Genomic DNA, 121,896 nt, shown 5'->3' on the forward strand with positions numbered 1-121,896 from the left:
CTCATCATAATTTTACAGCCTATGTTACTGCATAAGAATCGTTCTCACGTTTGGCTGTGTTCTCCTTGAGTGCTACCTGATAAAACTCCTGGGTGAATACTGGCAAGTTGTTGTTCTCAGCCATCACTGTTATCAGCAGTGTAAGTGGATCACTGTACAGCAGCCTGTCACTGTTCCCAGCAAGAACCTGAATCTCGTGCTATTACAGTTCAAATTGATTAAAAAGATATTTAAGTAATATTACTAAAGTGTTTGTTATTAATCTCTGTAGAATTTGGCATGAATATTTTTGTTCATATAAAAACTCTGCTGTGATCTGCAGTATAGATGTAACATTCAACTCCCTTTTAATACTAAAAAAAAAATTGAAAAAATTAAAAGGATATGTAGGACTGAAAAGGGGCTAAGATTGTTAAAGTTCTGTGTTGAGCTGCGCAGGCTACTTGTAACTTGAGTTATATAGAATTTTTCAATAAAGTTTTTTATAGATTACACTAAGCCTAGTGTTAGACTAGCAGAATTAATGGAAACATGAAGAGGAGAGGACAACATAATAGTGGGCAGCTGGGGGGGGGGGCGGAATAAAAATCCTCCTTTTACCCCCTCTGCCAACTGTATCTTCAGCTAGAGTGAGGCACAAAAATTAACTCTTATGCTACTCCATACCTTATGTGGACTGTGCTGGTAGACACTCTAAACTTCTGAACTGCTAGCCTAGTTTGGAAGCGATGCATCACCAAAACAAGCTAAGTAGTCTGTCTTGTCCAGAAACTGAGTATTTCTGCCATGAGCTGAACTACAAAGGCAGAGCTAAGTTACTTTCTATTTATAAATTTCTCTGAAAAGTATTGATAACATTTCAGATGATAATATTTCAAATTAGAACTTGTCTGTAGAGATCTTCAAACAGGACTTCATTGCGTGCACTATTCTCAGCTTTATATATTCCAGAGAAAAATCTAAAGCCTAAATGTAAAATGTATTATCACTGATAGAAAATAGACTTCAGAATCCTAGATGGCAGCTTGCAGGTTTTCCTGATACATGGAAGTCCCAGGGCTCTTTCTATAAATATCTAGGACCATATGTTCCTACATCACTGAAACATCAGTAATCTATTTTCTGTTACATCCGTTTGGAAAATTTGGACAGTAGCATCATAATAAAGACATGAAAAAATCCAATACAAGCTAGTGTAGACAATAAGATCTGTGCTGTATGTCCACTCTATTCAACATTTGTCTCAATATTCTTTCTTAATAGTGCTTGTTATGGGCTGATGGATTCTGGGACCAAGTTTAGGAGGACATGAAACAAAGCACAGATTTGCTTAATAACAGTGCTGCTGCAAGACCCACCTTGCTGCAGGTGTGCCCAAACTGCTTTCTGTGCTCATCATTCCTTCAGAGGGCCCTGTGCAGCACCTTTAGCTGTTTCTGTCTTCATTGGACCAGAGGCTGGGGTCTTAATTCTGACTATTTTCAGGTAAATTACAATTTATTTCCTTGGTATTTTGGGGGAATTATGACTAATCACATAGTGAAGGATCATGAGATTTAGTCCCATGAAAAGAATCATGGAGAAAGTTAAAAGGAATGCAATACTGATAAAAAAAATATAAATAGTTATGGCTTCAAATCAGAATTGAAGTAAGATTATTTATGTTTGAGAAATCAGTTTCTATAGTTGAGGGTCAAATCCTTCTCCTAATCCTGTACAGTCTTTCTGTACTGGAAAATAGAACTGCATTTTGCAGTTGATACCAGCAGCTTATTCCTCAAAAGGCAAGTTTAATGGATAAGGCACTGAACAGAACATAATTCCTAAGTTAGTCACAGGCTGCCTGTATGAATTTGGGCAAATGACTCTACCTAGTGTCTCTTCCTCTGCTGGAGGAGGAGATAGTTGCATTTTCCCACTGTCTGGAAATGCTGAAGGGCTATCCGTTAAGAGCGGCAAGGCAGCATGCAGGGGCATAAAATCCTAGTGTTGTGAAACAAGAAGTTATTAGTGGGCAAACAATTGTTTCCCTGGCCTTATGTTTAAGAATCCTATTGTTTCACATATGTGAAGTTTCCTTAATTCATATTAACAAAATTCTCTGTGTACTCAACTCTTCTGAACACTCGTTGAAGTTATACTACAATGTCAGACTGATTGTTCCTTATATTTATACTTAACTCTGCCTGATTTCTCTGTCAAGCTCTAGTGTTGCATAAATGTTTCCAGATGGATCAATTGGGGGAAAAAAAAAAAGCCCTGAGGGGAGCTCCCTTTCAAATAGTAATGGACCTCTCTACTTTGCCACTGAATCTGGAATCATGGGTAAAACGTTAATGTAAATGGAAATATTCCAAGTTTTAAAAAAATTAATAACATTGGAATGGCTCAGTCTCAAGGACAAAGGGTCCCTCAAAAACACCAAAATTTTGCTGGCAGCCCCAGAAGATTGCTATTAAGACTAAGTAGACATAGAAATGAAACTGTGATGTAGAAGTCATCTACTTAGGGTACTGTCCAGGCACTTTGGGTGGACACTAGAAAGTACTTGTGCGATCATTCCACCTCCTCACCTATCCTGAGCATGAACCAAGAAGCTTGTCTCTGGTGTTAGCAGCCCAGAATTTTTCTTATCAAAAGAACTTAATCCTTTTATCAGTTATTCTTTTTAGAGAGGGAGTAGGCCTCAGGGTGAAACTGGAGACAACGCTGCTCTTACATCTAGCTGCAGTACAGTGTCTGCTCTTAAAGCAGCTGTGGTTGAAGACTGTGCCAATGTCTTTTGCCATAATAGGCTTCTTAAACAATTTATATTATCAGAAAATGTTGAGATATGGTCTACAAGCTATAGAAGGCATTTGGGAATCAAGACATGCTCGGCTTAGAGCTTCGTTTTTGTCAGACTCATTCTACGTATCAGTAGTCAGGCTATTTATGACTCTGAAGTTAAGCAGTTTCTATTGACTTATACTGGATTTATGAACAAACATCTAAATATTCAGCCATCACTAATCTCTGCCTCAGTTATTGTAAAATAAAATAATTTATGCCTGCCTCCTGCAATATTGCAGGACTTGTATAGATAATTTTCTCAATCTGTTTTGAGATTCTTTGAATATATAGTTATGTTTTTATTCAGCATTCTGATGAGAATAGTGCAAGCCTTCACAGTTCCACAAGCAGCAGCATTTTATATAAAATAAATTCAAAACAGTAATAATGAAATTGAAATGAAAGAATGAAAGAATGAAATTCTTCTAGAACTTTGGAACATATTTTCTTGTTGTTAGACGGTGCAATCTTTCCCTCATCACAAGCCAAAGTAAAATCAAATCAGTGAAAGCTTTGCCTGACATCCTTTGGCAGACTGAAAGTTAACTCATTTTCAGATTGATTTAAATATGAGATTGAATTAGAAGAGCTAAAAATATTTCCGCAGAACTGCACTGGTGAAAAGCAGTAACCACTTTTGTGCCAGATAGTCTAAGGAAGAATGGACAGCAAACTCTGAGAAAATTATAATCAATTTTTTTTGCTGTTACCATGGAAATGTAGCTACAAACACTTGTGTTTAGACTGTACAGTCCTCATGAAATACAGCTTGTCATTTGTTTTTATAAGACATAAGCCCTTTTGACTACATGGATGCAAAACAGTTCCTAACAAGGAGAAAGGAGAAGGTGACTGTTATAAATGGGATGTGTGCAGTGCCTCATCAGTCTTCAAAATAAAAAGGCAAAGCCATTACGGAGGTCTCATTCTAATTTAAACATCCATTTGTTTACACTAGCATTAATGTGTTTCTTGAGTGATTTTGTTTAGATTTTATGCCTCTTAACCCATATGACTGTATTTCCAAAGTATGTGGATATGGTCATGCGACACGTTTCCCTCACTGCATTACTTGCTCTGCTATGAGAAAAGACAGTGCAATCTCTAATCCGTGTTTAAAATAAGGTTGTTATTTTAAGTGACCTTTTCCTACTCCTTCTGCATCTTTGCATGCCTGAGGGATTCCCTTTGGAGTTCCAGTAAATAGAACAACAGCAGGCTTTACTCTGTACATTAGACAGCTCTGTTTCTGTTACTGCTTGAGCAATGTGAGCAGAACAGGCAGTTTGGGTTGGAGTAAGAAGCCGGGGAAATGCTGCACCAATTTTGAGTACTTCCAAAAATGTAGGGCTAAGAATGTAAAGGTGTGGAGTTTAGCCTTTCGGGGAGGAAAACCAAGACTGTTAGTCCAAAACATAGGCATGTAAATTATTTTAGACACGTTCATGTAAGTGAAACACACGTTCGTCAGTTGTCATTTGAAGATCATATACCTGAGATCCATTTCCTGATCTCCTAATTAAAACTGGCCTGTTGCCGTATACATTTCCCTTTTGCTTTCCAGTGTGCAACACACAGCAAATCTCCTTTTCATAATAAACCTGTGCACACAGCAGCATTTCTGCAAATGCACAAGAGAAGGCTGAATTTAATGGGATTATTCATAAGCTTAAATTAATCACAGGTTTGTAGTACCAAAGCCAATGTTCCTAATCCAAAGGAATTACCCAGAGTAGATTTAAGATTGCAGGAGAATCTAATCTCATCTGAGTTGAATGATTTGAAAATCAGAATCTCCTGGCTTACCTTGGAAATGATCTGAGGATAACTCATATTCAGGAGTTCTGGATGGAAAATGGCACATGGAGCTACCTGGATGTTTTCCACAATTGCAACTTCAACTGTTGCTAAGGTACAATATCCTAGAGACTGAATCCCCAGATCTTTGACTTGCACAATTATATGATAATTGCTGAGCTGGGATGTGCCTAGTACAGAGCTGTCTACAAATAAGAGAAACTTATCAAAGACATTTATAATTCTTTTGCAAAATCATGACAGCTGATCTAGGAACGTGAAACTAAGCTCCCTTTCTTGTTAATTCCTGCTATATAATTAAAGCAGCTACCTTGCTTCAGGGATATTTCTAGATTCTTGATTTTGGGTATTTTTCTATATTTATTCACTGATGGTTGAGTTCAGTTTTGTTACTGCCAATGGTAGTTAGGTGGTGTATGTGACACCTCTGCTGAGCCTACAAGAAGGGAAGAATTTGGGGCATTTCTGGGACAGTTCTGTACCATATTTTCCATGATTCTTATGTCTTTCAGAGACTTGTAATGATTTTACTGTTCACTTGCTGCTCATAATTCTGGGTTACTGGCTGCTAAATCTTCACTTTAAGGTGACTGCAGCATCTGCTTCTGGAAAGGCAATGAAGTGTTTCCAGGAGAAGGTCTTCAAAAAAAGGTCTTCAAACAGCCCTGAATGAGAAGTGCCAGAAGAGAGAAGTACAGCTTCTGGGCCCTGAGGAGAGAGCTGCTCTGCTGAGGGACAGATGGAGTATGTAGGCAAACGAGAGACAGCCACCTGCATATACTGATCTTGTTCTTGGCAATGCTGTGATCTGTGTTCATGATCACTTACCTGAGGTGACGCTGATTTTCATGCCAATATGACTGCACAGCATACAGCATGGGACACTCCTTTGTTACTGCAGACAGGGGAACAGCTTTCAGAAGCTGTATTTAGGAAAGTCCTTCTTTCCAATGGCGTGGCCCATTCAGACAAGCTAACATAGCTACACCAGCTCCTAAATCCTTAGGGACCAGGCATCCTGATCTGCCTGGCATGCCAATGGGTATTTTACTGTCGAAGGCTGGTCAGAGATGATGTCAAGCTGACTCATGATGACCAGTATTTCCTTGGTGAGGACAGTCGCAGACCCCAGAGAACTAGAGCAATTTGTCACTGAATTGCAGGCTGCCTCTTACCTTTTGCTCTGTCTGGCTTGTCTGTGGGCAGAAGATAGGCCTTCCCAAACAGCTCTGTGTGGACCTTTCCTCTGGTTCCAAAATTTTGCTGGATTACCTTTCTGCTTCCTTTGTACAAGTAATCTCATTGACTGGAGTTAGGAATGTCAGGAGTTGGGAGGCGATGTAGGGGTTAAGCTGGTGATACAGCTTTCTGTAATGATTCTGTAGTGACTAAGACCTGAAAGCCATAGAAATTTCTCTGAACTCTTGAATGAGGGAAGAAACGCTCTTCTGTTATTATGAGGGAGGCAGAGGATGTTTTTGCTTTTGTATCAGAGGGTGAGATTTATATCAGGTTGCTGTGTCAGTACAGCAGTAATAGCAGCTAGGAGAGAGAAGGTAGGAAAGCCTGGTATTTTTTTTTACCCCAAACAGAGTTATATGGATGATGTGTTTCACTATTAAACTGTTCCAGGAACAAAGGAAATTGACTGAATGATAGCTGTATTTTAGACATTAGAGGAGCAATATTAGACTAGATGGCTAGAAGAAAACCTGATTTCATCTGAACCTTTCTTTCTGGAGTTTGTTGCTTAATTTGACACACATTTTCAGTGCTAGTTTAGTCAAAACAGCCTTCATGTAATCTAATAAACTAGCTGTCCAGATCGGTCATTGTTCCTGTTATTCTGACCTTAGCCTTTATCTAAAACATAAACAAGGACCACCTTAAGTGATGGTCGCCAGCTGTTTTTCCAGGGGAAAAACCTCTTTTCCCAGTTTCATGAAAACAGTTAAAATTACTGTCTCAGCCTTGGGTTTACTTTTAAGTGCCCTTCCCATTACAGTGGGAAGCACTGTACATAGCACTTGGAAATGTAAAAATAAATGAAAAATACATTGAGGAGCAGTTTAGACTTGCATTTTTAAGTTCATAAGTAAATAATAGATATTTTCCATGCTGTTGCATAAAGAATATGGAGAGGTGACCAGGAATGCACCTCTGTGCTGTCGTAACACAATGCAGTGACGTACATTTAAGCAGAGCATTGTAACCTATGTTAGCTTCTTAAAAGATGAGCTTGCTCTGCCTTTCCAATTCACTCCATTATCGCTTTTGAGTTGTCATGTTCTGTTGTTATATCTCCAACAAATTTTTCTCTATATAAAATGTCTAGGGCAGGAAAATCTACTACAGAGCCAGCCCGTTGAAGCCCAAGCCAAGACGTTCATTCTTCAGTTGATGTAGCATGTGATTAAAAACTTCTCAGGCTGGATATTCTGTTACGGGGAGCAGACACTTGGCCTTTGTGGTTCTCTTTTACAACATTTGACATTATTAAATTTGTTTTAGTTTTTTAACCTGTTCTAGTTTTTAACCTGATCTGGCTGGAGATGTCCCTGCTCCTTGCAGGGGGGTTGGACTAGATGACCTTTAAAGGTCCTTCCCAACCCAAAGCATTCTTTGATTCAAAGGAAAGTAATTCTTCCTTAAATCTTTTTTCTCCCTTTCCCTTCCTATTTTCTTTCCTACTGATTCAAAATATTAAGTACAACTTCTTGACACAATTCCAAATTATGAATTAAAAACAATCTTTATAGATTTATTTAATCCGCTACCTATGTGTATTGACTTCTTTTAGCTTCACTTTCCAGAATTAGTATGGACTTAGTCTTTCGAGAATCTTTTATACAGTACACAATGACTGCAGGCACACAAAACAAACTTCAAAAAGAGCTTTCACTGCAGTACAAAAAACTTAATCCAACCTGTCGTTGTTGGTGGGTGTGCACAAAGTATCAGGCAGTGTTTTTCAAAGATAATGATTTGCACATTCTCAGCTGTACTTTATAATCTGAAGATTCAGAAAAAAATATCTGCTGTAAAATGAAACTCTGCATATTGGATTTTATTTACAAAAGAAGTGAAGATAGAAGTCATCAAGGACAGCATCATCTGGTGTTAGGTGCATTGATATACAATCTGGTAGAAAGCTTTTTGCCTAGAGTCACAGAAAATCTCAGTGTTGCTGAAATCGTTATGAAGTGACACTCAGAGTGAGTAATGCCAAGGTTACATTTGTACTGCTTAGGTAACTTAAAATCGTAACTGGAAACCTGATGGAAAATCTTACATCAGATAATACTATAGGGCCTTTTTGAAAAATATAAAAACAAGGAGTTCCATGATATGACAGCTGCTGTGTTGTTTGCTCTTGTTTATCTACTATGCATGAATTTGTTTATTCAGAGTTTTATCACTGGAGTGGTATAGGGAGTTCAAGACTTTTTGTGGTAACAGCACCTAAACAGCTTTTCAAACCTAGAGCTTATTCCTAGCTCTAAAGGAGACGATACATCCTTGAGCCTCTGAAAACATTCCTTTGTTTAGTTCACATGCTTGTCTGCATTCTACAAGGTCTCAAAATAGATAACTGACTTCTGTTTCCAAAGGCTTAATGTCTATAATTGTTCAAACGCTTCAATACAAAACAAGAGAGAACACCCCAGCTGTACCTTACCTTCTGCAGATAAAGAAATAGCCCATGTCCTTGAATACATCTGGAACATATGCTCTGAAGGTTGGCTTAGAGTCTGTGAGGATTTTATACTGTAACTCAGCATTTGGTGCAGAAGGGTCATCCGAGTCAGTGGTGCAGCCAGGCACAAAGGGCACTCCAGGTTTAAAGACTGCAAATTGGTTTTGGTGGCACAGTAATTTATCTAAAACACAGTGGGTTTCAACATGACAAATACTTTTTATAGACACATTTGTTTTCCTAGTGAGCATCTGCCTATCCTGAAAACATGAAATGCATTGGGCTTATAGGCATTTTGTATGAGTGGTGTTTTTTTTCAGATGGAAAAGGCAGAGCAGTGTGTACCATCCCATCATTACTGTTCAAGCTGATTCCACAATCACTGCCTGTTTAACAGTTTCTTTTCTTAAAGTTATGTTCTGTCTGGTTTTAAATTTAGAACTAACTCAGATGTCTACAGTAAAATGGGCAAATTTATAGCACCTTTTCTCTGAGGCATTCAAGGGCCTTACAGTATTTCTTATCAGCCCCATTTTGTAGGCTCAGAGTTGCCTCACGCTGTTTGCTGTCCTTCTTACTGACCCATCTGCTTGCAGTTTTTATTAGGCTAGTAGCCGAACAACAGATTTTTTTTTTTTTTTTTTTGTATTGTACAGAAAACTTTTAAAGTGTGGCTTGAGGCTTTAGACACAGGTTGTTTCTTCTACTTGTTGCTATTTAAACCCTTCAGCTCAACAGCTGAAGATGGGTTTTTTATGGACTATATGTATCTTGTCTTAGGTCTCTGTTTTGGAAATGTGTGGAGAAGGCACAGACAGCTCCTTGCTGATTTTGTTCTTAAATTGTCAGAAAACAAGCTTAACTTGAGAATTTGTGGTCAAAAAACTTATTAGGGTGTATGTTATGTTTGTATGTGCAATGTGTGGAAGGAAGTCAACAGTAAGAATATATGCTGAGTGAGAGAGTCTTCAGGTACCTCTGTGTGTCTTTGCGTTTCAGCTAAATCTCCTGGTGACAGGCTTGCCAAAGTTACAAAACTGAAACAAAATACAGTGTTTTGCACAAGTGATGGAAATGCAGGGCCCAGGTATTGGTGCACCTCACTTTCTGTAGTCATCTGTACTGCTCCAAATGGGATGGAGTACTTCCTCCTGGGTTGATGATGTTTCCTTTTGCTTTGCATTGAGATCGGTTATGGCCCAAGAAGCGCAGCAATAGGTCAAACATGAATTGAGGCCTCAGCCTCTCACTAGCGGTGTACTCGAGGGCAGCAATATTTCCAAAACATTCTTTTAACATCTGGTGTGAGTGAAGCCAAATTCTCTTGTGTCCCTAGCAAGAGCATGAAGTAGACAAAAAATGGATATATTGCTTAGAGGGATCATGGTCTTGTTAGTAAAACTCGGTGAGTTTCCCTGATGTGAACAATATCCATTCTTTTCTTTCTATATTTGAATACAGCATTGCTTGATTTTTCAAAATGAAACACATTTTGAAGTAAATAGTCCAGTTTTTACATTTGTATGTGCATTATACTGCTGCTAAATAGCTTTTGTCTTCCACACCAGAGGTTGCTTTTTTTATGGTCAAAACATAGCCAAACTGTACTTTTGTTTATATGCCCATGTAAGTGGGATTTTCTGGACATAGTGGGACATTTCCATGTGTTCATGGCCTATGCAATCAGGTAGCATCTGCTAAATGCAAATTGAATGGTGTTGTCAGGATCATATGGTTTGACATGCATGGGGAATCCCACAGGACCTGCTAATTGCCTGGTCAAAAATACGTGTCTGTTCTCATGAGGGGTAGTAGAGGTCCAACACTGTTTTGCAGGATTGTTCTGAGGAGTAAGCGTTAATACAGCATCTAACTCCATACAATGTATTTCCATTAATATGAAAGTAGAGACAGGCCATGTAAGGGTTAATATTTGGAACAGTGGTGATATTTAGAAAATAGAGTTAGGAAAGTGCTTTTACATTAAATCTCAGTAAGGTAGCACTATGCATTATAGTACTACATTTCTTCACCTATTGTTTTAGGGTTTTTTTTTGTTCTCAATAATTTTTCTTACAGACTGGAGCAAACGACAAGTACCCATTAAAACTCACTTAGCCTTCACAGTATGAATCCTGGTGCAGTGGTGTGAAGTAACTTTTGCCTTTCTTACAAACATATGGAAATGCATAGCAAACCTTTTATAATGTCTACAGTACAGCGAATGTTGCTGTTAAAAGCCACCTTCGGAGACATGATGCGAAACAGCATGACCAATGCAAGCCAAATGAATACATTGGGGCAACAGTCATGCTAAAGACAACTAATTATTTCAGACAGAAAAAAAACTTCTTGTGATTAATCAAGGATCTTCTTCTCTGGCTTTCACTTTGTTTTCATCAGTATAATAAGCCAGAGTTTGGTGGAGTTACTCCCAATTGATAAAAAAGTGAGAGCAATATAGTACCAAATAGGTTGTGTTCTCTGCTGATTTTTGCCCTGCATCATGACTGCCTGACATCTGTGCTGACTTTAAAATACTTCCTGTTTCATGCAGGAGCTTTTTATGCCATTTGTACTTGCTGTGTAGGGGAGAGGAAAATTAATCGCAGCCTAAATTAAATCCCTTTGGAATGCATTTAGATATGACTAAGATGACTTCTAAAAATATGTTAACTAAAATGCTTTAAAAGTGTATTATGAAAAAAAGAACATTTTAATATGTTTGCACGTAAAGGTGGTCTATAGATTGAGTGTCCCTTTACAGGATCACCTCAAGAAAATAGCTTATTATCTTGTGTGTCACCACTCCAGTCCATAATGTGTTGTGGTCTAAAACCACTTCTTTTCCTTTGTGGTCCACACATTCTTCTGCATTGTAAACCCCGTGGACAAGTGAAATATAATGCACCTGATTTTGCTCCTTTTTAACATTTGTAGATTACAAGCATATAATACATATATGTAATTATATAAGCTAATTTAAGAAATCTTTTGCTGGGAAGCTGGGCAAATCCCTTCAGTTTAGCTTTCCAGAATGTTTCCAAAAGATGAGTGACATGCCTTTGCTCACTGCCTGAAGCATTAGAGCTCATGTGCTGTAACAGTGATCACAAGGTGCCTCATCAGATACCACAAGTCACAGTTACAAGGTATTTCAGAACAATGGACAAGGTCAAGAAGTGGGCCCACATGAACCAAGTGCAGGGTCTTTTGCCTGCGTCAGGGGAATCTCTGGTATCAATACAGGCTAGAAGATGAAGGGATTGAGAGCAGCCCTGCTGAGAAGGACTTTGGGATACTGGTGGATGAAAAGCTGGATCTGAGCTGGCAGTATGCATTTGCAGCCCAGAAGGCCAACCGTATCATGGGCTGCATCAAAAGAAGCATGGCCAGCAGGTCGAGGGAGATGATTCTGCCCCTCTGCTCCACTCTTGTGAGACCCCACTGGAGTACTGTGTCCAGCTCTGGAGCCCCCAACATAGGAAGGACATGGACGTGTTGGGAGTGAGTCCAGAGGAGGCCATGAAGATGATCAGAGGGCTGGAGCACCTCTCCTATGCAGAAAGACAGACGGTTGAGGAGGTTCAGCCTGGAGAAGAGAAGGCTCCAGGGAGACTTTATTGCAGCCTTTCAATACTTACTGAGGGCTTATAAGAAAGATGGGGACAGACTTTTTAGGAGGGCCAGTAGCAATAGGAAAAGGAGTAATGGTTTTAAACTAAAAGAGGGTGGATTTAGACTAGATGTAAGGAAATAAATTTTCTACTATGAAAGTGGTGAAGCACTGGCACAGGTTTCCCAAAGAGGTGGTGGATGCTCCTTCACTGGAAACACTCAAGGCCAGGTTGGACGAGGCTCTGAGCAACCTGATCTGGTTGGAGATGTCCCAGATTCTTGCAGGGGGGTTGGACTAGATGGCCTTTAAAGGACCCTTCCAACCCTAACGATTCTATGATTCTATGAATTCCTTCTATTGCAAAACTGAAAATCCTCAAGAATTTGGCCTTGTTTACCCTTCCGTGACATCTTAATGCTCACCTGAAGTAAGGTAATTTTATTTTATTTCTGACTGTTGTCCTGAAGATTTACACTTCTATTTTCTCCATTTTTCTGACAAGCATAAGGACTTAACATAAAGACTTAAGTACACTAGCAGCTTAGTTTAACCTTGTTAGGCTGTTATTTTATCTCACCCTATATGAAGGTCCTGAAATCAGCTTTACTTCCGTATTAAAATACTGTCTTCTTCTGACATTGTTTGGCTAAGTAATAACATTTGCTGTTCAAAAATATGTTGGGAAGTTTATCTATAGAACTAAGGATAGAACAGTTCATGTTTCTAAAATAGTCTCCTTTTAGCCTGCTTATCTCTTCCCTGACATTTCTTACTGAGCATCAGTGAGCAGGCAGCTTTGTACTGACATCTGAAAGCAAGTCTACAGCAGCAGTGTGCAAAAGGCTATGGAACAAGCAGTCACATGGTTTCTATATTTTCTCTCTTTGTTTACCGTGTTCATAATGCCAAATGGCAAATTAAAAGAATGCCCTAATCCCAAAGAGTAAGGCATGGTATTTCTCTTTCCCACATGAATGGTTGTGATTATCTTTGGGGAGGGAAGGCACTTTATACTTGTTCTTTTGATATTCAGTTCTAGTCTTCTCTCTGGGAGAGCAAATAATTTCTGAACATTTTAGTATAAAGAGTATACAATTTCTATAAATTGGGTTATTTTAATGAAATGTTTGACTATTTACAAAGAATAGCATATGTGATCTGTAAAACCTTTGGCTTTAAATGAAGGAGGAGACAAAGGAACGTGCCTTTTTAGAAAGGAGCTGGGAAGGTTGCTGTTACACTGCTGTGTCAGTGTGGCGATATGCTTCCTCTCTCTCTCCTATCTGAATTTCTGTCCTTCCATTCCCTGCAGAAAAAGGTAATGAGGAGACAAAAGACAGGTTCCTATTGAGATCTCCAGGTACTACCATCGCTGCTAGTAATTTCTTAGGGACAGAAGTATGGAGTTACAGCTTGCTTTGTCTACATGCAAGCTGTAGATTTTTTTTTTTTTGCATCCTTTTAGTTATCTTGGCATGGTCACAGTGCAATTTGCTTACATATTTTCCAGGAAGAAACAATATGAAGACATCCAGTGTTTGGATATTGCTTTATTAGTATTGCAACTGGAGCAGTGTAGGGCTTTTGGGATGTTTGAGCCTGTCACTTCATCTCAGCTTGTCACCAGTACACGTTAATGTAACCAGATCCATGCACATATTCTATCTTCAGAGAAACATCACCTAATTTGGGGGTTGCAGTGCATACTTATGAATATAGCCAAATACTTCAGCTATAGATTTTTTTTTTATTGGCTTTACCTCATATTGAAACTCCCTGGGGATGAAAGTGACTTTGTTGCTAAGTGTGGCCTGAATTAGTGTCAGGGGAGACAGGTGACTCAGGATAAGTACCCACAGAAGTGTCGTCTACTTGGAGAATAGGCTTTAAGATGTGATTCTGTCATGAAAACTATTGAGGAAATAAAAAAGGTATCTGTGAAGTTGTCCCCATGAGATAGGTAAGCTCCCATGTTTTTCTTTCAAAGTTTGTAGCTCTTATTAGCCAGCATGTGGGGGCATTTACTGTATTTGAGAGGATGGAAGGTGTAAGATAAGAAGTTATAAGAGTAATCCATTTTGTTTCATTTGCTAATTCTTATTTTGTAGAGTGATATTAGCTGATAATGTGGGCTTAGTATTAAATTAATTATTTTATCTTAATTTCTTTAACTAGCATTATTTGCTATTTGGACTTTCGCATATCAACAACTGGTCAAGTAGTCCCTGTAAGATCAAGGTTACTCTAGTTTTCCCATTTAGTGATCTCCAAGCACAGTGCTTAGATCTGATATAACAAGCAAGCACATTACAAATACAACATAAGAGAGATTTGTAAATACCCGTTTTTGATAGACTTGGGCAAAGTGTACATTGGTTGTAATAACTGCTGGATTTTAGCAATACGACTTTTAAGTACTTAGTCTGTATTCAGTAGCTAGAATATTTACAGAAATAGATGCATCTGGAAGTAATTTTAAGGGGAAGGTAAATCGGCATCAAAATGCAGTTTAATTTGTTACTTAGAGTAGCTTTTCAAACAATATAAAAAATATGTCTATAAATACTTTTCCACATTCATTTAATCTGTTTTAGTGCACAAAACTCAACTCTGCAGATGCGAGCAGTTGTGCACTCCAAACAGACTTTTAGCGCATACAAAACATTTTAAAATCTCATTTGAAAATATGTGCTGTGATTTTACTTTGTGAAAAATAGTACAGTAGTACTTGGACCATGTTGTGTGCTCATGAATTCAGAAAGTGCCAGGTGAAGAAAACAATGCTAAGACTGAAAATAAAGTTCCAGCACCAGTTCCTGTTACACAAGCCTGGAAACTGTTTGCAAACATATTGACGTTATCAGTATTGACTTTAAGGGTCCTAGCTGGTGGTGCGAAGCACAACAGCAATAAAATGGCAGTGTTCTGTTCAAAGTCAATTTGAGTACAGACTAATGAGTCACTGAAGCACCTATTAAATGGCAGATGGTGCTTATGACTTGGAAGGAGAATGACCATTTGTTATTCTAGCAGAGGGCAGTTACTGAAGTCAAATCAGTTGTTAGGAATTAAAAGGCAAGCTTAGTGTCAATTATATTTGTTTTGTTTTGGTTGCAGGCTTCATGATAAGACCGAGCAGGAGCATAATATTTATGTTAAAAGGACTTTGACTTTGTTTTCTTGAATGGCTTCTATAATGCCTTCTCCAAAATCTCTGTGCCTTAAGAGATCCCAAACTACAGAGAAGTACACAGTATAAATTGTTTTCAATATGTATTTTAACTGTGTGTCTCCAAGTCAACAGTGTTTATACTTACAAATTTAGGATATTTTGTTTGCTTATCATCATTTATTGTGCAAAGATTATATAATACAGCAATTGTAGAACTAAAGGCAGGCTAGGTGTGTCTAATTCTTTGTTTAAAATGAAGATGCTGTCTAAAAACTGGAAAATTATGGCTGTTAGTAAAGAATATGTTTGGAGACCCTCAAAGCCTTCTAGAAGGTATTCTCTGGGTCTCTTATAACTCTCCTCTCCTCTGTGAACTAACCTCTCTATTATCCTACTTCTTTTGATGCACAACAATCAGGAACTTTTAGGAAACGAGAATACTTTGGTACTTTCTGGATGCATGTTGCCCTGTTAGAGACCCCAGCTTATGCAGTAGAATAGAGTATGAATTGCGACTCCTTGGAGTTACCACAGCAACATTTTCAAGTTCAAATTTTCAGGAGTTTTTTTGAAATTATTCTATGAAACATTTTTTTTTAATGCTTGTGTTTCTGTTGGCATTTTTCTTGGAGGAAAACCACTTTCCAAATACTTTTTTTTTTTTTTAAGCATTGACATCATTCTTTAAATTAAAGACCAGACAAAGCTTTTCTAGTCCATTTTTTCACACTGAATTCCTAGTCTCAATCTGCTTCAAAAATGCTATCAGTATAAAAGTTTATCTGGATATAAGGCAAAAAGGAGGCTGCTGGAGAGAGATATATTAAAATAAATGTATTTTCATCATATACTAGTGGCTTTTTCTTATACTTCCTGGATACCAGCAATAGCAGCCTGGAAGAGCAAAATGAATTAAAAAGCACAGTGATAACAACGTAAAAACCTGAAAGATAAATTAACCTTTTGATTCAGACAAAACCAAATACAATTTTTTTTTTTTTTTTTGTTCCTGTCAAAACTAGAATGACTGCTTCTCTTTACAGCAATGGAAGCAATACCAGTCTCATTTAGTGGCGTGACCCCCTGAAAGTTAGTCCCGTTACTCTGAAGTTGATCAATAGGTATTAGGGCATACTTTAGTCCTTCTTTCTGTTCTTTCTCATAAGAATAATTGCTTGTTTATTTGTACAGTGTCCCTCTAAGTTCTCTACTTCAGTGAAATACATAGAAAAATGTTTGCATAGGCTAACAATTTACAACGTACCATCATATAGTTGTTTAATCTTCCTTTTATATGTGACATCGATGACTGCAAACCTGGCTATACTTCAAGGAAGCGTTTAGATTGTTTCTAGCAGCAGATAGGATAAGGTCTAACTAACATAGAGGTTTTAATCTTGAATAGTGCTGAACATGGACAACTTTCACTGAATCCTCTGGAATTCAGAATGTCTTTGTGTCAGGTTTCAAATCAGTTATCGGAACTCATCTCCCTAATCTGGAGTTGCTTTTAATGCTGAGGAATGAGTTCTGAATCAATCTCTAATTCTGCGTATGGGTTATGGTCTGGGCTACTCAGCTGACCTCAGTACTTGGTATAGGAACCATGTACAGACAAGTTTCTTGTTCTTTAATAAACTCAAGCTAGAGAGTAGTTACAGTTTAAAGATGGTCAGAATAAAACTTGAACAATAGATACCCCTGCACTTCTGAAAAAATTTTCCTCAGGAATAAATTTATGCTTCATGCTTATCTGAATAACCACCATCAACCTTGAATCAGGTCTAAATAACATCTCAGAGTAATTAAACAGACAGGCATATTACACAGGCGGCTGCTCAGGTGACAGGATTACTGCACTTACAAAGGTCATGTGGAATAAATTTATCTTATCCCTATCCCTGCAGAAAACATCTATTTGTAACATCACTGACCATCTGATAACATGGTGAAGCAGAAAACACTTGAACTGATAAACTGATAGATGTCAGATTTCCATGACTTGATTATTGATGTTTTTCATAGATTACATCTTAGGTAAAAAGCATAGAGGAAAACTCTGAATGATGTCACAAATATATCTTAGCTCATTTAATAATATAATGTGATCAGGACTCCTTAATATGCCTAACATTACTTTTTGGTTCTGGTATAGTAGTGTACCAATATAAAATATATCTCTCAAAGATGTGGTCACTATATATGCTTTATATAGAGGACCCACAGGTAAGATAGGACATCCCACATAAATTGTAGTTAATAATTACCTGCTTTTATTTACTCAATGAATAGTTAACAATTCTATACATAGTAACCAGTGAGAGAAAAACACAGGCTCCTCCTAATGCAGAGAAACGTGGGTCTAACAAAATCTTGAATGAGACTCTACATTGTACCTTTTTGTACGATGCCAGTCCAATGAAAAATTAGTCTGTTCAAAACAGTAGAGATGATTCACTATTCAGCAGGAAAAATGTTACGTATATATGGATGTGTATTTGCTGTATTGTGAATCACCATGGAGAGGGGAAAAGAACATGAATAATTACAGGCTGCTCCTATAACTCTTCATCAGAGTGAAAAGCCCTCACAACAGTCTTGTAAGTCTTCCTCTAGTATTCAGAAGGTCTGAAGAGCAAAGAAATGGAGACTCTGCTGCTTTGGTACTGATGTCGCTACCTAGACATCAGTATTGCAAGAAATATCAGTGACTTTTTTTTTTTGTAATAAATACCACACTTTCTAATAGAGGAATATCTGAATGAGACAAAGGTGACAAAGCACAAACTCACTCCCATGAAATGGGGAGAATGTGTATGATTCAGTATTCTGTCAGTGTGCAACTGTATGTGCAAGAGATTTATCTGAACATTTATAAATCTTCATCATTAACCTCCTACAGTGTTATCACCTTGTTTTCATACTTTTCTACTTTACTAGGTCATTGTCTTTGTCAGCTTATACCCTTTTATATCTAATTATGGAACAAATGCAATATTAAGCTGACTGTGGATAGATATACTTTGAGGGTACAGAGCTTGACTCTTCCAGAATTAGTCAGATTTCTGTTCATGTTGTAAACTCCTGGAGCAGGTTCACAGTGTGCTGTAGGGATAAAGTAAAATCAAACTTTTTATGATCCAGAAAGAGTATGTATGGTACAAGGGACTCTTTTGGTCCACTGTTATTCTTAGGGTCGTTATGACCTATTACTGTGAATCTGTCTGTCTGTTCATCTGAAATTTCTGAATATTTGGATTCAGCTGGCCTTTGCTGAGACCTTAGCTTGTTCAGAGAAGCTGAAATTAAGGCTTGCCCCTGCTGTTTACCCAGATATACCCAGTGTCATTGGTGTGGATCAGTCAGCATTGTATGGCAATACTGGGAAGCTGCAGCTTTGCCATTTGCTAGTATGGCTGGAAATTGGGTAAGAAGCAGGCCAGGTAACTTGCACAAATAGGATTTTCTACAGCGGTTGCCTCAAGATGATGTGCAATACACTCAGGCCTCCTTTGCACTGCGCCTTGTTTATCTACAAGCAGCAGACGCCTCATTTGGATCCTCTGGACTCCGCACTGTTTGAGATTCACTTTGCATAAAAATTTAAAAAGAAAGTAAAGAATGGGGCCTTCTATATTTCATTCTGATCTCACAGCAGTGTAAGTTCAATTAAATAGAATAGCTCTTGATTTAGGCCATGATTCACCCACTTTCTTAGGCAGACATCCAGTTCTAAGCACATGAATAAGGCAACTACTCACAGGATGATAATGGCTCATATGATCAAAGTCAAGCATGCCTTTAAAAATTTAGCTTAACTGGATGTTTCAACACTGTGAACTGAGATGATATCCAAGAAATCATGTTATGTTCAATTAAGTATTTTCATGCCCAGATTTTTTTTTTAATTGGAAGGGACATGTCATATTTAGAATGGAGAATAGCTGGGATCATAAACTTGTACTTGAAACTAAAAGCTTATTTTAATGCTAATGTTATGTATATATTTGGAAATTTAATGCTGTTTTATTCTTCGTCAGTGACAAGAGACCATATCTATTTCAATATTCTACTATTTCTCTTAACAGGGGCTTTCATTGTTTGACTTTTTGCTGCATATGGAGAACATATATAGTCTATGGAATCCTAACATATGTGCCACAGAAAAGTTATTAATAGAAGCAATCTGCTTCTATTTTCAGGCATGGAGAAGGAAACAATTAGTAGCTGGACAGTAAATGTTATTTTAGACATCCTGAAATATAACGAAAGAAATAACATATCTTAGCTAGAAAACTTTCTTACCTGATTTTAATTTTCTGATTTACTTAGAAATAAATACAAATTTTTCAAAATCTATTCCTGGAGTAAGATACAATGAATATGTTAAAATATTGTTAAAATACATATAATTGCCCATATGAAATAATACGTTACTAGGAGTATACAACACCTAAACAAGAAAAAGACAGATTCATTCTTATTCTCCTAGTACCGGTAAAGACTTCTTTCAGCCTTATCAGAAGTCATGTAGCAGAAGAATTTAAAGGAAGCCTGATCATTCTCAATACTCCTGAAAAAAAAAAGGAGGCAGATACTATTTTCAAATATTCTGTATGTAATAGGATTTAAAAGGGACAGCTTTTACAGGTGACCTATTTTGTAGGTTAGAGGTATAGCTATAGATTGTATTACAGAATACCACTTACAGTATATAAACGTGCCTGTAACATAGAATCATAGAATCATAGAATGGTTAGGGTTGGAAGGGACCTTCAAAGGTCATCTAGTCCAACCCCCCTGCAAGGAGCAGGGACATCCCTGACTAGGTCAGGTTGCTCAGAGCCTCATCCAGCCTGGCCTTGAACGTTTCCAGAGATGGGGCCTCCACCATCTTTCTGGGCAACCTGTTCCAGTGTTCTATAACTCGCATCGTAAAAAATTTTTTCCTAATTTCTAATCTAAATCTACCCCCCTCTGTTTTAAAACCATCACCTCTCATCCTATCGCAACAAGCCCTACTAAACAGCCTTTCCCCATCTTTCTTGTAGGCCCCCTTGAGGTACTGGAAGACCGCTATCAGGTCTCCCCGGAGCCTCCTCTTCTCCAGGCTGAACAGCCCCAACTCTCTCAGCCTGTCCTCATAAGAGAGGTGCTCCAGCCCTTTTATCATCTTCGTGGCCCTCCTCTGGACCTTCTCCAACTGGTCCATGTCCTTCTTGTGTTAGGGGCTCCAGAACTGGACACAGTACTCCAGGTGGGGTCTCATCACATAATACTACCATGTATTGTTTTTTCTTGGGTGATAATAAGTATTCTACTGTGCTAGGCTAATTTATTTCAGGAAAATATTGCCTTGTACAAGCTTGACATACCTCAAGTGGAAAGTATGTTCATATAAATTTATGCTTGGACCCTTAAGTCAAAAGAAAGAGTAAAGGGAAAAAAACACTGATTTGTTTCTATAAGGCCTAACTAACCTATTCTGGTTTCCTTTTTTTTTATTTATGATTTCAAATAAAATGTTGTTTCTTTTTAAGACTCTGACTTTTAACTAAGAAAGCCACATTCATGTTTTAAAGCAGTGAAGCCTTCAGCAGTCTTAAACAGAGATATCTGAAAGGGGTAGGCATTTATAAGGAATCTCCGCTAACACCTAGTCATTAAATAGGAGAATGAACTTGCTAATGTCTTGGTGCTGTACTGGATAGTCATTGTGATATTTCAGCCATAAACTACACTGATGATAGTTCTGTAGGCACAAGCGAGATAACTGAAGTCTGGTACTTAAATACCCCTGTGAAAGGCAAAAGGTTTTCGGGGTGAAATAGAAGTTAATTTGTACTAGAAAACTGGAAGTAGCAATTTTATCAAAACAGATCATTAAAGGAGAAAAATTATTGTAAGGACTATTTTTGGAAATATAAAGTATTACAGTTGTATGGTTTACTGAAAGGTGAGTGGTGAAAGAACCATATGTGGAAAAATAGTTTTTAAATCCAGCTATGCCTGCTGTCTGTCTCAGTGTCAGAAAACTGGCTTAATTGCATCCCTGATATAAACTAAATTAAAACAGTTGACTAAATTTAATTGACAATTCCCATGATATAAAGCAATAAAATCCAACAGTGGATGAATGGTTTTGATTTCTCCTGTTTTCATGTAAGTACTGGACACTATTTTAAACTGTCAGTGTTGTCCTGGTGTCTTTTAAATAAATTATTCTGAGGAAAAAAATATTGGTTTACGCAAAAAGAAGAGTAATACTGCAAAGGATAGTATCATGGTTAGTCATTAGAGCTGTAGCTCTGCAAATACATATGCACGTTAACTTTGAGTTTTATTCAAGTAGCATCAAGCACTTGTCTAAATGTCAGTATATCAGGAAAGGAGCAATATTCAAGTTGCCTTTATTAAAACAGTCTATCAGTTTTAATTCTAACTGATTAATTCTTTAATACACATCGGCTTGTACAGGAGGGCTCTAATCATTGAAAGCTGTGATAGAAGAGCTTTGATAAATTCTACTGTTGGATCTTTAAAATGTTATTCTCAAATATGGTTGGTACCTCTCAGATGAGGAGTGTACAGGTCTGATCTTAGCCCTGCCTTCCCTGGTGGCTTGAGCTGAGCTAGTCAAGTGGCTGGGATGCAGGACATGTACTTGCTGGTAAAGTGGGGTGGAGAGAGAGCTGGGGAAGGTCAGCTCTCCAAATCCCCCAGGCTATGTTTAGTTTCTTAAATTAAAGTTGTTCCACTTTGAAAGCATGAAGTGTGGCAGGAGCATATGCCTTTGTAGGACTCTGACCTCCACTCTATTTTTAATCAAATAAGATTAAAGACTTTTCCACAGTTTTATTGTTGTTAATTGCCTCCCAGACATAAAAACATAGTTTTACATTTAGTCATTCAAACATTCAAGATGTTGGAAACAAATAATCAGGAAACCTTTACTGGGTTCGTTTTCTTAATTTCTCTGTCTGAATGCATCCATCTGTGAAAACATTCTTGTATAAAACAAGGTACATGAGGTACAGGTTTTGAATTCTTTCTGTGCATAGTTTGCTAATTTATACAAAATCCACTTAAAAATAGTACTATTTTTCCGTTTTGTGCTTTTTCAAGTCACTACATATTTAATGACAGAGGAGATACAGCTCTTGGCTGTAGTCAGGTCTAAGGGAAAACTTCAGTGGCTTCATCAGGGTTAGCATTCAACCCGTTGTATTTGCCAGCAGGGCTGGGCAAGAAGCTATTTTCCTACCACATTATTCTTGGAGGCATTCAAATTTTTTCTTATTCCCAGCCTCAGGACAAACCCCCGAAGTACTCTTTATTTTCAGTAGGGAAGTGGAGCGGGAGTGAAAAGGAATCTCATCAAGCAATGATTCTGGATGCTAGAGCAACTGAATCCAGATTCATCCATATTCCAAGATGCACTTGTTCAACTAAATAGGAATGGCTCTGAGTTATGAAAGACAAGTGAAAGAAAACCATAATATTAACCTTTAAACTCAGTGCTCAAACCATCCAAGTAGCAGGCATTTTAGGATGGCTTGCTATTGGGGCTTAAAAATTTCTGAGATGTGCTTTGGTCTCTTCTCCTGTATTGCAAAGATATAGGAATGGTACCTGATACTTGAGCATAAAAAGAAAAAACATTTGTGGACATAGAGAAGACAAAGAAGCTCCAGATAAGGTGGGATTACATTACACTAAAAATCTATCTATTCAGCTTTTTAAGAATTCAACATCCAAGATGGCAAACAAAGTTTAAAAAAAAAAAAAAAGGAAAACTAATTACTGTAGGCAAAGATTGACATAGGGAAAGAGTGTGTGGTGCTGCAAATTTATAGAATCTTTTCTTTTTAAAATAAAATACTTCTAATGACAATATAACAAATGTTACACAGTTAAACTTAAGTCTAAACTGAGCTGTTGTTTTTCCAGGTAAGACCCAGTAGATGGATATGAAAGTAATGGTTCATTTCATAAAGTGTTCTTATTGAAGAGGAAATAAAGAGAGAATTGCTTTAAAAAAAAAAAAAAACAAAAACAAACAAAAAGACCACACAACAACAACAAAAAAAATCCCAAAATCTAAATGCAGTTCTCCTCTAAAATCAATGCAATTATTTTTTTTCATTTTTTTCTGCTGTAACTCAGAAGACAATAAGGCTCAGAAGCAAGTTCATACTTGTTCTCTAACTTGCAAATGGGTGCTTTCCACAGACAGAGATCCATTATACTGCCAGTCTTAAATTTTATTGCAAATTCACAGTCCAGGATTAAAAAATATTTGAAATTTAAGAAATATCTTTTATTTGATGCTTTGAGTTCTGTCTACTTTACATTTTCAACTTTTCCCTGTACCTCTGTAGCTAGATCCTTAATTTCTAGTAGAAGTGAGATTCTAACATAATCCTTCCCCTCCAAAAGGTAGAATGGGTAGAACATTAAGCAAAATTTCAGCTACCCCTTTGATTAATTTGCAGGATTTAGAATTAGAATGATGTGTTAGAATTATATTCCTTTCTTTGGAAAATTAATTCTTAGCTCCATTCTGCTCTGTTGAAAGTTCTAGGTCTATGTGACTTTTTTTTAAATGATTTCTTAACCAATGAACTCTTAAGTGCTGAGAACATCCTGAAACAGGCTTGAATTTATTAGTGATGAATGTAATCCCTCTTTCTTGTTCTCGTAGTGGGTACCTGACCTGTCTTATTTTTATGGCTCCCAAAATTAAGTAAAATAAATCATCAGTGGAGGAATAATTTGGCTTTATTTTTTATTAGTTTGGAGAACTATCCTGTGCTTGTTCATGTTTTTGCCACAGTGTGATTGTGTCTCACAGAAATTGCCCTGCAATTATTTTGTTTTCAAAACATAGTCCTGATCCTGCAAACACACCATACATTTTCATGAGGTGGTGTAGACGGTCTCACAATGACAAATTCTATTTTTGTTTTCCCCATAGTATAGCAAGAACACAATTCCAAACCGACAGCCTTTTAAATATTCTTTCAATTTTATACGTTCAGTGTACCCTGCTGACACTAAGCATGTGTTAATGTTTCCAAAAACAGGGCCTAAATCTGCTGACTCTCCAGAAAAGAGGAGGATTTGTCCTGTGATCTTAATAACATTCTTTGCATAAATAGTGCAGTTGAATACGGAATTATAAAGCTGCGTGTACGTTTAACAATGAAGGTGCTGTGCCTTCTCTGCCATACAGATAGGGATGGAAGGAGCATTAGGAATTTCAGCTGGGGTTGTTTCTCTGTTCATCCTTGTGGAAATTACAAAGGATAAGCGAAACATGGATATTAAAATGCAGTTAGTGTTCTTCATGCATTATTCACCAGGTGACCTTAATAAGCCATTTTCAATGTCATGTAAAATGTTTGAGAGATTTCAATGTTTTTGGCAGCTTTTCTCACAAAAATACAGTTAAATTCAAGGAAGAATACCGAAAACTGCATAAACTGTATTGCTTTGGTTAACCAACCTCAGCAAGGATTTATTCCCTGAAATGGATGGGATTTCGCTGGATTATGTTAGTACCAGGTGGAGTTTTAATTAAACCTCTATATTGCTGTTGGGAAAGCAAGCTTTACAATCAGTGAATTAAAAATAGCCCTTTCTTTGGGAGGGGGGGGGAGAGAAGGAAGGGAGGAGGTGGTGCTTTGAAATGCAGGAAGTTTCCCACCAAGCATGGCATGAAAGAACAAACTCCTGCTTGGGCAGCTTCGAGACTTTTCACTCAGTCTTCCTCCAGGACAGCTCCTCGCTGAAGTCAGCAATCTCTGTGCTGCAGTTTCTTCTTGAAGCAACTCAGAGTCAAGAAGTTGGCACAAGTGATCTCTTTATTCCTCCTCTGATTGTCCTCCCTTTGTCTGCTTCAGCCTGAGAACGTCTGCATTTGGCTGTAGAGTTTGGGAAGGAAACAGTTGGCAGCAAGGGGCTGATGAAAAAGTGCACACTGCAGCTGAACCTACAGGTCTCCTCTGGCCTGTTTATCCACTCCACCTCCCATCTGCAATTTCAGCAGTGAAGTCAGAGGTAGTTTGCTTCATAAACATTTCAGCCCTTGCCTTGAATGGAAATATCAAGTTGCATATAGATTTTGTTTCAATGCTTTCCTTTATGCTCAGTCTTTTATGTGACTTCTGTGGGTGCCAACATAGAGTCAGTCCTCTTATGATACCCAAAGTAAAAAATCCTAGGAAACTTAATGTAAAACAAATGCCATTTTATAGACATAATTTTATCTTTGATACTTGCCACCAAGCGTACCCCATCCAGCATAAAAACAAAAGTTTAGAGTGCCTGGATGCTTAAAAAACTCTTCAAAACAAGCCTACAAAATACTGACATTTATTAATGAAGATAATATTAAAAATCTTTGTCCAGCCAAGAAAGACCTGATGTTACCACCCAGAATACTAATTTGCCTTTACAATGTTCACAACAACCAAACTTCTGTCAAAATTTGTCTGTGGTTTGTTATTTTGGGCTTGACATCTGCTCTCCATCACACTCCCCAAATGAACACTGTATTAGCAGATATTTAAGCATAGTCATTCAAAAAGAAATGTAAAAGCAGAAAAGCAGGCAAAACACTCATGACTGCAGTGCTCGCTTCAAGGGCTGGAAGACCTCTTTATTCATGCTGTGGGAAGGACAGATGAGAGCATTGTGAGATTAAAGGGGTCACAGTCCAAGTCAGCAGAAAAGAGAAAGTCAACCAACTCCAAATTTCTCTGGTTAAAATGAAAATGCTCCTTAACTCATCTTTCTCTTGAAGGGCAGAATGTTACTTTGGGAATGAAATAATAAAGACATGTTAATTAATTATTTACCTTGTAATTAAAGATGAACCAATTACTATCCAAGTCAGGATCTGTAGAATTTAACTAAAAATTTAATTTACAACTAATTTTCTGAAGGCTAGGTATAAAATTGTTCATTAAAAAGCTCTTAATGCTTTTCTGGTTTTGAATATGTTTTTAGAATATAACATGCTGTTTTCTAGAACCCTTGAAAACAATCTAAAAAGAGTTGGACATTCTGCTAATGAAATCTCTGGGAACATAGAAGGTACCTTGGTGCATATTTGCATCCTAAATCTTTGTTCGTGAGGACCTGACCATTCAGAGTTTTGCTCTGATATTTGAATAGCTCAGCTTTTGTATGAATGTTGTGCAGACACACATGGATTGTTTAGCTCTCCGTTATCTTGAAAAAACAGAAGGCGAATAAGAGAGATCTGCAGGAGACAGGCTCTGTGCTGTCTACTGCTTTATTTTTGTGCTTGTTTCACTTCTGTGCTATAACTTAGATTTTTAGTATCATCTTTTGAATTACTACGTAAGAGAAATAAAGAAAGAGAGTTCTGGAGGTAGTGGCTGCATATAGACGCATTTGTTGTGTATTTGTCATTCATATGAATTGAGTGTCTTTACTTGCACAAGTGAAAGCTTATAGGTAACGATAAAAAAGTAGAGTGAAAACTGTATCTTGTAGCTTCTGTTTTGCCTACTTTGCAGTTTATTACAGACAGTGACATTAGATCTGCTGCAGAATATCACTTATTATTGATAAAGGCTAATGAGTTCTGTGTTTTCTTTATTTCTCTAACCAGTTTTTCCTTTTTTAATTTAATGGACTACCACAGTGTTGTGGACTGAGAGTTGTAAACCCTGCATAGAAATGTTGATTCTTGAATAAAATGTTTTCATTACTGTTTTTCAAATTAATGTATCTTTCACCTAACTTGTTTTCCTTGAGATCTCATGTGTCAGACTTCTAAGAAGATATTCCGTATGGGACTGGGTGGGCAGGATAGCGATCCAAGAACTCTGTGAATAGTCAGAGGGCAGAAGAGCATACACAACAATACTATGTAGCCAAAAAGATTTCAATTGAATAAATTACTAGAGTGAAAATGAGAAGTGGCTGTCAGATTGTGTAAATTGTTTTTTTTTTTCTCCTTGCACAGATTAGCTAAAAATCTTCCAATCCCTTTTGCCTTACAAATGCAACCGTACCCCTGACATTCAAGGAGAGAGTAATTTAATTTGCTGTGCTGTCTTAATCAGAGACTTACGTGCAGCAAAATCTGACATTTTTATCTAGACAATATTACATAAAGCAATGAGCTGGGAGACCAGATTCATGTTACAACTGTTGACAGCTAATGTTTTTCAGTGAGTTATGCAGCAGCAGAGGAGTGCCACTTTCCCGTTCCCACTGTATTGCTGAGCCACTGTTGCAAGAGTGACAATGTGTAACAATGGAGGTTAGAAAGATAAAATTGAAGTTGAAAAGCGTGTGACAAAGAAGCCCTACAACTGAGATACCCATAGCTGAAAAATCTGTGAGAAAGTTGTTCAGCACCTGGCTGATGCCCAAAGAGAGTTACATTATTCTTTTCATTGAAGAAGGTTGGTGAACACTCCTCCGTAAATTCCAGTGACAGGCCTGTAATGAAGTGGAGCTGATGCAAGTTGGCACAGTTTTAAAATTCACCATATGTTCTAGTTCAGTTAAGATATTTCTGTTGCTTTATGCTTTTTGCATCCTTGATCTGCAGGAGTAGTAAATACGGTGTGATCTCTTGCAGTTACCGTTGCAGTATCAAATGCACTAACCCGTTGTGGCTTGAATACGTGTTATAAGGTACCTGAACACCTGCAATTAGAAATGCAAAGATTGTTCTTGTTGAGCAGTCCAAAATCAAGCAATGCTGCTGAGTTTATAGGGAGTTCAAGAAGCTTTGTAGGCAGCCAAGAAACATGCAACGAAGTGAAGCATTTTTAACATTAGTCGTGTCCAATGCTATTTACAGCTTTTCTAGATCATCACTTCACCTAAAAACGTACGGGAACCCAGGCCTGAGCACAGAAGTTAGGTGCTCATTTTGACATAGCCAGTTTAATTAATGTGGCTATATTTCTTACTACCAGGAGCTCCTGAAAGCTCTTTGTTAAGCATAATGCATTACAATAATCCTATTTAGACGTGACAAAAATTACTGTTCTTCTGTCAAAGCATCTAGTAAACTGAAAACTGTCATTCCCAAAGTAAAGGTCACAACCTTCAGTGAGATTGCAAGCGCAAAAGTAGGAATTATTTATGCTAGTGTAAAGAGGCTGATGAAAGTGGGACTTACTGCCAGAAACAAGCTGAGGAGATTTTTATGGGTCTGATTAGACTACTCTGAGAAGGGAGCACTTGCTCTCCAAATCCTGTCCTTTCTCCAGACCCTGTCTCGTACCTTAGAGAAGCTTTTTTTTGGAGGGTGAGAACATTAATATTTTCAAATGTATACTATTTGTCTCAGTCTCTGAATCTGCCAAATTTTAGCTCAGATTAATATTTTCTTCAGCTCCTGTGATAAATATGGGAAGTATTAGAAAAACAAAATCCATAGAGTCCTAATTGGTTTCCAATGATTTAGCAGCACATTTATAAATAGAAAAAAAAAAGGGGGGGGGGGGAAGAGAACAAGAAGAGGGGAGAGTCTTTAGAACATACACTGCCCATTTTACCCAGTTGCCAGAACATTTCTGTGGTGCATAATTAATACTATTTTGTTGGTGAAGAACTTGATGTTGAATTAAGTTTCTTAGCCTGCTTCCTACCTTATAGAGCTAGAATCCTTTGCACATTTTAAAGTTAAACAATGTTGTTCCCCCTTGGATTCTAAACAGTGAGTTAGAGAAATCTTATTTGGAGATAAGCAATGGGCATTTGTTCTCTCTTTTTATCTTTTGCTTCCCGTTCAACATCCATGCCATAGAGCACAAGGACAGGTGACATAATTTAATATTTCAATTTTTAGAAATTAATAACTTTAATAGTATTGGAGTTCAGATGTTCCCTTACGCAAAGAGAGACTCAAATTGTCCATTATAATGCTAGGGATCATGGGGTAAATTATAAATTAAATGGCGGTCCTGGAATGCGCAGATGTCACCTTTGAACGTGAGTGCAGATTCAGTGAGTTCTCTGTTAACTGCAGTTAAACCTGTGTATTGTCTCTGAGTAAAATTAAGAGTACTAAAGTAAACTTCAGCATAATATAAGTATTACTCCACTTTTTTTAGACTGTCTTGGCAATCTTCTATCATACACTGGATTCTTCATCACTGTCAACTCACTATACTTTCCTTTTCAGTAAAGAACAGTGATGTTATGCAATGTTACTATGTAGAACATGCCCTGTTTTTTCTAGTCCTATTTTGAGAATATACATCTGAGTACAGCTACATTTTTGGTGATGCTAAGTCTTCCCCCAGCAGTTAACATTTCATCTATATTTATGTGACATGACTTTACGCTTTGTGGTTTTGGCAGATGGAGGAATGATTTTCTTCACATTTTTTATATAGGGAGGAATTTACAGGAGCTAGTTTAGCAATAGCAAGCAGAGGAGGCTTTGATTTGTTTACCTAACATATTGTCACATATAAAAGGCAATGTCTTTCCACTGGAGTTGTTAATAACTAGCTGTTCCAAATGGATTTGTGCCAACACAAAATCTACCACCACAATTAACAGTAATAGGAACTTCAGCTGGCAGCAGCAGTGAAGGCAGTAAAGATTAAATGACTGTGTGAACTGCCTCTCCAAATTAAAACTGATGTACACTGGCAAAAAATAAGAAAATTCACACCACTATTACCCCAACACTCTGTTCTACTCTGGTAATAAGTAGAGAAAATACCGCTTTCTGGGACTTGCTGTTTTTCACATGAGAGATATTCACTCCATTAATTACAGGAATCTAAGTATCCATACCGATAAACATTTCAAATTACAAAAACCTATAGATGACTTTCAAATGCTTGAGGATACAAATAACCTTTTGAAAAAGGTTGATTTTTAGAGGCATTTGTCAGTTAAGTGCTTTTTATTGACTTCTAGCTGGTGTTGCACATGAACTTCCAAAAATTGTGCTTGGAAATTCCACTAAATGACATCAAAGAAATTAATTTTTTTTTCTGGGTAGAAAATCTTCCAGGAGCTACAAAATCTCTGCAAAATAGTATTCATTATAATACTTCTGTAGCATAGAATATGATCTTGGTCTAGAGCGGGTTATTATCAGAGCTGCAATAACAACAAACCCTCCCCCTTTTCATGAACCATGGCTGAATTATGCTAATCTCTGTACAAACGAATGAAAAAAATAGTATAATGAAGATTTGAGTATTTTATTGTACAATACTAACTGATACAATACATTCTAGATTAGCTTAAGTTAAGTTCATTGTCTCACAGTGTCCTATATGACATACTTTCAAAATACAAATTATTTTCCACAATTTAAGTGAACCTCTAGCAATGTGCTAGAGCACCTCAGAAATACTTTAGGCTTAAGAGTTGTTCAAACCTAACCTTTGAATTAATGAACACAGTAAAACATCTGATTTGTAAGTCAGAGTGTGCAAAAACCACAGCTGTTAACCATGACCTTGAAGAGGCTTTGCAGCTGCGATTGTGTTGCAGTATTCAGAGTGACACATCTTTGTAACATTTTGCACTTTATGAGATGCCGTATCTCAAACTCTGGGTTTCCATCCCATTCCTTGTATTTATTATGGGCAGAATTGCATCTTGCAAGTCAGTCAAACGTGTCAGTCCTCTCCTGGTCATTCTGAAAGCGCAGGGCAACCAAAAGACAGAAGCTGTACAAACGTATAGGAACACCATGTAGTTTTGTCAGTAACTTCAGCATGTGCATGAATAGGTATGTTCCAAATGTGTGCACATGGATTTGGACACTCTTGCGGTAGAGTTTTCATGACTAGAGCAATTGCTTTGGTGTTGACAGTATAGCCTGGTGCTATACTCTGACGGTGGTTAGACGTTTCTGTGATAATAGTTTGCAAGGGAGCAAGGCTGGTGAAGAAGAGCCAAATCCAATTCAAATATACGATCAGGTAAATGAGAGGTTTGGCAGCAGGACAGAATTATTTGCTTTAGACTTCCCTCAGGACACAAAGTAAACACCTCTCTTCATAAGAAATGTGACCTGTTACCACCACTGTATGCTAAACTGTGCATCTAACCAGTTAGGTCCACCAGCAGCACATAAGGAGATGCTAATTCTACAGCATATTACCTATGCAAATCAGATACCATTTCCCCCAGTATAACTGTTCCTTGATAAGTGCCGAAGCACTGGGCCAACCAATGGAGAGTCATTTGTTTGAGCTCAGGGAAGCTCAATGTAAGGTGTAACAGCTGATGCAATTTGCCTGCTGTATGGGAAAGGCCAGCCCCTGTAAAATCATAGACAAACAGAGCTCCTAGGCAGCTGGAACCATCTCTCTAAAGAACTGGACTCAGGCAAGGAGAGTAGAAAGAGACAGAGGAGCATATGTTTTACTGGGTCTGAGAAGTGAGTTTATGGATGAATGTAAAAAGAATGTATCCTGTGAAGAGGAATTTATAAAGCAAATGCACAAAGTCCAAGTTTTTCACTGAGACATGATTGCTTTTCAACGTCATGAATAGGAAATAGGGAAGAATAACAGAAACATATTAATTATAACACAGCAAAATGAACATGAAAACTTCTAACAGCACTGAAGGCCACCATACACCACAACTGAAGCCTACAATTCTTTCAGATGACCCCTGCCAGCCTGCTTTGAACTTCTTGAAACCAGGGGGAAGGCTTGTGAATGGATTAGAAAATTATACTGCTCCCAGAAAAGAAAAAAAAAAAAACAAAACAAAATAAAACCCAAACCCCTGCATTTGCTTATTGGCTGTAACACAAGACCTTCAAACCAGGAGAGGACTTAAAAAGTAGAACACTGCAGGCTTCAACTTATCTGTATAGATACATGACATCTCTCTAACCAAAGGCATTATATAGAGGCCTGTTCCTGCCAGAGCTGACAAGAGAACCTGGGTGAAGATGAACAATAATACGAAGGGTCAAAGCACCTCTTCTCAATAAGAGCTGTTCTTAAGTTTTCATAAAAGCAGGGTTTACTTCTTAAAGAAACAGTATATTAAAAAAAAAAAAAAAGACACAGAATATTCCCAATTAATCTTGTTCCAGAACTTTATCACATGTAAATCTGCATAGTCTGTGTATAACATTTTGTACAGTGAAAAAAGGTCAGTATAAAAATACTGCTCTCTCACTCTTTATCCATACTACAGGAAAAGCACAGTTTATTATAACAGGAAATAATACTTTATTATAAAATCTGCATGTAAACAAGTAACAAATTAATTGAATAACAGTTAATGGAAGTGCAAATTAACTTCATAAAATAGTATCTGTTCTGTATTGAACTATATATATACATATATATGTAATTTGTTTTCTCTCATTCTAATGTGGTTCTATTCCCCCCTTCCTCACATTTAAGTTTAAAAAGATTTATCATTGCTTGCTTTATACTAAAAAAAAAAAAAAAAAATGTACGAGCCTGCGTACAAGTTTAAGTTTTGCTCTGCAAACGAGACAAGTCTATGGTGATACTTATCATCGTATCTCTGGTATCCACAGGACAAGGATATATAACATATGTACACAGTGAAAATGTGGGCGTGTCAAGATACTTATTTAAAGTTAGTTCATTTACTTGCACACATTCAAACTTAAACCATTTGTCAATGAAGCAGACACTGTAGTGGAACTTCTGGACTTGCTTGTGCACCTTAAGGCATTAACGAGAGTCTCAACTGATCAGTCATTCCTGTTATCACCATGAGGATCATCCATACACTTCTCGTAACAGTCAAATGCTCGTTCATCACCCACGTGCTACATGTGGCCTTGCTGAAAGCTTCTAAAGCACAGATAAGTCATGGCAAGACTTTGATTTTGCTTTGAAAGCCATCTTCTTATTGTTCTTTGCCACAATTCTCCCAAGGAATCGCTTTGCCTTTTTGCCTATGCTTTCTCTTCTTTTTGTGTTGGCCATTCTCCTAGCATTGTCTTCTTTACTGTCTTTGCGAAGTCTAATTTGCCGAACAATACCTTCAAAGAGGTCCTTGACATTATGATGAAGGGCAGCTGAGGTCTCAATAAATTTGCAGTCAAACACAACAGCACAGGCACGTCCCTCTGGATGAAAAGAGAAAAAGGGAGATGAGTGGAGATGGATATTTTCTCTTTATGTATACTGTCAAAAAAAACAACAAAAAATATGCCTTTAAGTAAGGAAAGTGCCTTCAATGCCACAAAAGAACTTTACTACATGATAGAAAAGTGCAAATTTGCAGTCATGGTTTTGCCCCCTTACTTTTCTTGGTTTTGTTGTGGTATGGTCAGAAATCTCATTTGAGCAATGGCACTGAATATAAGGCAACAATAGTCCTACAGGCAGACAGACTACTCCAGTGCTGGTTAAGAGCTAAAGGCAATAATGGAGTGGCACTTGGATGCATGCTTGCTGTGTGATAGAAAACAGTGTGAGGTACAAATAGTTTTTATTTATTCTGGAAGTTGTTGAACAATGATGCACCTCTGCCTTGCTGTAACGAGTGAGAGTGTTCCACGCTAGCTACAAATGAAGCCGATGCAGTCCACAAGGTCCAAGGTCAAGTCATGGAACAGACCACTAGAGGTCATTAAGTTGTAGACCATTGGATTTGACTAGGACTGCATTCAAAATGCAAGATGCTCGATGTTCCACACGTAACTCTGGAACATTGCTGCAGAGCAAATTTCCATGTTCAACTTGTGGTAAATAATGGCAAAGTCGTAAATCTGAGCAAAGTACTGATGTCACCATTAGTAGAAGTCAACCATACACTGCCACTAGCCTGAAAAAAAAGTTATAGACTCCTGATGAACTCCAGTCAATTCCCTGTGCAGGCATTTAACACAAGGAACATGGCAAAACCAGACAGCAAGAGATAGTTCATCATCAAGGCACTGATATTTCAGAGTGTTCTTCCTCGTGAATAAAAAAAAAAAAAAAAAAAAAAAGCACCAAATGTTTAAATAGGTGCAATTAATATTGTGTTGTTAGCAGTGGTTACTGTGCTGTAGTTACCGAAATGGTAGCTGGAACTAGCTGAGAAAATTCTCACTGATCTCATACACGAAAAGATTTTAAGCTGTGTGAGCCTGGTCCCACCAGCTCAACTCAGATGTGATGGAATCACTTCCAGAAGAAAGAGGATTGTACAGGCTGTGTGGGATCACCCTTTTCAAAAGCTCCCTGCGTTCTACAGCATGGCACTCCTTAAAGCATAGCTCAGGCTATCAAATCTTGAGAGTAGCAAGTGCTGCTGCACACATCATACATAATTAAACCCTTTCAATTAATACTGGCCAAAAATGAATCCTACATAAAACAATATGCTAAAGCTGCAGCTCTGAAGCATTGTTTTCTCTTGTACTGCAGTTCAGAGCATTGCTCTGTACGGTCACAAATCTTCCCCCCACCACCATCTCCACTCTCTTCTGTGCTACCAAGTCCCCCAGCATGAACCAGCTGGCTTGATTTCTCCGGTGTGCCTCAAATCACACATTTTTCTACATCGAAACCAGACCATTTCTATTGGCCATGATCCTCCATAGCCTTTGCTACCAATTTAGACATTACTGTATAAATGAATAGCTTCTCTTACCATCAACAGAGACTTCCCGGGACCTGACCAGGTCACTTTTATTGCCCACAAGAATAATAGGAATGTCTTCTGTTTGCCTTGCTCTCCTTAGCTGGATCCTTAGCTCAGAGGCCTTTTCAAAACTAACTTTGTCTGTCACTGAATATACAATAATATAGGCATCTCCCATTTTCATACAGTGGTTCTGAAGCCATTGGCTGTCATCCTAAAACAAAAGGCAAGAAATAGATTTATTGCACTGAAAAAATCCATTCAATGTTGTCTGATCAGTGACGTAATTATTGTAAGCAGCTTAAAGATACTTTTCTTAGCTTTATTACAGAGTCAAAAGTAAGCCAACCTCACCATTTTAAAAAAAGATTTTGTTATTTAAAATATATTACAAAACAAAATTATCTTTTTTTTTTCCAGAAATAAAATCAGGTCTGCATTAATTTGATCGTGAATATCTAATTTTACAGTAATTCCCTGGGTTGCTCATGTAAGCTGCTGCTTGTTCACAACATTAAGGGATTCACGCTCCAACCCTGTTCCGGTTTTTAAATTGCCTGCCTAGCTACACGAAATTAATTGCAGGAGAGAACAAAGGCAGCATTTTTTAATTCTAATTTTTTAATGTAACTTTTTTAATGTTACTGATCTGATCGAAGAGATAGGCAGACATAGTTGTTCCATTTCTACTTTTTTTTTTTAAGAGTGAGCCACTGACCAAGACATAAAGAAAAAATATCTGAAATCTGTAAGTACCTGTTCCCATATATCGAACACCACGAGAGATGCTTCTTCTCCATCAACTATAATCGACCTGTCGTATGTATTTCCTACGGAAAAAAAAAAAAAAAAGGAAAAAAAAAAGTTCAGAAAAAAATAAGTTATTCTTCTCCATCCGTGCCGGCGGCCCGGAGGGGGTGGCCCCGGGGGTGCCCGGGGACAGGAGCCCGCCTGCCCCTGCCGGGGAGCTGCCGCGGGAGCCCCGCGCCGCCCCGCGCTCTCACCGGCTTCTTCCGCGTCCGCGCAGTCCTCCACGCCGCCGAAGATGCGGGCCAGGCTGGTCTTGCCGACGCCGTGCTCGCCCAGCAGTATCACCTTGTAGAGGTTGCTATCGGAGTCGCTGCCCGAGGAGATGACGGAGTCGGAGGAGTCGGAGGCCCAGCTCTCCCGGTGCGCCTCGCCGGGGCTGTACGAGGTGCAGCGCACCAGGCCGGAGAGCTCGCCCTGCGGCAGGGCGGCCCGCAGGTCCCGCTCGTCCACCGGCATGCTGCGCCGGTGCAGGTGCTGGTGTACGGAGAAGGGCATGCTGCCGCGCCGCTTGTCCAGGTAGCGCAGCTTCTCGCCGCGGTTCAGAGTCATGGGGGTGCCGGGCTGCGGCCGCCGGGGAAGAGAGGAGCTGCAAGCGCCTGCCGCGCCGCCGAGCAGCGCTTACCTCGGGGCGCTCCGTGAAGAGAGGGAAGCCGTGAGGGATTCCCCGCCGTGAATCGCCCGTGCCGCCGCGGGAGCTCCCTCAGCGAGTGCTGCCGCCACCCCGCTCCTCGCCCCTATTTATGGCTCCGCCAGCCCGGCCCTCCCCGCCGTGACGCGCGCCGCGCGGCGCCCTGCCAGCGCGCCCGTGGGCAGCGCCGTCCGCCCACGGAGGCACCGCTCCGCTCGGCTGGGCGGGGGCGGGGAGGCACGGCGCGGCACGGCACGGCACGGCACGGCACAGCCCGGTGTGCTGGCGGCAGCCAAGGGGTGGGCGGCGGGGCTACCCTCCCGGCGGCGCGGTCGGGCGGGGCGAGCTCCGTGGGGAGGCGAGGGGTAACGCGGAGCGTTTCAGTGGGGAATAACGAAACCTCGTCACGTGTGGGGAGTGTAAGGTTGGGCTGGCGGGGTCTGCCCCGCGTCCCCGCTCCCGCCCGGCGCGGGACGCTTCCCCCCCTGCCGCTCCCCGCCGGACGGGAAGGCGCCGGGTGCCGTGTACGGCGCTTCTTTCTGCTCGCAGCCCGGAGCGGAGAGCGCCCGTTGCGCCCAGATGGGTTTACTGGGCCTGTGAGGCTCTGTGCCGTTGTCCAGGAGTTTGGGTACAGTCCTGCTGTCAGTAGTGGTAGGAAAAAATATTTGCATCACTTCGTGCTTGCTTTACTTAACGCTTAAGAGCGGTGTATGAGAAAAGCACCGGTGCTAGGTGTTGCACATACATAGTAGGCTTGACATTGTGTCCACATGCAGTGTTAACGGTTTAAGAGGCCAATATAAAACATGAAGGTCAAATTCTTCCCTTGACTTCACCTGAGCACTAAAGTGAGACAGTGAAAGTCTTATCTCGTAAGTGGCACAGTCATTACCGTGTGATGGGGTGAAGAAACGACTAACCAGATAACTATACTTGTATTCTGAATGGCTCACCCCGGCATCGTGTATACAGTTTACTGTTTACCTAGCAACCGAAACATGTTAGGCCGTTTACAGCCAAAATAACTCTGGCTCCTGGTCCGAAAAGATTACAGCCTGATCAGTACGGGAAAATCCCTGTGACAGTCTGTAGGGACAGTTGCCATCAAATTTGGGAATGTTTAAGGGTTTACAAATCAGCTGCAGAAACAAGGCTAAAGAAGGCAAGAGATAGGGAGGTGATGAAAATGAAGTTACAGACATAGGGAATAAAATAAGGGAAAGAAAATAATCTGTGGGATTTGGCTATCAGGTTGCATAGCCAGTACAATATGGCGTACAGGCTCGGAAACATCTTTTTACTTGTAACGTGTTAAACTTCTGAGGCTACTTAACTGTGACAAAGATAAACACCAAAAAATATACTTTGAAGGGACTGACCAGAGGGAATGAATATTTTTTCCTATGAAATTAGGTGAGTTAATACTCTGTTGTTTTCAGGAGCTAATCATAATTCTCCGGTCCACCCTCTTGTGGTTTTGGCCCCTTCAGCCTGATAACTGCAGTTTGAAGTGTTAATGTGGCAGTTAAAGATCACCAAGTGCTTGCAGCAAGTTGTCTCTGCCTGTCTCACAAAATAGCAACCAAAATAGCCTTGTCAGTTTAAATAGTCAGAGTTTGGTGGTGAAACGAAGTGAGTGCTTCAGTTAACTGAACTGAATTATAAACCTCTGGTTAGCATTTTAAATTGTATTTTAAAAAATGATGGTTAGCATTTGAAGTATGCCATGGTTACTGAACTGGGATAAACTGGAATCTGCCAAACCATCTTGATTAATCTCTATTTATATACAGTTAATTATGTAAATACCCTTCCAGAAATTGTTTGTCTTCAGTTAACTTTTAAAAAATTTGAACGTTTCTGCCTAAAATTCTCACCTGAATATCTTCTGAGTGGGTTTATAAGTCTTTTGGACAAGTCTTTCTTGCATACCTTTACTATATGTCAGGGTCAAACTTTAGAAGTTGACGTATAAAGTGAGGGTATTTTTAATTCTTTTCTATGTGAAAGAAGGGAAATCTGAGACACATGAGAACCAAAGATACTGTGACATTTTTGTGCCGCATATAGCACTATTGACTGGAACTAAACTAGTAATGGGGGCTTCAGTGGCAGGACTTAAAGATGCCATATTTTATTCCAGGCCTTTTGCTGATGAGAATTATGAATATTTTAATGATGTAAATGCAAGATAGTCCCCTTGTTGGCCAAAAAAAGAAAAAAACAACAGGAAAGGCATATGTAAAAGTGCTAAAGAAAAACTTAAAGAGAACAGTGTTTCAGCAGGAAAAGTAACACACAAAAAAAAACCTAATAAAAATCATACAAAAAATTCAAGACTCTGTGGCAAATGTGCCAGCACCCAGGTACAACTAATGAATTAATGATGACAGAATACCTCCACAGTTACAGGATACTGCTCCAGATCTGGCATTGGGTGAGTTGTCCTTTAAGGGAAAGTGAGATGGCCTTGGATTAGGTCCCCAGGGCTTCACTTGTTCCTAGAGGGATGAGTACAAGTTGCAGAGAGGAGTGTGGTGCCAAGGCTGTTAGGTCTGCTCCCATCCGCAGCAGGATTTGTGCCTGGAACCAGAGAGGGGGAGATCACAGGGGTCATGTAGCTGGTTTATCTCCTTTGATCTTAATAGGTCCAGCTATTTTGTGAAGTTGGGAGGAATTAACAGATAATGCAGGTTAATCACTTGAGACCCATAAATGCTTCTTCACATAGCATGTAATTCTGTGTGCTGTTAATTATTGCTGCATATTCATGTATACATTACCGGGCACCTGCTGATTTCAGTGGGGTGCATGTGAGACCACAAGCTTGAAATGCTGATCTTTTCGTTTCTTTGAAGGATTTTCAGATCATCTCCTTTCTCACTTGCCTTCGATTTCCACTTCTCTGTGACTGTGCTTCTAACAGATACATTAACTGTAATTTATTTCTATTTAAAAGATATTTTCATGTCTTGCTTTTCTACTCTTATTTTCTGTTGTTCTAGCTTCTACTGGTCTATGGTTTGTTTTAGTTGAATGAGTGCTTCAGACACGTACTGTAGACTTGATAGTTTTAGTAAGCCTAATGTACCATTCCTTATGTATTGAAATGGAAACAGGAAATGTTACCGTTTTGTTGAATTTTACATAGAGACAGACCTGGAGTCTATCAATGTTGAAGGTAAAAGTCCACTCCAGCCTGCATGGCAGATTGTAAGTGCACTGAATCACAGTATCACAGTAATCACAGTAGCAGTGGGACCATCTGCGATTCTCGAGTCACGAGTGGCTTCTGAGCAGTTCAGGAGCCTGTCCCCTGCAATGGCTGTGCCATAAAACCAGCAGCAGAGCTGCCGTCCAGGAGCTGCCGTCTAACACAGATCCTTGCTGCATGAGGAAGTACAGCTTAACAAAAGTAACAAGCCAATTCTGCTGAAGCCAGAAGCATTGAGTCATTTTTTTGTGTCAGGCACCCCAGTCAACTACATCCCGATTATCAGAATATTCTGGGATCCTGGAGGAGCCACTGTAACCTCCCATTTGTGAATCAGTCCAAAAGCTTCACACACCGTCCGTGGTGTGTGTTGTGTGGTTCTCGTGGAAGAATTTGAGCAGAGAGTTAAAAAGAAAGGATGGTATAGGATGTCCTATATTGTCTGGAACTGAGCAGGAAGCCCTCTGAAAAGGGATTACTTTTTTTTTTCAGTTTTATTTCATCTTCATATGATTTTCATTTTCCTTATTTCATATGCTTTTTGCTTAGGGTGCTTTTCTTTGTATTTTACTGTTGTAGCATATCCAATTTGTTTTTTTTTTTTCTGTTACTTCATTCCTTTTTTATTCTCTCTCTCCTTTTTTTCCCTTTCAGTTTTCTTCTGGCTTTTGAGAATGATCAGTGTTCACTTCTAATGCGGTCTCTTGGCCTTAGTACTTTTCATCATATGGAAAATGTAAAACGTACAGTCCAATCCTGTTTTTCCAGTTATTTATTCCTGGGATAATAAAGCTTGTGCCTGGAGTTTCTTTATGCTATATTAGGTGCAGAGTGCATTTCACAGTCTAAATGACAAGCACAGACTTTGCAGGGGGTGCAGTGCTAGCTAAGCACGTGTAACCTAACACCTGACCTCCTCCCCTTTTAATTTTCAGATAAAAAAGCAGAATTTTGGGAGTTGAATTAACTACACATGATTCTACTTCATCGGTGTTTGTTCAAGGTCAAATGCCATGTCTTAAATAGCATTTATATCTTTTACATCAAATTAATGTTATTACTGAATTCCAGTTTATACTTTTGCTGCTATCTTGCACTGGAATTGTTTCTCATTTTATTAGGAGTAATGGACAAATTTTGAACAGCCCCAAAACTAGATGAGCAGCAGTGAGGTTTGGCAGAAGGTATTGTTCTCAGCATGGCAAATACATATTAGACCTTTTAATGTGTAGCATAAGGTATATTGCATTACCTTGCAGTTAGTATGTAGGGATGTAAAAGTAGGCTACATTTTGAACTGTACTAGTAACTGTAGCAGTGGTGGAGCTTTCAGCCTTAGCACTAACTCCTTTGCTGGAGCCTTAGCACTAACTCCTTTGCTGGAAAGCCTGATGAATGTTGCACCCACGCTGAACCTGCATTTGGACATTCCCAAGCGAGGGCGGCACACCCCTTCGGCCAAGGAGCCACACTTTCTCTCATAATTACTCCTGCGTTTAATGGCAGGTAATACTTTTGTTGAGTAGTGGGAGCCATGAATTGGGGCTGCAACAATAACATGTGAGAAATATGAGCTTTGTAGTCTATAGAAATCAAATAGAAAGCTCACATAGAGTGCCAAGAGGGAAATTCAAGCAGAAACCTAACTAAATTCATTATTATATCTACAAAATTAATCAAAAGTTGGTTCCTCTCACAACTACTGTGCTTCCTTTCAGCTCCAGACCAGAAATTCTAAAAGTCACTGATAGACACTGCAAAAGAATGTAGTACTGTTTGTGGGTTTTGGGTAGAAAATTATAAAATAGGTAAATTTTAAGTCCATTGCTTGTAACATAAAGCAAGGGCCTTTGTCTTTCTGAAACTCTTGTAAAAGAGTGCAAAAAATAGCTTGGGATAAGAATAACTGTAAATGTGGTTCATCTTCCTGCTGCTCTGAATTTCTCACTGCTTTGAGTAAGCTCAAAAACTTCCACTACTAGATAATCTCATGACCAACTGAACCAGGTGAATCATTGCTCTGAAAAAAAGAAATTGCACATGGCATATCTAATTTCGGTTTTGCCGTGTAGTTCCCCACTTCTTTTTCACAGAGTGCACCCCACTATTAGTAAGCTATCCTGTTAGAATATACTATACTTGGGAAAAGCATTCTGTCCCAGTCTAACTTCAAATTTGCACTGATTTTTAGTTTTTCAGATTCGGATTTACTTCTTACTGACACAGTAACCAGTTATACTATACCCTTCTACAAGAGTCAGAGTTTGGATACCCCCTGAGTTTCCTCAGTCACTGTGGAATGGACTCATTAGCACATACTATATGTGATCAGCTGTTTGCTCCTATTGCATTTCAAGCTTGGAGTAAAATCAGAACATGACCTAAGATATTTCCATAATTATTTTCTTTGATCGCCCTTAATTCCTCTTTTTCAGTATTAAACCTGTCATGGCGAATGTGCGTGACATACGTCATCCATCCATGAGTGGAATGCTAAATATCCTGTTACAATTCCTGTGGGGTGTGTACTCCTTAGTGTGGATTTCAGAGGCCCTTTACAAGAAATATCTAGAAGTCTGGTTCCATGAATTTACAGGTTGCAACAGACAGTTGGAGTGGGCAAAGTAAATAGCTGTCTGTCTGTCTTACTAAGAAGTACATAGTGATAAGGAAGCAAATTGCAAATGTAAGATTTATCATTTACCAGCAGTAGCTCTTGGCAAGAGGAATGAATCTATTTACAATTACAAATTAAAGGAGCTGTACTGGGTCAGACTCGACTTACAGCCAGTATCCAGCAGCTGTCAGTAGCAGATATCTATAGGGAGGAATGGACAATAAGAACATGATAAACACAATTAAAACTCCCCCCATACAACTGCCAGGCTAAAAGCATTCCTTTTGCTCAGAGGCCCTTGATGTGTTTTTCTGCGTTTTTTCCTAATTGCTTTTTAACCCATGTAGATTTTTAACATCCTGCAGCATCCCCCTTTACTGTATTGTGAAACAGAGAGTAAGATTTCCCTCATGTCTTCTTCATACACTGAATGATTTTCTAGCTTTCTTCAGTAATTACCTCTCTCAGCTGAGGAACCTAGAGTATTCAGTCACTCCTTGTATAAACACAATCCCTACTTGCCCTTCTCTGTGTCTTTTCTAATAAATATTTTTAGAAGTTAGGGGACAAGAAAAATGCAGATTAGGAACACAGATTATTCAAACTGAATGTGCCCATGGACTTGGCAGTCACAGTGCGCAGTGACACTTTCTACTCTCTTTGTTAATTCTGAGAATTCCTAGCATCTATTTGTACTGTCAGCTGAGCACTGAGTAACATTTTCATGGACCTACAGTAACTCTCTTTTATTGAGGAATTAAGGATTTAATAGGCAGGAAACTGGGTAGAAAACAGCCTAAAGCTGCCCTTGGTAACCCATGTTCATTTCTTCCATACACCTGGAGGACAATATTTTCAAAAGTTGCCTGTTGGTAGACATCTGCCACATAGTACTGCAGAAAAAAAAGCATGGCAACTTGCAGAAGGGAAGTATAGTTGTAAGGGCAAACTTCTCTGTAGTAAGAGATTACAGTGAGGGTGCCAGGAGCACAGGAGATTGCACCAGCGACAAGGCATTGCTTACGTTTCAACCCAGATATCAAAGCAGAGAAGATCTGGGGATATGTGGTCTGAAAATCTGGATAAAATCATCATATTCTAGATGTTTCTATGAATATCACAGGTGAACAAGGAAAAGTCTCCTTGCAGTAAAAGCCCGTAAGTAGGGGCAGACTTGTGGTCCCCTGAAGAAAAGACCAACATGCTTCCAGCACGCAGTCACATAGATCCATCACTGAGGGAAGCATGTAAGACAGAAACACAATTTATAATGTTTCTAACAATATAAAGTGAAACTTTTACTGTGCTGCCCTCTTCTGTGTACTAGATAAGAAAAAAAGGACAGCAATTTTTAATCTCTTTTCTTACACAGAGAACTTTAGTTTGTGTCCAAATATGCATTTGTAATGTTTAGAATCACTGCACCTTATACAAGGCTCCTGGTGGGGAATGGTGGTGACCAGAATTAAAATATAGCTGCCCTTTTGCTTTAGGTGATAAAGTCTGATCTTGTCTCCCTTCTGGGGAAAACTCCATTTCCCTCTGATTTCGACAAATGAAAACTTGAAGCAGGATCAAAACCTCAGTCGCAGTGGAGACTTACAAATTTGAATTAGAAAGGCTTTACACTATTTTATAACCCAGTGAAGAATTTATGGTATCTTTTCCTGTGGTGAGTGATGTCATGGAATCGTTCATGTAAATTATGTAGGAATTTGGATGTGAGAGGTGTTATCAACTGTTCCAGTAGAAACTCAGAATTTGTGCAGTTGGAAAGTGCTGAGTTTGGCAAATTGCACATTTGCCTTACAGCAGTAACAGGCATCTCTGCTTGCTTTAAATGTCTCATTTCCTGCTTTGCCTCTGCTGCTATGTAAGATATTCTGATGAAGACCTCCAAAATTCTTAGTATAGAATTATACTAGAATCAAATAGACTTTGTTACTTTAACTTTTCAAAGTTATTTCTGATTTAATTGTTGAAAAAGAATGTAATAATAAGTATGATAATCATAATGTGCTTCATTATCTACCACTTTCTCTCAAAAAAAAAAATAAAATTATCAGGATGTAGGCTAATGGTAAAACACAGAGAGCAAGCATAGTGTAGACTGAGGTAGTAGAATGGTATGAGGTGTGTACTTTATATAAAGAGGGTTATAGGATGGTACAGACTTGAAAAAAAAATTATTTTATGAAAGCAAGTGCAGATCTTAATTTCAAACTGGAAGAAGCGGAATAGAAACTCCAGTGCTAAAAGACTCTCAGTCCTAAAGATAAAACTGCAAAATCTTGATGCATAATGAGGACGTTCTACATCCTGCTCAGTTACAGTGAAGCAGGTAAGAAATAACTTTATTTCCCTGTTCATCTTATGCCTCCTGCAAGCAACTTCCCCACATCTAATGAATACCATCATACCAAAATTGTCAGCAAGGCAGCGGCATGCTGAGCTGCTGGTCACGTTGGGGAAGTGCCAGGGAATTGTTGCTCAGCTCTCAGTCTCTGCATGTCTCATGCTTGAGGGCAGAGTTCCCTGTCAGAGGTTTCTTTGACAAGCACATTACAATGTAGATCTTTGGGCCTTAGGCATTTAAAATGGACTTTCTTAATTTTCCAGGTCATAGAAGCTACTTGTATTCAAAGGACTTGATGATAACCAATTCTGGTGGTAACAAAATTCAGCAAATTGGTTGCCTTTCATGGCATTTTTCCTGGTTTACAGTTTTGGAAACCAGATCAGAATCGGGTCTCCACTGTCTTTTCCCTTCTCTACACTTACTCACAGCAGTAATTAACATGAACCAGGCAAACACGTCCTTGGCATCAGGCTCTCACGTCAAAAGCATCGTTTGTGATTTCACTGCCTGCTCATGCACCTAGGGCTGTGGGGGTAAATGGTCTTTATTCAACAATTAATGTCAAAAAGAATATGATGAATACAGTGAATTGCTCTTCTGCAAAGGCTCTTTCTTTTCACGCTCCCCTCTTTCTTTCATAATCTTCACCAAAGAAAGGGTTATATATTTGCATTACTCCTCTGCTTGAGCACAATCACCAGAATCATTCAGATGAATCTACAGCCTTCTAAGGTAACAGCAGCATGTAGCTAGGCAACAAAAAAAAGAATATAGTATTTTTCAGGAAGGAGGGCTTTTCTAGATGATCTCATACAGATGCAGTGGGTTTTTCTGCCTTATAAGAAGAAAGCGGTTCATTGTAGTAACGAGTTTGTCATCCTGTCACCGTCAAGTCATAGTGATATATAGACTTCCCTTGATTAGGTGTGAAAGAAAATAGCAATGCATCGTATACTGTTCCTATTTATTTCTCTATATCTGTTACATATTTGTCATTTTTTTACAAAGACTAAAACCCATGGATGATTTTATGGCCGATTTCATTAACCATCATCCTAATTAAAATTGAATACTTCAATAATTACCAAGTCAGCTGAAATAAATTGTATCTCAGCTCAGCTGAAACAATGTCAGCTTTAAAAAAGAGATTTTATGAGTGGAAAAGACATCCTGTTGTATGTGCAGTCCATCACTATGTGTACGGACCGAGCTGTTGAGAATGGGGAACACTGATTTTATGCATGTGAGGGGATTTTGTTAAGTGCAAGCTGACAAACTGATGTGATCTAGCAGGTACAGCATGGGCATCGATGCCTTGGTGCCCCAGATAAGGTCAATGACCTTGGCAAACAGAGGATGACAGAGGTGCCAGGCCAACTTCTGGGCTTTCGGGGGACTCTTTCCAGCCTCAACAGGCAGTACTAGCTCTGAGATGCTGGGTGAAGACATCTTCCCTTTTTTCTTATCCAGATTTGTGCTGGCCAGGTCTCGGGACAGCCGCTGGCCTGTGTGAAATCATAACACCGTCTGCCAGGGTGCTGTTATCAGCCCCTGAGCCACACCGGGATTCATGATCTCGGCCCACGATTTCAGCTGTCCCGTTTTCTATTTCTCCTGTATTCCCTTTTCTACATCTCGCTAATTTGACAATTGTCTGTACATGCAAAAACGTATTTAACTTGCAGAGCATTCAAATTTTGTTTCCCAGTCTGGATGCAGCGGGGCAGCCCTGCGTGGCTGGGACAGACTTTGCACAGCTGGCAGGAGACCTGCGGGCACCAGAGAAACGTCTGTCCTGGAGCAGGGCAGTCCCTCTCAAGTTGTCTGTGTTTGTGAGAGCATATGCTAGTTTCTGTGGCAAGTAGTTTTTCTGGTACAGACCTGAGTGTAGCTAATCAGAGACATTACATCAGTCTTGGCAGCTTTCGTGTATGTATTTCCTCTCTTTGGCACGTATATTTGTATATTCCAGAGCCTGTTCTGTGGAATGGCTTCCATTCTTCCCAGCTGGACCAACGCACAATTCATACCATATTTTCTCTTTCATTTTGTCACTCTTTGTGGTGAAGGAAGGATTGCCCTGTTAGGCCTGCAAGCCAAAAAAAGACACAATCTATTTGTACTCAGTGAAAGACTCAAGCAACTTTTAAGAGGATGAAGACTGAATCACAGTAAAATGTCAGAGGAAGGTACACCATCTTCCTAACATTCATAGCAAATTTCCTGCAATTTTAAGGATTTGTAGAATATGTTGAAAGTGGTAAATTGGTATGAAACATTAACTGATGTGTATACAATTTGCATCTAAGCTATAGTGTTTATTTATTTAGCCATAAAATGGAGAAAACTATTAATTACATGACTCGGTAACTGCGTACATACATCTCCTGTGGAGTTAAGTGCTTAGACTACAGATGAACTGAAACATGTACACGCAAATGGCATATGCATTTAAAGTAAGACAGTTATGATTGAGGTTAAAGCTGATACAATGTTTACTTTTTATTTTAAAAAATAAATTAACTCTTAATTGTTTTACTAGGAACGGCCCAATATTCTCCTTCCAACAAAAATAAACGTAGCAAGACTTCATCACTTCTGTGCTAAAAATATAATCCAGAATATAACCTCAATTAAAGCTCTGAGTTAGCAGGATCAGACCCAAAATGGTGAGTCTGAAGGGGGAGGGGAAGAAATTGTTTAAATAACAGCTCCCGTTTCAAGCTCCTATTCAATTTTGCCACTAATAGGAATCATTAATAACGTGGAACTTGACAGGCTCTTTACATTATTGGCTTATGTTTCAAAAAACAGTGTCTAAAATGCATTGTTGTGAAAATAAGTCTGTACAAATTTGAAGAGAAATTATTTATGTGACTCATTCCTAATCAGTATTTTCTATCTGCCTCAAAAGTAATTGTTTATAAAAACATTGGCTGCTGTTCTTTTTTTAACTATTTTCTGATTTTCAGTGATAAAACTAGTTTTGTTCTATTCAAACTGTTAGGAAAGAATTTGGAATCTGTTGGCATTTATTGGTTTTTCTCTGCAAGCGTTTCAAACTACATGAATGATTTATTTGTCACTTTGCAGGGGAAAGAAAAAATATTGCTGCTTAGATACCTTCATAGTCCTTAGACAGAGCATGTGCCAGCTCTTCCATTAGCAAAAGTGCAGAGAAATCAAGCTGCCAGGCATCCTGGGGTTAAGCAAGCTCCTGACAATCTACTGAGGTTATTTTGGTCAAAGCCGTGTGTGACACATCTGATGGGAACCCAGATGAAACTAAACTTGGGTAGATTAGGAAAAAAAGTGCTGTGATAAACCATCATCTCAAAGTTACATCAGAATAACGGAGAGGATCATGTCCAGCAGAGTTTGGTAGTGATGACTTGCCAGTTGCTGGGTCTTCCTGCTTGGCTCAGGATGGACACATTTACTGCCCACACTCCTTGGCTACTGCACTTATAATCTAGCAAGGTGCGCATCTCCCTTTGTCAGCTTAAAGCATTAGTTTTACGTAGACACTTGTCCCTCTGATCTTCCTGTCTCCTGCTGTTTGTGACTTACCTGCAGTGGGACAGCAAGGACTTTCTCGTTACCTGCAGCAGTGTGAGGTCACTAATGGGATGGGCTGCTTAACAGCTCAGCAAGAGAGGGTAGAGGGAGGCCATGACTTGGCTACAGGCTCCACGCAGGAATCTCCCTTTCAGGCAGACACCTTGTAGGGAACAAGGAAACCAGAAGGGTGGGAGATGTCTAGCATAAGGCAATGGGAGCTGACTTACTTCTCCTGCAATTTGGAAGACAAAGCCTCCGGCATCGTAGAAGCTCCTTGTTCTCCATACTGCCACAGACTGAGGCTGGAGGCATACCCCGGCTAGGGGCAGCACAGCGAGGTGTTGTACACTCCTGCCATTTCCTTCTCTTTCCTTCACATGTCTTCCCAAAACTCCAGGGCCACAACTGCTCCCTATTCCCATGTTATATTTGTTCAGCAGACATGCTGGAAATTAACTTCTGCCCTGTTCTCTCTCTCCAGCCCTATGCTGGGAGCTGAGCTAATGGCAGGAACCAGAGACTATTTTAACTTCTGTACTAAAGAGGACAGCCTTGGCATCTGAAGCTTGCATGTGCTGCAACAAGATTCTGAAAAGCAACAAAATTAATGAGACAACTGGCAAGTTAGTCAGCAACCCCACTGAGTGAGTGCAATGAAGCTGGGAGCCCAGGGCTTCCACTCACCCACCCACCCACCCACCCACCCAGGATGTTTTTATCACTGCAGACAGGGCTGCTCCTTTGATCCACAAAGGAAAGTTAAGAACTGGAGATAACCTGCCACAGAATGTAAAAGCTGTTTACAGGTAAGACATGAAAGAAGAAATATGTGAATCGGTAATAAGAAATACCTAAGAAGGTTACAGAATGTGATAACATGTCTTCTGCAATACCGAAGTGCATTGAATAAAGGGAGGGATCTTTGCTGTTTGTATGCTTTGTAGAAATGTGTATTTTTAGCATTCTCTGGAATGAAAAATTTTATGTGCTTTCTATTAAATGTTACTGGCAAATGGTTGTGAGACATACCAGCAGACTTAAACACACAGGTAATAGCCTCAACTTCCCTGGTTTTATTCTTTTTTGCTGATAACTACCTTTCCATAGTAACATTTGAAAGATTTTGCTATAAACTTTTATTTTGTTTAAGGAAAAAAGTTGACTGCCATTTACTCAGTCTGTATTTACACCAAACAGTGCATTTTGTAAAGGAAGGGGAAGTGGTATAGTTGTCTGCTTGACAGGCTAAAATGTTTTTAACAGCTATGGAAATGTTTTTAACAGCTATGGAAAAAAATACATTGTAAAACACGCAGTTTATAAATCAATGCTCCAGAGGGAGATCTTTATCAAAGCATTTTATTGACGTAAACACATCAACGTTAAGCACAGCCAGAAGGCCGAAATAACTTTAACTGTTCAGTGTGTGATACACACTCCACCCAAGGAGCACAAGAAATTTTGCCATTGAAGTGTGAAGTTCTTCCTGTCACTTCTTCCACGGACAGTTCAGCTGCGCCTCTGGATAGAAAACTGCTGAGCTGCTTCCCTGTCACTCAGCAAACAGTCTTCAAAAGTTTCAGATTGCTGGTACTAGGCAACAATGACAGTATGCGACCAGCTGGGAAGATGTTTTGTTTCCTCCCAGGGAGCAGGACTGTGTGGGCAGGCCTGAGTTATGTGCGGAGTGCTGGAGCCCGAGATACACGAACTGTGCTGGTCTGCGGGCTCAAACACACAGCAGGTGACTCCAGCGCACAACACAGCCCGTTGCCCTAGGGAGCTTCTGTTGCAGTGTTTGCAGACTGAGAGTAGTGAATGCCACTGAGCCACCCCTGGAAGGCTCTGCTCAGAGCCTAGGAATGTGAAACAGATGTCTGCTTCTGGCATTTTTCCTGCACTTGAATGAGGCTATTTGTATTCAACACGGCTTCTCTAGAGGGTCATAGTTTCTGATGGAATGTGTCCTATTACAAAGCATTCTGGAGGCTAAATTTAGGAGTAGCTTTCTGGAAAAAGAAAAGTCTAAAAGGAAATACTTGTATCAAATTCATATTTTCTTCTCCCACTTTCTCTCCATATAGCAGGAGCCAGCTAATGATCATTAAAACTAGGGGAGCCCATATAGGACCACCTGTGATCTTCAGCAAAGTAACCATGGTTTGCCCTCACTGTTGTTTCTATCATCTCAAAAATGTAATATCCACATCACTTAAAGAAACATCCAGAACTAAAGTAATAGAATTTTCCATCCCTAAGTAGCAGAAGTCAGACCTTTTCTTCGATGTCCCACAATAGAGGCCCTTTATCAAAAAGTCATCCCTCAACTACGTACTATAAATTTAAACAATCTAACCATATACTGTTGCTTCTCTGAAAAGGTAAATGCACCCCCAGGGTTACTATGTACATGTGCCTCATAAGGCGAGTGCCAACATCCCAATGAATTATTTAACACAATTATTATGTAGTGGTGAAAGCCAAAATTCAGTAAAGCATAATTTACTGATTCCTTCTCTCTTTGGAGTGTAGGTTGAAGCAATCTGTTGTCAGCTTAGTAATCCTTCTGTTTTCCCCCTGGCACATATTTGCATTCCTTTCTTCCCCAAAATCTGGGAAGGTAAAATTCATTTTCTATTAAAAAACAAACAAACAAACAAAACAACACACCCAGAAAACAAAATCAAACCAACCAAGCGTGTTGCCTGTGAGCTGCCTGCATGCACTGCCAGCTGCCATGGCTGAAGTTTCATTTGTGGTGCAAAGGTTGGCAATGTCAGAACTAATCAGTTCAGTGATTCAGAAAGAGAGGCAGAGAGGAAAGATACTATTAGCATCTGGGTCATTCTGCTCCATTCCCAGTATTAAAACTAGATAAATATTGTCTTTATTTACAGTTGCACTCATACATCCAAGCAAGTGCTGATCGTTCAAAGGATGCTAAGCCAAATAAGCTGATTAAGGCTGTTGCAGAGTTCATAAGCTTCACCATTAAGATAGCATCTGAGACCCTCCAACAGAAAATGCTGCTGAAATGTAAAGCACTACCATCAAAGAGGTGAGCACAATCTACTTTTTAAAAAGTGTATTAGTTGCTCTCTAGATAACTGATGACGATGAAGGTAACATTGCATGTGTGCAGGCACTAAAACACCTGATAGGTCCACAATTAGAAACATATTTTACAAAAGTTGAAACTAATTCTGGAATTCTCTTAATGAATTTTCCTATTGTCAATTTCTACCAAAGACAGTAGTTTAGTAAATGCCCCATTTCCTGGACCAGAAGCACAAGCTAGGTATTACTAGTAAATCTCAATATGTTTAAAGCAAAACTTGTCATTTAGCTGTCAAACTTTGCCAGGCAAGTCTTTCAGCAGACAGTAGCTGGACTGTTCATAGTGAAAACTATGAATTACTTCCTCCTATCTTGTAGCAGGTGCATTAAAAAAAACCAACCAACCTACCTCAAAGATACTACATTTCCTACCACAAGTAATGAGTAATTAAAAATAAATCACGTTTTACACAGGTCTAAAGAGCCCTCCATATTTGGCTAATCCAGGTTAATGTAATAAAAAACAGACTTAGAAGTGTTTGCAATTATGGCTAAAATGTGTTACAACTTTGCGCACATGAACTTAGACAATTTTTGATGCCTGAAGGTAAAATTGTATTAGCAGTCCAAAACAGTCATATGAATGTAAATATTTTAACTACCAATTAGCTTAGTGTACTTGTAAGTCCAATGTGCAAAATCCACTTCTAAAAGGCAGATTATAACTAATTTTGGAAAGTGAGAAACCAGTTAAAAACAGGTTGAAACAAATCTTTTTAAAGAAAAATCCTTCCTATGCAATGACTAATAAAATTTAAAAGTAAGTTTTCATTATATTTTTGCAGCTGCTTGTAAGCTGATTTACCATATACTATTTTTACTAGGAGTAATGAAACATTTCTTTAAGAAAACCCAAGTGATTTTATTTTGCTCATAGATATATGTATAGTGTAACACTAGCATCACCACTTATATACAAAATCAGTTTAACATAGCAGAATACTAACGATTTCCTCATCAGGCAATTACGATCGAGCAGACAAACACTGATTCACCACTTCCAGTAAGTGAGAGTTTTCCAAAGCAGCTGCTACACGTTCTTTATCGGCAAGCTGTTTATTAACTGCAGAAAAAAACATGACAAGAAACCAGTCAAAATATTGATATACAATGTCTTTTTAAAGAGCATTTTACATTGAGACACATAATCACACTGTTGCTGTGGTACTCAGGTAGACTAGTCATTCTGCAGATGCTAAGTACACTGCAGAGTTACACTCAAAGCTACCACGTTATCACAAGTTAAACCAGCAAGCTGTTTATGATTCGGCAGCAGGGAGCCACACACGTATAGGTACAAGACAAGAAGAAACTTCCCCCCAGCTTCTCCCATTTTTTGACACCTCCATAAGCCGGGCAAATCAATGACCAGCTGAGAGCACAGGTTGCCTGAGGAGATGTTTAAAGTACGGTACAGGACATATCTGTGTCATTATTACACGCTCCTGTTCTGTAACATCCCCCAGAAGCTGACGCATGCAAAGTCTCAGATACTAAACAGCTGCTCTGCAGGTGTGGGAGTCTCTCTCCTCTCAAATTTTCAAAATTAAAAAAAAAAAAAACAAAAACACGCAACACAGCATTAGAAACCTCACCTGCATGCTCAGAGGCGTGTGTTCCTGGTGTTATATGAACATCCAACTTAAAAAGGAAAGAAAGAGGGAACAAGTCAATAAAACATTGAAAGCTCAAGTTCAAACTATTTAATAATAACACAATAACAAAGAGGAGAAAAAAGGACATTCTTGACAATACCAGTTACTGTATATAGCAGATTAAAATAAGGTCTAAAATCACTGAATATTCTACATTCCCATCTGCTTAAGCCTCCTTCAGACAGGGGGATGAGGCACCAACCTCCCGTTGTCTCACGCACATGCCTCCCTCCATAACTCCACTCACCCTCGTCTTGACTGTCACAGAATTGTAATTCTGCATCGTTATTTTAGTTCGCTGCCCTCTCTGGTTCCTGCAGCGTTTCACTCACCCAGGTCTTTTTCACTGTAAGTTAGTTAGCTTCTCCCCCCTCTTTTTATTTCCCCTTTTCAAGCACAATCCCCCTCTTTTGCTTTCCAGAGTTATTTGATTACTCACCTTAAATCTCTCAGGCAGAGATCTGATCAATTTTACTTTTATGGAGAGGCCAATTAACGTGGCCATGCTGCAGTGAGGAATGGTTGGAGTGAACTCTACCGTCACCGTGCTTTCTGCATCATTCACCTGTAGAAAAGCAAACACTTTCCATGTACAAACCTCACTGCCTTCACCCCGAGCTAGCTGGGAGCATTTTACGTGAAATGAACCTCGGAGCTGTACTTTCCCTCTTATCGTTCTCTTCAGTGGCATTTTTAAATACTATGTTTATCTGCAGCAGACTGCTATAATAAACCTCTTCCAACGTTATAAAAAAAAAATTAGGATAACCAGACGGCAACGGCAGCGGCAGCGCTGCCCCGCAGCACAGCACGCAGGTGCGGGCCGGCCGTGCCGCGGCGGCGGGAAGGTAAGCGCGTCTGGGGGGCTCACTTTCACTCGCACTTGCTCGACGACATTCAGCTCCTCCAGGGTGAGGGGGTGCTCGGGGTCGTTAATGGAGCGAATGAGATGTTGCCGGGTTAAGGAAAGCGGAGCGGAGCTGCACCGACCCGACCCACCCTCCCCTGCCCTGCCGCCCCAGCGGCCCTGGCCCGCCCGCCCTCGGCCTGGATATCGAAGATCTCCCGGTCGTCGATGGAGTCGGGCAGCTCGTCGTCCTCCTCTCGCGCCGTCACCGGCCGCTCCCCCGAGCGGCGGTAGATGAGGGGGTTGGCGTTTTCCAGCTGCGCCCCGCCGCCCGGGCCCACCATGGCTGCCGTTCAGGCCCCCGTGCTCCCCGCCTCCGCTGCCGGGCGGGCGCTGCTGGCGGTGGCACAGCGGCGCCGGCGGCGGGACGGAAGCAGCCCGGACGCCATTCGCCGACGCACCGGGGGCGCAGGCGGCGCGGTCGGCCGTTCCCCGTGGCGGGAGTGCTCTCGTGTGGGCAAGGAGCGGAACTGGCCCGGCTTGCGGAGGGCAGGCGTGATGGGGGGCCCTCAGCGTCGGCTCTAGGGCAGTTAGGAGGGAGCAGGGGTAGCAAAGTATCTAAAAAACCTGCAAACAAGAAACTGGAGTGATAGACTGTAATGGTGACCTGTTTTGGCTTCATACATCCCTTTATAATGGAGTTAAAGCCCATACTCCTGTGTAAGCATACCGTATATTGCCTGTTTTAGATTCCTGGCTGTATGTTTGATTTCACTTTGCAAAAAAAAATGATCTGTATAGGGTTTGGATTTTTTCATGTCAGGTCATGGTTATGCGTAAGAATATGCGAACATGCTCCCCAGGAAGAGAGCGGCATTTTCCCTGGCATCTGGCAGAAATAAAAGAGGCTTTGAAAGGAGCTGAGACTTGCTGCTTCAAAAGATGCCACAGCTGGAAGAGAAGATGTATGTTGTGGTTCTGTTGTTCACCACTGCCTTGCAGAAATTGTATTTAAGTCAGGTGTGCTTTTAACTGCAGGGAGTTGGGCCAGATTGGGTTTGCCCCCAGCAGGACCTCTTTTGAAGATTACTGATATGTTTAGTCATCTGCTGATACTTTAAATAAGACAGGCAAACTACCTGCGAGCAAAGTTTCCATTTGTTTCTGCTTTCATCTTTGTTTTTTGTTATATTCAGGTAATATATAGATTACATTGGCATTAAAGTTCACTTCTTAATGCTTTCGTTATCTTAAGTTGGTCTTTCAATTAGTGTATGTTATTTTGGATAACAAATTTTGTTGGTAAGCATTATTTTTCTGGCTCTTTAGGAAATACAAAGCTGACTGAGCTGACTTACCCTTAGTGGCAAAGATGTTGGCTGAGTTTAAAAGTGATTTGTGTTTGTTTTGGTTTGTTGTTTGTTGGTTGTTTTTTTTTTTTAGTTAGATAAAGAGAGTTCAGTTTGGCAGTGCAAGAAGTGCACTTGGATCCAAACTTGTTGGATTTCAGTGATGGAAGTGTTAACTTAAGTAGCCTTATGGAATCCTGCTTTTTCCAACTCCTTGCTCCCTGCCTCATATATGTACATGTGTACATATGTACGTATGTATGGGTGCGTACGTACACAAAAAGGTGTGCACACCTATTCTTATATGTTGAAATCTGTCTGCTGGTTTTGGTCTGTGTTCCAGTCCAGCAAAAGAATTGACAACAATCCCAGGGCTATTCATATTGGACTGGAACAAAAATAACTGCAACAGAAAGGATTTTTGAGAAAGATTTGAGGGAAGTATAAGAAATAAGAGGCAAGTTATGTTCTACAATGCATATTTGCATGGTTCCAGGTGAAATTGATGAGAAATTGGGATACTTTTCCAAAGCTATCCCAATGCAGAGACTCAAGAAAACTGTGTAAGTAGCACTGAATTCTCTTGCACTGAAAATCTTGTTTTAGCTCACTTGCAGCCCTTTTTGATAAAGATGAATTGACTGACTCTGACAAACCTCTGTATCCCTAGCAGGAAGAACTTAACATGTTCTGTGGGGAAATTGGCTTCACAGGCTTTGTGAGTGTCCGTGCTGGAAGTGAAAGCAGTGCAGAGGAGCCTGAAGCAGTATGCTTTGCAACTGAGTGCTAATGACACCATTCATCCAGGAGATGTGAAACGAATCAGAAGTGGAAAGACAGAGACCCATTACAAAGACAAAGACCCAGTAGAGAGTGTTTTGCCAGTTGGAAATTGGGAGTTAGTGGAGCAGACTGGACTTGTAGGCCCAACTATAAAGGTGGCCTTGAGGCTAATCTGCTTCGGGCCAGTCATCCACACTGAGGAATGTCATGCTTCTACAAACTGCACACTTTTTTTAGGGGTTTTTCAGACAGAAGGCAAAAACTACCTGTTGGATTGCCAGCCTATTTCCCCTGTAGGAAGCGATTTTACAGAGAAGGTGAGGTCATGGCCCTTTCCCACTTTTTTGAGGGAAGTACGTACCCCATAAGGTGTTTGTAAGTAAACCTTGCTTTCTGACCTCCACTGAGGCTGCTCATAGAGAAGATACTATAATCAGACTCTCCGCTTTAATCTCCCTTTTAATTTTGAAAAATCCAGGAGGCCTATTTTTATTCAAAAAGGGATAAATAACCATTTTGGAGGCTGGAGGCCAGTCTCTGCTGGAAAGCACATATAGTGTCTGTTATGGTACAGATGTGCTGTCTCTCATTAAAACCTCTGCAAGAATTAACTATTTTGATTTTTGTTTCTCTCTTTTTTAATTGTTACCTCCTAGTTATTTGTAATCTGCAAACCTGGGGTTTTTGGTGAGGATTTTGTTGTTGATTTGGGGGATTTTTACAAGAATTTAAGTGCCCACAGCTCTGCAGCCTCTTCAGAGCTTCACTTTTTCTCTGCTTGTAGGACTGACAGTAGATTAAGTATGATTAGACCTTTTGTTGTTGTTCAATGGTGTTGAGTCATTTTCAGGTCATCCATTCTCAGGATCAGGTAATGATTAGGTGTGTTACACTAAGGGATTGTGTCTATGTTCTGTGTCAAGTACAGCTCTGAAAGTGCTTAATGCAGTGCGTGTTCGAAAAGGAATTTAGCTGCACTCCCTACTCGGAGTGCCCTTGTCAGGGACCTTTGTACCATTCTCTTCCTCATAAAAACAGAACATAATCTAGAGTCCAAACGGGGTTGAAAAATGGCTCCTCAAAGCCAGATTGCTTTGCTTTATACCTTGTTTTATAGTATAGCATTCATCACTTGCGGAGCAGAAGGTGAGATGCAAAATCTCTTATTATTGCTGTTGGGGAAGTGATGGCACTAACAAGTTGCAGTGTAGTGATTTTCAAAGGCAGTACATGCCCTTTACTTGCATTAGCAATCTGCAAAAGTATCGTAATAAGCTTGGTGCAACAATTACTGGTTTTGTGAGATGCAACAATTTCTGAGGTGATTTTATGAAAATAAAATTTTCTATCTTTCTTAAAAGCTAGAAAGCAAAACCATTTCTGAATTATCTAAACAAAATATTTTTTAAGATCTTATTGGATCACAAATTTAGAAAATGTTAATGATTTTGACAGTTGCTGTTTGCTCTGAAAATTGTTTTTAAGCTGTATGCTCTTGCACAGTGAGTAAACAATGTCTTACCTAGCTCCAGTTGTCATTGGCAGAGCCAGCTATGGGAGTGTTTGGCAGGGGGTCTCCATCATTGCGCAAAAGCAAAATGAAAACTGAACAAAATTGAAAGGAGCAAGCTGAAATCTTCTAAGTTAAACAGTCAGTAAAAATGTTTAATTGAAAAGCCTATCTGATAATCATGAAGATTCAAATTTTTTTTTTTTTTTTTTTTACCTTCTATGTTACTTAGGACAGACTGGTGCTGAGCCAGAAGTAACTATCACACTTGGACGGCTCAAAGGGCGACAAACAACTGTGAAGGGGACAGACAGACTTGTAAATGTTTTCCTTGGGATTCCTTTTGCAAAAGCACCTGTTGGATCCCTGAGGTTTTCCCCACCTGAGCCACCTGAACCCTGGAATGATCTGAGAGATGCAACTTCTTACCCACCACTGTGAGAGGCATTCAGTTCATTTATATATAGAACCTGCTTGTGTTTGTCAGTGTTGTGGTGTTTATTAGGGTACACAGGTCTGATTTTTGATAAGGAGCTTGTATTAACTGGTAGTGAATACGCTGCCAGTACTGAAATATTTCAAAAGAACTGTGGGACTAGGAGCCATAAAGAATTCCTGGGAAATTCCTGGAAATCACGTTTTCTTCTTATACTGTGCTGAAATAATTCAGCTTTTTAAGTACAAGTATAGAGGTGTGCTTTTACAGGTTGCAGCTCTAACTGTATATAAATAACACAAAATTTGAGCACCCTGTGGGAATTCAGTCCATGGGGCAAAAGAAAGTGTGTTTTCTCTATTGTTGTTACATTGTTGCTATTGCAATTTGATTACTAGTTACTAATAATCACACTTTCTTTTGTGAAGATGTCCTCAAGATCTATCCATGTTGAAAAACGCTGAAAAAAACTTTAAAGAAAAACACCCGAACTTCCGAACTTCTGAGGACTGTTTGTATCTAAATGTTTACTGCCCTGCTGGTTCAAACAAGAAGGACAAGTTACCTGTACGTAAACCCATTGTACAAACTTGTGTGGTACAAAGTTTGCACCTAATGATAGCTCCTAAGTCACTTAATTGCTTTTGAAAATGTGATGCTGCATTAGCAAAAATAATATTAGTATGTAAAATTCGAAGTCCACCAACCTAGAATTCAGCTCCCATTGAGCTTTGGTGATTTGGAGTTCCTAATTCTCTGGTGTCTTCCTTTTTCAAATGAAATCTACCAAGCAATGTATAAAAGTGCCTCGCTCTTTTTTTTCCGTAAGGTAATGGTGTGGATCCATGGAGGCAATTTTATATTTGGTGGTGCTTCTAGGTTTGATGGTTCTGCACTGTCAGCCTATGAGAACATTGTGGTAGTAATAATTCAGTACAGACTTGGACTCCTTGGATTCTTCAAGTAAGATGACCTATTTCACTTTTTACAAAATACTTCCTATCATATTTAAAACATAGGTAGTTTTGTTTTCTAAATCAGCTGAATTTCTATACCAGCTTCCCACTGTTACAGTGGTTTAAATGTGCATAGTTCACCGTCATCAGGGCTTAAGAACATTAAGAAATGTCTGTAAATTACATTTGATTGTAGACTACTGTCAAATCATAGTTGGGTAGTTGGGCTTATTTCGTTCTGAATAGGATGTTTGTTCTTGCCTTTGCTTCCATCTATTGGTATGTAAAGCAAAAAATCATATAGTGTAAAGGCCAGGAATCCGTCTGTGTATGGGTGAACAAACAGCAGAGGCAAGTAAGGTCAGCGGAACTTAGATCTGACTCTGAGGGGCTTTAGGTCAGTAGTCTATACAGTCCTTTCCTTGGCCAAATATGACACTGCACAAAATGTAAGTTGGTGAGGTTTATTTTATTTAGGTATTAGAAGAACTATTAATATTCCTGAGAAGTTAGCTTATGCTGTTTTTCTTTCAGTACTGGTGATGAACACGCTCGTGGCAACTGGGCATTTTTGGATCAAGTAGCAGCTCTTCGGTGGATCCAAGAAAATATTGAACACTTTGGTGGAGATCCAGGTTCTGTCACACTTTTTGGCGTATCTGCAGGATCTTGCTCTGTTTTTGCACATGTAAGCATGCAGTAGATACATTAAAAAGTAAAGTCTTTAAAAAAAACAACCCTTAAAACTCAATTAGTGTAACATTTCATGCTTAATCTAATTTTTGAAAGTAAGATTAATGGCACATGGTGCTAAGTCTGGACTTCTCCTGTAAGCACATAAAAATGTGTAATTTCCCACTGAATCCAGCAGTGTAGTCAAGCATAAAGTTGTGTGATAAGGAACTTAATGTAGAATAAATACTTTATGTGCTTCCCTTCTTGTCAGGTCTTATCTCCTTTGTCTAAGGGTCTCTTTCATAAAGCAATATCGGAGAGTGGAATTCTAATCCCTGCTGATAAAGATTTACTTCTTTCAACAGATCTTAAGGTAGGTTTTTTTTTTTTTTTAATTTTAAAGCCTAAAATAGGCTATTTCTAATATCTGATTATGTGGTTAAAAGAGAAAAAAAGGAAAATCTGATTGCATATTGTGCAACAAAGTTGATCAAATTTCTTATCATGGCATACCTATAAATATATAGATTAGCACTAAGTAAATTTTCATTCAAGTAGTCTATTTATTTGCAATCTTCCCATGCTCTTTTGGTGTCGAAAATAGATTGTGTACTTATATCATTATATTATCTATGGGTCAAGTTAGGTATTTTCAGTTACACACATGCCAAGCTAGGCATATGTCCATTTTCACGCACACTGTAATTTATACAGTAACTATGAAATTTATTTTGGAAATTTTAATTAGAATCCAGGAGAGGCATTCCATTTTTATTCAGCCATTCTTTTGTAGAGGGCCTTTATTTCAAGTAAGTTAATTTATAAAAGAAAACAAAAAAAAATTTTGAAAATTAAATTTCTCTCTGTAAGTACCTTCCCATTTCTCCTTTGGAAACAGCAGGTAGTAATAATGTAAATCTCCTTAAGTTGATTTTCTGAGTTTTCATGCCTTATTTTATTTATGTTACAACCTTGTATTATCTCTACAGCAAGGTTTGTTGTAGGACAGTGAATGGAAATATAGCAAGAAAGAGAAGTATACCAGAATTATTTCACTTCATGATCGAACTGTAGTATTTCTAGGAAAATAAAATACTCAAAGACCTGTCAGGCTCACCTAAATCAGCCTCTAAAAAAAACTATTAACAGTACTGTCTGTAATAATTTTCTGTCCATAAATATCTTAAAGACCACCTCATAGCTAACAGTTCTTGTCTTTGTTAATAATTTTCAGAAAATTGCAAGTATATTTAAGTGTGAGACAAGCAGTTCGCTCTCACTGATAAACTGCTTAAGGAACCAGGGAGCAAAGGAGATAGTCTTTAACAGCACGGTAGGTGAAACTTTACTTAGTAACAGATATTTTTAATGGCACGCTTGCAAAATGTAGTTCAGCCTCTGACTAGAGTTCATTGTTGGCCTGTTCCAAAGTTGATTTTTCATGATTTTTGTCGAAATACCCTCTAAATGTTGAAATAATTTCACTTAATTTCTCTTTAGAATTTTCAGTTTAGCGTCACAGCACCTGTGAAGTTTTGAGCAAGACTCAAGCATACGTATGTTTTAATATCAGTTCAAAGCAGCACAGGGTCAGGAAACCATCACATTACTCCATACCATGACCCAACCAGGCTAGTATTTTGTACTTGTGTGAAAAACAGAAAATGTGTGTTACAGTGGCTGTACATACTCAGATTTCTTCAAGCCCTTTTTTTTGCACTTGGAAGATTAAATGTGGACATTTAATTATGTGATTTGAAGGAAAAAAAAAAAGGAAAATGCTATTAACAAGTAATTTCTTCTTTTTTTTCTCTTCCTTCAGAAAATCCAATTTCTACCCTTAGTTTTGGATGGAGTATTTCTTCATAAGTCACCTGAAGAGATATTGGCTGGAAAAGAATTTAATGCAGTCCCGTTTATGATAGGAGTCACCAACAATGAATTTGGCTGGAATATTAGATCTGTAATTTAATGGCTATTCTTCATTTTTTGAATGCTTTTGTTAATTGATGGAGGCAATTCTGAGAAGTTATTTGCTGGTAGAACACCCTTTAAGTATAGCCAAAAGGCTTTCTGTTGTTGAATATATACAAGGTAAACTTCACTTGCATTATGATTCTTTAGTGACCCAGAACCAGTTGGTCACAAAACAGTGAGACAGGCTTCATCCCGCAAGTTAAACGACGTGGACATCCTTGGAACATCAATTTTATACAGTCTTTTCTTATCCTATAATTTTAATCCCTCATGCAGTTAGAGGGGGGAAAAAGACAAGGGCTTATTACTAAAAGAAAAATAAAACCAGTCCTTTGCCCCACAACACACAGATTTTACATGCACAGTATTCAGCATTGATACATAGAATATTTAAAAATGTGGCATTGATCAACTTAAGCAGCTTACTTACCCCATATATCTTTATGAACTGTGACTGCTGGTTATATGATTGCCCCTGTGTTCCTTGTTACCATGCAGAAAAATAGATCATTTGAAAATCTCAGCTGGGGACAGAGTATGGGGATAATATGCATGTCCCACCCACATTACTCTCAGTGCATAAATTATTTCTCATATTAATTCCATGGGTAACTCAAAAAAGTGAGCAGTTGCTATACAGTGCACAAAACTGCAGGAGATGGATTTGTGTCCTCTCTCTTCCTTGTCGTGTTTTCTTCATTTCCTAAGTATTTGTGTTCGTCTATGTAGTACAAAGCATTTTTCCTGAATCTGCATAGTAACTGTGTGTCTCTGGGAGTATGCTTGTACTGAGTCCAAGAAGAAAAATGTAAAGTGGAATCTGTTCTAATTCATGTTGCAGGCAGAAGAGTCATTTTATGTAATACTCTAAAAGAGGAGGAGCATTGCCCTATCTTTACTTCAAAGGGTTCAAACAACTGGACTAGAGACAGAGAGGCTGCCAGTGAGTTTTGAGATCTCCTCCACCAGAGGGAAAATAAGCCTTTGAGACAGAAGCAGCTTTTTGCTTCAATTCTGCCCTAGTACCTTCTAGTCTTACATGTTTCTTAACAATGCGTGTTGACTTAAGAATATCCTACTTAATACGAGTGGTTTGTGTAGAAACCTTCAATGAAACATTTACTGCAGTAAATACAAGCTTTTCAAGACAGCTGCTGCATTGTACTGCATTTTTGCATCTGATATGATGCTTCAAAAACAAACACCAGTAGAAAGAACAAGATGGAATAATGTAGTTCCAGTGTTAAAATATTGGATAAGTTGAATGGTGCTAATAACATTCTTTTTTTCTTCTGTGCAGACATCAAAAATAGCAGGTTTGAAGGAAATAAAAGATAAAAAATCAATCACTTCAGCTTTAGAGTTTTTACTACCAATGATGGTAAGAACTGTTGCAGTAATCTAATTTGAGAAGTGAAAATGCTTTTTAACGCATTGAACAGCTTTGTGAAGTTTAGTGTTCTATGATTCCCTGCTTGGGTTCCAGTGTTACTAAGACTTCAGGTCACGTTATGCGCTGGGGAGAGTCCCAGCAAAGTTGACTGGACTACAGTGAATGGTGTTACACAGAAACAGAATTGAGTCAGGCCTGGCTTTGGATAAATGATTTTTTCCTTCTAGACCTCTGCACCAACATTTTTGTTTTATGTATTTGTATGTAGAATTACTGTAATAGTGATCCTAGTCTTAGAGTATCTGATGGCTAATTTCTTGGTTGATGGGTTTGAAGGCAGATTTTTCTATATGTTTACATTAAATTAAGTCTCATTTTTAAAGTAGTTACTTTGCACTCCTAGTTTTGAAATGTATCTTTCAAGCAGCAAATTCTAACACTAAAAATGTAAGCTGTGTTTGGAGATCCCATTGGCCTTGCCTTGTAGTCTAAGAGGATCTTTCAAGGACTCAGAGATTTTCTTTTGTTACTCCCATCTCTTTTTCTCCTGAAGAAAACAGAAGCCAAAGGTATTCTCAGAGGTTGCTGAATCTTCGTTGATTACTGTGGAGTTTTAACCCTTATAAACCTGTTGCAAATTTGATCTGAGGTTGTTTTTTTTTTTTTTTTTGTTTGTTTTTTGGTGTTGGGCTTTTTCTCCCCCCAAAAAAGTCTGAATAGGTTTTATTTGCTGGCATAGTTTCCCATCAACGTGGGTGCTACCTTGGATATTTGCACAATCTCTGAAGTTTAAAATATGACATTTTTAGTGGATAATCCAGAGAGTAATAATAACTTGTTGCTTGTTGTCCCTGTTCCTCTTAGGATATACCATCAGAGTTGCTGCCTGTGATAGTGGATGAATATCTAGGAAACACAGATGATTCTGCTGAGCTACGGGACCGATTTCTGGACTTGCTAGGGGATGTAGGAATTGTCATGCCATCCATTAAAGCACTGAATTATCACAGGGGTGAGCTAATGAGCACTAATAGGACATTCAAACCTCTTGCTGCATTCTGGATCAAATGGCACAAACCCTGTTGTGTGTAAGCAGCCCTTCTTGAGATTCCCAGTGGGAACTCGATGGAGGTGCAGAGTGCTATAGGTCTGCAGGATGGTGTGAAGCAAGTGTATGTACTCCTTTATCTTTCTACTAGTGTCTTGCAATTGTGCTCATAGTCACACTATATGGAGAACAGAGCAGAGCATGATAACACGGGTAAATGTTTGCTAAGTGAAGAATACAGGCTTAAAAATTAAAACATATTAAAGCAACCTGGAATTTGTCCTTTGGCCCACTGCTGTAGTCTGGAGATTTTTCTGGTATTCAAGTGTAGATAAGCCAATACCCAGAATTGGAAAATAATTTGGTGTTATTTTGTTTTCTGTAAGTTTTCCTGAGGTGAATCTCATATTTTTTGTGTAAGTGTTGTGAGTTCTCAATTTTGAATTAAAGATAAAAAGACATATTTGAATGTAACATTGCATTTAAAATGTGTGCAGTAAAAAACTTTGGGTATATTTAAAGTAATATTTTAAACAGCTGATGTCAGCCATAATTTATGTATCTCAATGTTACATCTTCTAGAGTCTGGAGCTCCTGTCTACTTCTTTGAATATCAGCATCGCCCCACTGCGTATGGGGATAGTAAACCAGAGTATGTGAAAGCTGATCATGGAGATGAAGTTGGCTTTGTCTTTGGAGGACCGTATCTGGCCGGTGATGTTCAGCTGCGCAGTAAGGAATAGAACATTCAATGTTACAAATTACTCTGGCATTATTCTGTTCAGTAGTGCTACTTCCATTGTAGTCAGACTAAAGTGCATGTATTAAGTGAGACCAAAGGATAACCCTTTCTCCTGTTAGAATTTGTTTCATTTGCTGTGTTCTCCATTCTTTCTTGTGTACAATTTCCTGTTTCTGAAGCACAATAAGTTACACATATTATCAACAATGTAGCAAATAGGACATTTGCTAGAAAACATCACTCTCATTATATCAGCGCTGATTGTGAATTTGCCAAATAGCTTTGGTTGTAAAATAAGTTGAAGGAAAGGTCAAATTAAACAATAATACTCAGGATGGAGTATTTTCTCTCCCATGAAAGAAATTAGGAGCAGTTTTTATTTTGACAAAGAAACACAGAAATTCTACTTATTTTAAGTAAATTCACTGCTTTTTTATGGTTTTATTGTTGCCATTTGCACAGTAGTTCATAGTCTGTTTCAAAGCCTACATAAATGAAAGTATTTCCTTTTACTCCATTGAACTTTGGAGCAATCCAGCTATGTTGTAAAAGCATTTGTTAATCTGTTACTCAAGCCTTTTGATTTTTGCTTATATATATATATTTTTAAACTTATGTTATCCTACACTAGAAAACACTATACAGTTCTTTTTCTGTTTTCTCAGTAAATTCATACTGAGAGCATTAAACCAGCAAATATTTTTCTTGATGTATTAAGATTAATTTATAATTAATAACACACTAACTAAAATTATGTTCACCTATCTGATACAATGGACAGATGTGTAACTGTATTTAAATGAATATCTGTGAAGCGTTGAGACTTGGAATGACAATCATAATTATTATTTTGTATTTTGTCTCACAGGTGAAGTTACAGAGGAAGAAAAGAACCTTAGTAGAACTTTGATGAAGTACTGGGCTAACTTTGCTCGAAATGGGTAAGAATCATGAGGTCCATTACACATACTACTGATTTGTACTACTGCAAAGTGAATTAGCTGTTTTCTTGGTTCAGACTTATCTACTGTGATTGAATTCCCCCCTCGACTGAAAAGGGCATTCACTCTTTCTTTCTTGTTGCTTACAGAAATCCTAATGGGGAAGGTTTGGTTGACTGGCCATCTTATAACCTAAAGGAAGAATACTTACAGATAAATCTAAACCAAAAGAAAGCCAGAAAGTTTAAAGAACAGAAGGTAGACTTCTGGAGAAAGGTGATGTTTGCAAAGACAAGTAACAAAAGAAAGGAAAACAAGAAGGTTAAGTCAGAGTTATAATTTACAGTTTAAACTTGCACATAATAGGCAAGCTAGTAGGAGAGTAAAAGAAATTTTGAGGATAAAATTATGTTTCCCTTCTTTTAACCTTTTCTTCACAGTTGTCATACTTGCAATTATTCACTGTAATAATACCAACTGATCTGTTTCCCTTTTGTGATTCTTTACTTCTTCCTGGATTCATTTCTACAACAGAAGCCTCACTTATTAAATATAGCTACCAGGTTTCCCCACTGATCAGGTTTTTCTGTCGCTTCCCCAAAACTGAAGACAGAATGTAGCAGCAGCATTGTTTTAATAAAGTGAAATCAATAAAGACTTGATCTGCGAGTAAAACTATCTTTTGATGTCAAGTGAATCAGTGATGGTAAAGAAGTTTTGGTCTGATTTAGATAAAGAAATGTCCTGTAGGAAAAAAAAATTAACTAAAGTATGTTCTGCTTTGTAAGTCACTTTTACGAAGAGATTGTATCACAACAGTCAGAAATATACTTAATCAGTAACAGTAACAGTAGTGCTGGAATTAGGACTTCTGTCACATATTAGAAAAGAAAGAAATGGTCTCCACTACCCACACTTTTTTTTTCTTTTACATTTAAAAATCACTCTGTTACAAGGATCAACATTGGTACCACTTGTACTGTGCACTCACCATACACTCCGAAACAGCTCGTATGCACGCTAGCGTTCACACTGTTAGCAGCATAGTGCTGCAGCATAGAGCGCAGTACAGAGGGCAGGAGTCTTCTGGTTAACAGAGGAAATGCTTAAGACACTCAGCGTGCTCTGAACGTGCACATCTGAAGCTACCTGCTAACAGTTTGCTCCCTGAGCAGTCCAGTTTAAAGCTGACCAGGATTTACCTACAAGGGCTGTAAATCACACCTGTGTAGATATATTAGGAAGGTTTGGAGTAAGTACACAAGCACAGCTGTAGTACACAGGACTACTAGGTGCATAATACAGGTGCTGAACTAATTTAGTGACTGTGGATCTTTAGGGCCCACTTATCTGAAAACAAGAGGTGCAAGTAGGAAATTTAATCTATAGAAATGCTGATTCTGACAGCTGAGAATTCCTATGATACAAAATTGCAAAATAGCCTTTCTTGGGCAAGAGCTACTTAGCCTTGCCAAAAAAAAAAAAAAAAAAAAAAGGCAGAGCCCAAAGCTTACATAAAACTAACACAACCTCTTAGTTACTATGGGCAGAAAATGTATTTTATTTGTATTCAGCTCTTCCTTCCCTCTTTTTCATATCATGCTCCAAAGATAGATGTGAGTTCACACAAGAGGCCATAAACCCTCCTGATTTTTCAGAGGCATTAAATGTATAGATACCACCCAAATCCTTTAATACTGTTGCCACAAGACAAAAGCTGTAAAATCCTCTCTTCAGCGTTGCAAAAGTCATTTACTGTGTTAGATACCAAACAGACATTCCTGAGTGACAGGTGGAGGATCCACCCTGCAGGAAAAGCTGAGGTTTTTCTACTACTGCTTTTGTCAAAAAATATCCTGTGTGAGAATAAAAATCCCTCAACTTTTACTTCAGCAGAAACACATTTTTCAGGAGTATTGTTTTGGATTTTGCTCTTTGTGGCTATATTGTGTGTTCCCTACATTGACATATTAATACTAAAGTGAAGTAAACAGCTGTAGTAAAGTAAAAGTGTAGTTCCCTTCCTGGTCTGTTCACTGCGTAGTGTAAGGAAATCCTAACTTCATTGTAAATGATGGCGGTGTTACAGCAGCAGGAGAAGCCTCCTGGTGTAACAGGAGACTGTTTTCAAAGCATTTTAAAGCACACAGTTGATGCCTGAGGTTTTGAGTAGGATTTAGAAGGAGCACTAGGGAGCTGGTGTGAACCTTGCAGGTCTCGCTGTCCCTGTGCGCTCCCGCTGGCCCACAGCCAGCTGGGCTCACAGCTAGAGTACGGCTTTTCCCCATGAGCGTTTGCCTTGCATAACAGTTGCACCTCTCAGAGTATATAAGGCAGCGCACTGAGGAAGTAAATATGTGACTAGCTCGCAAAATGGCCACGGGAAAGGACACATTGCTGCTGTCCTTGCTTCTCACCATTGGAGTCACAGCGCTTGTAGCTACCGGTAAGGTTCAGAAGTGTTTTTTCCTATTGCTTTCTGTAGGGAGACAGAGCACGTGTGCAGCTTGCTCACCTAGGGGAACCCCAGCTTTGTTGGAGGACCTGAGCACCCAACCTTGCTGCGTAGAAATTGAGTCTGAATAGCAAATAGTTCTTAATACTGTGTCTGCTTGCAGTTATTTGTCTTTTTTTGCAAAGAGCACAATGAAAGTCCTGTCCCAAAATCTTGTCTGCTGAGGCAGGGCAGACCACTGAACCGCATTTGTAATTTGGTGTTGAGAACTTTCACACCAATCTGAAAACTAACCTTACCTGAAAGTTAAGAGTACTTGTTTAGGCCAGACTATTCTCAGGTATGTTGGAAGCTTTTCCTTTGGGCTGTACGTACTATCAAGGGTCCCAAATACAGTTTGTGTATTCACGGATCTTTTCTTAAAAAAGGAAATGCCTTTTCTTAAGGAGAGCAATCTATTGGACTTTCAACTAACAACCTAAAAGGATTAAGATCCAGATGCAATTACTGATGTGTGTGGATAGTAAGAGAATACTTAAGCCATACCTGAGGGAGATTATACGTACAAGCCGATCAGAACGAAGGCAGAAATAATGTCAGCTATACTCGTTAGAGTTTGTTGAAGCCTTATGTATGAAAATCAATAGTTTAAGCAAAGAGAAGGTGTATATTTAACTAGGTAAAGCTCTTAGAAATCTGGCAATTACTCAGAAATAGATCAATTATGTGATTTTGTGCTCACATCCCCCAGGACAAAAAGCAGAGCAACCAGAAGTGGTGACCAAATACGGGAGTGTCCGAGGATACCAATTCAAAGTCGATGCAGCTGAGAGGAGTGTAAATGTCTTTTTGGGACTTCCTTTTGCTAAGCCTCCCGTTGGACCACTGAGGTTTTCTGAACCCCAGCCACCAGAGCCCTGGGAAGGTGTCAGAGACGCCACTTCCTACCCACCAATGTAAGACAATGACAAAACCATTGATCTTTTTTAGTAGTTTAGATTATATGCAGTTCCAGGACACCGATGTACCAGGCAATGAAAAGTCACAGAGATAAGTTCCCTGGGGCCATCTCGTTGCCACCTGCAACTGTTAAAATGGATGCATTTCTAAAGACGTCTTTTATAAACTGCTTGCTGAGTGCCTCAAGCCAAATACCTACTGTTACAATATAAAAAGCTATTGAAGATGTAAAATAATTAATTAGTGTTTTCATTGAAGTAACTGATAGTTACATATGTATTTGCAGGTACATTTCCACAATATTTTGAAACATGCAATGTCACTGGGTACTGCTGTAGGCTATGGCTCCTTTTCACAGATCTCCTTAATGCCAGGTCAAAAGAAGAAAGTATATTAAAAGGGAAAAAATACTGTATGTTTTCTGTTGCCAACAATCTAGAAATCCACTAGAGATTGGTTTCTGGTTTGCACTTTGTTGTGGAAGTACAAAAAAGCCACACTTTGTGGCTTTGAGGTTTTATTATTTCTGTTGCTTGTTATTTTTTTATTTATTCAGGTGTCTACAGGATAAAGTACAAGGACAGTATTTTTCGGATATGATTACTAATAGGAAAGAAAAAGTTCCTCTCCAAGTGTCCGAAGATTGCTTATACCTGAATGTGTATACACCCATTTCTGCAGAAAAAGAGGAGAAGCTGCCTGTAAGAAAATCATAAAACCTCTAGCAAAGTTATTTCACAGCAAACCTTTGACCTGTATTATATGCAGACTTGCAGGTGCGGTTTTGGGATGATGATCAAGTTACGTACTTTGCCCCACTAAGTACTTGCTGAGGTTTAAAAGATACACAAAATCCTATTTTACAAATAAAATTTTATTGCCATTTTAGCTGAGTAATGTTTGATTTCCTCTAAATAATCTGTGAAAAGTCACGGGGCACTGGTACAATGTAAGTATTTGATAGAATCCGTGCCATTTATGTGAGACTGCAGGCCTCGTATTCAAAAGACTTCTACCATTTGTGCAATGTAATCTGAAAAAGTCAGGAGTGAAACAGCACAAAATATTCCCTTTTGGTTTATATTCAGTTGTTATGATGGGGAGCTCTTATCTGTGCTAGGTTGTTTCTGGTTTTGTCTTTCCAGGTCTTTGTCTGGATCCACGGAGGTGGCTTATTTTCTGGAGCAGCTTCATCGTACGATGGTTCAGCATTAGCGGCCTTTGACAATGTGGTGGTTGTAACAATTCAGTACAGATTAGGTATTCTTGGATATTTTAGGTAAGATATTTTATCTCAGATTTTGTGAAGTGACTTCCAAAACGATGTGTGCAAAGCCTTTGTGAAGAGATGTGCAGAATACTTGGTTATGCAAAGAGCTATTCATTTTGTAATTACATCTGCAACCGTTGGGAACGATTTACAAGTCCCAGCTCAGCGTCTAAGTCTATTCTTGTTTGATTGCTACTCTCAATGCTTTCTGAGCCATTTATTTTTCAGTTGCACAGAGAAGCTCTGTGTAGAGAATGGCAGCTGATTTCTTATACCATGGATTCTACTTTTCTCTGCCTTTTTTCTTGCATTGAGCATTTACACAAATCTATTCTTTCTCTGCAGCACTAGTGATAAGCATGCTCGAGGTAACTGGGGGTATTTGGATCAAGTAGCAGCTCTTCACTGGATTCAGGAGAACATCATACGTTTTGGAGGAGATCCAGGATCCGTCACTATCGTTGGAGAATCTGCAGGAGGAATCAGCGTTTCTGCTCTTGTAAGTTCACAGTAATATTGTATTTTGATTACTTAAGAAAAAACAACCACCATCCACATTCATTTTTAGTACCTGCATGAAAAGTCAGTGAGAGAGGAGGGATGGTTTTGTAGTAAATGAAACATCACCTTGCTCTATAATACGATGTGATATCAACATGGCTTCCGATGGATGAAAATGTTCTTTTCGTACCCAAGTCTTGTAGTTCAGACACAAAGTGTTATTCCTCAGCTACTGAGTTGCATGCTGGGGCTGAGGAGTTGCAGTGCCAAAACCCCCAAAATTTATCCTTGTGAGAAATGTCCTTTAAGAGGATGTATTGCCCATTTCCGCTTTGCTTTGACAGTCACTTGTGCAAAGTAACCGAGGTGAATAGTCATGATGTCTAGACAAAACTAGACGTGCATTTTGTAACCCAGCGATGATGTAAAATTATTACATCAACACTGAGCACATTGGCTAAGAGGTTCTTCTTCTCCAGTCTCTCTCAGTTTGGTAGACATCACACAGTGAAACCAGGGTTCAGTGATACATGTGACAAAAATTCCTGTTTCCTAAGCTCCTGCCCTCTGGCCAATATTTCTTTATTCCCCTTCTGTGGCCCAACCAGACTACCTTGGACACAGTCATATTCAATCCATATCTGGCTTGCAGTGTAGTTCCATGAAGTCTTGGAAGCAAGGTGCTATGGGAGGGGAAAAGGCAGGCATGAGCTCCTTACCTCTGACAGTGCTGCCAAAGTCCTTGGCATAGCTAACTATGATCAGAGGCTACAGAATAACAGTCTTCTGACAGTTGTTTCCAAAATGTTTCAAATGGCAATTCTTGATAGTGAAATTCTAAGTTAATAGTCAGAACATAATGCTTGTCATGCTTGTAATGCTTACTCATGCTTTTTTACAGGTCTTATCTCCCCTGGCAAAGGGCTTGTTCCATAAGGCCATTTCAGAGAGTGGTACTGCAATCAGTCTTTTGTTCACTGACCAACCTGAGGAGGAAGCAAAAGTGGGTATTTTGGGTTATTTTTAATTATGTTTCCAGATAGTTTTGCATATCTTAAACAATTTATTCCAAAATGTAAAACCAGAATTTTTTTTCTTGTGAAACTACAACCACAGTCATTAAGGACACTATTTCTGTGTGCAAAAAATACATGTTTAATGATGCTTTGCTTTTACAATACCCAAATATGCCTGAGCATGTGAAAGACTAAGGAAGTGAAGAGAGGAGGCAGGGAAGAATTGTGAAATGTAAAGGAATACTATAACATGTACTGTCTTCAAGAGAAATTGAGCTCCACCCAAAAAGACATAATCAAGAGTGGTATAATGTGTAACCATCTACATGGTTCTATTCTGACTGTGCATCACTCTCACTCCTTTATGTCATCTTGCCCTCTCAGCCCAGCATGTTATTTGCTAGAATGACTATCTTGGTCTATTTCTATATCAAAATATTTTGGAGGTATATGTTTTGTTTTTCTGCTCAGCCCACAGCGGGAAGGGTTATGAGGGCTTCCTGTTCTCTACCTCTGCAGCTGAAACATGTCTGGCTTCAACGATCCTTGTGCAGAAGTTTAGACTCCCCCTGTGCTGGACTCTCAGGCTCGGTGGCACACAGAGCCTTCTGCAGGAAGTATATGAAGAAGTGAGTGTTTGTTTTTTTTGATTGCAGAGAATTGCCATTGCCTCCGGCTGTGAAAAATCCAATTCAGCTGCAATAGTTGAATGCTTAAGAGAAAAAACAGAAGAAGAGATAGTACAGATAGCACTAAAAATGGTAGGTGAAATTTTACTTCTGGCATTTAAAAGACGTTTCAAGTTCTATCAGAACAGAGTATGCTATTTGTGGGTTGTAATATTAGGAGAACTTGAAGTGAATGTAACATCTGACCTTCTTGGCCTTTTCAGGGTTTGACAACGCTGTGGTTATGCTATACCTCGCTTGAAATATGTGAACAGGTCACTTCCCCTTCATTCTGCAGGGACTTTGAACTACTTGTGTTTTGCTGTCATGCTCTAACAGAGGAAGGAAAAGAGTGTATGCAATGTCCCAGTTTCTCCTGGAGATCCTGAAAATTAATTAATATAATATATTATATGCTACTTAAAATTTCTTGTCATAGTGCTGGCTTTCACGTTGCTCTGCAGTTTCAACACAGAAGTTAGTTTTTCCACTACTGCTCCACACATCCATAATAAGGGATGTAAATTGGATGTCATCACCTATTTTTCACAAACATTAAAAATATAATGTTAATCTTAACACAATCTTCTCCCTAATGCAGAAAATCATAGGATTATAGAATGGTTGGGGTTGGAAGGGACCTTAAAGATCATCTAGTTCCAACCCCCCTTGCCATCGGCAAGGACACCTTCCCCTCGACCAGGTCGCTCAGAGCCCCGTCCAACATGGCCTTTGAACGCTTCCAGGGATGGGGCATCCACAGCTTCTCTGGGCCACCTGTTCCAGTGCCTCACCACCCTCACACTAAATCATTTCTTTCTTATGTCTAACGTAAACCTACTCTCTTCCAGTTTAAAGCCATTAAACACTAAACTTGTCAGAGAAAATTTAAAGGTGGTTTGAATACTATTACTTCTTATATTTTTACTTGGCACTTAATTTATTTTGCTTTGGAACTACAGTAAAAATCTGAAATCTTTTTCTAGAAGCAAAATTTGTGTATTAATGAAGCTTTCTTTTTTTTTTTTTCTCTCTAGCCTCAACAGTTCATCAGTTCAACTGCAGATGGTGTATTTTTTCCAAAGAGTCCCAGGCAATTACTATCTGAAAAAGCAATCAATGAAGCCCCATATATAATAGGAGTAAACAGCTGCGAATTTGGATGGGGAATTCCTTCGGTAAAATATTATTTATATATTTATATACCATTTTGTTACTATAATATTTTCTAATAAATATGATTCTCTGTATCATACAGATAATGAAATTTCCTTCTTACACGGATGGTCTGGATGAAGACGTTGCACGTCAAGTTTTACAGAGCTCCTTAGCAATACCACTTAAGGTAAGAGACGATTTTCAGAATAACCCAGAGCTGCTTCTTCACTGGTCTGGTTCTAGATTTGTACTCCTGGAGGGGTATGTTTTAGAGGCAAACTTTGTTCTGTTTGCCAGCTTCCTACCATGGGGCAGTAATGGGCAGCAGACGTGATGCCAGTGGCAACTGAAAATACACTGCAAATTTCTATCCTAAATGCCACTCTTTTTTAAAGGGAGTTCTGTGGAAATCCAGGAGTGATTCAGGTACCTAAATACAGATCTCTTGTGACATTTTAGATAGCCAAGTTATGCAAGACACGCATGGTACTAGCAAGTATGACACAAGACCCGTAGAACACACCGTTGTGAAGCAGTAGCTAAAGACTAGAAAGGATGACCCGAGATGTTTAAAATGGCACTGAGACGCCTATGTTTACGTATCTTGAGTTTTTGCTTCTCTGTAATTTTACAAACCTCTTAGCCTTCTGGTTCCTTTGTGATCTCCTGAAACTACTAAATATAGAAAAATGCAGATTAACAGGTAAGAATTAAGGACTTTATAAAGATGGCCGGTGCTTGCGTTGGATCATTCAGTGTCACAGACATCCGTCATGAACTTGGAAAGGCAGAGCCCAGGCTTGTTCTGAGAGGGAGTAAAGTATGGCCATCTACAACAAGAAATTAATTTTGTGAAATCCAACAGGATGTCTTTTCTCTTAGGAGGGTTATTTCCACAGAAGTGAGAACAGACTACCGTATCTATCGGCATCACTGACTGATGTTTATCTAAAGATGTTTGATCTTTAGATCGTGCAAACCTCTTTCCCTGAGAACATCTATATCCGGTAGCTGTGTAACTCCCAGTTCTGAGCTCTGAGCCACGCTCTGGCGCAGCTGAGGATTTTCTCTGAAAGAACGTAACGTTTGGGGCTTAGCCAGGGACACGCAGACGGCACACTCAGTTAGTGCTGTTACTCTTCATAATATTCACCGTCATTCTAAGTATTTCTGCTGTTCGTTTCAGAGTGTTACTTCTCAAGTTGTTGATCGAGTATACAAGGAATACATAGGGAAGGCAGCAACCCGTGCTCAGGTGCGAGATGGCCTTCTGGATGCACTAGGAGACTCTTGGTTTGTTCTTCCAGCCATTGAAGTGGCTAGATACCACAGAGGTGAGTCTCTAATTCAGCAGCTATTAGAAGAAATTTAGAATTCCATCTAAATGGAACTCAGATGTGTTTGTGGACTGTATGCATCACACTTGTTTATCCAAAGAACTGATAGTGTTTTCAGTTTATCAAAAGAGCTTGTAATGAAAGTTTATCCTCTTTGGTGGCAGGTACCTTCAACTCTCAAACTAACCCTCCTCTGTATATCTTCTACTAGATGCTGGCAACCCAGTCTACTTTTATGAATTTCAGCATCGACCAAGTTCAGCAAACGGTGTTGTACCAGAGTTTGTAAAAGCAGATCATGCAGATGAGATTGCCTTTGTCTTTGGAAAGCCGTTCTTAGCGGGTGAAGTATTCCTTTCAAAACAACATGATTATTAATTTTGCTTACTGTAGGGCTTTTAGAATAGACTTTTCCTCTTAGAAACACTGAAATCCACAGAAGCTTTTTCTGTCTTTAGTAGCAGTTACTAGTCACAAAATTATTCATCTGCCGTTCTCTCCTAGAGCTCTGCTCAGGTAAAACTCCCATAGCTCAGAGCAACAAGTAGAGCTGATTAAAGTTCATTTGAATTTATATAGCTGCTACTTTTTTCAGTTCTTCAGTTTTTAATGTTGCCATTTCAACTCTCACTTTGCAGGGAATGCTACGGAAGAAGAAAATCAACTTAGCAGAACTGTTATGAAATACTGGACTAACTTTGCTAGAAATGGGTGAGAACCATAATGCTAATTACAGCTCAAGTTTTGTCTGTACTGTTAAACGTAACAGCAATATTAAACATAACAACGTGGCTATTAAACGTAACAGCAATACTTACATGGTGGTTCCTACAAACTTGGCAGAATTTAAGATAAATATTGAAGCAAATTATTTCTATTCTTGATGATTGCAAGAAAAACCTTTTAAATGAACCTGCAGACCAACAAAGAAAAAAAATTCCAAGAGCTATTACTTCCTCTGCAATGGAGTTTTAGATCCTAAAGTAATGGCAATTATTAAATGTTTGCTATTCCACTGATGAGCATTTTGATAAAAAAACATCCAACTCTTCAGGTACTAGAACCACAAAACCTGAGCTCTTGTTGGTTTTCTGAAATGCTCTCAGCTTGAGCAGTCAGAGCACAACAGATAGGCCAATGGAAAGCTAACTTTTTATTACATTATTTCCAGAAATCCCAACGGAGAAGGCTTGGTCCACTGGCCTCAGTATGATCTGGAGGAAAGGTACCTGGAAATAGATCTAATGCAAAAGGCTGCAAAGAAATTGAAAGAAGGCAAAATGGAGTTTTGGATACAGCTGACAAAACAAGTGGTCAATCAAAGGGGAGAACGCACAGATTTATAAGAATTGTGGAGGGTACAGTTTGCTTTTCAAACCCGCAGTAAAGTCAAAGAAGATTAGTTTGACAGGATGTAGAGTTTAAAAATAACCTTCTGGCTCCCTATTTTGTAATCTGTTGTCATGCTCACTGTGAAAGGAGAGAATCAAGGGAAATTTGGAATGTTTGTGGGACTAAAAATTACCATTTAACGAAGCAAGCAGAAAAAGTCCACAATCTTTCAGGCTCAAAAAGACCATGGGATCTGCTCAGTGGATATCAAAACTGGATAATGCTCCTGCGAGAAGAAGGAATGAGGAAAACAGACAAATATATTGAAATCTGGAAGAAAGTATCTACACAGAATATGTAATAAGTGTCAGAATATGTCATATGCTTATTCCCCTCTTGTTTTCAGAATTGTCAGTTGTTATTCTTACAGCCTCTTTCTGCTGTCTTTAATTGGAAATAGCTTGTAGGGAGCAGAGCATTCATCACAAAACATCCGTGAGATGGACTTGACATCGCACAAATGAGGACAGAAAATCTGCACTAGTTTTCTTGTTTTGTAAACAGTTACAAATAAATGTTGCTTTTGATTTTTTGGAACTTCCTTTTCTTTTACTTAACTGATACAGGCTAATTCCAAGACGTTAAATTACACTTGAGAAGCCAGATATGAATTTTCCATCTTTCTTTGCAGGACCTGAGTCTCAAGGCTCTAGGGTTTTTACAGACTACTGTGTGGTGTGCTTATCTGTTCTTCAGCCCTTCCTGGCAAAGAATTCTCAGTTCACTGGCTGGAGGGACGAGGCGTTCACTAAGACAGAGGGGAGACCAAAGTATGATGTTTTTCACTGCATGTTGTCAGCTCAGCATTGTCCGTGGGCCCACAAAGGGAAGACTGGCTGACATGAAAAGCATGTATCCGCAGTCTTCCTCCTTTCAAGGGTGCTAGCAGCTGTGACCACATTTTTGGCATATCTGGAATGCTACAGGGCACACAAGTAGCGGAGTGGCTTTTTTGCAAAGTTACATGACAAGCAAGATACACTTGCCAGGCACAAAAGAAGACAGAATGTAAGCATCCAAGAATCTGTAACAACTCTACTCGCAACAATAAGCAAACAGGAAGAAATTAGCTCGAACTATCCACTTAACCGGTGTGAATCTCACCCTCTCATCTCCCACAGTGTCCCACAGTCTGGGGGTACTCTTCCCAGGAGGGGCCGTCACAGTGACACATTGGCAGCCCAAGTTCCTGCCTGCAGCTGTTGATTTCTTGAGGATGTCTTCTCCCTCCTTAGCTTTGGGTTCACTTGGGCTTCCTTTTGCACATTGGTGGACCTCGAGCAGTGTCATCTTTACTGAGCTTCTGCCTGGCTATCCCCTTTTGTGCCTTTTCCCCGTAACTTGCAAAACACACTAGTTGTTCCCACTACTTGCCAAAACCCATCTTGAAGTAACAGCCAATTGTAGCAAGTGTTCAACCATACTGTTAGTTCTGTCACGCACTTTTTAATGTGGCATGTGGGGCCCACTGGGAATTTTATTCCTTCCCCGTTTTGATCTGGAATAGCCATTAACTCTGTTATTGGTTGGTTTGTGGAATCAGTGCTTCTGTCCTTGGAGGTTCACAAAAATCACTCTCTTAAACAAGACAGAAAAAATTACATGTTTGTGAATGGAAAAGTGAGCCCTGTCATTTTATCAGGCACATATGATAACAAAGTCGTTTATGACTGTGTGAGGAGAAGTGTTCTGTCCATCTGTCTACTTTAAAACCCCAAATACATAGCAAGACTGGTATGCTTTCAAAAGGCTGAGAAAGGAATAATACTAGGGCCACAACAGTCACTCTGAAGCAGTAGATTCCTACATTACGCTCCAAACTGCCTTTTATTTTATACCTGTAATACTAATGGTCACTTGGTATAGTTACCCAGTTTGGCTCAAGGTAACAGTACGTATCCATTAAATACAAGTGTACGTGCTGTGCACCCGTATTTGAAGAAATTCTTAGCAGTATATTTAGTTGATAATATCCAGCAGGAACTACTGCTGTTCTGTTTTCACATTCTGTCAAAAGAACACCTAATCTTTTTTAAAAATGTATTAATTACACAGAATTTCTATAGTTGTCTGTCTAAGTCAGTGACCAAGTATGTTTGTTATGTGCCGTTCCCGCTTCTCAGGTCATCTCTCCTCTGGCCAAGGGTTTGTTCCACAGGGCTGTCTCAGAGAGTGGAGCCACAACTTGGAGAGCTGAGCGTCCTGAACAACCAGGTAAAGTAAGTAATTTTGCAATGTATGCTGTCCACGTTTTAGTAATTTTATGGTATTCAGTATTATTATTGACATTTTAATATGTAGTTTTCCACACGTTGATGCCTCCTGTGGAAAAAGAAAAGCCATTTGCAGAACGATTTATGATACTGCTCTGTTCAAACTTACAAATACTAAGTATTGTGCGTGGAACATATCTCTGGTCTTCAGCCGTGATGGAAGGAATTGGGGTTCTGCAAAATCACTTAGCTCCCTGCACAGTGTAGCTGATGGCTGTTCACTGTGACTCAGTTGCTGAAGTACTTCCCCCAGAGGATAAGTAGCGTAGTTACTGTAAGAAAATTGTCAGTCTTTTGTTACACTGATCGCAGAGAATTGCAACTACGCTGGCTGTGAAAAACCTAATTCAGCTGCAGTGGTTCAGTAAGAGATGGTAAACATAACTCTCTTGCAATCTTACTACGTAAGCCTATTTTGACCCTGTTACTCTTCCAGCGCTAAAAAGCTGGAGATAGAAACTGCTTAACAAGTCACTCTCTGTCTTGAGCATTGTCGTAGTTCAGCCCCAATGGGGACCAGACTACGCAGTCTCTCTCTCACTCCCCCCACTCTCCGAGAGAATAGGAGGAGATTTGACAAACAAAAGAAAACCAGGAAAAAAAAAACAAACACGCGGGTTGAGATTGAACAAAAAGTAAATTTAACAGTAATGACAGAAGAAAACAAGAGAGTGATGGAACACAAATACAGTACAATAGCTCACAACAGATCTCCACATCCAGTCTCTTCCAACTAGCAGGGCCTCCCTTCAGCACCCTCCTCACTTATATACTGAGCATGATGTCAGATGGGATGGAATAGCCCTTTGGCTAATTTGGGTAAATTAACCCCAGCTGTTAGCTAATTAGTTAACTATCCCAGCCATAGGGGCTACCAGCTTCAGTTCTCCACCCAGCTCAGGTAAATATTAACTCTATCCTGGCCAGAACCAGGACAAGCATTCAGCATTAAATTCTTGTGCAATACTTAAATTACATAAAAGAAACTCAGGACAAGGTCTGAAACTTAGTTACATTTGACATAATATATGCTATAACCAAAAATAGGTCGCTTGGGTGATTTCTTTAGGTCAATACTAAGAAAGCTGAATTATCTTTCCAAGCAAAACCAACGGAATCATAGAATCATAGAATAGTTTGGGTTGGGAGGGACCTTTAAAGGTCATCTAGTCCAACCCCCCTGCAAGCAGCAGAGATAACAAGTAAATAACAGGGGGGGCGGGGGGAAGGTTAAAAAAAAAGTGGAAAAAAATAGGTAAATAATGAAAGAGTACTTTTTTTTCTTCAGTATTCTGTCTTTATTGACGGTGTATTTTTCCCTAAAAATAATTTGTGCATCTCAATGTTACATCTTCTAGAGTCTGGAGCTCCTGTCTACTTCTTTGAATATCAGCATCGCCCCACTGCGTATGGGGATAGTAAACCAGAGTATGTGAAAGCTGATCATGGAGATGAAGTTGGCTTTGTCTTTGGAGGACCGTATCTGGCCGGTGATGTTCAGCTACGTAGTAAGGAATAGAACATTCAGTGTTCACTTACAAATTACTCTGGCATTATTCTGTTCAGTAGTGCTACTTCCATTGTAGTCAGACTAAAGTGCATGTATTAAGTGAGACCAAAGGATAACCCTTTCTCCTGTTAGAATTTGTTTCATTTGCTGTGTTCTCCATTCTTTCTTGTGTACAATTTCCTGTTTCTGAAGCACAATAAGTTACACATATTGTCAACAATGTAGCAAATAGGACATTTGCTAGAAAACATCACTATCATTATATCAGCGCTGATTGTGAATTTGCCAAATAGCTTTGGTTGTAAAATAAGTTGAAGGAAAGGTCAAATTAAAATTGCAGTGTATTTGGGAAGTAGGTAATCTAGGCTCTCTTCTTTTCCTGAGGAATTTAAGGCTCTCAGGCTCCAGAGAATAGGGGATTTGGTCTCTTTTGCAGGTAGTGTTCCAGTTGCATTGATATAGAGCAAGCCTTCTATTTCCAGTGTTTCATTTTCTGCAGGAAGATCTGGTGGTTATGTTAATGACTATTTTCTCCTATGACTCAATTAATATTTAAGCATTTTATTCGAAATTGAGCCAGTCCACTTGTTGTCCTTCAGTCCGGGAATGGGTTCATGCCTGGTGCACTGGAGCCAATGAGCACACAGAGCCGAGATCCACCTTCTAACCTTTAGTGCCTGTTCTGTACAGAAAGGGCTGCTAGGTGATAATGCACAAATCTAGCACACCTCTTTGGAGAGTTCGTAGGCTTTTTATATAGCTTACAACAAAGGAGAAGTTACACAAGATTTACTCATTGGTCAACTTTTAGTTACATAACTGGTGCACTTCTGCACAAGTCCTGATTATTGATTAGTTTGTTATACAAACAGGGTCAGATATTAACATATAGGATCCTCCTCCCAGGCATGTGATTTTAATCACGCTAATTACCTTTGGGTAACTAGACCATATGGAGATTCATCTTTGTTGATATCAGCTCATTCTATACCCCGTTATCTCCCATCTGCCTTTTCAGGAGGCTCTTAATTCTTCCCTCTTAGGAACACACATTGGGGAAGAATTAAGGGTCTCCTTCTAAAATTGCCTTTGCCGTGTCAGTTTGGGAATTCTGATAGGATTCTGGAAGTTCTGGTTCCTCCGGGCAGAATCCTGCATTGCTACAGTCCAAATGAATGTGCCAATCATTGAACATACAAGATACCATGTCCTCAGGAATATTATGAATCCAGCACTTTGCTTCAATTGCATATGCCTAAAACAATAATACTCAGCATGGAATATTTTCTCTCCCATGAAAGAAATTAGGAGCAATTTTTATTTTGACAAAGAAACACAGAAATTCTACTTATTTTAAGTAAATTCACTGCTTTTTTTCCTGTTTTTATTGTTGCCATTTGCACAGTAGTTCATAGTCTGTTTCAAAGCCTACATAAATGAAAGTATTTCCTTTTACTCCATTGAACTTTGGAGCAATCCAGCTATGTTGTAAAAGCATTCGTTAATCTGTTACTCAAGCCTTTTGATTTTTGCTTATATATATATTTTTAAACTTATGTTATCCTACACTAGAAAACACTATACAGTTCTTTTTCTGTTTTCTCAGTAAATTCATACTGAGAGCATTAAACCAGCAAATATTTTTCTTGATGTATTAAGATTAATTTATAATTAATAACACACTAACTAAAATTATTTTCACCTATCTGATACAATGGACAGATGTGTAACTGTATTTAAATGAATATCTGTGAAGCGTTGAGACTTGGAATGACAATTATCTTGTATCAGAATGAAAAAATATTTGCCTAGTCATGCTCTGAATATAGGGAGAATTTCAGTCCCACAAAGCTAGAATGAGATCTATGAAACTAAAGCACGTGGCCCGTTCCTGGAGGTGCAATGGACTTAAGACACATAGGTACTTTTTTTCGTTCTTCTTCTGGTTTCCAGAAAAGCTACAGGGAAACCACCTTATTTCCCTGTGCACCAAGTCCCCAACTTGTAGAATAAGGATAATTAAGCTTATGTCATTCATAAAGAGTGCTGAAATCTTCTCTTAATGGTTGCTGCATTACTAACACATGGCAGGTACGGTGCCTCTGTTGTAATCAGTAAATTGTTACAACATTTTCACAGACAGAAATGCTGCTTCTGTAGTAGTGATGTTTTGATTTCTGCCACACATAATTATTATTTTGTATTTTGTCTCACAGGTGAAGTTACAGAGGAAGAAAAGAACCTTAGTAGAACTTTGATGAAGTACTGGGCTAACTTTGCTCGAAATGGGTAAGAATCATGAGATCCATTACACATACTACTGATTTGTACTACTGCAAAGTGAATTAGCTGTTTTCTTGGTTCAGACTTATCTACTGTGATTGAATTCCCCCCTCGACTGAAAAGGGCATTCACTCTTTCTTTCTTGTTGCTTACAGAAATCCTAATGGGGAAGGTTTGACAAGCAGGTGTACAGAGTTTACTAGTACACAGTACTTCAGCCCTTGACTCCTGGGAAACCTTTATCACACAGATAACGGTAGAAGATAACTTATTCTAAGCTCCATTGCTTGTACCCCAGGCACCTGTTTCCGTACATTGCATTTCACAGTGCATACATCTATCAATACAGTTTAGACCATAATTCATAAATGTGCGGACTAATCCCAAACCAGTTTTAGTGAGATTTAATGTCATGAACTTCACTCTTGAGAAACTATATCTCCCAGAGAAAATTTGTACAGCCATCAAAATTCTGCAATGAAGTTATTGTTCACATTATTTTCTTAGAAGCTCAAATTTACAGTGTTATCTCATTTCCCAATGTATACTGTGCACTAACCGTACACTCCAAAACAGCTCGTATGCACGCTAGCGTTCACACTGTTAGCAGCATAGTGCTGCAGCATAGAGCTCAGTACAGAGGGCAGGAGTCTTCTGGTTAACAGAGGAAATGCTTAAGACACTCAGCGTGCTCTGAACGTGCACATCTGAAGCTACCTGCTAACAGTTTGCTCCCTGAGAAGTCCAGTTTAAAGCTGACCAGGATTTACCTACAAGGGCTGTAAATCACACCTGTGTAGATATATTAGGAAGGTTTGGAGTAAGTACACAAGCACAGCTGTAGTACACAGGACTACTAGGTGAATAATAAAGGTGCTGAACTAATTTAGTGACTGTGGATCTTTAGGGCCCACTTATCTGAAAACAAGAGGTGCAAGTAGGAAATTTAATCTATAGAAATGCTGATTCTGACAGCTGAGAATTCCTATGATACAAAATTGCAAAATAGCCTTTCTTGGGCAAGAGCTACTTAGCCTTGCCAAAAAAAAAAAAAAAAAAGGCAGAGCCCAAAGCTTACATAAAACTAACACAACCTCTTAGTTACTATGGGCAGAAAATGTATTTTATTTGTATTCAGCTCTTCCTTCCCTCTTTTTCATATCATGCTCCAAAGATAGATGTGAGTTCACACAAGAGGCCATAAACCCTCCTGATTTTTCAGAGGCATTAAATGTATAGATACCACCCAAATCCTTTAATACTGTTGCCACAAGACAAAAGCTGTAAAATCCTCTCTTCAGCGTTGCAAAAGTCATTTACTGTGTTAGATACCAAACAGACATTCCTGAGCGACAGGTGGAGGATCCACCCTGCAGGAAAAGCTGAGGTTTTTCTACTACTGCTTTTGTCAAAAAATATCCTGTGTGAGAATAAAAATCCCTCAACTTTTACTTCAGCAGAAACACATTTTTCAGGAGTATTGTTTTGGATTTTGCTATTTGTTTTGGCTATATTGCGTGTTCCCTACATTGACATATTAATACTAAAGTGAAGTAAACAGCTGTAGTAAAGTAAAAGTGTAGTTCCCTTCCTGGTCTGTTCACTGCGTAGTGTAAGGAAATCCTAACTTCATTGTAAATGATGGTGGTGTTACAGCAGCAGGAGAAGCCTCCTGGTGTAACAGGAGACTGTTTTCAAAGCATTTTAAAGCACACAGTTGATGCCTGAGGTTTTGAGTAGGATTTAGAAGGAGCACTAGGGAGCTGGTGTGAACCTTGCAGGTCTCGCTGTCCCTGTGCGCTCCCGCTGGCCCACAGCCAGCTGGGCTCACAGCTAGAGTACGGCTTTTCCCCATGAGCGTTTGCCTTGCATAACAGTTGCACCTCTCAGAGTATATAAGGCAGCGCACTGAGGAAGTAAATATGTGACTAGCTCGCAAAATGGCCACGGGAAAGGACACATTGCTGCTGTCCTTGCTTCTCACCATTGGAGTCACAGTGCTTGTAGCTACCGGTAAGGTTCAGAAGTGTTTTTTCCTATTGCTTTCTGTAGGGAGACAGAGCACATGTGCAGCTTGCTCACCTAGGGGAACCCCAGCTTTGTTGGAGGACCTGAGCACCCAACCTTGCTGCGTAGAAATTGAGTCTGAATAGCAAATAGTTCTTAATACTGTGTCTGCTTGCAGTTATTTGTCTTTTTTTGCAAAGAGCACAATGAAAGTCCTGTCCCAAAATCTTGTCTGCTGAGGCAGGGCAGACCACTGAACCGCATTTGTAATTTGGTGTTGAGAACTTTCACACCAATCTGAAAACTAACCTTACCTGAAAGTTAAGAGTACTTGTTTAGGCCAGACTATTCTCAGGTATGTTGGAAGCTTTTCCTTTGGGCTGTACGTACTATCAAGGGTCCCAAATACAGTTTGTGTATTCACGGATCTTTTCTTAAAAAAGGAAATGCCTTTTCTTAAGGAGAGCAATCTATTGGACTTTCAACTAACAACCTAAAAGGATTAAGATCCAGATGCAATTACTGATGTGTGTGGATAGTAAGAGAATACTTAAGCCATACCTGAGGGAGATTATACGTACAAGCCGATCAGAACGAAGGCAGAAATAATGTCAGCTATACTCGTTAGAGTTTGTTGAAGCCTTATGTATGAAAATCAATAGTTTAAGCAAAGAGAAGGTGTATATTTAACTAGGTAAAGCTCTTAGAAATCTGGCAATTACTCAGAAATAGATCAATTATGTGATTTTGTGCTCACATCCCCCAGGACAAAAAGCAGAGCAACCAGAAGTGGTGACCAAATACGGGAGTGTCCGAGGATACCAATTCAAAGTCGATGCAGCTGAGAGGAGTGTAAATGTCTTTTTGGGACTTCCTTTTGCTAAGCCTCCCGTTGGACCACTGAGGTTTTCTGAACCCCAGCCACCAGAGCCCTGGGAAGGTGTCAGAGACGCCACTTCCTACCCACCAATGTAAGACAATGACAAAACCATTGATCTTTTTTAGTAGTTTAGATTATATGCAGTTCCAGGACACCGATGTACCAGGCAATGAAAAGTCACAGAGATAAGTTCCCTGGGGCCATCTCGTTGCCACCTGCAACTGTTAAAATGGATGCATTTCTAAAGACGTCTTTTATAAACTGCTTGCTGAGTGCCTCAAGCCAAATACCTACTGTTACAATATAAAAAGCTATTGAAGATGTAAAATAATTAATTAGTGTTTTCATTGAAGTAACTGATAGTTACATATGTATTTGCAGGTACATTTCCACAATATTTTGAAACATGCAATGTCACTGGGTACTGCTGTAGGCTATGGCTCCTTTTCACAGATCTCCTTAATGCCAGGTCAAAAGAAGAAAGTATATTAAAAGGGAAAAAATACTGTATGTTTTCTGTTGCCAACAATCTAGAAATCCACTAGAGATTGGTTTCTGGTTTGCACTTTGTTGTGGAAGTACAAAAAAGCCACACTTTGTGGCTTTGAGGTTTTATTATTTCTGTTGCTTGTTATTTTTTTATTTATTCAGGTGTCTACAGGATAAAGTACAAGGACAGTATTTTTCGGATATGATTACTAATAGGAAAGAAAAAGTTCCTCTCCAAGTGTCCGAAGATTGCTTATACCTGAATGTGTATACACCCATTTCTGCAGAAAAAGAGGAGAAGCTGCCTGTAAGAAAATCATAAAACCTCTAGCAAAGTTATTTCACAGCAAACCTTTGACCTGTATTATATGCAGACTTGCAGGTGCGGTTTTGGGATGATGATCAAGTTACGTTCTTTGCCCCACTAAGTACTTGCTGAGGTTTAAAAGATACACAAAATCCTATTTTACAAATAAAATTTTATTGCCATTTTAGCTGAGTAATGTTTGATTTCCTCTAAATAATCTGTGAAAAGTCACGGGGCACTGGTACAATGTAAGTATTTGATAGAATCCGTGCCATTTTTGTGAGACTGCAGGCCTCGTATTCAAAAGACTTCTACCATTTGTGCAATGTAATCTGAAAAAGTCAGGAGTGAAACAGCACAAAATATTCCCTTTTGGTTTATATTCAGTTGTTATGACGGGGAGCTCTTATCTGTGCTAGGTTGTTTCTGGTCTTGTCTTTCCAGGTCTTTGTCTGGATCCACGGAGGTGGCTTATTTTTTGGAACAGCTTCATCGTACGATGGTTCAGCATTAGCGGCCTTTGACAATGTGGTGGTTGTAACAATTCAGTACAGATTAGGTATTCTTGGATATTTTAGGTAAGATATTTTATCTTACCTAAATGATTTCCAAAATGATGTGTGCAAAGCCTTTGTGAAGAGATGTTGTTGTGGTTTTGTTAGTGAGGGGGGGCCTAAGGTGGTAGCTTCTGTAGGAAACTGCTAGAAGTCGCTCCCCTTTGTTCAGGGCACTCGGCCGGGCCTAGGGCGGACCTGCTGCTGGCCAAGGCCGAGCCGATGGGTAGCAGAATGTCCCGTGATGACGCCTCTGTGATAACATACTTAAGAAGGGGAAAACAGAAAAAAAAAGAGAGAAGAGAAGATGTGAAAAAGCTGAGTGGGGGCAGAGGTGCAGAGCTTGCATTGAGCATTTACACAAATCTATTCTTTCTCTGCAGCACTAGTGATAAGCATGCTCGAGGTAACTGGGGGTATTTGGATCAAGTAGCAGCTCTTCACTGGATTCAGGAGAACATCATACGTTTTGGAGGAGATCCAGGATCCGTCACTATCGTTGGAGAATCTGCAGGAGGAATCAGCGTTTCTGCTCTTGTAAGTTCACAGTAATATTGTATTTAGATTACTTAAGAAAAAAAAAAGCCACCATCCACATTCAAGCAAGGTGCTATGGGAGGGGAAAAGGCAGGCATGAGCTCCTTACCTCTGACAGTGCTGCCAAAGTCCTTGGCATAGCTAACTATGATCAGAGGCTACAGAATAACAGTCTTCTGACAGTTGTTTCCAAAATGTTTCAAATGGCAATTCTTGATAGTGAAATTCTAAGTTAATAGTCAGAACATAATGCTTGTCATGCTTGTAATGCTTACTCATGCTTTTTTACAGGTCTTATCTCCCCTGGCAAAGGGCTTGTTCCATAAGGCCATTTCAGAGAGTGGTACTGCAATCAGTCTTTTGTTCACTGACCAACCTGAGGAGGAAGCAAAAGTGGGTATTTTGGGTTATTTTTAATTATGTTTCCAGATAGTTTTGCATATCTTAAACAGTTTATTCCAAAATGTAAAACCAGAATTTTTTTTCTTGTGAAACTACAACCACAGTCATTAAGGACACTATTTCTGTGTGCAAAAAATACATGTTTAATGATGCTTTGCTTTTACAATACCCAAATATGCCTGAGCATGTGAAAGACTAAGGAAGTGAAGAGAGGAGGCAGGGAAGAATTGTGAAATGTAAAGGAATACTATAACATGTACTGTCTTCAAGAAAAGTTGAGTTATAATTTTTGGCTGGATAGTGGCACCAGATCCTGAATACTCTTCTCTTCCCCTTCTGTTTGATGCCTGTTGTGTGCAAATAAAGGAGACTATTCAATATGTTTATATTTGAAAAGAAGAGCTGACTGACTTCAACTCAGTTTTTTTTTTCCAACTACAAGAAACAACTTCCAGCAATCTAGATTTGGGATATAAAAAAAGGCAACATTATAATGAGCTCTGTCTCTCTAACGACAGCTGTTACTCCACCCAAAAAGACATCATCAAGAGTGGTATAATGTGCTCTTTGTAACCATCTACATGGTTCTATTCTGACTGTGCATCACTCTCACTTCTTTATGTCATCTTGCCCTCTCAGCCCAGCATGTTATTTGCTAGAATGACTATCTTGGTCTATTTCTATATCAAAATATTTTGGAGGTATATGTTTTGTTTTTCTGCTCAGCCCACAGCGGGAAGGGTTATGAGGGCTTCCTGTTCTCTACCTCTGCAGCTGAAACATGTCTGGCTTCAACGATCCTTGTGCAGAAGTTTAGACTCCCCCTGTGCTGGACTCTCAGGCTCGGTGGCACACAGAGCCTTCTGCAGGAAGTATATGAAAAAGTGAGTGTTTGTTTTTTTTGATTGCAGAGAATTGCCATTGCCTCCGGCTGTGAAAAATCCAATTCAGCTGCAATAGTTGAATGCTTAAGAGAAAAAACAGAAGAAGAGATAGTACAGATAACAATAAAAATGGTAGGTGAAATTTTACTTCTGGCATTTAAAAGACGTTTCAAGTTCTATCAGAACAGAGTATGCTATTTGTGGGTTGTAATATTAGGAGAACTTGAAGTGAATGTAACATCTGACCTTCTTGGCCTTTTCAGGGTTTGACAACGCTGTGGTTATGCTATACCTCGCTTGAAATATGTGAACAGGTCACTTCCCCTTCATTCTGCAGGGACTTTGAACTACTTGTGTTTTGCTGTCATGCTCTAACAGAGGAAGGAAAAGAGTGTATGCAATGTCCCAGTTTCTCCTGGAGATCCTGAAAATTAATTAATATAATATATTATATGCTACTTAAAATTTCTTGTCATAGTGCTGGCTTTCACGTTGCCCTGCAGTTTCAACACAGAAGTTAGTTTTTCCACTACTGCTCCACACATCCATAATAAGGGATGTAAATTGGATGTCATCACCTATTTTTCACAAACATTAAAAATATAATGTTAATCTTAACACAATCTTCTCCCTAACGCAGAAAATCATAGGATTATAGAATGGTTGGGGTTGGAAGGGACCTTAAAGATCATCTAGTTCCAACCCCCCTTGCCATCGGCAGGGACACCTTCCCTTCGACCAGGTCGCTCAGAGCCCCGTCCAACATGGCCTTTGAACGCTTCCAGGGATGGGGCATCCACAGCTTCTCTGGGCCACCTGTTCCAGTGCCTCACCACCCTCACACTAAATAATTTCTTTCTTATGTCTAACATAAACCTACTCTCTTCCAGTTTAAAGCCATTAAACACTAAACTTGTCAGAGAAAATTTAAAGGTGGTTTGAATACTATTACTTCTTATATTTTTACTTGGCACTTAATTTATTTTGCTTTGGAACTACAGTAAAAATCTGAAATCTTTTTCTAGAAGCAAAATTTGTGTATTAATGAAGCTTTCATTTTTTTTTTCTCTCTAGCCTCACCTGTTCATCAGTTCAACTGCAGATGGTGTATTTTTTCCAAAGAGTCCCAGGCAATTACTATCTGAAAAAGCAATCAATGAAGCCCCATATATAATAGGAATAAATAACTGCGAATTTGGATGGATAATTCCTTCAGTAAGACACTTATAATGTCATCATTTATATACCATTTTGTTAATATAACATTTTCTAATAAATATGATTCTCTGTATCATGCAGATAATGAAATTTCCTGCTTACACGGATGGTCTGGATGAAGACGTTGCACGTCAAGTTTTACAGAGCTCCTTAGCAATACCACTTAAGGTAAGAGACGATTTTCAGAATAACCCAGAGCTGCTTCTTCACTGGTCTGGTTCTAGATTTGTACTCCTGGAGGGGTATGTTTTAGAGGCAAACTTTGTTCTGTTTGCCAGCTTCCTACCATGGGGCAGTAATGGGCAGCAGACGTGATGCCAGTGGCAACTGAAAATACACTGCAAATTTCTATCCTAAATGCCACTCTTTTTTAAAGGGAGTTCTGTGGAAATCCAGGAGTGATTCAGGTACCTAAATACAGATCTCTTGTGACATTTTAGATAGCCAAGTTATGCAAGACACGCATGGTACTAGCAAGTATGACACAAGACCCGTAGAACACACCGTTGTGAAGCAGTAGCTAAAGACTAGAAAGGATGACCCGAGATGTTTAAAATGGCACTGAGACGCCTATGTTTACGTATCTTGAGTTTTTGCTTCTCTGTAATTTTACAAACCTCTTAGCCTTCTGGTTCCTTTGTGATCTCCTGAAACTACTAAATATAGAAAAATGCAGATTAACAGGTAAGAATTAAGGACTTTATAAAGATGGCCGGTGCTTGCGTTGGATCATTCAGTGTCACAGACATCCGTCATGAACTTGGAAAGGCAGAGCCCAGGCTTGTTCTGAGAGGGAGTAAAGTATGGCCATCTACAACAAGAAATTAATTTTGTGAAATCCAACAGGATGTCTTTTCTCTTAGGAGGGTTATTTCCACAGAAGTGAGAACAGACTACCGTATCTATCGGCATCACTGACTGATGTTTATCTAAAGATGTTTGATCTTTAGATCGTGCAAACCTCTTTCCCTGAGAACATCTATATCCGGTAGCTGTGTAACTCCCAGTTCTGAGCTCTGAGCCACGCTCTGGCGCAGCTGAGGATTTTCTCTGAAAGAACGTAACGTTTGGGGCTTAGCCAGGGACACGCAGACGGCACACTCAGTTAGTGCTGTTACTCTTCATAATATTCACCGTCATTCTAAGTATTTCTGCTGTTCGTTTCAGAGTGTTACTTCTCAAGTTGTTGATCGAGTATACAAGGAATACATAGGGAAGGCAGCAACCCGTGCTCAGGTGCGAGATGGCCTTCTGGATGCACTAGGAGACTCTTGGTTTGTTCTTCCAGCCATTGAAGTGGCTAGATACCACAGAGGTGAGTCTCTAATTCAGCAGCTATTAGAAGAAATTTAGAATTCCATCTAAATGGAACTCAGATGTGTTTGTGGACTGTATGCATCACACTTGTTTATCCAAAGAACTGATAGTGTTTTCAGTTTATCAAAAGAGCTTGTAATGAAAGTTTATCCTCTTTGGTGGCAGGTACCTTCAACTCTCAAACTAACCCTCCTCTGTATATCTTCTACTAGATGCTGGCAACCCAGTCTACTTTTATGAATTTCAGCATCGACCAAGTTCAGCAAACGGTGTTGTACCAGAGTTTGTAAAAGCAGATCATGCAGATGAGATTGCCTTTGTCTTTGGAAAGCCGTTCTTAGCGGGTGAAGTATTCCTTTCAAAACAACATGATTATTAATTTTGCTTACTGTAGGGCTTTTAGAATAGACTTTTCCTCTTAGAAACACTGAAATCCACAGAAGCTTTTTCTGTCTTTAGTAGCAGTTACTAGTCACAAAATTATTCATCTGCCGTTCTCTCCTAGAGCTCTGCTCAGGTAAAACTCCCATAGCTCAGAGCAACAAGTAGAGCTGATTAAAGTTCATTTGAATTTATATAGCTGCTACTTTTTTCAGTTCTTCAGTTTTTAATGTTGCCATTTCAACTCTCACTTTGCAGGGAATGCTACGGAAGAAGAAAATCAACTTAGCAGAACTGTTATGAAATACTGGACTAACTTTGCTAGAAATGGGTGAGAACCATAATGCTAATTACAGCTCAAGTTTTGTCTGTACTGTTAAACGTAACAGCAATATTAAACATAACAACGTGGCTATTAAACGTAACAGCAATACTTACATGGTGGTTCCTACAAACTTGGCAGAATTTAAGATAAATATTGAAGCAAATTATTTCTATTCTTGATGATTGCAAGAAAAACCTTTTAAATGAACCTGCAGACCAACAAAGAAAAAAAATTCCAAGAGCTATTACTTCCTCTGCAATGGAGTTTTAGATCCTAAAGTAACGGCAATTATTAAATGTTTGCTATTCCACTGATGAGCATTTTGATAAAAAAACATCCAACTCTTCAGGTACTAGAACCACATAACCTGAGCTCTTGTTGGTTTTCTGAAATGCTCTCAGCTTGAGCAGTCAGAGCACAACAGATAGGCCAATGGAAAGCTAACTTTTTATTACATTATTTCCAGAAATCCCAACGGAGAAGGCTTGGTCCACTGGCCTCAGTATGATCTGGAGGAAAGGTACCTGGAAATAGATCTAATGCAAAAGGCTGCAAAGAAATTGAAAGAAGGCAAAATGGAGTTTTGGATACAGCTGACAAAACAAGTGGTCAATCAAAGGGGAGAACGCACAGATTTATAAGAATTGTGGAGGGTACAGTTTGCTTTTCAAACCCGCAGTAAAGTCAAAGAAGATTAGTTTGACAGGATGTAGAGTTTAAAAATAACCTTCTGGCTCCCTATTTTGTAATCTGTTGTCATGCTCACTGTGAAAGGAGAGAATCAAGGGAAATTTGGAATGTTTGTGGGACTAAAAATTACCATTTAACGAAGCAAGCAGAAAAAGTCCACAATCTTTCAGGCTCAAAAAGACCATGGGATCTGCTCAGTGGATATCAAAACTGGATAATGCTCCTGCGAGAAGAAGGAATGAGGAAAACAGACAAATATATTGAAATCTGGAAGAAAGTATCTACACAGAATATGTAATAAGTGTCAGAATATGTCATATGCTTATTCCCCTCTTGTTTTCAGAATTGTCAGTTGTTATTCTTACAGCCTCTTTCTGCTGTCTTTAATTGGAAATAGCTTGTAGGGAGCAGAGCATTCATCACAAAACATCCGTGAGATGGACTTGACATCGCACAAATGAGGACAGAAAATCTGCACTAGTTTTCTTGTTTTGTAAACAGTTACAAATAAATGTTGCTTTTGATTTTTTGGAACTTCCTTTTCTTTTACTTAACTGATACAGGCTAATTCCAAGACGTTAAATTACACTTGAGAAGCCAGATATGAATTTTCCATCTTTCTTTGCAGGACCTGAGTCTCAAGGCTCTAGGGTTTTTACAGACTACTGTGTGGTGTGCTTATCTGTTCTTCAGCCCTTCCTGGCAAAGAATTCTCAGTTCACTGGCTGGAGGGACGAGGCGTTCACTAAGACAGAGGGGAGACCAAAGTATGATGTTTTTCACTGCATGTTGTCAGCTCAGCATTGTCCGTGGGCCCACAAAGGGAAGACTGGCTGACATGAAAAGCATGTATCCGCAGTCTTCCTCCTTTCAAGGGTGCTAGCAGCTGTGACCACATTTTTGGCATATCTGGAATGCTACAGGGCACACAAGTAGCGGAGTGGCTTTTTTGCAAAGTTACATGACAAGCAAGATACACTTGCCAGGCACAAAAGAAGACAGAATGTAAGCATCCAAGAATCTGTAACAACTCTACTCGCAACAATAAGCAAACAGGAAGAAATTAGCTCGAACTATCCACTTAACCGGTGTGAATCTCACCCTCTCATCTCCCACAGTGTCCCACAGTCTGGGGGTACTCTTCCCAGGAGGGGCCGTCACAGTGACGCATTGGCAGCCCAAGTTCCTGCCTGCAGCTGTTGATTTCTTGAGGATGTCTTCTCCCTCCTCAGCTTTGGGTTCACTTGGGCTTCCTTTTGCACATTGGTGGACCTCGAGCAGTGTCGTCTTTACTGAGCTTCTGCCTGGCTATCCCCTTTTGTGCCTTTTCCCCGTAACTTGCAAAACACACTAGTTGTTCCCACTACTTGCCAAAACCCATCTTGAAGTAACAGCCAATTGTAGCAAGTGTTCAACCATACTGTTAGTTCTGTCACGCACTTTTTAATGTGGCATGTGGGGCCCACTGGGAATTTTATTCCTTCCCCGTTTTGATCTGGAATAGCCATTAACTCTGTTATTGGTTGGTTTGTGGAATCAGTGCTTCTGTCCTTGGAGGTTCACAAAAATCACTCTCTTAAACAAGACAGAAAAAATTACATGTTTGTGAATGGAAAAGTGAGCCCTGTCATTTTATCAGGCACATATGATAACAAAGTCGTTTATGACTGTGTGAGGAGAAGTGTTCTGTCCATCTGTCTACTTTAAAACCCCAAATACATAGCAAGACTGGTATGCTTTCAAAAGGCTGAGAAAGGAATAATACTAGGGCCACAACAGTCACTCTGAAGCAGTAGATTCCTACATTACGCTCCAAACTGCCTTTTATTTTATACCTGTAATACTAATGGTCACTTGGTATAGTTACCCAGTTTGGCTCAAGGTAACAGTACGTATCCATTAAATACAAGTGTACGTGCTGTGCACCCGTATTTGAAGAAATTCTTAGCAGTATATTTAGTTGATAATATCCAGCAGGAACTACTGCTGTTCTGTTTTCACATTCTGTCAAAAGAACACCTAATCTTTTTTAAAAATGTATTAATTACACAGAATTTCTATAGTTGTCTGTCTAAGTCAGTGACCAAGTATGTTTGTTATGTGCCGTTCCCGCTTCTCAGGTCATCTCTCCTCTGGCCAAGGGCTTGTTCCACAGGGCTGTCTCAGAGAGTGGAGCCACAACTTGGAGAGCTGAGCGTCCTGAACAACCAGGTAAAGTAAGTAATTTTACAATGTATGCTGTCCACGTTTTAGTAATTTTATGGTATTCAGTATTATTATTGACATTTTAATATGTAGTTTTCCACACGTTGATGCCTCCTGTGGAAAAAGAAAAGCCATTTGCAGAACGATTTATGATACTGCTCTGTTCAAACTTACAAATACTAAGTATTGTGCGTGGAACATATCTCTGGTCTTCAGCCGTGATGGAAGGAATTGGGGTTCTGCAAAATCACTTAGCTCCCTGCACAGTGTAGCTGATGGCTGTTCACTGTGACTCAGTTGCTGAAGTACTTCCCCCAGAGGATAAGTAGCGTAGTTACTGTAAGAAAATTGTCAGTCTTTTGTTACACTGATCGCAGAGAATTGCAACTACGCTGGCTGTGAAAAACCTAATTCAGCTGCAGTGGTTCAGTAAGAGATGGTAAACATAACTCTCTTGCAATCTTACTACGTAAGCCTATTTTGACCCTGTTACTCTTCCAGCGCTAAAAAGCTGGAGATAGAAACTGCTTAACAAGTCACTCTCTGTCTTGAGCATTCAGCATTAAATTCTTGTGCAATACTTAAATTACATAAAAGAAACTCAGAACAAGGTCTGAAACTTGGTTACATTTGACATAATATATGCTATAACCAAAAATAGGTCGCTTGGGTGATTTCTTTAGGTCAATACTAAGAAAGCTGAATTATCTTTTCAAGCAAAACCAACGGAATCATAGAATCATAGAATAGTTTGGGTTGGGAGGGACCTTTAAAGGTCATCTAGTCCAACCCCCCTGCAAGCGGCAGAGATAACAGGTAAATAACAGGGGGGGCGGGGGGAAGATTAAAAAAAAAGGGGGAAAAAAAAGGTAAATAATGAAAGAGTACTTTTTTTCTCCAGTATCCTCTCTTTACTGATGCAGTTATGGATGGTGTATTTTTCCCTAAAAACCCATCCTTGCTAGTAGCTGAAAAAAGGATCAGTGCAGTCCTGTACATAATAGGATTCATCAACCATGAATTTGCATTTCTGCTTCCAACCGTAAGATGCATATAATGCCTTTTATTTCTGTGTTGATTTAGTAACTATTCAGGTGCACAGGAGCTCTCAGAATACATTGTTTTTACTCTGCAGGTGCTGAAAAAGCCTCCTTTTTTGCAAAAAGATTGGCAAAAACATAGCATTCAATATTAAAGAGCACACAGTCTTTCACAGTAAGAGGCAATGTTAATGTGGTAACTGGCTTTTATCTAGTGAGGGTTGGTACCTCAGACATGCACTCGTCTCCTCTTTGTTTCCCCCTCCATTTTCTTGGGTACAGACACTGCAGCGGAATTCCGCCGTGTACTGCCATGTCCTTGAACCAAGGGCCAGAGGTAGGGGCGCGTTAGGTTGCAGTTCAGGCTCTGCAGAGGCTCTATCCGTTCAGGGTCCCTGCGGCTGGTTCCCAGGCTCTGGGAGATGCTCCATGTGCCTGAGGAGAACAATCTAACCCAGAAGGGAATGGAAGGAGCTTGAGACAATTCAGTGGAAACTCACAATAAGGGTATTTCGTTTTCTTTATGCGAGTGATTTCCACATACGGAAAACAGCAGGCATTGCTGACGGGTAGCGCCTGAGCAGATACCAATGTAATTCCCCTTTGAGCTCCTGCAAACCTCTTGCTTCCAAGCGGAGCTTTAACAAGGAACGCTGAAGCTCCAGCTCTGGGTTTTGATTACGTGATTTATTTGTCTATTGGACAATCCACTGTACTTCTACAAATTTCAGCACCGACCTAGCTCACCCAGACGTTCAAACTTTGTAAACACAGATCATGCAGATGATGTCGGTTTTGTGCTCGGACAGCCCTTCTTGGCAGGTACCTGGGTTTGCTACGTAATTTCTTTACTCATCATTGATACTTGAGCACCGTTAAGATAGAAACATTTCCAGTAAAATAAGAAATGTTAGTATTCTTGTAGAGCACGGGGCTGATGCTCTTCCGTGACCTTCTCTGTCTGGGACATGCGCTGGGGCCCAGTTCGTCTCGACTCCATCGGTTTCGAAACAGAGCGGCACCCACGCGCTGCGCAGCGCCCTTCCCGCTGCAGTCCCCTTGCCTCCCGCCGGCCACGCGGCAGACGAGGGGCTCAGACCCCGCAGACCGACCCTGAACTGCGGGACGAGCTTTGTTTAGAAGCGGAACGTCCCCGCACACCCGCCTAAACCCCGCTCCCAGCCCTGCCCGGCCTGGCGAGCATGCGCACACGCACGTCCCCGCCAGCGCGCGGTGCCGGGGCGTGGGGGCGGGCGGTCTGGCGGCGCGTGTCCGCTGGCGGGTGCCGTAGCGGCGCGGGGCGGTGCTGCGATGGCGGCGGGGCGGCCGGTGCTGCTGGGGCTGCGCGACGCCGCTATGGTGGGGCCGTGCCGAGGAGGCGGCCAGGCCCCGTCCTGGGCCATCAGCAAGCTGGGCGGCTCCGCGGTAGGGACGGGCCGGGGGGAGGGCGGCGGCGGGGCCTTGCCCTGAGGGGCTCTCGGCCCGGAGGCGGTGCCGGGCGCATCTCCAGCCGTGCCCGCGCTGTTGTTGGTCTTTCAGGACTGGGCGCCCTCCGTGCGGCCGGGCGCTCCGTGCTGCGGGGTGTGCGGGAGGGCGCTGGCGCACCTGGTGCAGGTGTACTGCCCGCTGGAGGGGTCTCCCTTCCACCGCCTCGCCAACGTCTTCGCCTGCGCCGGGAGGGGCTGCTGGGGAGCGGCCCGCAGGTGAGGACGCGCTCTGCGGTGTGAGTCCTGAGCGGGCTGGGCTCGGTCCGTCTGTTCTCACGTCTCCTTTTCTTTATACGGCGGGTGGAAGCTGGAAGGTGCTGCGCTCCCAGCATTTGCAGGCAGAAGGAAAGGAGACGCAAAACGACAGCGTAAAGCAGGTATGACCAGCAAACGGCCTTCTCTCTTGTTTCGGTGTGCTGTGTGGAGTGCAGTGGTGAGGAGGTTTTCAGATAAAAATGCAGCAGAGTTGGATGAGTTTCACACTGCTATGTACTTGTTTCGGTAACTGTGACCTTTCTCCAACAGCTGAGCTGTGTGCTCGTTTTGAGAAGTCACAGTCGTGGAGGTTTTGACGCCACGTGTACTACACGTTATTTACTGGAAGATGAATTCCTTGTTTGTGACCTGCGTCAGGGGTGTTTTAAAGCGGTGATTGCAGTCCAACCGTATGGTCAAAACTGATACTTAATACTTTAATTACTTGAGCTACCTAAACATTATTTGTCAACTTCAAATGAATGGGCTATAGTGTTTAGATTTGGATCTTTAAGGCATTTTCTTTGTTTTCTAATTTAAATAGATTTTTTTTTTTAATTACCATGGGTTTTAATTGATCTGACTCAATTGTTAATATACATCTGGTATTTTTACTTGTGAAGAAAAACTGCATGTTGGCTTAAGAAGATTGAAAGAGGAGGAAAACTAGTGGTGACAGGTAGAAAGCGTTTCTTCAGCTGGTGCATTTGCAGTCTGAAATTTTGGTCTATGGTAAATGAGCTTATGCTGTTAAAATGATGATAGATTTAAAAAAATATTAATAATGTACTTCTATGGTTTGCTCCATGAGCTTACCTGTAGTGCGGTAACTATGCTTCAGATAAACATACCCAAACTAGCTGCTGGTGGTCATGCCAGCAGCCAAGGTGTGGCAACACCATGTAAAAAGCCAGTGAATTCTTGTTATGTTTCTCCAATGTGAGATGTATTTTTGCCATAACTGTGCTGTTGTGAAAAGTAAACGTGGGTATGCTGGTAAGTACCACTGTGAGGAGAACAGGCAAAATAACACTAAGCATTAGGTTAAGGTTTTAGTTCTCTTATCTCTTATACTAATGGAATTGTATTTGAAGTGCATTAGGGTTGCTCATCTTCATGGTTTGGAGTGGGTTTTTTGTTGTTTGCTCTTCTCAGAAACAAGAATCAAACTTTGCTGCAAAGGACTGGTGTGATGAAGCAGATGACTGGGGAGCCTGTGATGGAGCAGAATCTCCTGCTTGTGCCTCCCTTCAGCTGCTTGGCTTAAATGAAGTGGTGAGCAGCTCCTTGTCTAGAGAAGTGGAGTGTGCATCCCAGTTCCAACAGCTTCGCTTGTCTGAAACTACGGATGGATCAGGTTCCCTGAATACACATTCTCCAGTCAGCCAGGGAATGGCAGTGGCCACAGCTGGCTCAGCCCCTGTGTTCCAGCCCTTTTACATTAGTGTTGTGGATGAGGAAGACTACATTGGTTTCCCTGATACAGATCATGCAGATAAACTATTGAAGGAGTATCAGCAGAGAGAAGGTGTTGATTTGGAACAGTTGATGTCAGAAAGGTGAGAACGGGTCTGGATTTCATGCTGAAACTGAAGGGACTGCATAGTTTCCTGAGTGCTGACTGTTGATCTAAACCGGTCTCTGACTAAATCTGGATGCTTTTTGTTTATAACTTGCTCCTTCAGGAATCATTGGTATATAGAACTTTGCTGGAAGAACATAACGGTGTGCCCACTTTTGTCAAAATTCTGAGCTACTCAGAGATGCATTTGTTTCTGAGTGGCTGAGCAGCTGGAACTTCCAAGGGCTCCAGATAGAGTAGTGGACCTTCAACCTCTGAAACCAAACCAGTGTGCTTTAGACAAAATCTTATGCTAAATGGAATGAGTTTATATTGTAAAATTTGTCCTTTATTTTTTTCCTTTACAAGGCTAAAGTTTTTGTTGTATTCCAATTGCATTTTTAAGAGTTGATTTACTCAGGGATTTTGACTAGAGACTGGGATGATGTTAAGACACCTGAGGATTTTGTAAAGGTTATCTGAAAAACAGTTTTTGAACATAGCTACTGAAAATATTTTCAATGTTAACTTAGGTGATCGCAGTGACCTCTGACATCTAGACCGTTTCTCTTTTGATTATATTAATGTGTATAGTGACCTCTCCTGAATTGTGGACAACATTGAATTTTTTGATAAGTAAAGCTGCTGTTAGTTGCAGAGTCTGCATAGAATGCTTGTTAGTAGTGGTGTTCCGCTTGAGTTTTGTTGACCTTTATAGAGTTATAGAACTTTAATTACACTTAATTCAAAATTTAAAATAACAACTGAGAACTTACTAAAGGAATTATTCATATTAAAAAAAAAAATAAGCTGGTATCTTGTGGATTTTAATCTCATGTGGTAGTTTGAAACACTGTTAGTAGTTGTAAGCCACCAGAAACCGAAGATCTAGAAGCTAAATGTTTACTTAGAACCTTTAACAGGAGTTGCCTCTTAATTTAACATGTATAGGTTTCTTGCAGTGTATTTAGTATAATTTGATATGAATGTATAGTAACCATTGCTTATTTAAAGCATGCCTATCATACCGAATTCTTATAGTTTTGCAGGTGAAGGTCAAAATGAAAAATATGAGAAGAGTGAAGTCAAAAGCAGGGACCAGACATTTCATAAATTTATGAAAAGAATATCCTTGTGTCATGAACAGATTCTAAGGTATGTTGATCATCTGGTTGTAACAGGGAGATACAGAGCATAGACATGGCTTGTTTGTACGTCAAAATAAACTATTTCATTGGTAATTTATGTATGTTTTTATTTCTTAATTAAAAAATTGCTAAGAGGGCTGTTGCCATGCCTGCATGTCAGACTTCAGTCTCTGATTGGTCTTTTTTATGCAAAGTAGAAGTGGATGAGAAGCAAACAGAATCAGAGACCCCAAATCTGGCTATGGGAGACTTTCTTCAATGTAAGACCTGAATATCTTTGAAGTCTCACTGAAATCCAGGCATAGAGGTTTTCAAGAGACAGTTTTGAGGTGGAATTGTAATACACAGTGGTGTGCTGTTGTGATAGGTTTCCAAGGCTATCTGCTCCTCTAAAGTTTCACAACCTTACTGTATTTGCTTATGTCTCAGTCCTTGAGGTGTTACTGGAGTAAGAAATTACTTGTTTTGAAGCCTGAGTTCTTCTGCAGCTTCTTGTGATTATCCCTCAGGACCCTGCAGTCTTCGGTTCTTATAAATCTCTTGCTTTTCCTAGAGCAAAAGCAGAATTTACCTCAGAGCAATTACTTTCCTGAAAGAGGAATTAATTCTGAATGAAAGTCTAACAGAGTTCAAACCATGAGTTATTCATAGTACCAGATAATACACATGGTTTTCCTAAGAATATTTTTTACTTTAGGCAAATTCAGAGGTTTCAGAGAATCTTGAACACTGTTGCCAACATGTCTGTTTTCCTGTGACATTCAGATAGAAGAAAAAAAAAAAAAAAAGGATAATTTCTTTCTTTTCTTCTCATAGGTACTCTTGGGGTGGCCAGCCTTTATTCATAACGTGTCCTCCAGCCAACTTTGACAAAGGTATTCCAGCCTGCAGTAACTGTGGAAGCAACAGGATATTTGAATTTCAACTCATGCCGGCGCTGGTCAGCATGCTCCAGAGTGATTCAGGTGTTGACCTTTGATTTAGCTGAATGAATACTAGAAACAGTCGCCTTCTTGGTCAAGTTTAGTGAACTGCAGTTTAGATTGTTTTTTGCTAACCCCGTGCACAGATGTGCTTAGCTGCAGTGATTATCTTCTACTCCGTTTCTGTTATAGATTTCACTAAGCTATAACTCTGGCTTATGGAGTCACGATGGTTGCAGCTTCATTTGCTCACCGGTGAACTTTAACTGCAATACAGATCATTCCGTGGCCTTGGGAGTGATTTGTCTTTAGTGCCTCTTAAGTGAAGCCTTGGAAAACAATAATTTTGTCAGATAAGATTGCAGACACTCAAGCAGCTCTTTGAAAATTCTAAGTCAGCTTGCTTTAAAGTCTTTGAAATCAGGAAATGCTGTGTATGTAGGAGACTGAGTAGGAAAAAATACTTCCTGAATTGGCAAAGATTGAATTATAGCAATAGTGATTATTGATTACTTATGTCCTTTTTCATACCTTTACATTACGTACCTTTATTGTTTTGTTTTTAGATCTGTCAGTGGAATTTGGGACTGTTATAGTTTACACATGTGAGAGAAGCTGTTGGCCAACAAATTGTCAAACACCGCTTGAAGAATTCGTTTTTGTACAAGAAGACCCAGATCAGAGATTATTTAAATAAATTTTATTTCTCTGCATAGATGGACAGTCTGCTGCTGGTTTGTTTGGTTGTTGTTTTGGTTTGTTTGGTTTTTTTACTACAGGGGAAAGTGTGTAATTATGCAACAGAATTTTCCTCAGATGTGGTAAAAAATGAAATTCATTTGATGACATGGTGCTTATTTCCAAGAAAAGCGCATTGAAGTGTATATTAGCATGCCTCTAAAAGGTGGTGACCAAAAACTTGAATACTTTGGTTACACATGGAAATTTCAGTGTAGAGATTATTTCATTATTCTGGTTGCACTTAACATTCAGGGAGGAAAGTAAAGGAGAAAGATTGACTTAGTGCAGTTAGTTATACTGTTAGCATTCGTCAGCCAAACGGTGCAGTTTTTGGAAACTATTAGCAGTGAAGAACTTAATGTAAGCTTGGTTTTAAGAACCAAATCTGCTTTGTTTTGACCAGAGATGGGAAATTCAATGGGCAGTGACTGAAAGAGCCTTGTTGTCACTGCAGTTGTCCTATGATGAAGCTTTTCTGTATGTTTTCCCAATGAAGGACAAGCTGCACTTGCATGGCTAAATGAGCTCTTACAGTCGTGTCGCTTTGGGTGGGGAAAAGGTGGAGGTTTTTGTCAGTGCTTTTCTCGCAGGTGCAGAATGGTGGGGTAGGTACAGCCCCTGCCTTGGCAGCACAGTCTGGTGCTCACAGGCTCATTGTGTTGCTTCAGTTAAAACAGTCTGAATTCTGTGGCGTTCCCTGTTGGTTTAGGCTAAATTGCAGTATTTTAATTGACTTAATGGAGGAGTAATTTAAATAAGTGTCCTTAAAGCATTTAGTTACAGGTTTAATGCTGCAGCATAAATTACTACACTAGAAGTGTGGCTTTAAAAAAAAAAAAAAGCAGGATGGGGTCTAAAATGATGGAACGTGTTTGGAAAGCTCCTTTTTTTTTTAAGGGAGCATGGTAGTTTACCCTATCAGCTTCTCGAGTCGGTTGACTTGGGCTAAGATTTGTAAAAATCTGATGTCAGGCCTGGAGCGATGCTGGTGCTCCCCGCGAGTGCCCGGCCTGTGCTGCTCCCCGGCTGCGGCAGGTAGCCCGGAGCGCGCGGCCTGTGGGCCGGGCCCTGGCCGCAGCAGGCAGGCGAGGGCCGTTTTTCCCGCGAGCCGCTGCCCCCGGTGCCGCCCGTAGGCAGCCCCCCAGCCGCGGCGGCGGGAGCGGGGCTCGAACCGGTGGCCCCGCCCCAGCTTCGGTCCCGCCGCAGCCAGCCTGGGCGGTGCGCGGGAGAGGACCGCGGCCCTCCCCGGCGGCAGGGGGCGCTGCGGGCCAGGCGCGCGGCCGCCGCTCTGCGCTCGCTATCCGGAGAGCGGCCCGGCTGAGCAGAGCCGCGCGGAGCCGCCCGCCGTCGCCGCCGTTGTTCGCCCGCCGTCGTTCGCCCGCCGTCATGGCCGTGCCGGTGTCGGGCCCCTTGCGCCGCGAGCTGGCGGAGGCTGTGGCCCAGGCGCGGCTCTTGGTGGTGGGAGCCGGCGGCATCGGCTGCGAGCTCCTCAAGGACCTGGTGCTCACCGGCTTCAGCAACATCGACGTGGTGCGGGCCGGGGCCGGGGCCGGGGCCGGGGCGGGTGAGGGGCCGGCGGGCGGCGGCGCGGCCCAGGCCGGGGCGCGGGAGGGGGAGGGGGCGCAGGAGCGCGGCGGGGGCCCGCGGGGAGCCGGGGCGGCAGGGGCGGCGCGGCCCCTCCCGTCCCGCCCGCCGCATTGTCTGCCCGCGTTCAAACTGCTCCCGGCCCGCCAGAGCCGCCGGGCGAGGCCGCCGCGCCGCCCCTGCCACCGGGGGCCGGGCCCCGCCACAAAGGGGCTGCGGCCCGCGGGCGCCATCCGCGCCCCCGCCTCAGGCAGAGCCGCCCCGAGCGGCGGTGGGGCTGTGCCCGGGCTCCCCGCCGGGGCGGAGAGAGGCGGGGCAGCGGCGAGTCCGGCCGGCGCTTGGCGGAGGAGCGGCTGCCCCTCTCTGGGAGCCCGCGGGTGAGATCTGCCGGGCCGCAGCCGTGGGCCATGTTGGCTGCCCAGCGAGCGCCCGGCGGGGTCTTGGATTTGCCTGGTGCTGCCCTTGCCAGTGCTGGGCGTTGTGGTCCACGGACGGATTGCGCTGAAAAACAAAATACGTGGGAGGTGAACTGTATTTTTAGATACCGAGTTGTAAAACTGTCAGTCTTGGAAGCCCGCTCACGATAGCTTCCCGCGGGCCCTTGCTTTCGCTTTTGCTTCCTGATGCCAGTCTCTGAACGTGTCTAGGAAGGGCAGAATTGAGAGGGTGGTAATGAAAAGAGAATAGAGAGGAATACTGCTAGCAAAACTCCGATTAGCTAGTTTCCTGGCCTTTGTTATTTTTTTTTACTGTAGTTACAAAACATATATTCTTTTTAAAAAATCGCAGTACTACAAATCCAGCTAGAGCACAGCTCTGTCTTGTTGAATAAGTGTGGACTGGTGTGTGCCTGGCCAGGAGTTGCGTCTGAGAGTGCTGTGTGACACGTTGTAAGAGGTTTCTTTTTACTGTCGGACTTGTTTAGCAGAGCATGTTACAAACAGCCTTTATCTAAAACTGTATCATTGTGTAGAAAAGTACAGCTACTGTTAGCTGTGCAGTCTTGTTGTTCGTACAACTCAGGCCTTTCCACTGCAATACTTCTTAAAATCTGTAGGATAAACTTAGGTGTAGTTCCAGATTGTCCCTTTGGTTAGAGTCTGCCGCTGAGAGCCTAGCCAATTTTAACATTGTGCCAGTGAACAAAAGTTATGCAGAAGAGTGGAAGCCTGCATTTTCTGCACTGTTTTTCCCTGTCTTTTTTTTTTCTTTTTTCTATCTTACTGTGTCATTTGTGTACTCCTGCTGTCCATTGTAATAGAGGGAGTTGAAAATCAGGAGATATTACAGTTAGTCATTAGGCATAAATCTCACTGGGCTATGCTTATTGTTTCACTTACTATATTTTGGATTGTCTATCAAGGCCAACTTGGCTGAACTCCATTAACTTAAGCGCATTGGATCAGGGCCACCTTCATTTAAAAATATCATTGGCAGTGTTTTGTGCAAGCCAGTAACATCTTGATAATAGATGGGAGTGGGTAGGCAAAAGACAAGGCAAAAGCAAAAAAAAAGAATTGTTCCGCAAAGAGGAAATTTGCTATTAGGAGAATAAATTACTTTTGTCAACATTTGTGATATTGTTGAGGGTTTTCCATGGTTACTAAAGACTAACAAACTTGAACACCTGAAGATGCTTTTTATAGGTTGTGAAAGATTTTTTTATAAACAAAATAGTAATACTAAAAAAAATAGTAATTTTGAATACTTGGCAACTCAAAAATATGTGGTTTCATTAAGTATATTTTGTTGAAAGGCAGTGCCATTGTCCTTATGAAGGAAGAACAAAATCAAATTACTCAAAATCCACATCTCAAGTAAGAACATGAATGTATATTCTTAGTAAGTTCTGAGGCCTTTCCTTCCAACCTACAAAAATGGGAGCAGTGTAAAAGTTATTTTAATAAGAGAACTGTTAAATACAGGTAATTCTTAGCTAGATTCAAGCTTTGTTGAGGTCTAATGGTCTCAAGCATTCTCTTTGGAGAAAAACTTCCTTTGCTGCTTTTGGTCTTGCTCGTACTGCTTTCAGTTGCAGTTTATGTCACTTGTTATCATCTCTGATTAAAATCCTAAAAGCTTTCTGGATAGTGGAAGTTTTAACAGAAATTAACAGCAATGCACTTAATCATTTTCACTTGAGGTTCTTGGGCTTTTTGACTTTGGACTAAGCAAGCTCTCGAGTGAGTTTTAGGAGAAAGGAATGGAGACAGAAACATGTTTTCAGGCAAGCAGCATTTTCATTAAAAGATACAAACCCATGAGTATCCACAGATGCTTTTATGTAGTGTTGAAATAAAACTCTTTAGCTGTTACAGTTCTTAGTATATTAGAACTTAATCCTTCAATTAAAAATATTCCCTTCAGAAAAGAGGAAGTTTAATCCTGGAGCTTGGATCTTGCATGCAAAGGATCTTCAATGAGAAGTCTGTGGTTACTTTTTTCGTTGTTCAGGTTTGGTTACTAAAATTAAAAGCGTATGAGAACACCCTCAGCAGGTCATCTTTAAACTTCACCGGGCACAGTCTCTCTGATGGTACTCTCCATATAGCTGAAAGCATTACTATGTTGAGCATGTCAGCATCATCTGTGGGAATTTGGGAGAAGTATCTCTGAGGCTCAGAAAAACTGTCTCTCTGCCCTCCTAGTTAAAAATGTCAGGGACAGAAGAGGACTTCTAAAGAGAGTGATTGATCAGAGAAACAGTTTAATTAAAGGAAAAGTAGTGGCAACAAAGGTAGGACTAAATCTTCTGAACGTTCTAATTAAGTCTTCTTAATTCTTGTGGTGGGGGGTAAAGACATTTGAAATTATGGTGTTCATGTGCATATATTAATAAATAGAAACGTGGCTGTTAGGGAATTACAGTCATGACAGCCTTTGAGGTTGTACATCATGGGTGTTCTGTGGTATATGTTTTTAAATGTCTTCCTTGCATGCTTGGATTTTTTTTTTTTTTTTTGCAAGTAGACTTCATAATATTTTAATATGTGCTTAAGCCGTTAGTCCTGGTGACAGACAGTAAAAGCTTTTGCCCTGCAGTGAATTAGGTGACAATGCAGCCCTCAGTTTCCTAATTCAGTTGCTCAAAGCCATGTTCCAGTATAAAGTAGAAGTGCTAATTAGTTTGCTGAGTAGCCTTTCTTGGGCCTTGGGGAAGCGTGGTACAGAGCTCAGGGTGGCGAGTCCCACAGAGAGTCTGACTGGACCTATCTAGACCGCTTTCAGCAGTATCTCTTCTGAGTTGGTACGCTGTGTTCCTGATGAATTCTCATGGAAATCTTTATCCTGCGGTAAACAGGACAATTTGTTACTGACTTTCTACTGACCCCTGTGTGTACAAATCTCAAAATTCACGTGCGTTATTAGTAGGGACTCTATTCAGAGAGTTTATTGTTATGCTCCCTTAATTTTTGACATATGGTTCCATTTTTAGTAATTATTTTAAATGCATGGATTCCTGAAGATGATTAGGTGATCACTTGTGCCTCTACAGTTGCTATAGCACAGATGTTACACCTGCAAGCAGGTCTGGAAAGGTGTCTGTAAAGTTTATGCATTTTGGTCAATTGTGTTTCCTTCAAGCTGTTAAGTATTTTATTCCTTTTATATCTGTGAAAGTGAAATGGCTGTCTCTTGTGTGTTTATAGATTGATTTGGATACTATTGATGTCAGCAATCTCAACAGGCAGTTTTTGTTTCAAAAGAAACATGTTGGAAGATCAAAGTCACAGGTGAGGAGAAAGTTAAAGCTCAAGTGTTACTCAGTATTATTTTATGGACAGTGTTAGAAACACGTCACAGTTTTGCTTCTGCTGTGAAGAGGTAAGCATTGGTTGGTTGATCATAGCTATCCACAACCTTGCATTGTAAAAGCATTTGAATCTCTTAAGGCTGTCAACTTACTCAATACTCAACTGGTATTGAGTCTATCTTTAGAAGAAAGGAAGAAATAATAAGTGGTTTTTTGTTTTTGTTTTTTTTTTATTTCTAGGTTGCCAAGGAAAGCGTGTTACAGTTTTATCCAGAAGCTAATATTATAGCTTACCATGATAGCATCATGAAGTATGTTTGTTTTTTAAGCTCTAATTATGTGTTTTGATTTGCAAGTACTGTGTTACTTAAATGCTACAGTGGTGTGCTTTAAGATATTTTACAAAGCTGCTGCAGTAAGAAGAAATAGGTGTAAATATGAGACTACTGCACACCTGAGCGGGAGTGTGCATTTTGCATGAGTTTCCTTAAGCTCTGGTAGTAAGCTGTAGTCATTTGCTTGTGTCTGTTTTTCATTTTATTAGCAACATTTCCTGTATAAGTTTCTACACTGTAAGGATGCCCTGATGTCTTGAGCAATAATTAGATTAAAACAAATGAGAGTATTGAGTCCATCATTAAAAAAGTGAAATCCTTTGTGCGTGTGTGTAGGTGACTGAGTATCACTTATCTATGCCCCAAACTGTTAAAATCTAGTCCTTATGATCCAAAACCAATGAGTACAAGATTATGTAGATTTTCATTAACTGCTTCCCATGTTTTAATTTATATTTGTCCAGTTTCTTAAAAATTTATATTCTGTAATATTAAGGTTTGAACTCTGATGTTGCTGTTAGCCACTGAAACATTGGCTCATTGCATCCTTCTCCTGAAGCTGTAAAACCATTAATCCTGTTTTCTCTTTACTCTGTCTTCTTTGCAATCTTTTTCTTTAAATCAGAAAAATGCAATGTAAAGATACTAAAGTGTCAAGACTTAAGAAATCCCATATCTTGGCTCCTAAGGGTATAGAGGCACAGTGAAAACCAATTGAGCTATCAAGGTATAATGAATTCTCAACAGTCTGATGAGCTATGGTAATTACGATGTGCACATTTTAGCCTCAACTGATGGTTTTTAAGGTCATTTACCACAGCTCAGCCAATTTACTGATTAGATCAGAGCAGTATAATAACTTTTTCATTGTCTGCCTCTGTCATTGGTCAAATTCATACTAATTGCAATAGTTTTCTTCTAGCAGCAAAAAATTCATTCTTTCACCCAGTTTTAGAAAGGGCAGAAGACAAATGGGGCAGTTGAAGGCTAGTGGTAAATTTACAGTATGTGTAATTTGTGACATGAGCATCAGTTCACCCTTTGCATGTGTATAGTTTTGGTGGTGGCACAATAACCAACACCTTTGATATGCCATTTTGAGTATTGTTTTTCTTTTCTGTAGCCCTGACTATAACGTAGAGTTCTTCCGCCAGTTTACGTTGGTTATGAATGCTCTGGATAACAGAGGTGAAGTTTTCACTATGATTTTATATTGGAGATGGAAATACTGTTGCTTGTTCATAGAAACAGAACTTTAATGTTCTACTCTTAGTACTTCTGCAATGTCAGTTAAATAACAAGTATCCTCTTAACCCATCTGTATTTGACTCATGTTTGCGTGCTTTGCTAGAAATTTGAAAGGGTAGTTAGTGCTTTTACAAGTGTTTTGAAAGTAAACATTAACTGCTATGTTGCTGCTTTATGGGAACTGATGAGTATTTTGTGTATGTATGTAACTTTATTCAGTTGAGTCTGCTATGTTTAATAGCGTTGATATATTTTGTGTTAATTGGAGAATTGGAGTAGTGAAATGAAAAAGGAGTAGTGCCCTATAGAGAAACAAGGCTGATTAAGGATAAATGTTTGCATAGGACTAGTTTGAATTTGGAGAAGTATTTTTTTTTTTCTAATTACTCAAATTTTTCTTTAAAAACTCTTGATTTGCAGCTGCCCGTAACCACGTAAACAGGATGTGTCTGGCTGCTGATGTTCCTCTAATAGAGAGTGGGACTGCAGGCTACCTTGGACAAGTAACAGTTATTAAAAAGGTTAGGTTGTGTATTACTCTTGTTGCTTTAAGTTTAAATCATTGGCTGTTTTATACAACAGAGTTGGGTGTTTTGAGATACAGTTACAGTTCATCTGGTAATAGCATATCCTATCAGTAGCCTTCACAGTGTGACAAGTAAATATTTCACTTTTCACTAGGGAGTGACAGAATGTTATGAATGTCATCCTAAACCAACTCAGAAGACTTTTCCAGGCTGCACAATCCGAAATACACCATCAGAACCCATCCATTGCATTGTGTGGGCTAAGTACTTGTTCAAGTAAGTGATTTTTTAAAAAAAGAAAGTACATACTGTGGTTCACTCTTCTGGTTTCTAAACCTACGGACAAAAATAAAGTGGGGACACACTTTTTGTTTATTTAGTTGTTTTTTTTAATGAATGTGGGTTACAGCAAAAACCTCCAGTTCTTTGCCCTGGGTTTTAGGGTGGATTTTTTGGAGTGTTTTTTTTTTTTTCTTTAAATATAAATATGGAAGGTTGGTTAGTACTTAGGGCTGGTTCTAATATCAGGGAAAATCTGGCAGAGTAGTTTGGCACAGCAGCATGGGTTGAGGTTACTTTGATCTTCACCTTTGTGTGCAGTTAACACATTTTTCAGTTTAGTGCATGTATTAACAGATGTAAAGTTTGCTGGGATCTTGGAGGATTACAAGCAATGCATTCAGTACTGTAAGATAAATAATAAGGCTAGGTGAACTACTGAGTTATACAGAACTATTTCACTAAATTCATTTTCGTATTGGACTTTTTGTGTTTTCAGTGTTAAGTCCGTGTGTGCTGAATCCTAACAGTTTAAAAAACAACATATGAAGTAGCACTCCGATAGCAAGAATTCTATCTCATTTAGCACATATTTCGGTCTTTAATCAGATGTGATGAAATTCTAGTGTTGTGTTGTTGTTCTCAATTATTATATAGCCAGTTGTTCGGGGAAGAAGATGCTGATCAAGAAGTCTCTCCTGACAGAGCTGATCCTGAAGCTGCCTGTGAGTGTGATATAAGCTAATAGCTTCCCCTGTTACTGAAATGTTCTGTTTCAGAGATTATGACTTACTTCTGTACATTTATTAAGGTCAGAGAGTTCAGCTCCATTTTATCTTAAAAGGATTCCATTTACTGTACCCTTGGACAACAAGAGTTTGGGGTGTCTTAGCAGTACTTGGATTGTATTTGAACTCTTCTAGCCTGAACACTTCAGTGTTAATCCACGTAGGAGATATGCCCATTTGAGTGATGTTTCTGCAGCTAGTCAGTATTTTTATGTAAGGACAGTAACCATAGTTACAGTGAAAGTGAATAAGTGAGCATCATTGTTTGTTGCCTCTTTTGGATCCTTTGATGGATTAATGGACTTGGTAGAGGGATCTTAGAGGATCCTCTGACTCTTTGGATTCTCTGAACATCAGCTGGTGATCCCCGACAGATTGTTCCTACAGGAACTGCAGAGTAAAATAGCTGAGTCTTAAAGAGAGTGGCGTATGAACTCATCTAAAACAGCGGCTGCTGGAATACTTGGAAGGTAACAGACAAACTGCCACTTATTTAAAGAAAGATACCAAGGCAATTACAGGAAGGCCTGAGCTGTAGCGCACAGCAATAACACTGTTTAGAATCAGTGGACGTGTGTGCTGTATCAGGGAAGAGTCAGTGCATCCGTTGTAAAGGGAAGTCGTGCCTTGCATGGCTCTGCAGGCCCTTTGAAGGAATCCGCAAACCTGTGGACAAGCATAGCTGGTTTACACTGCTTTGAATCTGCAGGGGGCACTCAAAAACTTTTTGTGAAGAACCTGAAGGAGCTGAGCAGCCATGGGAAGAAAAAAGGGTGAAGAAGATCCTGAAGTGCATAAACCACTGAAATTATAGAGATAAATGGTGATGAGAGGAGTGTCTCAGATTGGGGATGGGACCAGTGCTGTTCAGCATACATGATTAAGCAAAGTCACTCAGAATAATAAAGATAAGGGCTTACTGCAAAAAGCAGTAGAAATCTTGACAATGCAGAATGACTGGGCCATGAGACATTGGGTAGATTTGGTGTAGATAAATATGAAGTGAGACAAATGATGGATTGGTGAATGGGGGAAAACATTCACAAATTTACATTTGAGGTGATAATTTCTAAGTTGATTTTTCTCATTCAGTCCAGATGTTAATAGATAGTTTTATGAAAACATCAACCTGCAGCTTATTAGGAATCATAATAGCAATTGCTGGAAGAGGCTGGAAAAGAAACGCAAAATTAATAGCATCTGTATGCTTGGAATTTTTTTGTGTTCACATGACCAGAGGTAGGAAGCTGATTTTTTTTCTGTATTGGAGTTCTAAGTAAACTAAGACATTTCAGCCATGAAAAGAGACCACTAAAAGAGGATGGTTAGAGATTTATGAAATTGCAATGTTATGTGGACAAAATTAATATGAAACAATTGTTCACTGTTTCTGCCCATAAAGGAATTAGGTGACATCAATTTAAATTAGTGAATTGCAGTTGCAGAAGCAAAAAGGAGTAGTTGCACTGTGTCTAGTTCAGGTTTTGTTTGGTGCAGTAAAGCCGTTTTATGGTCCCTGCATAATTTTGGTTATTTAGTCTAGGATAAATATTTGGATATTTTCCTTTTTTTGAATTAAAATATTGGTTAACCTTTATTAATAGGGGAGCCAGCAGAAGCAGAAGCCAGAGCACGAGCATCCAATGAAGATGGTGAGATTAAACGTGTTTCAACTAAGGAGTGGGCTAAATCAACTGGATACGATCCAGTTAAACTTTTTACTAAGGTATCTTCTTTACCCCCAATAAATGTCTTTATTTGAAGTGTATGAGGTGCTTTGAAGTTAAGTCAAAACCCAGTTTGGACACTTAATGCCAGCCATCGATCATGCAATTATGTTATGACTTCCACCAGTTTTGCTGTGGTGTTGGGCTTTTACAACACTTGCTTGTTTTATGACATTCCATCTGCATCCGTACAGATGGCTTCAGCAGTTTGTCCACACTGTGCAGAAAAAACTTAATTCAAATTACTCTTAATACAAAAAGGTAAACTAGAATTCTGTAGGAGTTTCACTCAGCATAACGAGAACCACTCTGACGACCTAAAAGCTATGAATCATCATCTGTGTATAATCAGGTTCTGACATAAGAAAATACAAACTGGTTTAGCAGTTTTCCTTCTAAATAGTTGCTGAAAGTGGATAAATGGAGGAAATGAGTATAGAATGTAATGTTGATAGGTAGTAATAACTTGACTTTGGAAATTCATTGGTGTGTAGGTAAGAATATCTCAGGGAGAGTATAGAAACCACTGTAGTGATGGCCTCAGTAGGCACATGAACCTACTGTTTGGCCTATTGTTTCTTGATTTTTACTTTCCACACACCCGCCCTCGACCTCCCCCCAAATTAATCAGAGCTGTGTCTGCTTTAAGTGTTAGAGAATGGGGAATAATGATTTTTTTGAATCTGTTTTTTTCCTGTGGAGTTTGATTTTTATTTACGTAGTTGAAAATATCTTCAAGGAGAAAAGCAAAACCTCATAAATCTAATGCTGATTTTTCAGTTTCACAGCAGATGTAAGCATAAAGCATGTATTTTTTCCTCTTTCATTTTTAATGTTTGTTTATTTGTTTGGGCTTTTTTTTTAAATGTTTCCTAGCTTTTCAAAGATGACATTAGATATCTGCTGACCATGGATAAGCTCTGGAGGAAAAGAAAGCCTCCAGTACCACTGGACTGGGCTGAGGTACAAAATCAAGGTAATTGTCCCTCCTCCCACTGCATATTTGTAAGTCATACCTGCTGTTTGTTAATGCATCTCTGTGATACGTACGTTTTCTTATGTCATATTTCAGTACTGACAACTAACATACTCTTTGTGATTTCCAAAGATTTAAAATTTTTCCCTACATGGAAAATGTTTTTTTTTTTAAAAACTGTTCTGCAATTGTTATTTTAGATACTCATTAGCTGTAGAAAATTCACATTTCACAAAATTACATGTCAGCTTATGCTAGGAGAACTTACCATCCACGCTGATACATTTGTCTCTGAAAGCTGAATTTTGCTGAAAAATTACATTTGCTGTAATTTGTGCACGTCTAGGCAATTGATGAAAGTATAACTATAGTTGCAGTTTAAGTGCAGATTTGTTGTAAAGTGTTTGAGCTACTGTAGCTTAAGGATATTCTTCGATTTAGAAAATATTTAATTTTGCTGAAATTGAAAAATTCTTAGCTCTTTGAGATAACTTCTTTGGGATTTATAAGTATTTCTGATCTGGTTGTTTTTTTTTTTTTTTTTCTTTTCCCAAAGAGAAAAATGTATCTGACCAACAAAATGAATCCTCTGCAGTCTTGAAAGATCAGCAGGTTCTCGATGTCAAGAGCTACGCACACTTGTTTTCAAAGAGTGTTGAAACCCTGAGACTTAACTTGGCTGAGAAGGGTGATGGAGCAGAGCTTATATGGGATAAGGTTAGTTTGCCAAATACGTAAGAACCAGTTATACTGTGTGTATATGTATAGCACAGATATTAATTGGACTCATTCAGTTTCATTCCAAAATAGGACTACTTAGAACAAAAATGTCTGGCATCTCATTGAAAGCACTTTCCATATGTAAACAAATATTTACTTTGAACACTGTATATTTTGTAACTCACTGAGTATAAGAATTAACTGTTGTGATGTAAAGTAACTTAATTCACCAACTTTAGAAAGCACACATTCAGAAGTATTTGTCATATTTTGATTTTTGAAAATATTTTAATAATGCAACTTCACTTTTTCATTTGCTCTAGCTTTCTCTAAAGCATGCTGTTATACCGTGGTTTGTAGCTAGAGCTCTACTGAGTTTTACGTTGTAATTAGGTCTGATGATAGGTATGTGATATATTACAAGTTTTTCTGAAGAAAAACAAGAAAAGAATTTACTCTTTTAGCACCAGAGATGCTGTATCTCTTCCTGCAGTCTGTTGTCATTGGCATAAGGAAAAAAAAGTAGTTTGTAAATATAGGGGGGACAAAATATTAAAATAGTATTACAACAGATAGTAAAAATACTTCTTTCTGAAACACCAGTTTTTGAAACTGAGCAAAAAACATTGTAAAATATAAGATTTAGACATTATTTTGAACATATAAGGCATTTTATTAATTGATTCACTACTAAAACACTAAGTACAATTTCTAAACCCGTGTATTTAAAGTATTACTGCTCTGTCTAAACATAGCACCTGAAAGAGGAAGTACATTGACTTTGAAATGGAATATTGTACAGACTTTTTTTTTTTTAACTTTCTGTTTTTAAGGTTTTAGGAACCATGTGTTGCAGACTTTTCCCAATGAGTAATCTGATTTTAAAATATTTTTTGTATTAACTTCTTGTCAGGATGACCCTTCTGCAATGGATTTTGTCACTTCTGCTGCGAACCTCAGGATGTATGTTTTCAGTATGAATATGAAGAGCAGATTTGATATCAAATGTAAGCATAAAATACAACATTGTTTTATTTAAGTAATAATCTAAACTTCTCATTTTCACTTACTGTTAAAAATCTGCATACTCTTGCTTATTTTGCAGCAATGGCAGGAAATATTATCCCAGCTATAGCTACTACTAATGCGGTAATAGCTGGTCTGATAGTGCTGGAGGGTTTGAAGATTTTATCAGGAAAAATAGATCAGTGTAGAACGGTAAGTGGGAATAAGATAATTTTACTTCCTTGTTATTTATCATTTGTTTAAAAATCACATTTACCCTGCTTTGACTATTGTGTAGTTTTACTGTCTCTCACTTGTTGCTTCAGTAGATTCTGAATGTGCTGGAAGCTTACAGCCACAAGGAAGAGAGAACCAAAAGTCTCAAGGATCATTAAATTCCACTGATTTCATGAAAACTGGCTGCCTGATAGGAGAGAGAACCAGACTGACATAACTTGAAACATGGTTGTTTCACATTACAGATGTATTTGGCAATAGCTGGTCAGTCTGCACAGGTGTCGTTGCAGACTGGCTGTAATACGCACTTTCTCCTGTACAACAGACATGTCGGAGAGGATTAGGGAACAGGACAACCTGTGAGACTAGGAAAATAAATCTGTAGGAAAACAGGTTTTATGAGTGCAGTTACTTACAGAATAACTTGTTTTATTCTTGTCCGTCCTCAAGATTTTTCTGAACAAGCAGCCAAATCCCAGAAAGAAGCTCTTGGTTCCTTGTGCTTTGGATCCACCAAATCCTAACTGTTATGTATGTGCAAGTAAGCCAGAAGTGACTGTGAAACTTAATGTACACAAAGTTACTGTGTTAACACTCCAGGATAAGGTAAATCTTGAATATTAGCAACAGCTTCCTAATACTGTAAACTATTAAAGTTAGACTTTTTTGTTCAATATATTTGGACTGAACATCAGCTGTTTATATTTGCTCTACATTTTGCATTTCTCTCAGGCTGCAAGAAGAGCGGGATTAGCCAGTGTGCTTCTTGCTCATGTGTGCTTGTCTATCTTGTGAAAAAATGCTTGTATTTTTTAAATTTTTGGTAGTTTTAAAGCCTATTCATATCTAACAGCAAAAAACTAAATTTGTATTTCAGTTGAATAGTTCAGTAGCCACATTACAGTTGCATAGTCACAGGTGATTTGTAATTCTGTCATTTTATGAAGTATTCTAAAAACTTTTTCAGTGTATCTGCACTTACAGATTTCAGTCAGCAAAAATACAATTATTTGGTTTATGGAATTAAAAAAAAAAAGTATAGGCTTTTGGCAGTTGACTGAAAATGAGCCAGGATAAGAAAATCAACATAATTTGAAGTTCTTTCTTTTATAAGTGGTTTTTTTTTTTTTTAAGTCAGATATTGATTAAATAATGATATTAATATTTTCAGATAGTGAAAGAAAAATTTGCTATGGTAGCACCAGATGTACAAATAGATGATGGAAAAGGAACTATTCTTATCTCTTCAGAAGAAGGAGAAACAGAAGGTATGCATACTGAAGCTTTATAGATAAGAGTAGATAAAAACTAGAAAGAAACCAAAATACACAGAATAGAAGTATAGCAAATGTGTTGGTGTTCATTCTGGAGACTACTAGTTGAAGAGAACCGGATTTGCAAGTATTTAAGTGGCTCGAGAATAGCTAGTGGTATTGTCTACAAGCCTGTGTGTCCAGTTCAGCTTTGCTATATAAAGTACTTTTCACCTGCAGTGTCAGAATTCCTTTCAAGAATAGATACTCAGCTATAAAAGTGCACCAGTTATCTTCCTCTGTTTGCAAGTGCCACTCGTTTTCTTGTTCTTAGGTTGTGGTCTTTTAAGGAGGCTTGTAGGCACTATTATAATACAAATGTTATCTCCAAAATATTCTTACGTTTCTACATAAAATTTCTGCAGTACTAATTTCATCACATTTATTCAGGTGTAAAGAATCTTTACATAAATAGCTGTATACCCTGCAGTATTTCACTATTTTTCTAGCAAATAACCACAGGAAATTATCAGACTTTGGAATTCGAAATGGCAGTCGACTACAAGCAGATGATTTCCTCCAGGACTATACACTGTTAATCAATGTGCTTCATAGGTAAGGATTCTGAAATAATTATTTTTGTGTATATATATAGAACAGTTCCACAGGGAATTTCCAACTCAGAATTTTAAATTTATTAATTAAAGCTCAAAGATTAAGCTGCAGAAAGAAAATACAGAAGTAAAAAAGGAATTGTTCTTTTTATGAATATGTAGAGTTTAGGGGGGGTTGTTTGATTTTGTGGTGGTTTTGGGGTGGTTTCTTTTACTTGTTTTCAACAGTAATTGGAAAAAGTTTATTTGAATAATTTGTCATCACACAAGATAAAAATACAGCAAATTGAATTTACTTTTGGGGCAGCCAACAAGTGAGAAACTGCAATTTAAAAAAAAAAAAATCAAAAAAGGAAAAAAAACTGCCACCCTGCTGGGCTAGTAGATCCTCTGCTTGACTATCTGTGTTCAGATACAGCAATGCAAATAGAAGTCACTTTGAAATAATTGGTGTGTGTATTTAACCATGGATAAGTAAGATACATATACTATACAGTAAATTAACACACTGTACTTTCAATGAGAGTAGGAATGTGACATTGAGGAAGAAAGGCAAGCTCAGGTCATGATTTTTCTCATTCCTAATCATTTGAAGTAATGGCCCTGGGTGGTACAGTGTTTATGAATAGACAAAGTGTAAATTATAAAGGACGACTGAACAGATTTGCTTCTTTTTTAATATGTTTTCATCATTTTGTCATAGTTGCAGGGGACTCTAATGCTTCAATGACATACTTTGTTTGTGAAAAAGACTGTTTTTTTAATTTTCACCTGGTTGTTTAAAAGTATATGGATTTTTCTGCAGTGAAGACCTAGAAAAAGATGTAGAATTTGAAGTTGTTGGAGATACCCCTGAAAAAGTTGGCCCTAAACCATCAGAACCAACATCCAAAAACATCACCAATGGTAGTGATGATGGAGCACAACCCTCAACATCAACAGGTAAAGAAAAGTAATCAGTATTAAATAAAACAAAATAGTCTTTAAGTAGCGCAGGCCAATTAAAGTAGTTGTCTTCAGTTTTGTTATTTAACTTTGCTGACATGAAATAAAAGGCATTTAAGTTGCCTCTGTGTAAAAATATAATATTAAATAGAAAAATGCATATTAACAGTTGTTACAAAATGAATATTTAAGGTTGTTACAAAGGTTTACAGTAAATACACCTTGAAATTATGTTATTTAACTCGCAAGGGCTTGGTGCGATGTTAGCTTAAGTGCATCATTTGCACAGTGATTTAAATAGTTAGACCCATTCTATCTGATGGTCACGCTATTGTTTGACAAAAAAAGAATCAACCGAATTTGTCCCTTTCTCCCTGCAGATTAAAAATTATTTTGTGGACATCTTTGATCATGTTTCATTTTGTTAATTTAAGAAGATGTCTTTATTATCTGCTTATGAAATAGTTATTTTTCAGCTGTCAAGCAAAGCCAAGAAAATAGTTTTTGCTATCCAGGAAGAAGTACCATCACCTTCTTAATGTAGTATGTTCTTTGAAGACACTCAAAATAGTTTAACATAAATGAATATGGGATGCTTAAGCACTGAAGGCTAATGTACTGGAAATGTCATACTGTTTTATAGGGATAGCATATGAATCTGAATACTTGTGACAGATGTAAGTTAGATATCTGTAGTTCTGTCTTACACTTTTGGATGATGTTCCTTTGCCTGTCAGGTGGTCTTGTTTTAGGTATGTGCACAATTATGTAGTCACTTCCACTTGCCTCTTGTTTCAGGGGAAATTTAAATGTTAAGAGTATTGCTACAATTTATTTCAAATTATATAGGAAAAACTAGCATAAAATCAGTTTTTACAATGAATTTATACTTCAAAACAAACAATCCACTAGATGTCTTTAAAGTTCATGTTTGGTTGTATTTTCCTTTCTTTATACTATCTATTGTTATCCTTCAGCTTTTAGGTCTGCTCACCCTTCTCCTCCTCCCTCTCTTTACATGCTCTCTCTCTTTCATGAAGCATGGCTTCTAGTGGGAATTGTGTTGAAAGGAGAGGCAGGACTACAGCTCAGTGTGTGTAAAAGTTCTTTTCTCAAGGACTGCTGCACAGACCATGCAATTCCTTCTATTTTGCACATGCAAAAAAAAAAATTGTGCTAACTAATGCATTTCTCATATTTTTGGGTTATCATAATATTTTCCATACCTCTAGTGAAGAGGGAATGACCATGTGAAAAGCCTATTTTATACTGATTTCAGAGAAATTCAAAATGCTCTTGCAGCTGAATGACAAAGAATGTGGATAAAGAATGCTCCAATATGTATTTGTTATATTAGAGACCTTCTTATTTTTATGAATGGAATATGTGGTTTGAGAGCAGACTATCTTTACAGTGTCCATTTGAATTTAAAACATGTTTTGCAGCTCCAGATCAAGATGATCTATTGATTGTTGATTCTGAAGATGAAGGTACTTCAAGCAATGTTGATGATGATATGGAAAACAAAAGCCGCAAGAGAAAACTAGAAGATAAAGAGTGTGTCAGCACAAAGAGAGTGCGTACTGAGCAGACAGAAGAGCAAGATGAAATTATAGCATTAGACTGAACATGCAAATGCCCCTTGACAAAACGATTCGGATAATGTCATACAGTAACAGCATATTATGTTGGGATGTGAAAAATGTCCAGAACTAGACTAATTTTAAGGCCTTTGTTCCAAGTGAATGGCTTAAATAATTTTTGTCTGTTTCTCTTGATGATAAAGCTCTCATCTCAATAGACTCCTTCAGAAGTTTTTCCATATTAATGCCATATGTTAAATGTAGTAGAACCATAGTTTATAAATCCTTACAGATAAGTATTTGCTTAAACAGTCATGGAAAAAAGCATGTTATTTTTGTGTAAATACCTTTTAGGTATAATTCAATAGGACAAAAAAAAACCCCTACTCTCATTTAGTAGAGGGTCATCATCTGATGCCCAGGTTTTAAGTAACCATGTTTTTATTTTTTGCTTGAAGAAAAATATTTTTAGCCTAGTCCTAAACGTTTTTCACATCCTGAACAAGGAAAGAAGAAAATTCAATAAAGCAAGTTAGTGCCATGTTTTAACAGTGTTCTTAAACTTCAACTGGCACTATGTACATTACTGTAAAACTGTTAATTTACTCAAGTTTTTCAGCTCGTACTGCCTGGTATGTCAATGTAAGAAGCAAATTTTTGTGTATTGTTACAGTTTCAGGTTATTTATATTTGATGTTTTGTAAACTCAGATACTACTACTATACTGTACATCTGATGGACCAAATAAATGACATCTGAAATACTTGCTATATTTGCTTGCACAGTCCAAGTTTATGCTGACTTATGGGATTTTACAATGTATAGCCTTCAAAAATTACTGTATTATTTTTGTTTTTTCTAAACATAACCTAGTAGTACAGAACTTAAGCTTCACTTGTTTGAGGTGAAAGGGGAATTTTTCTAATAAAACTTTTGTGAATGTTGTTTTTTTCTTGGACAATCAATTATTGGCCTCTTCAGTTGGAGCATTTGCACCACCACATGCTTGCTTTCACCACCTCATGCCTTCAGAAAGAGGAAAGCACTGTTTTTTTATGTGCATAGGACAAAAGTGCAATGTTTAGAATCAGTATCTTAAAACCTACTGCATTTGTTTAACTATTTTGGTAGTTCTTAGAACCGTCAGTGTTGATTCTTAGAATGTATTAATCAGCCATTTCTATCACAGTGCTGAAATTACTTTCCAACTTTGTGTTAGTGAACCAAAACTGCTTCTATTCATAAATTAAAAGAGCAGAAGAATTGAGTGGACAAGATTTGCTCTGTTACAGTTTGCAAACTGAATGAATTTTAAACAAGATGTTAACTGTATAGAAGGAGAATATTAAAAAAAAAAAAAAACCAACCAAAAACAAAACCAGCACCTTTTTTAGGTTTCGGTTCCTGCATCTGGTTCTGTCTAGTACAAAGGCCAGCCTGTCACTAAGTGTTAAATTGCCAATGCAGTGCAAACCTACAATTCTACAATGCAATTAATGTTTTATCTCTTTTTCAGGTAGTAATAGATGCAATGGCTTGTTTGGAGACGTAATAGTCCACCATGAAATTAAATCCTTTTGAGTGAGTTGCTTCTTGGCTAGCGTGAGTGAAGACTGAGAGGTAAAGATGTAAATAAGAGGCGTTACAGAAAGGATTTGCAGTGATACAACAAGAAGCTTTTATAGTTCCTGGCATAGCAGTAGAATTTAGTATGTCTAATTACGTCTTCCAAAACTTAAGGCTGACATTTCCTTTTTTGAAGCGTTACTAAAAATAAAGTTATTGGTTTATTAAATTAATTGTCAGCTTGCTATCTGTGTAATAAGGTGTATTTCTCATTGTGACATGACAAAGCTTTATCTAAGCTGATGGTGTATGTAATGTACCTATGCCAGTGTGATCCTATCTCACTCACTATGTGAGAAATTTCCCTGCTTGCGCTGGTCAGTATACAGGAATTTAGCTTTCTAACACTTTTTTAAAAAATTATTATTTAACAGTAGAGGCTATAATTCTTGTAACTTTATTGCATTAGTTTTAGTTGAGTGTTCATGGCTTGGAAGTTGAGTGGTATGTGAGCTGAATCAACACCCAACTCCAACAGATTTTGGTGTGAAAAAGATGAAGGTGGTTATTCAGTCTCACTAGCTTCTACTCCTTAAGTTACTAGTGTTAACAGCATGAAAGTACTCAAATGATTTCTTAAAAGTATTTGGGATGCTGCTCTCCAAGAAGATACACATCATAATTCCTCAGGGCAGTAGACATCTCTGTCAATAAGGCCAGACTGCAAAACGGTTCAGAATTAACCAGGCATTGTATCTTAGATGAGGGAGTACCACTGCAGGGTACTGGTCAGGTTAAGTTTTAGAGAAACATTAAGTAATGTTAATCATGCATCATCATTTGGTATGCAGTATGAAAGGCAGTCTAGAATTCAACTACATAAGCAATTACATCTTGATGTCATTAGGAGATGTAATTGTGCTGCTTTTGTCTGGGTAGTAAGTAGATGGCAAAAAAACGCTCCTAGATCCTACCTGAAAATACTTTAAAGTGAATTTTTAATATCTTTTCCTTACAAGGGCTGCTTCTATAGAACTTACGATACGCTGTTCATACAGTGTCAGCTATTCTATTTTGTTCTTGTTAAGGTTGGCAATACTGAACGAACCACTAAAAATGCAAAGTGCTGCTGTGCTAAATGAAAAACTGCTTTTCAGAACTGATGGAGGGTGAATGTCCTTAATCAGCTACTAGTCACCAACATTGTATTAACGTCGATT

The 121,896-nt window shown here is 39.3% G+C and overlaps 7 protein-coding genes across 17 annotated transcripts; 5 read left to right on the forward strand and 2 right to left on the reverse strand.

Moving 5' to 3' along the window:
* Positions 1-32,206: 32,206 nt before the first annotated feature.
* Positions 32,207-36,234, reverse strand: RRAD (RRAD, Ras related glycolysis inhibitor and calcium channel regulator). The gene is made up of 4 exons (XM_086758071.1): positions 35,748-36,234; positions 35,500-35,573; positions 34,753-34,957; positions 32,207-33,238 (listed from the first exon to the last, which is right to left on the reverse strand). Exons 1-4 carry the CDS (start codon positions 36,100-36,102, stop codon positions 32,961-32,963), a joined length of 912 nt encoding a protein of 303 aa, XP_086614197.1. The 5' UTR covers positions 36,103-36,234; the 3' UTR covers positions 32,207-32,960.
* A 9,084-nt stretch (positions 36,235-45,318) lies between these two features.
* On the reverse strand, positions 45,319-53,971 carry CIAO2B (cytosolic iron-sulfur assembly component 2B). Of its 7 annotated transcripts, none has more exons than XR_015260050.1 (7): positions 53,758-53,970; positions 53,576-53,653; positions 53,144-53,269; positions 52,645-52,690; positions 51,997-52,112; positions 50,626-50,714; positions 49,271-49,941 (listed from the first exon to the last, which is right to left on the reverse strand). XR_015260050.1 is itself a non-coding variant. In XM_086758293.1 (6 exons), exons 1-5 carry the CDS (start codon positions 53,893-53,895, stop codon positions 52,015-52,017), a joined length of 486 nt encoding a protein of 161 aa, XP_086614419.1. In that variant the 5' UTR covers positions 53,896-53,970; the 3' UTR covers positions 45,319-46,460; positions 51,997-52,014. The 7 variants fall into 7 exon arrangements, 5 of the variants coding, with proteins under 5 accessions (XP_086614419.1, XP_086614422.1, XP_086614421.1 ...); XR_015260049.1 differs by having other exon boundaries at positions 49,271-49,957; XM_086758293.1 differs by lacking the exons at positions 49,271-49,941; positions 50,626-50,714 and adding an exon at positions 45,319-46,460.
* Positions 53,972-56,741: 2,770 nt separating this feature from the next.
* LOC104483039 (fatty acyl-CoA hydrolase precursor, medium chain-like) lies at positions 56,742-66,023 on the forward strand. Of its 2 annotated transcripts, XM_086757938.1 has the most exons (13): positions 56,742-56,829; positions 57,426-57,630; positions 58,058-58,196; positions 58,459-58,592; positions 59,120-59,273; positions 59,532-59,633; positions 60,495-60,593; positions 61,083-61,223; positions 62,538-62,618; positions 63,495-63,642; positions 64,261-64,410; positions 65,289-65,361; positions 65,511-66,023. In XM_086757938.1, exons 1-13 carry the CDS (start codon positions 56,754-56,756, stop codon positions 65,698-65,700), a joined length of 1,692 nt encoding a protein of 563 aa, XP_086614064.1. In that variant the 5' UTR covers positions 56,742-56,753; the 3' UTR covers positions 65,701-66,023. The 2 variants fall into 2 exon arrangements, with proteins under 2 accessions (XP_086614064.1, XP_086614065.1); XM_086757939.1 differs by lacking the exons at positions 58,058-58,196; positions 58,459-58,592.
* A 1,711-nt stretch (positions 66,024-67,734) lies between these two features.
* Positions 67,735-76,655, forward strand: LOC147599090 (fatty acyl-CoA hydrolase precursor, medium chain-like). The gene is made up of 13 exons (XM_086758279.1): positions 67,735-67,807; positions 68,568-68,772; positions 69,333-69,477; positions 69,922-70,055; positions 70,392-70,545; positions 71,449-71,550; positions 72,220-72,324; positions 73,269-73,409; positions 73,490-73,576; positions 74,576-74,723; positions 74,938-75,069; positions 75,365-75,437; positions 75,898-76,655. Exons 1-13 carry the CDS (start codon positions 67,735-67,737, stop codon positions 76,070-76,072), a joined length of 1,674 nt encoding a protein of 557 aa, XP_086614405.1. The 3' UTR covers positions 76,073-76,655.
* Positions 76,656-84,124: 7,469 nt separating this feature from the next.
* LOC147599091 (fatty acyl-CoA hydrolase precursor, medium chain-like) lies at positions 84,125-92,709 on the forward strand. Its single transcript, XM_086758454.1, has 13 exons — positions 84,125-84,197; positions 84,958-85,162; positions 85,723-85,867; positions 86,312-86,445; positions 86,805-86,958; positions 87,250-87,351; positions 88,272-88,376; positions 89,319-89,459; positions 89,544-89,630; positions 90,630-90,777; positions 90,992-91,123; positions 91,419-91,491; positions 91,952-92,709. Exons 1-13 carry the CDS (start codon positions 84,125-84,127, stop codon positions 92,124-92,126), a joined length of 1,674 nt encoding a protein of 557 aa, XP_086614580.1. The 3' UTR covers positions 92,127-92,709.
* A 4,012-nt stretch (positions 92,710-96,721) lies between these two features.
* On the forward strand, positions 96,722-101,512 carry PDCD2L (programmed cell death 2 like). Its single transcript, XM_086758393.1, has 7 exons — positions 96,722-96,845; positions 96,960-97,123; positions 97,215-97,284; positions 98,318-98,721; positions 99,765-99,878; positions 100,688-100,836; positions 101,361-101,512. Exons 1-7 carry the CDS (start codon positions 96,732-96,734, stop codon positions 101,489-101,491), a joined length of 1,146 nt encoding a protein of 381 aa, XP_086614519.1. The 5' UTR covers positions 96,722-96,731; the 3' UTR covers positions 101,492-101,512.
* Positions 101,513-102,905: 1,393 nt separating this feature from the next.
* Positions 102,906-120,054, forward strand: UBA2 (ubiquitin like modifier activating enzyme 2). Of its 4 annotated transcripts, none has more exons than XM_086757900.1 (17): positions 102,906-103,065; positions 106,770-106,853; positions 107,114-107,184; positions 108,332-108,396; positions 108,877-108,977; positions 109,138-109,259; positions 109,920-109,987; positions 111,655-111,776; positions 112,654-112,753; positions 113,310-113,470; positions 114,387-114,480; positions 114,579-114,691; positions 115,166-115,321; positions 115,887-115,983; positions 116,478-116,583; positions 117,388-117,524; positions 118,973-120,054. In XM_086757900.1, exons 1-17 carry the CDS (start codon positions 102,922-102,924, stop codon positions 119,152-119,154), a joined length of 1,923 nt encoding a protein of 640 aa, XP_086614026.1. In that variant the 5' UTR covers positions 102,906-102,921; the 3' UTR covers positions 119,155-120,054. The 4 variants fall into 4 exon arrangements, with proteins under 4 accessions (XP_086614026.1, XP_086614030.1, XP_086614028.1 ...); XM_086757901.1 differs by lacking the exon at positions 102,906-103,065 and adding an exon at positions 103,444-106,412; XM_086757904.1 differs by lacking the exon at positions 107,114-107,184 and having other exon boundaries at positions 103,047-103,065.
* The last annotated feature ends 1,842 nt before the right edge of the window (positions 120,055-121,896 follow it).

This window comes from Chlamydotis macqueenii, chromosome 13 (genome assembly GCF_036417535.1).
Source record: "Chlamydotis macqueenii isolate bChlMac1 chromosome 13, bChlMac1.mat, whole genome shotgun sequence".
NCBI classification, from domain to species: Eukaryota; Metazoa; Chordata; class Aves; order Otidiformes; family Otididae; genus Chlamydotis; species Chlamydotis macqueenii.

Coding starts and splice junctions, on each gene's coding strand:
- LOC147599090 (XM_086758279.1), top strand. CDS start 67,735: ATGGCCACGGGAAAGGACACATTGCTGCTGTCCTTGCTTCTCACCATT. Junction 70,546..71,448: donor GAATCAGCGTTTCTGCTCTT/GTAAGTTCACAG, acceptor GCTTTTTTACAG/GTCTTATCTCCCCTGGCAAA. Junction 71,551..72,219: donor AACCTGAGGAGGAAGCAAAA/GTGGGTATTTTG, acceptor TTTTGATTGCAG/AGAATTGCCATTGCCTCCGG.
- CIAO2B (XM_086758293.1), bottom strand. CDS start 53,895: ATGGTGGGCCCGGGCGGCGGGGCGCAGCTGGAAAACGCCAACCCCCTC. Junction 52,691..53,143: donor CTCTGCCTGAGAGATTTAAG/GTGAGTAATCAA, acceptor TTCCTTTTTAAG/TTGGATGTTCATATAACACC. Junction 52,113..52,644: donor ACACGCCTCTGAGCATGCAG/GTGAGGTTTCTA, acceptor TTTTTTCTGCAG/TTAATAAACAGCTTGCCGAT.
- PDCD2L (XM_086758393.1), top strand. CDS start 96,732: ATGGCGGCGGGGCGGCCGGTGCTGCTGGGGCTGCGCGACGCCGCTATG. Junction 96,846..96,959: donor GCAAGCTGGGCGGCTCCGCG/GTAGGGACGGGC, acceptor TTGGTCTTTCAG/GACTGGGCGCCCTCCGTGCG. Junction 97,285..98,317: donor AAAACGACAGCGTAAAGCAG/GTATGACCAGCA, acceptor TGCTCTTCTCAG/AAACAAGAATCAAACTTTGC.
- UBA2 (XM_086757900.1), top strand. CDS start 102,922: ATGGCCGTGCCGGTGTCGGGCCCCTTGCGCCGCGAGCTGGCGGAGGCT. Junction 112,754..113,309: donor GGCTGAGGTACAAAATCAAG/GTAATTGTCCCT, acceptor CTTTTCCCAAAG/AGAAAAATGTATCTGACCAA. Junction 117,525..118,972: donor ACAACCCTCAACATCAACAG/GTAAAGAAAAGT, acceptor CATGTTTTGCAG/CTCCAGATCAAGATGATCTA.
- RRAD (XM_086758071.1), bottom strand. CDS start 36,102: ATGACTCTGAACCGCGGCGAGAAGCTGCGCTACCTGGACAAGCGGCGC. Junction 35,574..35,747: donor CGCGGACGCGGAAGAAGCCG/GTGAGAGCGCGG, acceptor TTTTTTCCGTAG/GAAATACATACGACAGGTCG. Junction 33,239..34,752: donor CCGGGAAGTCTCTGTTGATG/GTAAGAGAAGCT, acceptor CTTTTCATCCAG/AGGGACGTGCCTGTGCTGTT.
- LOC104483039 (XM_086757938.1), top strand. CDS start 56,754: ATGGCTCCTCAAAGCCAGATTGCTTTGCTTTATACCTTGTTTTATAGT. Junction 60,594..61,082: donor AGATAGTCTTTAACAGCACG/GTAGGTGAAACT, acceptor CTCTTCCTTCAG/AAAATCCAATTTCTACCCTT. Junction 65,362..65,510: donor GCTAACTTTGCTCGAAATGG/GTAAGAATCATG, acceptor TGTTGCTTACAG/AAATCCTAATGGGGAAGGTT.
- LOC147599091 (XM_086758454.1), top strand. CDS start 84,125: ATGGCCACGGGAAAGGACACATTGCTGCTGTCCTTGCTTCTCACCATT. Junction 84,198..84,957: donor CACAGTGCTTGTAGCTACCG/GTAAGGTTCAGA, acceptor CACATCCCCCAG/GACAAAAAGCAGAGCAACCA. Junction 85,163..85,722: donor GCCACTTCCTACCCACCAAT/GTAAGACAATGA, acceptor TTATTTATTCAG/GTGTCTACAGGATAAAGTAC.